The 144,179-nt window shown below is 36.2% G+C and overlaps 3 protein-coding genes and 2 long non-coding RNA genes across 15 annotated transcripts in view; 4 read left to right on the top strand and 1 right to left on the bottom strand.

The window, feature by feature from the left end:
* LOC125679422 (cell adhesion molecule DSCAM-like) overlaps positions 1-20,732 on the top strand; it is a 56,315-nt gene extending 35,583 nt beyond the window's left edge. Inside the window, exons 16-39 of one of the 2 annotated variants that reach the window (XM_048918646.2) lie at positions 296-427; positions 721-959; positions 1,085-1,322; positions 1,670-1,816; positions 2,734-2,889; positions 3,404-3,540; positions 4,093-4,246; positions 4,582-4,696; positions 4,904-5,058; positions 5,195-5,212; positions 6,007-6,105; positions 6,292-6,477; positions 6,675-6,850; positions 7,046-7,166; positions 7,431-7,592; positions 8,274-8,507; positions 8,950-9,089; positions 10,032-10,155; positions 11,318-11,458; positions 12,525-12,770; positions 13,042-13,207; positions 15,217-15,365; positions 16,056-16,212; positions 17,262-20,732. In XM_048918646.2, coding sequence (XP_048774603.2) covers positions 296-427; positions 721-959; positions 1,085-1,322; positions 1,670-1,816; positions 2,734-2,889; positions 3,404-3,540; positions 4,093-4,246; positions 4,582-4,696; positions 4,904-5,058; positions 5,195-5,212; positions 6,007-6,105; positions 6,292-6,477; positions 6,675-6,850; positions 7,046-7,166; positions 7,431-7,592; positions 8,274-8,507; positions 8,950-9,089; positions 10,032-10,155; positions 11,318-11,458; positions 12,525-12,770; positions 13,042-13,207; positions 15,217-15,365; positions 16,056-16,212; positions 17,262-17,355 — 3,686 coding nt within the window. In that variant the 3' untranslated portion in view covers positions 17,356-20,732. The remainder of the gene's footprint in view (positions 1-295; positions 428-720; positions 960-1,084; positions 1,323-1,669; positions 1,817-2,733; positions 2,890-3,403; positions 3,541-4,092; positions 4,247-4,581; positions 4,697-4,903; positions 5,059-5,194; positions 5,213-6,006; positions 6,106-6,291; positions 6,478-6,674; positions 6,851-7,045; positions 7,167-7,430; positions 7,593-8,273; positions 8,508-8,949; positions 9,090-10,031; positions 10,156-11,317; positions 11,459-12,524; positions 12,771-13,041; positions 13,208-15,216; positions 15,366-16,055; positions 16,213-17,261) is intronic. The other variant, XM_056156173.1, reaches the window with a different exon arrangement.
* A 7,211-nt stretch (positions 20,733-27,943) lies between these two features.
* Positions 27,944-113,211, bottom strand: LOC125678885 (zinc finger CCCH domain-containing protein 13-like). Of its 10 annotated transcripts, XM_048917657.2 has the most exons (20): positions 113,190-113,211; positions 109,648-109,717; positions 106,024-106,081; positions 96,120-96,318; positions 89,722-89,842; positions 88,664-88,846; positions 72,112-72,234; positions 52,888-55,619; positions 50,204-50,329; positions 49,114-49,251; positions 48,555-48,587; positions 46,233-46,424; positions 45,591-45,683; positions 45,309-45,419; positions 44,871-44,978; positions 44,403-44,595; positions 42,893-43,079; positions 30,552-30,648; positions 30,246-30,392; positions 27,944-30,026 (listed from the first exon to the last, which is right to left on the bottom strand). In XM_048917657.2, the coding sequence occupies exons 4-20, from the start codon at positions 96,186-96,188 to the stop codon at positions 29,586-29,588; spliced, it is 5,094 nt and encodes a 1,697-aa protein (XP_048773614.2). In that variant the 5' UTR covers positions 96,189-96,318; positions 106,024-106,081; positions 109,648-109,717; positions 113,190-113,211; the 3' UTR covers positions 27,944-29,585. The 10 variants fall into 10 exon arrangements, with proteins under 10 accessions (XP_048773614.2, XP_048773615.2, XP_056012143.1 ...); XM_048917658.2 differs by lacking the exons at positions 106,024-106,081; positions 109,648-109,717; positions 113,190-113,211 and adding an exon at positions 98,423-98,642; XM_056156168.1 differs by lacking the exons at positions 106,024-106,081; positions 109,648-109,717; positions 113,190-113,211 and adding an exon at positions 96,971-97,116.
* Positions 97,371-102,378, top strand: LOC130051404 (uncharacterized). Its single transcript, XM_056153312.1, has 2 exons — positions 97,371-97,429; positions 100,806-102,378. Exons 1-2 carry the CDS (start codon positions 97,371-97,373, stop codon positions 102,376-102,378), a joined length of 1,632 nt encoding a protein of 543 aa, XP_056009287.1.
* Positions 113,212-120,193: 6,982 nt separating the features above from the next.
* On the top strand, positions 120,194-128,781 carry LOC130052111 (uncharacterized). The gene is made up of 3 exons (XR_008800473.1): positions 120,194-120,486; positions 123,510-123,610; positions 128,638-128,781. It is a non-coding gene; the product is annotated as an uncharacterized LOC130052111 (long non-coding RNA).
* A 4,174-nt stretch (positions 128,782-132,955) lies between these two features.
* LOC125682459 (uncharacterized) lies at positions 132,956-141,393 on the top strand. The gene is made up of 5 exons (XR_007372558.2): positions 132,956-132,982; positions 137,683-137,798; positions 139,067-139,082; positions 140,505-140,572; positions 140,669-141,393. It is a non-coding gene; the product is annotated as an uncharacterized LOC125682459 (long non-coding RNA).
* The last annotated feature ends 2,786 nt before the right edge of the window (positions 141,394-144,179 follow it).

The following is a 144,179-nucleotide window of genomic DNA, read 5'->3' as shown; positions in this document are numbered from 1 at the left end:
TGAGACTGGTGGTTTTAGGTAAGATATTGAAACAGTGCATTGTTTTTTTTATGAGACTGGTGGTTTTAGGTAAGATATTGAAACAGTGCATTGTTTTTTTTATGAGACTGGTGGTTTTAGGTAAGATATTGAAACAGTGCATTGTTTTTTTTCTGAGACTGGTGGTTTTAGGTAAGATATTGAAACAGTGCATTGTTTTTTTCTGATCATGCTCTGTGTTAGCTCCATGTATTATGATATTATGTGTGTTTATGAGTTATAGTGTCATACATATTGACATTATTTGTGTTTTTAGAACCTCCAGAGCCCCCTCTGAACCTGACCTTGGTCAAGAAGACCAGTCACACTATCAAGGTGAGATGGCAGGCTCCCTATGATGGAAACAGCCCCATACAGTTCTATGCAGTGCAGTACAAAGTACAGAGAGGTCAGGGTTCATGTCAACAATAAACAGATAGTGTTATGTCAGTAACAGTTTATTTCTAGTCCTACAGCTGATGATGTTAGCATATTTTATTCACCTGGTATTATACATGTGCGTACGAGAATAAGCTTTGTGATAAATTATATTTTTTGCAATAGGAAAAATAAAGATATTGCAAAACAAATCTTTGCAGACAAAAAATTGTTGAAATTGACAAATTACTCAACAGAGTTATGGATTTATCCACAATATTTTTTTTAATTCAATTGCATCATTATGCAATTTTCTGTTTTAAGCTGTGTGGCAAGGTGTAATATCCAACGTAACGGTGAGCTCCCAACATCTAATCACGTCAATTTCTGCCCTGCATCCAGCCTACGTGTACGAGGTTCGAATCGTGGCTAACAACTCCATCGGATATGGTAATGCAAGTGAAAGCCTCCTTATTAAGTTAGATGAAGAAAAACCTTCAGGGCCACCTACTGAGGTCAAGGTCAGGGCTATCGGGTCGGAGTCCTTGAAGATATCATGGATGGTAATGCATCTTCTATAAATAATTTATTTGATTCAATATGAAGTTTAAGAACCTTCTGAAGTTTAGAATTTGTAAGAGGATTGTGATTATCTTTTTTTTTATTTGTGTACCTTTGGAATTTACAGCCTCCGCTTCCAGAGAATCAAAATGGAGAAATCAAGGGTTACTACATCGGGTACAAGGAGAGGGATAGCCAGTCTCGTTTTATCTACATCACGAAATCCATCAGCGAGGACTTCCTACCAGAGGTGGATATTCACAATCTGGAGAAGTTTACTGAGTATACTGTTCACATCCAGGCGTACAACCAGAAGGGGCGGGGTCCCCCGTCCCCGGACAGCCAGGTCTTCACCCTGGAGGATGGTCAGTCAAGTATATTATCTTCACTGAGAATGGTGTCACTGTAAACATAGAAACTTGTATATTGTTCAGTTCTTTGATCCGTGTGAAGTACTGAGTGCAGGGTTATAATGGATGTGTTTTGTATTAGTGTGTATTTAGGGAGATATTCATGTACAAAGTTCATTCTATTGTATTTAATGCAAATCCCCCCACCCCCCACTGTTATTTGAATATACACAGTAAAAACACCTGTTGAATTACTAATTAGTGTGGAGCATTGATGTGTAGGGAACAATGAATTTGTCACATTTATAAAAACCAATTATAATAGTACGTGATAATGTTGAAAGTTTGTTTTGTGTGTTCAGTTCCTAGTCAGCCCCCACAAGGAGTGCAGGCCACGGCCATCAATTCCCGCAGCATCAAGGTCGTGTGGTCCCCACCTCCACTCTTCACTCTCCATGGAATTCTACAGGGCTACAAAATCTACTACAAACCTGTCCGATTTGATGAAGGTAAATTACATACCTGTCCGATTTGATGAAGGTAAATTACATACCTGTCAGATTTGATGAAGGTAAATCCATATACCTGTCCAATTTGATGAAGGTAAATTACATACCTGTCCGATTTGATGAAGGTAAATCTATATACCTGTCCGATTTGATGAAGGTAAATTACATACCTGTCCGATTTGATGAAGGTAAATCTATATACCTGTCCGATTTGATGAAGGTAAATTACATACCTGTCAGATTTGATGAAGGTAAATCTATATACCTGTCCGATTAGGTGAAGATAAATTACATACCTGTCAGATTTGATGAAGGTAAATCTATATACCAGTCCGATTAGGTGAAGATAAATTACATACCTGCCAGATTTGATGAAGGTAAAAGTATATATACCTGTCTGATACTGTTGCCAAATTTTGTTGGAATTGTTTTGAGGTTCAATGTTTGATAAAGTACTCTATGATTGGACAAATATTTAGATTTAAAAATAATGATCTCTAAACATTTCTTGCTTTGTGATTTGTGTTTATTGGCAGTTGGAATGGTATGTGTATTAAGTAGTGTATTTCTGTGATGAGAGTTGTGTATTTCTGTAGATGAGAGTTGTGTATTTCTGTGATGAGAGTTGTGTATTTCTGTAGATGAGAGTTGTGTATTTCTGTAGATGAGAGTTGTGTATTTCTGTGATGAGAGTTGTGTATTTCTGTAGATGAGAGTTGTGTATTTCTGTAGATGAGAGTTGTGTATTTCTGTGATGAGAGTTGTGTATTTCTGTGGATGAGAGTTGTGTATTTCTGTAGATGAGAGTTGTGTATTTCTGTGGATGAGAGTTGTGTATTTCTGTAGATGAGAGTTGTGTATTTCTGTGGATGAGAGTTGTGTATTTCTGTGATGAGAGTTGTGTATTTCTGTTGTAGATGAGAGTGATGCCAATGCTGTTGTAGCATCAGAGCTTCAGGCCACCATTACCGGTCTCTCTAAATACACAAACTACAGTCTCCAGGTGCTAGCCTTTACCAGGAAGGGGGAGGGTGTCCGCTGCAACCCTTTGTTTGTCCTGACACAACAAGATGGTAGGTAACGTTGGAGTAGCAATAGACTAGGTGAGATAACCGCCTTTTCTGACCTTAAACTATGATTATTCCATTGTTGAAAAAGTCAAAAATGAAAATGGTGATTTGTTTTTTCAAAAAGTAATTCCCAGTATGAAATGTTATGTCACATATTTGGAATTTCTTTTCTAAATACCCTTTTCTTGAAAGATGTAAATTTTTAATTCCTGAAAATCATAGGCATCATGCAACACCCAAAGTGAATTTCTCGTAAAAAGCAAAAAGCATTGATAATTAGTAAGTTTTGTCCAGTTGAATTAAAGGGTAATGCATATGATTGTGACATATTAGGGTCAAATTAGACTATTAGTGAACCTCATTCCTTGTACTGGAAACTGTAAAATATATGTCCATCACATCGCACAGTTTGGATTTTCTGCTCACGAGTTGTTTGATGTCATATTACCTATATGTATATCAAATTTTGATATGCAGCTTAGATATTTAGAAATTTGGAAATTTGACTGGTTTTCAGCTCCAGAACGCCCAGCTGATATCAAAGCTCTCCCTGTCAACAACAGCACAGTCATGGCATCCTGGAAACCTCCACTCCACAGTAACGGAATTCTCACCAAATACAATGTCTACATCTACAATGGAAGCTCGGCGGAGGTATGCCTATTGCTATACGCTGGCTTGTTATCCGTTTGTTTTTGGTTCCAATGGTTTGGTCTTATGGTTTTCAAGAGGAATTGTTGATGGTCGCGTTCACTGGAATGGATAACTTTAATTTCCTTATTAGTTTTCAGGGTTTGGTGTGTATTTTTTAATAAATTAATCAAAAATGTATTCACAAGGATGATATCTTGCACCAAAATCAAAGTTCTTGCTTAATTTCAAGGTTAAATATACAAGGTCAAGCTCACTAGAAAGGAGATTCAAATGCTATCTTACAATATGCCGTTGTGAGCAACCCTGCCTTGTGGAATGCTTTTCAGATACCTGCATGTTGGGGGGGGGGGGTTCAGTTTTTATTTTTATTTTTTTTTAAAAACATGATAGAAGATAAAATTTTCTGTCTGAATTTGGTCTCACTTCAGATGATCTTTATTGTTGTTTTTCAGTGTATATTTGTGATATACTCTGAACATTTTATTTATTGTTTTTTTTTTCTTTCAGTGTGTATTTGTAATTTATTTTACTACATGTATGTATTTATTGTAGTTGGTGGAGCGGGTAGAGTTACCTCCCATTAAGACTTCCTACTACATGAACAATCTGTCTCTGAATGAAGAGGTACATTTTGAGGTGTCGGCGAACACCATCATAGGGGAAGGGGAGAAAACCCACAGGGCCAGTACAGCCCCTCAGGAGAGAGGTACAGTGAAACAGAAAGGTCACCTAGGGGTAATACAGTTGTATGTCCTGTTCAATTTTGGCATATGCTGTTCTTATACAGCTTTACAGAAAAGATATCAAAATATATCACAATTTTGAAGAAAATACAACCAAAATGCAAATTTTGGTTTATATAGATGACATCATTTTCTCTGTGTTAAACGCTGATTGGATAAACTTTTCTGATGCTGTAAAGGTAACTCTCCATCATGAAACATTCTGGTTGAAATGACTTCCTCATTGCCCCTGTACCTCAGTCATTTAGATAATCTGTCAGTAAGTGCATGTACTAAGGTCCACCTGTCAATTTTACAGTCGCTGCTCGCATCGCCAGTTTTTCTGCTGTTATGTTGATACCATGGCAACACACCTTGACCTTACAGTGCTTAGCAGTGGGAGATCCTGTCCCAAGCATTGTGTGGAAAATCAGGTAATGATGGATGAGGAAATCGCTAATGAAATATATCTGTGTCCCTATTTGCTCGTACCTCTCCCTCAAGATGTAGAGCCAATTTCTTTCACATGCACATCTTTACTTATGATGTGTGAAAATAAAACCATGAAATTTTGAATATTGTGCTTTATAATGCCGTTTGAAGAAGAGAATCCCCCTGTACATGTTTGTGAATCTTGGTAGGGGGAGACGCCTGATTGAGAGTGAACGAATGCAAATTCTAAAGAATGGATCGCTGCATATCAATGGAATTCTGGGAAGTGATGCGGCAAATTATTCCTGTCGGGCAGAAAACATCTACGGCTCTGATGAAGTTAATTACGCAGTCAGTGTACAAGGTAAGGAAACCTGAAGAAGTTTTCAGCTAATCAGAAGATTAGACTCTTAAAAAAGTGAATTGAATGGATTTTTGTGCACACTGATTTATATAGCAAGTTTCATTGATTTTCTGAACTTCTCTTTTGACTTGATCAGTCATTGATAAATCAGCAAGTGAGTAACTAAAGACGCTCTTCATTCCATGTTGATGTTAGTTTGTGAATCATGCCTGAGTACTCCTAATTCATTATTTTCACATTTCCATGGATTGTCTCCCTTCCTTAGCCTCTTCCGAACCATTTTCTTACTTTTTTAACATATTCTGTAATATACTGTCGTCATAGTTTGAAGTAATAAACATAATTTTAATTTTATTTTTTAATTGATGGATGTTGTGTTGGATTGTTTAATTCCTCATAATGGGTGCAATAATTCTACATGTGAAATTTATTGCTTTCAATAAATTAAAAAAATCAATTGTAAATATGTATTGTCTTTTGATAGTACTTTCAATAGAAAGTAGTAAATATGAAGTGACTGATTGCGAGAAATATATATGTATTTGGAAGTGGCATGATGCTGCGTATTATATCAGTATATCATTGCATGGCTGCATGACGACCCATTTCAAATGCTTCTCATCATAAAAATTAGGATGATTTTTATAAGATTGTCAATAATTCATTGAAAAATTAACACAATAATTGATTGTGAAGCTTTAATAGGTATTTTGAGTTTTTCACTGAAAAAATAAAAAAAGGGATGGCTTTAGAAGTTTTTTTTTTATTTTTATGAAATGCAGTTCATTATCAAAGAGGTATGCAAAATGTAAATTGTATTAATATTTGTAATATTGGAATTATGATTTTATTTTCTTTCAATGCTATCCTATGCTCCGGGCTTACTCATAAATCTGCATGTTCAGTTTGACATATGTATAACAGTTTATTATTTGTGGTTTTGAACAGCTCCACCCAAACCCCCAAGTTTGTATGTTGTTGCCACGACAACATCCACAATTCAGATTAATTGGAGATCGGGGAGTAATGGTGGAAGTCCAATTCAAGGTAGGTAACTCTGCGAGGCAATCCTGCAACATCAGTCTGAATACCCAATAAACCCACACTGTAGGGTGTCTAAATTTCTTAATTCAAAATGAACTCCAGTGTCAAAGAGAACAAAGACAATATATTTTATCTGGATATATGTTATTGACATATTGAAAAGTTTAAAGTTACCTGGTGCTTTTAAAGGCTTTGTGATTCACCATAAGAAGGACCATGAAGTTTGGCAGAAAATCCGTGCAGGACCCACCAATCGAACCCAAACAGTGACAGGGCTCCTGTGTGGGACCACATACAGATTCTACATCAATGCTCGCAACAGTCTCGGATACAGCCCGGATAGTGATGTCATCGCTGTTAAAACTAACGGTTCAAGTAAGTGTGGACAATTCTCACCCAATCTGTTGTCGCGGCTAAAAACTAAAGGCTCAAGTAAGCCTGGAAAATTTTCAACCAATATTCAATAAAGAATGCTGAAAAAAAAAATAAACATAAAGAGTGGTTGGTTTGATAAAGCTATTAAACACAAATTGTGCTTTTCATATTGTTCAACATCTAACTTTTGATTTCAGCACCAATTATGCCTCCACAAAGTATGCTGCTAAAGGTCATCAATGTGACCTCCATTGACCTTGACCTCGGTACCTGGATCACCTCGGGCTGTCCTATTCGCTTCTTTTCTGTCCTTTACAAAGTATGGGATGACACTGCTTGGACTGAAGTTTCCAATAACATCCAAAGCAATAAGGTTGGTGTTAAATATATAAATCAGTTGGTTCAGATAAAAATAAGCTTTGAAAGTTTTATTTTCATGGACAGTATCCCATGTGGGTTTTTTTTATTAACAAGGATGTAAGTTTATTAAGAACATATTTTGATTTGAAGTAATGAAGAAAAGTCAACTCTGATGTAACGACCTTGTAATTGTATGATTTTCCTTCAGACTATTCACACAGTGGAAGACCTTCACCCTGCGACCTGGTATGTAATGAAGGTCATCGCTCATAGTGATGCCGGCTCAACGGAGAGTGAACTCAAATTTGCCACTCTGAATTATCATGGCCGTAAGTTCATGTACACAATTAGTGTATGTCTGCTCTCCAGCTTTAGAAGAAATCAATTACTTGTCTATGATGGTTGCTTTTTTAGGGGGCTGGGGGTGTAAATTTCTGAAATGAAAGTGGGCTGAATCTCAATTTGTATTCTCTTTTCTTAGAAGAATTTTTGTTTGTCTATTTAAAAAGGCTCCTTTTCTAAATTCGGAAATATCCTTGTTTTTTTTAAACAAGTAATTTGATGTCTTTAGACTTCATTTTCTTCTTTATCAGATACCATTACTCCTTTATTCATCACGAAAAAGGAAGAGAGCAGTTTCTATGAGAAGACGTACATCATGATTCCTCTGTGTCTGGGGATCGTGACCTTCCTCATCCTCATCATAGCGGTCCTCCTGTACCTCAGGCGAAGGAGGGAACTCATTCAAATGAAAGGTACCCTCCATTCTGAATAATTCTGTAGAGGTCCTAATGTATCTCAGGCGAAGGAGGGAGCTCATTCAAATGAAAGGTACCCTCCATTCTGAATAATTTTATAGAGGTCCTACTGTACCTCAGGCGAAGGAGGGAGCTCATTCAAATGAAAGGTACCCTCCATTCTGAATAATTTTATAGAGGTCCTAATGTACCTCAGGCGAAGGAGGGAACTCATTCAAATGAAAGGTACCATCCGTTTTGAATAATTTTACAACCGTAGAGAAAATTCTATTTACACCTGATGCATTGTGAATGGAAGTAACACAGTTTTGACTGTGTTCTCGTATTAATGTACTTCTGAGACTGTTTGTGGAATATAACTAGATATATCTGTATCTAGAGTTTTCTTCAGAATTTTTCTTGGTATTATTCAATTCAAAAAGAGCATATACTGTGGGATTATTTTATATCGTCGGGACTCAGTTTTAAACCTCGATGAAATGCGGTATGCTTTATTTAATGTCACAATTTACAGAATCCTTGTCCACAAAATTACATCCAAACGAATCTGTAAAATCCTGGCTGTCCACTAAAATTAAAAGCTGTGGATTTAAACACTTTCACAGGAGGCATATCCTGGTAATGCATGAATTCTGAAAAACTTTTGTTACTAATTTCATTTGGGTTTTTTTTTTTCAGAGAGTGCCTCAAACTTGAGAAGGGACATAACTGCTGAAACTTCTCTGATGAATGACCTTGACAAGCGGTTCAACTTTGATTTTGATGGAGGAAATACTGAACCTTATGGCAAAAGGAACGTCAATTTACTGATCTCGTTCAATTCTGACGAGAATCTCCATAACAACAGCCCAACGTGGCTGAACAATGGTTCCAGTAAAACCAACAGTGACAATGGCTCCATCAACAGATCAGGTCTGTAAACACTGTGTTGATACACAAAAGTGTTGAATTTGAATAGTTGTATATACATCTAGTAGATACTGTGTATTGTTTAGGTGCTGCTAAATTTTACTTATTTTTACAAGTTTTGTAAATCTGTAAAATCACATCAACAAAATATCCATGCATAAAGTCCTTTCACCCCTATTGGCTCTAAAAGGAGTCATCATCAATATTTCTGAATACTGTTTGTATGACGTGATGAAAACAATCTTCTTTTGATAGTCAGTCCTGAATTATAGGGGGGTTTGATGGTGTCATTTGAAAGGAATAACACAAGAAGTATACATGCTAAATGTGAAGCCGAAAGTGAAAATATAAAGTTCTTGGCTTGATTAAAGTTTCCGCAGCAGACTACAGTAGTTTAAAGATATATGAAGGGACAAGTTTTCACGTTGACTGATCTCTTGATTAGATGACGATGGAAACATCAATCCGTACGCCACATTTAACCAGATGAAGCAGGTTATAATGGAGAAAGAACAACAGTCAGAGAGAGATAAATCACCTGACTTTGATGACATCAGTCTGCAGAAACTGGAAGCTCAAAAAGCAGTAAGTTTGTCTGGAAAATCAACATACATGCGTACTTGGTCTGTATTTTTCTAATTACATGTGTTTTTCCCCCATTGCTATACATGTGGGATAGGGGTTTCCCATGTGAGAAACCCTCAAGAGATCGGCCTATGCCACAGAGCTTTGATGTCATAAATTTCAACTTTTTAAATCGCTCCACTATATCAATAATTTTGATATTGTTTTCCTTGGGATCTTTTTTTTAATCTGTAAATTTTCTGAGAATAACTTTTTCTCAGCTTTGTACATTTAGTGTAAAGATCTCCGGTAAGATCTCTCTAATGTATAAAGATATAGATAACACAGTTAATTACAGTTGAGGATTTTAACCATGACGGCTTGATATAAAGTTTTAAAATTAATTTATACATAAGTGATGGGCGGAAATGATCCGTCGATTTAATCTATGTGAGATAGGGAAATCTCTTCATGACCAACATACTCAACACAAGAGTAAGATTTACCTAATCCAACATGTGATTATTTATAATACATGTATCAGCCTCTGGAGGAGTTATCTTTCTTGGCAGACTTTGGAAGAATTTACATTATATGAATTGATTATAAGCTTTATAAGTCTGTTAGATGTACAACACATGTTTTGTTTACTGACCAGGGAGAGTAAGAAATGACCTCTTTGTCCATCTGTCTCTCCAGCCCGTTTTGTCCAGTATTATATTCTCTCAATTTAATTTTTATTTTGAAATTCAGATGGATAGATAGATAGTATTTATAAGTATGGGGAAAAAACTTTGACCTCAACAGGACAGCCAGGCCTCACCCTTGCAAAAGGATTTTAAATTGGCCAGGATAATCAAAATAAATGATGATGATGATATATATATATATGTATGTATGTATGTATGTAACCTTGCTGCATTTAAAATACTGACACTTTAGTAAAGATGTATATCGTTTTAGATGATATCCCCATCAGAGCCCTATGTGCCTTTCTTCCATGCCAAGGGAGATAATGGGGATGTCGCGAAGGATCCTCACCCACCTTTGATTCCGTTGAAGACAGCAGAGGGCTATGATAACCAAGGTATGTGGGGAAATGATGTCCAGTTTTTAAATGTACATGTAGGACAATTATTACACATCTTCACACATGAACTGCGGTATATCGGGGGAAATTTTCTTGCCATGTTATTTTTGTTCAAATGCATTAAAAAAGGATTTTATTCTATTTAGATGTTAAATTATCTATCAGTGCAATTGATCTGTATCCAACTACCATTCCAATTCTTTTCAAATTTGGTATGAAGCATCATTGGGACAAGAGGGACATAAATTGTAAATTTCAGGACTCCTGCCTCTACCGGGCCTTAGGGGTGGGGCAAAAACTGCCAAAAATTGACCAATATTAAAAATCTTCTCTACAACCTCACTTCTACAACAAAAATGAAATTGATAGTCTTGTAGAGCAGGAAGGCCTCTAAGAAAATTAAAATTTCTTGATCCCCAGGGTAGAGGTTCTAACTCTAGGGTGGGGCCAAACTTGGTATATAGTGCTATTGTGTAAAACATTTTCAAAAACGTCTTCTTTAATGCTATTGATACTAATTTGAAAGCAAATGGATATTTAGAAAGAGCATGTAGTCCTTTACGAAAATTATAGATTCCATGATTTCAAGGATTGGGGTTTTTGTTCCGAGGTGGGGCCAAAATTGTTATACTGATTACTGTGTTTATCATTTGAAAAGACTTCTTTAATTTTTGCTGATATTCTTTAAAAACCAACTGCTATGTTTTAAGGAAAAGCAGAAAGGAATGTACCAAAATTAAGAATTTCGCAACCCATGGCTCCGACTCTAGGATGGGTCCAAAATAGTCATATAGTATTGATACAACATATATTATGTAAAGTCTTTCATCAGTATAGGCACTTTTTGGGGGGGGGGGGGTTTAAGAAGACATCATGTTTTATACAGACTACTCCTACTCGGAATATTATAATTCAGCTTAGATATGCAGAGCAGGACAATAAGTATAGATTCTGTAGCCCTTTAGGCTAGTGATTCTTTTAAATAATACCCAGGTGACTTACAAGGCCTTTGGGCCTCTTTTTACTTATTCAAGGTCGTGATATAAATTCAAATGAATCCAGTTTTGCATTCACCCTTTCAGATCGATGGAGAAATACAGAGGAATTTCCTATTATAGAATTTGTCTTTTACATGATCTTTTAATTGAACTTTTTTCAGGACTAATCCTCAGTCCTAGGAAGTATGCCAGTGCGGATCAGATTCACGCCCTATTCACCCAGGCCCCAGCCCGACCCCACAGTTCCTACAGCAAGTCACAAAAGTGCCCCTCCCATTCCCACGGAAGCTCAGATGAGAAAGGTTGGTTGCTGAAAAGATTTTGCACACTGGGCTAGCTGTGTTCAAGATTGTGTCCTTGCTTTAGCTCTTGAATTAGCAGTCTCTGCATTTACAACCTATCTGATGCCTAATTCGTAAAATAACTCAAGAAGCGGAAAGTGTTGTAACCTAAAATATGCTGTAGATAAATTCCATGAAATTTTGAGAATTCTACAATACCATACAGTATGTTTTTTTCTGTGGATGTAAAATTTGGTGATTTTCTAAATCATAAGAATCCAAATAATTTTAGTGGAATATATATTGGCAGACATGGAGTTCCAACCATGAAAAATTATGAGCAATGCAATTGCTTATCTGTTAAACGCTTTACTGTTGTCAGAAACAACTGATATATATAGCATACTTGATTCTAACGATTCGGCATACCTGGGTTAACCAGTGATGATCAGTGACACACTTGATGGTGAGCTGGAATTGTGCATGCATCCCTCCAGGTACGCTGATTCAGCCAGGAAATTTTGATAGACGAAGGCAGACCATAGTATCGAGAGTTGCTTATTCTAAGACAAAATGTTTTATATTTTTACACTGGTGAAATAAACATGATTTGTAAATATGTTGGTTATTTCTATGCCAAATAATGTTTATACAATAGAAGGTCAACATTTTCATTACTGTACTGTAGCCGGGTCACTTGATTCTTAGCGCATCGCCGGGTATACCCAGCTTAGTTCAATTCGGCCGGATTTTATCAGAATCAAGTATGCTAATAAGAAACAGTAGTTATTCAAATTTACCTCCCAAACTGAAGAGTGCTATACAGGGTTATCTTTCTTATCAAAATATGTATTATGACTGCAGACACATTGGATGCAAATATTAAGTTCTTGAACATTTGATGGTATGATACCCAAATGCAAAAATAAGCCACAGTTATCACCCTACAGAAAATAACTGCCTGTTCAATGACATGTAGCGTGTATAGGATACAGTAGTACAGGAGTTCCATTTTTACAGGCTATCGTGATATCCTTCATATCCTGTATATTAGTGCTCTTGTGTAGGATTGTCTACATTATTACAGGGAGTCAGAGACAGAGCATTATCTCGAGTGTAACCACGGTGTCGTCCAGCAGAGACGAACTTCTGGAGGCCCTGGAAAATGCCAAGCACAATCCCCCACCCCCCGTGGTGTACGAGTCGCAGCCCGAGTCCAGCTCACAGCCCACAGACAGCTCCGTGGCCACTGAGCCTGGCATAGTCAAGTTTACTCAGTCTCCCCCCAGACCTAACGAACAACGGGAGGCTTCGTGTGAGGTTCACTATACAAGTAAGCCGGTGTTTATAAGCATGGAATCTTGTCAAATGGAGGTGAAGTGTCAGGAAAGCTCATAGCAAAAGCAAACAGCTTCAGGTGTTAAAGAGTGTATGAAGTTTCCGATCTAAAAAAAAAACCCAGGAGTTACAACATTTTGTTGTGTTAGAAATGCAACCATACTCAATATTTTTTGTGATGTTACCGGGTAATGATTGAATTATAACTGTTTTCTGTGCTGGTGGTAGCCGGTGATAATACAACTGTTTTCTTCTACTTTTATCAGGTGACATGAAGCCCTCCATCAAACGATCTCGTAAGGAAGCCGAGAGTGATACCACAGAGTGTGAAACAAATGAAAGACCCACACAGCCCCGTAGAATTAAAGGTCGCCGTAACAAACAGAGGGGGCAGCTGACAAAGAGACAGGTCATGCCAAGTTATGTACCCAGGTATGTAAAAGTCATTGTACTCAGGTATATAAAAGTCGTGTCCAGGTATGTAAAAGTCATTGTACCCAGGTATATGAAAGTCGTGTGACCAGGTATAAAAAAGTCGTGTGACAAGGTATATAAAAGTCATTGTACCCCAGTATATAAAAGTCATGTACCCAGGTATATAAAAGTCATGTGACAAGGTATATAAAAGTCATTGTACCCCAGTATATAAAAGTCATGTACCCAGGTATATAAAAGTCATGTGACAAGGTATATAAAAGTCATGTACCCAGGTATATAAAAGTCATGTGACTAGGTATGTAAAAATCGTGTACCCAGGTAAGTTAAAGTCATGTGACCAGGTATGTAAAAGTCAGGACTTTGAGCTTGTAAAATGTTTCAAAATTCACTTGGGAACAGTGGTCAAATTTTAATTAGAATATGAAAACTTACATTGATTCTAAATGGTGCAAAATACAGTGTGCATGTTTATGAAATAGTGATTGACATTTTTAGGTCACCTGAATTCATTCAGGTGACCTATTGCTATCTGTTTTTGTCCGTCGTCGTGCGTTAACATTTGAACATTTTCAGCTTCTTCTCTGAAACCCCTGAACCAATTTCAACCAATTTTGGCATATAGCATCTGTGGGTGGAGGGGAACAAAAATTGTGAAATTCGTGGTCTCTGCCCCCCTTGGGGCCTGAGGGGTGGGGCAAAAACCATCAAAATGAGTGTAATTTTAAAAAATCTTCTTCTTTACTCCTGGACATCAAGAAGCCAAACTGTGGGCATAATTATAATGAGCGTTGAGCCCTCTACCAAAATTGTGAAATTCATGGCCCCTGGGGCAGAGGTTCTTGTGTTAGGGTGGGGCTCTATTGGTCATATAGTGAAAATGTAGAAATTCTTTGAAAATCTTCTTCTCTGTCTCTGGGTATTAAGTAGACAAACTAATAGCATGGTAATGATGAGCAAGGATGCCTCTTTATACCCCCCGCAACAAGTTGTGGGGGGGTATACTGGAATCGGGTTGTCCGTCTGTCCGTCCGTCCGTCTGTAGACGCAATGGTTTCCGGGCTCTAAAGCATTATCCTTTCCACCTACCGTCACCATATCATATATATGGACTACCCATTACCCATGGGATGAAGATGTTCCCTATCGATTTTGGGGTCAAAAGGTCAAAGGTCATGCGCACTGGACATCGAAGTAGCAACACTCAGAAAAGAGGTAGTTTATACCTATTACCAACACCCTTTGGGAGATTGGGGTAAGCGGGGGGTATTCTTAGTGAGCATTGCTCACAGTACCTCTTGTTAAAAATTGTGAAATTCATGGCCCCTGGATCAGGGGTTCTGGTGCTAGGGTGGGGCTCTATAAGTCATATAGTGAAAATGCATTATTTCTTTGAAAATCTTCTTCTCTGTCCTTGGGTATTAAGTAGACAAACCAATAGCATGGTTATGATGAGCAAGGATGCCTCTTTCAAAATTGTGAAATTCATGGCCCCTGGGTCAGGGGTTCTGGTATTAGGGTGGGGCCCTATTGATCATATAGTGAAAATGCATTTTATTTCTTTGAAAATCTTCTCCTCTGCTGCTGGGTATTAAGTAGACAAACTAATAGTATGATAATGATGATCAAGGATGCTTCTTTCAAAACTGAAATTTATGGCCCCTGGGTCAGGGGTTCTGGTGCAAAGGCGGGGCTGACCACATAGCTATTCAATGTTTCTTCCATCCAAAAGTAAAATTCTTATATTTAAACACAAACCTAATTCAAACATTGGAAGGTTGTTACATGATACTCAGGTGACCTATAAGGCCCCTGGGCCTCTTGTTCTTAGTTTTATTATCTTCATTTTTACATTTGCATTTAACTATTTCTTCTACAAAAGAATATTGTAGAAATTACATATTCCATTCCCTAATGGTACCTTGATTAAATATTGCTAAATTCTTGTAAAAATCTGCTGTAACTGTAATTCTTGGGAATTAAAAATGTTAATTTTCCATTTTCAGGACCCACAGTCGTACGAGCACCACCAGCAGTGAAGAGGTGACCTACACCTTCCAAGGTCGTCAGTCGCCACGCAGTCCTCCGGAGGGCTACATGACATACATGCCGGACGGTCAGTTCCCGGAGTGTGACCGGCCTCCAATGAGAAGAGGTAAAGTCACATGACAAGATTTAGTAAACTGTTCGAACACAAAAACAAGAGAAATATTTTCTACCCAAATACGCAAAGAGAAAGGGGGGGGAGGGTGTATTTCATGATGTAGAATCAGAGTGTAACAGGAAGGGAGAAAATGCAACAGACCAGACCGGGATCCAAACACAGCCCCTGAATCTCCAGTCAGGTGCTCTACCAATCAAGCTATCTGGCCACTGGCGATCAAACCCATCTGACAGCCACATTCCTCCCTCCTTAAATGTCTTCACATTTTGTCTTGAGGACATCAACCCAGGATCTTTATCCACTGTCAGGCATTTTCACCTGTCAATTCCAGGGGCTGGTCTGTGGCATCAAATGTAACAGGAAGGGAGAAAATGCAATGGACCAGACCGGGATTCAAACCCAGGCCCCCTGAATCTCCAGTCAGGTGCTCTACCAACTGAACTATCTGGCTATTGGCAATCGAACCCGTCTGACTGTCACAAGGGAATAAATTTTAATTTTAAGATATACAGTGTCCCTAAAATTCCCAGTGTAACCATGTTTTATTATTGTAGCATTCCATCCAATGTTCTGTGTGTGATTTATTTCAATGAAAGTTTAATGTTCGGGGGGAAAGGCTTTAAATGGTGTGCATATTTATATACTTCCCCTCACCTGTAAATAAATTTTGACTTTTTTTAGGGAGAAGAACTCCTCATGCCAAAGTGAAGTATGACTTGTCGCTGCAGACCCCAGGGACGGATGAGAGTCGCCCCCTGGTGATGGCTGTCGCCCAGCCTTCCATGTCGAGTCCTAATGAGGAAGAGGAAGATTCTGCAACTGTCAGTCTTCTCAACAGGTCGGTGTCAAGTGATGTCATTTACTGTCAGTCTTCTCGACAGGTCGGTGTCAAGTGATATCATTTACTGTCAGTCTCAACAGGTCGGTGTTAAGTGATGTCATTTACTGTCAGTCTTCTCAACAGGTCGGTGTCAAGTGATATCATTTACTGTCAGTCCTCTCAACAGGTCGGTGTCAAGTGATGTCATTTACTGTCAGTCCTCTCAACAGGTCGGTGTCAAGTGATATCATTTACTGTCAGTCCTCTCAACAGGTCGGTGTCAAGTGATATCATTTACTGTCAGTCCTCTCAACAGGTCGGTGTCAAGTGATATCATTTACTGTCAGTCCTCTCAACAGGTCGGTGTCAAGTGATATCATTTACTGTCAGTCTCAACAGGTCGGTGTCAAGTGATGTCATCTACTGTCAGTCTTCTCAACAGGTCGGTGTCAAGTGATATCATTTACTGTCAGTCTCAACAGCTCGGTGTCAAGTGATGTCATTTACTGTCAGTCTTCTCAACAGGTCGGTGTCAAGTGATATCATTTACTGTCAGTCTCAACAGGTCGGTGTTAAGTGATATCATTTACTGTCAGTCCTCTCAACAGGTCGGTGTCAAGTGATATCATGTACTTACTGTCAGTCTCAACAGGTCGGTGTCAAGTGATGTCATCTACAGAAAAAGAAATTCTGCAGTCTTCCTTAGATAAAAAATTTCTTTCAAGAATTAAACTATCCCTTTGCAATGAAATTTTGTACATGTATCTATAAATTCTGTATCCAGATTTGTTTTCTCGGCTGATTAATATTTTTGCTATTTTTACTCTAGAACAAAACCATGCATTCAATATAGTAACATATCTAGGACACAAAATCCATGAATTTGAAATTGCGTGAAGACAAATTCATATGAGATACCATGAAAATAAGCAGAATGAATTCAGGCTAAATACAACATACGTCCTGGGACAATTCATAAAGCAGGATTTGATCTTAGCTCAAAAAGTTTAGACGATAAAAGGGCAAAGAAAAAATTACGATAAAAATACAATTTTTTATTTTTTCAGACATTACCGTCCAGTAGAATCTGATGAGAGTGAAATGAAAGGACAACAGAAGTCGCGGGACAAAGGTTACCGAGAAGACTTTACACTGGTGTAAAACATGACCGCTGTGATTGATGTCAACACTGGTGTAAAACATGACCGTTGTGATTGATGTCCGTGACAGATTCATCTCAGCAGGCATGAGATGCTAAACTTAGTAACCTACTACATGATAGAAACCATTATTATCACCTCTTCATGAGCTTCGAGCATATCTGAAGTAAAGGATACGAAAATTCCATGCTTTACCCATTAGAATCACCATACAACTTTTCATAGAATTGTGAAGCATATCAGCTATTTAAAAAAAAGCAGAATGGTGTGCTTTTTTGATTTTTTGTATGGTTATATGATGGGCAGTTTCAGCTGAAATTTGAGGTTTTACGGGTGACAGGTGTGAAAGATGCCAAGACATTTTGAGGTGCTACGCTGGACAAGTATTGTGTCACATGACCAAAAGTACTTTTATTGCCTTCAAAGACTGAAGAGTTTTCAGAGTGATTTTTCAAAAGGTGAAAGATAGGTCAGACTGTGAATATGTGACTGATTCTTTTGTGCCCAAGGTTGTGCAGTTGCAGACAATAAGCTTTCCTATGCAGGGATTCTCCACACTGTGCAGGGATTCTCCACACTAGGGATTCTCCACACTGCAGGGATTTCCACATTGTGTTGGGATTCTCCAAACTAGGGATTCTCCACACTGTGCAGAGATTCTCCACACAGTGCAGGGATTCTCCACACTGTACAGGAATTTTCACACTAGGGATTCTCCACATTGCAGGGATTCTCCACACTGTACAGGGATTATCCACACTGTACAGGAATTTCCACACTAGGGATTCTCCACACAGTACGGGAATTTCCACACTGTGCAGGGATTCTCCACACTGTACAGGAATTTCCACACTAGGGATTCTCCACACTGTGCAGGGATTATCCACACTGTGCAGGAATTTCCACACTAGGGAATCTCCACACTGCAGGGATTCTCCACACTGTACAGGGATTCACCACACTGTGCAGGGATTCTCCATGCTGTGCAGGGATTCTCCACACTAGGGATTCTCCACACTGTACAGGGATTTCCACACTGTGCAGGATTCTCCACACTGTGCAGGGATTCTCCACACTGGCGTAGAACTACACCAAAACCTTCAAAGTTGTGATAATCTAAACAAAAACTTCTCGGGGAAAGACAGGAGAGAAATACACCGCATTGTATTCCGTGTTGTGTTGATTGTACCAGTGTCAGTTTCAACCTGCATGTGCTTCGATATGAGCAGTTGTGTTCTCCAGGATAGTCTAACAGTATTCATATGATAGACTATGAGCCCCTCTAGACTCGTTCCAGTTTGCATGTGTCTTGTTTTCTTGTTTATTGGTGCAATTTTTTGTTTTCTTAAAAGAAATCTATGTATTATTGAATATGCCTTTATTATGGTGATTTCTAGCTTAATGTTGTTACAGTGAAGAAATGTCCATAACAATCTTCTCCTTGCAAAGTAATGCGCTGTTATTCTTATGCCAAAAATAGAAAAAAAGGGACGAAGATCCTCGTAAAAGTGAGATTGTAATTATAAGTGATGTAATACGTTGAGGGACATTACAGCATTAGAATAACAAGGATCCAGATCTGTGTATATAAATATGTGAAAGGTGTTTCGTTTAATGGAAAACTTGTAGCAGTATTGTTTTATTCTCGAAGACTGTCTCCCACTAAAACTCTCTTTTTCAGTGTGTTATTGGTTGTAGAGAGAAGCTCGAAATGATAAATTTTTTTTTTTAGGGCATTTCATGAATTCAGAATTGGTTTATCTATATGCATTAAGAGTTCATACCGTATGGATGGCTGGACCATGCTGTTATTCACACACTGAAATCAACATGTATATTACGTAATCAGAACAACATAGAACGCTATGTATTTTAAAACACATTGTCATATATATGACCAGTCAATATTGTATATCATGTATATTTCATTTATCGCAAGTTCCATGTTAAGATATTGTCTCGCACAGATTCTCATGTTTTATGTGACAGTAGTTTGCTCAGTCTGGAATTTATTATTTATTTACATGTGTACTTAGTTTGCTGGAATTTATTATTTATTTACATGTGTACTTAGTTTGCTGGAATTATTTATTTACAGATTAAGTCGCTGGTGTTTTATTTGTATTTGGTTGCTTTGTATGATGTATACCTCAGTTATTTCTTGCTAAATCTAGTCATGTCCACTGCCAATTTATTCATTGATTTGTAATTTTTCCAGATTTTTTTTCTTATATTTGAAAATTTATATCTTTAGTTTTAATTAATTTTTATGTGTGTAGAATAAGTTTTAGTTGTACATGGTTTACGTTTTGACAATACACCCTGTCTTCTCACAAAGTACCGTATGACAGAGTTTGATAATGATAAGCTCGGATGTTCACATATAATGTTTTTAGAGGCCCATTGATAACCGTGCTAGCAGAAAATAACAGGAAGAAGCTAAAACTGAATTTTATTTGTTAATCTTGTGCAGCTCTTCTGCGTTTAGAGTTAAGGAAGCTATTGTATAAACCACAAGTCTACTTTGAACGTTGATCATTCATATAGCAATAATCTATACATTGATAAGTGTTACCCGATTCCTAGTAATTATGATTATTTGCTAATTAACGGTTTCATTTTGCTTTGTTTTTAATTATTTATTTATCTCTCGAGGGAAGTGCAATATAGTTGTTATCTGATGACTGCTCTACTGATATTATGTCTCATTTATGATGCAGTTGTGCAATTTTAATGTGAACAAAATGGGCACAAATATGGAAGCATGGTCCGTCACAAAACGTGTTAAGAATATAAAAAAATACATACCTCCTTTAGTTATTGATAGAAACTAATTTTACACATTCTTAATGTTACTCCAAATTTATATTCCTTTTTATGACAAATATGTACGAAAACTGGGCATTTATTTGAAATAGGCCGACTCCAAATTATCTTAACAATGATAAATGTTCTAGAGTTTACATAAGGTGTGCTGAAATTTGCATCATGTTGTTTGCCTGACATCCAAACATTTGCTCAATGTATTCTCTTTTAACTTTTAAGACAAATAATCAATAACGCTGGCGTAACTAAACTGCGGAAATTGTTTGCCTCAAACCTCTTTGTCTCTAATTAAATTTTTTGAAGTAAAAGATTAATTATCCTGCATCTCTAATTAATGGCATATACGTTAAGATTTTTGGAATGGTCTACAGACTTTCTGGTAAGAATGTGTAAAGGTCAGAATTCCAGCAGACTTGTTTGGAAGATGTGGAGAGAGCCCATGTTTTCAGCCGTGAATTGTGTTGTTTCTACTTCTGTATTAGAGAGTTTTGTGATGCCAATGTTTATATCTGGTGCAATAGAATGTTTTTCAATAAACCTGTCAATAATCTTGCTGAGTTTTTCGTTTCCTTCCTGTGAAGGTTCTGAGCGTCACTCGTACCTCAGTGATGCACACGCAGACCTCGTCATTTGATATGTATTGTCAACAAATGCAGTAATCACTGTATGTGGACTTGTTTTAGCGGGAGTCAAATTCTAGTGAGTGGCTTTGGCGATGAAGCAAGAGCACTAATTCATAGTTGTGCTAAATTATGAAAATCTCTTTATCAATTCTTACAAAAAAAGAAACTACATTATAAATACTCCAAAATGTTCATCAGCTCCGACTGTCCCAAATTTTAAGTATGCTAAGATTAAGTACTCGTACAATAATCCACATTCCCAGTATTCACGTCAACATTGTATCATAGAACTGTAGTCCACATACCCAATATTCATGTCAGCATTGTATCACAGAACTGTAGTCTACATACCCAATATTCACGTCAACATTGTATCATAGAACTGTAGTCTACATACCCAATATTCACGTCAGCATTGTATCATAGAACTGTAGTCTACATACCCAATATTCACGTCAGCATTGTAAATATAGAACTGTTGTCCACATACCCAATATTCACATCAGCATTGTATCATAGAACTGTAGTCTACATACCCAATATTCATATCAGCATTGTAAACATAGAGCTGTTGTCCACATACCCAATATTCACGTCAGCATTGTATTATAGAACTGTAGTATACATACCCAATAATCACATCAGCATTGTATCATAGAACTGTAGTTTACATACCCAATATTCACGTCAGCATTGTAAACATAGAACCGTTGTCCACATACCCAATATTCACGTCAGCATTGTAAACATAGAACTGTAGTCTATATACCCAATATTCGCGTCATCATTTTAAACATAGAACTGTTGTCCACATACCCAATATTCACGTCAGCATTGTAAACATAGAACTGTTGTCCACATACCCAATGTTCACGTCAGCATTGTATCATAGAACTGTAGTCTACATACCCAATATTTACGTCAGCATTGTATCATAGAACTGTAGTCTACATACCCAATATTCACGTCAGCATTGTATTATAGAACTGTAGTCTACATAACCAATATTCACGTCACCATTGTATCATAGAACTGTAGTCCACATACCCAATATTCACGTCAGCATTGTAAACCTAGAACTTGTCCACATACCCAATATTCACGTCAGCATTGTATCATAGAACTGTAGTCCACATACCCAACATTCACGTCAGCATTGTAAACATAGAGCTGTTGTCCACATACCCAATATTCACGTCAGGATTGTATCATAGAACTGTAGTCTACATACCCAATATTCACGTCAGCATTGTAAACATAGAGCTGTTGTCCACATACCCAATATTCACGTCAGGATTGTATCATAGAACTGTAGTCTACATACCCAATATTCACGTCAGCATTGTAAACATAGAATTGTTGTCCACATACCCAATATTCACGTCAGCATTGTAAAATAAAAAAACAAACAAAAAAACTGTTGTCCACATACCCAATATTCACGTCAGCATTGTATCAGAACTGTAGTATACATATCCAATATTCGCGTCAGCATTGTAAAAACATGGAATTGGTGTACACATACAGTACCTAATAATCACATCAGGAATGCAACATAGAACTGTTGTCCACATACGTAATATTCATGTCAGCATACTGTACAGAAACCCAGTGTGTTGTGTATATGGTACCAAGATGTAACGTAAATCCTGGTCCACACGGCATGCACCAAAAACGCGATAGGAAACCTGTGTGTATGCAGGGACTGAAATAAGTCTTTCTTCTACCAAGGCACAAGTTCTATTGTCTTATAAATAGAACCCACTGTCAGTAGTACTTGGGATCAGAAGGACTTAGAAATTCTGAAACACACCGTTTCCGTGTTGTACCCATGTTCGGTATTGATTCCTAGATTATGTTCAACGCCTTGTTTGAACTAAAAAGACCTATAAAGTTTACAAATTTATTATAGCATAGGTAGTTTTCAAATCATGCCCCCGGGAGTCCTTGCACGTCTCAGACTCAGAAAAAGAATCCTTGTTGTTTTTATACAACTCTCAACATGGTCAGCTAGACAACCACGAAATCGACAATAAGTGGCTATCCCACAAGTAAAATGATCAACACTATTCAACACCATCGAAGGAACACGAGCTTTGGACCTAGCACCATTATCTTTGGGCGTAGATGTATGGAAGCGAGATAAAGGTGAAGACATAGTTTGTGTCTAGCAATCCTGGTTCAAACTGCATCAAAAATGTAACGGATCCTGGTCACGGCACCAAATGTAACTCGAAAGGCAAAATGCAACGGACCAAATTATGTCAGAAATTTCTTATCATACAGTTAATTTTAAAATTTGGTGTGGGGAAGTAAATTATGAATGTAAATCATGCAGACTCCAGCCACTCCTGCCTAACTCTTAAATTTTTAATCTTAACTATTATTGTTACCTGTTGTAATTTTACTTTTCCCAACTGTATTAGTGCTGCATATCTTACCCCTGCTTCTTCTGTATGTACATGTATCTGTGTTTTTATATAGTTCCTGTATTTTGTGTATGTTTCCCAACTGTATCAGTGCTGTGCTTTTTACCTCCTTTATATCCCTGCTTCTCCTGTGTATATCTGTGTTTTTGTTCATATAGTCAGTTTTATCTATGCATGATGTGTGATGTCAATATACATGTATGTGTATTTATTTAATAATTTGTATATTTTATGACTGTGCATGCATTTATACCATTTGTGCTACGTTTCATGCTGTATAGTCGATTAAAGGGCTTATTAGCTCATGTTACTTGTTCACTTTTGATAAAAATTACTTACTTACCAGACAAGGATTAGAACCCGGACCCTCTGAATCTCTAGTCAGGTACTCTACCAAATGAGCTACCTGGTCACCGGCGATCAAACCCGACTGACCACTACAATAATATACCTCTCCTCCTTGACCTATAGTCAACCAAAAGAAGCTGTGTCTTTGAGACTAATACTACAGATGCTATACTTAGTCTATGAATGCAGCTTCCTCGGCTTGCTTATATAACACTTCTGCTTCTTCCCAAGAATTATACGTCACACGTCATAAAGATCGTATAGAGGATACGCCACACGTCATAAAGATCGTATACATGTAGTGGATACGCCACACGTCATAAAGATCGTATACATGTAGTGGATACGTCACACGTCATAAAGATCGTGTAGTGGATACGTCACACGTCATAAAGATTGTATAGTGGATACGTCACACGTCATAAAGATTGTATAGTGGATACGTCACACGTCATAAAGATTGTATAGTGGATACGTCACACGTCATAAAGATTGTATAGTGGATACGTCACACGTCATAAAGATCGTATAGTGCATTATAATGTACAAAAAATGCAAGTACTAATGAAATGTAAAACGAAACACCAAGTTCGGGGAAGTCAGAGAAATGGTTAGAAACAGACTATCGTCAGGATGTATCGGACTTAACAATTTCCTGGGTTCCCCGGGTATATATACACATTTAACAGAGAAAAATATCAAAAGTAAAACTAATGTCCATTGGTGGTCAAAGAGTTCCGTTCATGACTCCAAACTCCCGTCTCCAGGGACACTACAAGATGGGGGTGTGCCGGATGAACAAGTGCCCTAGTCAGGTCAGCTCATCTCCCAGGATCACAGTATACTTTCCTGGTACTATAGCATAAACCCTGCCCTTAGAGATTAATCGATGCTTAACAGATTAATCAAGGGATGTTTGCAATCTCCGTAATGACCAGTTTACTGCTAATATTTTAAGTACCTCGTAAAATGATCATTCTTATGAACTCGCATAATTCCAATGAAATGTAAAAAGAAGGCTGGTTATCTCTCTCTCTCTCTCTCTCTCTCTCTCTCTCTCTCTCTCTCTCTCTCTCTCCCCTGGGTCAGTCACGGTTACTAGACAACAAGGTAAAATAAACAAAATACATATGAATAAAATTCCATAATTACAAGTCCAGGTAATTTAAGTGTTCACCACTAATTATGTAACGAGTGTCTATAGGCTATTTTGTTACATATTCGGTATAATTTGGAAAACAAATGTTACAAAGGCAGGTTTTAGCTCCTGTGCAGAAGATCAGAGGTCATTTTGTTTTTGTCCTGACAATCTGAAATTTTAACCTTACTCATAACATTGGTGAAAGGTGAAAATAACGAACAGTGATGAATCTTATAACTCCTATAAACAATACACGGACCCCAGGACACTCCAGAGGTGGGATCAGGTGCCTAGGAGGAATAAGCATCCCCTGTCGACCGGTCACATTTGCCGTGAGCTCTATATCTTGATCAGGTAAACGGAGTTATTCGTAGTCAAAATCAATGTGCCACGAACGGTCTAACAATCGGTATGAAACACGTCAGACAGCATTTGACCCAATGATAGGTTGTTTTGGCAAACTAGATCGTTATAACGACCATAGAATTTGCGAAATGCTGACTTTAAACGAGACTGTTGAAACCCGCCATGGGGCTCTCATATTTCCTGTGTTTTCCTTGTGACAAGGTCTTTCTTTGGTACCATTTAAGCTTTTGACCCTGGAGTCTTAAGAAACGTTAACAAGCGATATCTCGATATGCAAGGCATTTCATATTTTGGATATACTTGTAAATATTATACCTTGTGGCAATACTTTTCTAGCTCTGACAACATCTCACAGTATTGAATCAAGACGGGCTTCTTCAATTAAATTTCGTATAGGTGTTAGCTCTAATATCAGCAACCACAAACCCCCTGTATACTTTTCATATGGTTCTCGTCTGCTGAATATAATTCATACCAAACTTATGCACACCTGTATTTTGAATTATGATCTTTATCTAGACGCAATATTGTTGATTCTCCATTATGTTCTTGTGGCATGCGTGAAAACGCATATCACTTTTTCTTTATTTGTAAGAAATATTCAATTGCTAGATACAAATTATTGGATATACGTCTGAACATAAGAGAAAATACAAGTATTAAAATACACATCTTCTACTTTGGGGTGATAATGTCTTATCTGCTGAATTGAATAATTGTATTTTCTTTTATGTTATTTTAAAATAATAACCAAATCATTTAACCTAAGCAATTTATCCAATAATTGGCTGACCCCGCAAAGGGACGTAACTCGCGGCGAAGTGTTGATACGTGTATAAAATACGTTCAAATCATAAATCTTTTTAAAATTACAATTACAACATGACCCTTGACCTTGGAGTTTGTGACCAAAATTTCAAAACATTAACCCAAACTTGAATCTTGCTTTTAACTTGTTGGAGCTCTTATATTTAATATGTGCATCCATTCATATTTGACCTTGAGGTTTGACCTACTTCAGAAAAGTTAACATTGGTACAGTACAGGCAACATGGCGGGAAACTCTAACGCGGTAACCTAAGGACACGTTTGATTGGGAAGACTCAGGTAACTCTAGAGTGAAGCCCGTGCGTGCGCAGAGACTAGCCTCCTTGAATATGAATAAAACAATAAGTGCTGCAGGTTGCTCTAGTGTTGTTCTTAAAAACGGCGTTTGATATGAAAAAGTATCAATGACAATTTATTTCGATGTGTTAGTTCATTTTGTATGGAGCAGTATTTGTGTTCCTTTGTTAGCTGACCTGTGTAATATTCATATGAAGCAGAATTTAATCAGAAACCTTTACGTGAAAAGAAAAAATCTCTTACTGTGGCCTTCAATTCGACATTTAGATATATCGACGTTTTATATATTAACAATAATAACTTTCATTCATGTCGATTCGATATATCCCTGCGAGCTCGACATATGACAACAGAGGTGAGTTCGAAATAAGACACCACCGAGTCGTCCACTTCTGCTTCATACTTAGATATCTTATTGATAGTAGATATTAACGGCAAACTAACAACTCAACTTAATGACAAACGGGATGATTTCAGCTTCACCGTCAACTTCCCATATTTATGTAGCAATATTCCATTATCACCTGCATATGGTGTTTATATCTCTCAACTGATTCGATACTGGTCAGTTCTTAAATCGAGGCAAGCTACTGACAAACAACTTGATGGTACATCGGTTTCAACAGTCTCGTTTAAAGTCAGCATTTCGCATATTCTATGGTCGTTATAACGATCTAGTTCGCCAAAACAACCTCGCATTGGGTCAAATGCTGTCTGACGTGTTTCATACCGATTGTTAGGCCGTTCGTGGCACACTGATTTTGACTGCGGATAACTCCGTTTACCTGATCAAGATCTAGGACGCACGGCGGGTGTGACCGGTCAACAGGGGATGCTTACTCCTCCCACGCACTTGATCCCACCTCTGTTGTGTCCAGGTGTCCGTGTTTGTCCAACTATCTATTTTGTATTGCTTTTGGGATTTATGAGATTGATCACTTTTCGACATCTTCACTCATATACATGTACATTCAGTACTACATTGTAACATAGTGTAAATATCAATATTAAACCAAACATAGATCTAATATGTAATTCACCCCCCAAAAATTGATTTTATCTTCAATTGTATTGGAAAAAAAACATACATCTTGCAATGCTTACAAATATTTTTATCAATTATTTAAAACATCAATTAATTAAACTGTAGTTATATATGTATCTTTTTTCTTGGTAATTTTGCTTTATATTCCTAGAAAGTTTTAATTTCACATGTCAAACGCAATATTTCACTTTATTCTCCGCCATGTTAAAATACTTGATGCTCCCGCGGTCTCCTGGACTATTTGTCAGGTGGAGCTGTACGTGATGTGCACAATAACAGACAACAGTCCAATACATCAATATGTTAGAACATTAGCAAACTTTCCACTGTGCGAAAGTGACGTCTAAGTACCAATATACCGCTCAAAATAGCATTTCATAAAGGGGCAGTCTTATTACATGTACAATGATTTTGTGTATTCATTTACCATACAAAAAGTCATTTCAATGATGGGTCTCTACCCAATAACCGTGATGACAGATAACTAATGCCCGAGGAAGTACATGCCCGGTTCAGAGAACCAAAAGCAGATTGTGTGACGCACAAAGTCATATTATACATGTACATTTCATTACATTGTGTCATCCACTCAGAGACTCCAATTATTGTCTTGTTTTAACTGCATAATACGGCATAACTTTGTCCTAAATCAATATTGCTTCAGCTGACAAGGAAGAAACGATGACTGAAAGAGTTTCATTTTTTATTACAGTATCATCAATATTATCTTTTTTAAATATCAGCAAATTGTAACAAACGACCTTGACCTTGTCAAGTTCCCACAACAGTTATACATGTAACAGACATCATGCAACATACACCCTTCTAACTGCTGTTATACGGATGCAACATACACCCTCCTAATTGCTGTTGTAGGGAGGCAACATACACCCTCCTAACTGCTGTTGTAGGGATGCAACATACACCCTCCTAACTGCTGTTGTAGGGATGCAAGATACATCCTCCTATCTATCTGCTGTTGTAGGGATATAAATACTTTGGGCAAGAAGAATGGAAGAGCAACATTATGCTACAGTGTGGTATAGTGATCAACCCAGAGTCGCTCTGCAGCTCTTGAATGGAGAGGCCAATGATTAAAGACTACAAAAATACAAAATGCAAACCTGAAAATTGTTCTAAACACATGATGTTGGTCTTCAGTGAGATGAACAGAAAAAAAAATCTTGATCCATGTATTCTGGAAAGTTCTAGAAAAATATTAGACAAGTGAACTGTTGAATGGGTAACTAAGGAGGACTTCTATGTACTAGAAGGTTCATCTTCATAAAATCTGATATTCAACATAGCACTAATGGTAACTTTTACATAGCAAGTGCATTGCTATGACAAAATGGTGGTTGTTTATTTATTTACAAATCATCAAAAACGATAAATTTTTATGCACTAACATTGTACCTGATCAAAACAATTAAAATTCACGTGCAAATATATAGCTACCTATAGAAATAATAAAATCAAAATTTGTGTCTCAAGTTCATAAAATACATATATATGTGTATTGTAGGTTACTTCCCTTTGATGAAATACTTCAACTTCGATCATACATGTAATATTAATATAATTATAATCTTTGCTGTACAGAAACAAACTGTAGTATAATCTGTAACTAATTCATACACAAACAATGCCTTATATAAAACCTAGTATTTTCACACCATGACATGTAAACAAGGAACAGTTAACAGACTTAAGAGTGGTCAGGGCTACAGCAAAATATCTGATTATTAGAAAGTTTCTGTCAAGGAGATGTATAACAGGAAGGATATGATGAATCACAAGATATAACAGGTTTTACAGAACTGGTCAGTGGAGGTCTGCTATTGTTTAACTATGTCTTGCATTTTCAAAATGCCCTTTTAGATCAGTTGTAATATTCATTTATGATTCAGTACTTTTAAAACTGTCCATTCCATCTTCCACACAATGCAGATTCAGAAGTCAAACTCTTCTCGTGTTGTATTCATCTCTAGAGAGAAGACACCACTGGTCAAAAGTTGCCATCGGGTCAACAGGTCACTTTAATGTCCACTCAGAAGTCTATGTCTCGTACATACTATATTTGGTCAGCACATACTACTGCAGACTCACAACAAATGTAAATAACCAGTGAAAAAGTTCTTCTTCTCGTCACATCATCCTCTACACTATATTCCTCAAGACTAGAAATCTCCATTAACACAACAGCTACACCGACTTCATCCCATGCACTGATTTTGTTTGTGCAAGTGGGAACACATTCATATCCATTGGAGAATGCTTTCTCTTTTTCTCCAATCAAATCACAGTATCTCTTAATCTGGTTCCCCATCATAAGAATTGCTGGTATCCTTCTGCTCCAGTGAATATCACATCAATCCAGATTCTCATGGCTTCTGGCGTTGGGGCCACCATGTAATAGGTTCTATCACAGGTTTTCACACAGAAAGTTAACTTAGGATTGGGACTTTTAACTGTCCTTAAATGGTCAACATACACTTCCTCTATGGCTTGGAAATATATGCCCCCTCGGGCTTTACTTTCATTCTTGTCTGTGTAGTATATAAGAGATCTCTTGGTTCTGTCAAACACAAACCATCGTCTGTGCCACGTTTTGAATTTGTTTCCCATTTTCTGTAACCATCCCCTACAAATTGTGGAGTTTAGCACTACATGAGTACAATCGTCAAGGTGATGACCTGCTGACTCGATGTGACTTTTTAGGTCAAATTCTTTCCCTCTGACTGGTAGGTATCTGGTAAGAGGACGAGCCTACAAAAACAGAGAAAATAGAATTGCACATCCAAATGCAAACAAAAATTTTGTTATTATTTAGAGATGTTTATTGCATATTCTGCATATCCAGTAACTATTTCATTTTATTTTAAGTGTACAATTTTATACTAATCTGCACAATGACCCTTCCATAACCTATACTTTAACACTGTGGCTCTTGTCTGTATGCTATATAGCTATTTTTGGATTTCGCACCTGCTTGGACTGTTTTTCTCGTAATTTGATCTGCTGTTGGACTAGTTCCTCCCTCAGCCGGGTTTCCTCCTGCAGTTTCCTTTCCAGTTCCTCCCGTTTGTGTCTTTCCTCCTGAAGGACAATCATTTCCTGCTCCCTCGTTTTCACCTACAGTGTGTACAACAACATATTCATGAAAATAAACTGCATCAGATCTCAAAAGCAGATCAGATAAAAGTTCTGAAATAGACAACACAGACCTGGTCAGCAATTATCATTCTTTTCTCAGACTGATCAGATAAAAGTTGTGAAATAGACAACACAGACCTGGTCAGCAATTATCATTCTTTTCTCAGACTGGGCTTGAGCAAGGAGACGCTCTAACTCCATCATCTTCTCTAACTGGTCCTCACCACTGCTCAGACTGAAATAAATAATGTAAATATAAAACCAGTTGCTTACATCTAGAGATTTAATACTGTAAATGCAGGCACATACACTTGGAAGGGGTGGTGGTGGCAATTTTTGGGGACAATGATCATATTTTGTTATTTTCATATGCAAATAAAGACATACTGTGTGACTGCCCCTTTCTATTTTTTATGGTACATGTAGCAATGAATGAGAAAAACATAACTTGAAAGTTATGAATTGAACAACTGAGCTGACCAATTTAGCAAAGGATGACCCCCTCTCCTCCTCCATTTAAGATGTGAAAGCCCAGGAAACATTTTTCAGGAAGTATTAGTTGATGAATGATGAAGACAATACCCCCCTCCCCCATTTAGGATTTTGACAATCAGGCAAAAACCTTTATTTTTTGCTCATTAAGAAAATTAGGCAAGTCAACTCCCAACTCCAGCTGGCTCCCGCCTGGTTTGAAAAATGATGCCATGTGCCTGAAATACATGTACTATTTTGGTCTTTCTCAGCATTAATTATAGCCTCATTTTGCCATTTTCTTTTGTGTAATATCACAAATACTTGACCTCACCTGCACCCTTTACAATATGCTGATCAAAAAAAAAAGAAAAAGTTTTGCAGTGAAAAATGAATTGAATTATTGATCAGATCACATGTACACAACAATCTTAATTCATTTTAATCTGTAATCACACACAAACAAAAGTATCATGAAAATTTGTTAGGGGGCGGGGAGAGGATCAGAGAGGATTAACTGTCATTGTGCACCTTATACTTTCAAGGTATCAGCAGATGACACACATGAATGTGATACAATAATCGAAGGATCCCTCCACATTGATATAAATACATTTATTTTTAATTTTGGGTTTTTATTGGTCTCCAGAAAACGAAATATAAACCACTGTATCATAAATCAATTTTTCTACTGAAAACTTTACAAATTACTCCACAATGAGACATCACGTTTAAACTTGAAATAGTAATTGGTACCAATTTGGAACTTGGAATTGACTGAACCACAAATGGAAAGACAGTAAAATCAATTAAGAGATTACAAAAAAAAGAATTGATCTTCATTTAGCAGTTCCAAAATAAGCAATACAATTAACATACAAATACGTAAAGCATCTGTAAATCTTTGTCTGCTAAAATAAATTGGTTACTAAATAGGTTATTTGATGGATTTATACAATCGTACTTTTATTATTCATGTCAGAATTAATTAAATTCCCAACATTTAAAGATAAAAGCGAATATTTGATGGAACATACCCAATATCATAAATTCTTTATTGTAAAACACTGCAGCCTCCCACAATTTCTTAAAATTGAATGAGAGAGGAACTAGGGGCATTTAGACACTGTAACAGTCATTGTTACGTCTACAGAATACGATCAATAACATTAAAACAGGGACGACAAATTCCCACGAAAACTACAACCACTTTATAAAATAGCGTACTTCATTACAAGGCTATTAATCACTGCACTGTTTTCAAAATTTATAATTGATTTTTCCCATCAAGCAAATTTTATCTTAATGGAACAGGAAAATTCGGAGTAAATTAACAAGATATAGTAGTGTGATAGGCTGGCTGTCTATCTAAATTTACGCAATACATTTTATCGCTAAAGCATTAAAACTTGCTTATTGTGACTTCAGGTAAATTCGTGCATCTAATTCATTAGTACAGTTACATACTGAAAGTCACAGTTAAAAAAACCTCCTATTGATTGGGATTGTAAATAAGTGTACAAAAATAGCTAATTAAGCATCCTTTATAATCGGATCCCATGTTGGAACCAGTGAACAGTGACGAGATAGAAACTTTTGTTGTGGGGGTATTACCCGAGTTAAAATGAACTTGGAATAAAATTTCCTTGATTTAATTAATGGCTACATTCATGAAGTACTCGTCATATTAATTTAAATAGTGATGTTGAAAAGGACCTTACAAGGCCAGACAGCTCAGGATGGACTGGTCATTGTCCACTTTCTGTCAGTCTTTTATGATCAATTAACGAGTCACAAGTTCAGCTCGGGGAAAAGACGTGATGAATTAAAATGAGGTGATATTGACAGTTTCCCTGTACATAATCTCCGGTTCAAATATAATGATTATAAAATAGCAGAGCTAAATCAGAATTTTTTGACAGAGAGATTCATCTGGTACTATTAAGTTCCATGAACATACAGCATCTTCTCTGTGAACTAGGAACAGCCCAAAATGAGATATGATTTCCAAAGTTCATAAAGCATCATGATATTACTGTGAATGCCAAAAACCTATGATGGCTTATTAATTAATTGCCTTTCATTTTTGTATCAGAATGGCTCCACGGGGAAATCTCTTTCCATGTCTTCTGTTTGCAATTCAATGTTTGATTCTTCCTCAATTATCAGCAAAATGGGATATGGTTGGCTTTATATTATACATAAAAATGACTTTAACTTAAAATTGATTTGCCAACAGAAAGTAATACTTGTGAAGGAAAAGGCCTTTGTAACAAAATTTCGCAATTAATTTCCTGGGATTTTTTAGTACAATTTTACAAATCAACCTCACTCAGTGTTTAATCATTCATTGACTTCCTGATACATAAAATGTATGAAGATTCAACATTTGAAAAAGTTATTTGAAAGATTGTGTAAAAGTTAACATCTGAAAATGTTTTTTGAATGATTGTGTAAAAATTCAACATCTGAAAAAGATTTTTGAATGATTGTGTGAAAATTCAACATTTGAAAATTTTCTCTGACTGATTGTGTGAAAATTCAACATCTAAAAAGTTTTTTGAATGATTTCTTTTATACTTGTTATGAGCTAGATCAGGTATAACTTGCTTTCATTTTCAATCAAAAATCATACCGCATGGTTTATCCTGGTCAATAGTGCACATCAGTATTTAAAACGTATTACTGTAAAGCATTTAATTTTTGCGAGTACTTATTATCACGAAATGACTCGTGGATGTGAAAATTGTAAGAATATGATTTCATCAGTGGACTGTTGATCAAGACTTTTACATGTATTTCAGCAATATAAAAATGAAAGCCAAGAAATTTATTTTGCATGTGGAGCTTCTTGCTAAATCACATAATAATAAATTCCTGGTGTACACGTATGGATATGCAGTAAATGACTGTACTTACATAGTATGTGACCATCAAACTTTTGTGCATGTTAAAATTTACAAACTGTTGATTAAGGCTGTTGAAAAATACCACCGGAACAACTTTAAACTACAACCACCACCAAAAAGTAGGTGATTAAAGGTCATGTCAACTTTTTAATGTAGATCCGTTTATCAATTCTTATAGGAGATGAACCTTTCAGTAAACACAATGATGTCCTATCAAGAGCTGTAATAAAGATATGGTGTTCAAAGATTAATAATTATGCAATTCATGTTAATGCCAAGTTTGAGCCCAAGCAAATTGACATGTGCAGGCATAGAAAATTTTCATTCCATTCATCCCTATCCATATTTAAGAAAGAAATTTAATTTTTCATATTTAAACTTTACTTTCATTTCGGTTGGAATATTCCCTGGAGTAATTAAAATAGTTGTACTATATATATCAAGATTTTATATGCATATCATTCACATTCAGGAGAAAATGGCTTTCATTTCAATTGGAAAAGATATCAAAGGTAAAAATATTGGAAATGTAAATATATGATTAGACAAGGAGAATTACATAATGCAAGGATTAAAAGATAAGACTCATTCATGGTCATTACATTTGTCAGATAATGGCTTATCATCATGTAGCACTTATAAGAATTGTGCAGCGAATCTCATGACAAAAATTGTTCACCAGTATTAATTCCAAGCTGCAATGATGCTATAATCGTTGTTAGACTAGACAACATGGTCACTGACACCAGAAATCACTTCACATCCAAACTGGCTTAAATTCAATGCAAAGAAATAGCCTCCGTCTAAAATCAATCTAAGTGAAATGTCATCTCCCTCATCACCAGCGGGTGATAAGGCAAAAACATGAAAAGATGATTTGCCGCCTGTGTAAAAAAGTTTGGCTCAAAGAGTGCAATTTTCTTTTCTTTCATTAGCTTGTACATCTAACAAGGGAAAAGAACTAAAATGGACCGTTTTCCATGCAGGATTTTGTGCGAAATTGTCAGATACAAATTTTCCATTTCTTTGTTAAATTGATTTTTGGTGTTTTCTTTTCACCATGGGAATACTAATTCTTGAGATATTCATAAGAGCCTATATAGTGCCACACATTTGAAAGGCTGGGAAAAAAAAGAATTCCCAACAAGTTTTATAAAATCCCTGTTGACTTAACACTATGAGGAATAAGCTAATTCACTCACCCATTCAAGTTTTATAAAATCCCTGTTGACTTAACACTATGAGGAATAAGCTAATTCACTCACCCATTCATGGGTCTTCCACAAAACCAGCAGTAATCCAGGTTAAATCCCCTGGCTATTGTGTGTTTGGACTGAGAGTCCCCCACTTTGGAGGGGGAGTTCTTAAAAGTCACTCGAGAAGACCCTCCCACATGGTTAACGAATCCATTCTTTTTCTTTACCTCACTCAAACTCAGTTTTGGGTTATCCATAATGTGCCCCTAGCCTCATTTCTCTGCTTCGAACACTTCCATAAAAATCACACTACATACCCCCTTCCTTGTCAATTATTTCCTTATCAACAAAAATCAAAAATAAAATTGAACTTTGTTGTGAATATTTCTCACAAAGCATATCCTTTTATCAAAGATTCCCTCCATGGTGAATGCAGCACTTCCATACAATTAACTGCAATACTAACACAGAAGAAGAAAATTTCAAAAGCCACGAAAAACGCAGTAGCTAGTAAATTGACATTTGTGTTTGTCCTTGATCACTTGATCTTTATCTTTTAATAGAAAAAGAAAATTTCAGTATTGATGAAAACGTAATTCTTCAATGAAAACCCTCCGTAACAACTGGTATATTCAAACACAGTTCAAGACTCTTAGGCTGTAGTACACATCAATAATGACCGAAGTGGAACTCTTGTCAATATCGTTAATTTCCCAGCCTCTGAATTCAGGTGAAATTGATTCACATTCTTCCATAATGTACATAGCAATATATGTGTGCAAATTACATTGTTACATCAGTGGAAGAACCGGTGTTAGAAATCTTTATGACCAATCAAATGTTACCAAAATGTCTTCTGCTCCAGAATTTGGGTTTATGTCCTGATATTAAAATGTGGTAGCCATTCAGGCTAGGGTAATTTTTGTCTAATACACTGGTAAAGTTAATGACTTTCCTTTCAAATTAGCAACACACATTAAATCTCTGTATAGATATTCATCCTACAATGAAGACACATCCTTTGAATGCGTAAAATAAGAATCCCTTTTTCCTTTGGCCGTAGTGCTGGGTATATGTATTCTAATTGATGGAACCACAATAGTTGGATTTACTCAATTATGACAAGATAGAACGGGATTCCATTAAGATTAGATATTCTGGCTTTATAAACACTTTATAGATATTCTACACAAGTCGAAATAAATCGAATATTTTTCTATTTCTTCTCAAATGGAAAATTTGATTTTTGCTTGATTCTTTCACATGACTTACTTGCTCTGGTAAATGGCACAGAAAAAAAAAATGCACAAAGTTTCCTCTATGATTGTTACCATACCAATCAAATATCATTATAGTAAAGATTAATGTGTGCACCTGAATCTTAAATACTAAAAGTACCAAATAACTTATGAAATTAAGTCTGATTGGGGATATAAACACATGCAATTTGACTTTTGTAATTTCCTACATAAGTGGAAGTTATTTCATTAACTACCTGTGAAATGGAGAATGGTTTGAATGGATAATCATTGCATAAAATCTTCCCATCAGCCACCCTTGATATCGCAGGAAGCTGAACATTTAATGAAACGTAACATACACTATCTTGTCACTCATCAATGTGCAAAGGGAAAAATAAAATCATGTTTATTTGATTTCCAATTTCACAGATTGCCACGTTCATTTCTCCATCATAGGGGATATTTATATGGACAACAGGAAACATAGTGGACATGAAGACAAAAATACACAAATGAGTGCAAGTTTGTTTGGACTGATATTATGGTCCCCTGAAGGTGAAACCCGAGAGGACAATATACCTGTTAATTTCTTCTCCTGCCGTCCATCTATCAGTCAGTGTGCCATTAATAAATTAACCTCCATAACTTATATTATTCGTAGTAAAATTGAATCAAATATAAAACTTGCATGTAGCTTAATTCTTTGACTACAAATCTGTAGATTAATTGAGTTCTATTTTTGTCACATATGGAACCTACTTTTTAATGTGGCTCTTGTATAAAACTCCTTTATAAATCTGATCTTTGTAAAATGTGTTGGTCACACAAATGGACTATGAAATGTTTGAGGTCACACAAATGGAACATGAAATGTCTGAGCGAACTTTAAATTTGAACTGTCCCTTGGGGCCTTATCATGCAGTTTTAATGATACTAGATTTAATTCCATGGACCTAAAAAAAAGAAAGAAGAGCACCACAATCTTCATTCTATCACTACAAGGAAAATTCAATACCTTAACACATAATTATATACTCTTCATCTTGTTTACCTTTATTCCTAACTTTTAACATATTTATATTACCCCCACCTTGTTTTTACCTTTATTTCTAAGTTTTAACATAATTATACTTTACGTAATTTACCTTTATTTTGAACTTTTAAATTACTTTCGACATGAAGAGCTCATTTTCTTGTCAGCCATTAGTTTTTAACAGAATATAGCAGGGATGGATAGCATGTGAACACACCACAAAAATCGAGAAATAAATATAATACTGCATATTTTCATTTGCTAAATCTTTTGATGGGAAGGTATACATACACTTACTAATATTTGTTAGGATTATCTAAAATTGTATTCCTGCAAAACAACTGTGTAACTGTTCAGTTGTATTTCCATTCACAGAGATCTATTGTCTTCTTGTAAGCGAAACATCCTAACGAAGCCTTAATTAATAATTCACTGAAAACAGAAACCAGGAACCTCCACTCCGCCAAAGTGCAGCCCTGCTACTCCACAGTATTACTGTCCTGCCTATCAATTATTCTCTACGAATTTACACCGCACCACTTACATATTTTATAAAAGGCCCTTACACTTTGCTCCTTCTGTTCCTCTGCTGCTCCTCAAGGGAGGTAACACCTAATTACCCTTTGCAAAATAACATCATACTTTTTGTTCATAACTGAAATGCACTCAATACATTAGCACTAAGCAGAATTTACAAAACACAATGTGTCAGACAGATTTCAATTGTTCATAACAGGCAGCTGTGTTTTACATAACCAAGAGTATTGAGTTTCACATAACCAAGAGTGTTGTGTTTCACATAATCAGAGATACTGCAATTCACATAATCAGGGGTACCACATTTCACATAATCAGGGGTACTGTGTTTCACATAATCATGGGTACTGTGTTTCAGATAATCAGAGATACTGCGATTCACATAATCAGGGGTACTATGTTTCACATAATCAGGGGTACTTCATTCACATAATCAGAGGTACCACATTTCACATAATCAGGGGTACTTCATTCACATAATCAGGGGTACCACGTTTCATATAATCAGGGGTACTTCATTCACATAATCAGGGGTACTTCATTCACATAATCAGGGGTACTTCATTCACATAATCAGGGGTACTATGTTTCACTGTGTTCAACATTAACTAATTTATACTAACCCCTCCTCTCCTTCTTACCTCCTCCCCAAATATCCCTAGTACTACATGTGAATGCAGTCCCTACTCCCTACTACTACATGTGAATGCAGTGGAAAGTATTTTGATATAAATATGTTGACTTTTAAAGTATGACCTTGACCTTTCATTTAGAAACATTTAACTTCCTAGAAATGCAAGGTATTAATACTGTAGGTACTTGTACAATTTTTTGATAAGATTTATATTTTGGTGCATTTGACAAATGTACACATGTGGAGGTATTCTTGTTGGCAAGGATTTCCTGCATTTGAGAATTGTTCCCTTTTGATCGTTATTAACTTTATTCCTTTTCACTGAATGATCTTTAATTCATCAATTTGAAACCAAGTCTATTCTAAGCTAAAATATCATGTGACATAAACATTCCTGACTTTTAAAGAGCACAGCAGACCAAGAGTTTCATAAACCCCTGGGTAGCAAAGATAGCATTCATTTGTGACTGCACCAATTCAATCCTAAATTGTGCTAAATTTTAATACCCTCTAACAAGGACAGGGACGATTATACTATGTATGTATAGACTTGTAGCCCATGCATCTTTTATCTGAAGGGCAAATTTTTTTTTTCAAACATCACAAGGAAATTACAATGTAAACCTGTGTCCAACAATAATCCCTTTATCGGCCATGTCAGTTGAATGCTGCTAAATCAATGAAATCTAGATAGAAACTGATAAAATTTATCTACTGTGTTTCAAGTCCATTCTCCCAGCCATACCCTGGTATTGTACAGAGCAATAAAACAGAAAATGGTCTTTATCGTTTAATTTACACTGATAAATCAGAAACTGCATCAATATGGATTCATCAGCCGTGTACGGAAGATACATGAAAGCTCATTTTGCCTTTAAAAGCTCCATCACCTATAGTTTATAATGGCCAAAACCTTGAAAAACCCTAATTGGAAAATATGATAATGGAATCATGGCCTATACAGAGAATTTAATGACAAAATATGACAATAAATAACAAACAACAGTTAATGGTTGCATGATGGTGAATGTCCAAGAAATGAGAGTTCGGGTAAAATTGTCATCAGTCAAACAAGATGCTGATCTGGTCCAACAAAATGAAAGGAGAGAGAGAGAGAGAGAGAGAGAGAGAGAGAGAGAGAGAGAGAGCACTTCCACAAAATCACAACTGATTGTGAGTGAAGTTCCCCACCTCCAAGTCTGAAATTAACAGTACCATTTGTGTTCCCATTTGACTCCCACCTATCAATCTCAATCAGAGATCAATCTCATTTATTCGTCATTGACAACATCTACTGATGCAGCATGTCCAGATTTGGCCCCATGAATTATGCATGACAGCAAGTCACAGAGGAAATTGTTTTCATATAGATGGATATTAAATCTTTATCAACATCCAAAGGTGTATGTTTTTAACAGGGAGAGTTAGACACACAGTAATTGCATTTGGCCATTAAGTCTAGCTATATGCAGATCAAGTACTGGTAAACCGCAAAGATTAATGTTTCTAGTTCAGCCACAACTCATCATTGTTTCACAATTATTCAGCATTTCAAGTATAATCATTCTACCCCTCAAAATACAGTGCAAAATATGACTACATGATTACAATCATAAAATAATGAAATAAACTTTATGCATGTACCAAATCCTCCTGCTGGATGTCTTGGAAAAAATGTTGTGAAATATTTTCACCCCTGCCCATTACGGTGGAATGCTAACCTCAGAGAAATTTGATATAGACAGAAAGTGGAGGATATGCACAACAATATTTTGAAATTGAAAACTTTCAAATTTACGTCCTTTATTCAAAAAATGCAGGTTTTAGTAGAAAGCAATCTGGAAAATTTTATAACCCCTGCTGGACTCGAACACATGATATACAATTCAGCAGTCGACGTGCTAACGTACTGAGCTATTCACCTAGGCAATGACATCTGAAATGAATAGACAAATATTGCCAGTATTTATATTTTCATGTTTCAAAAGTAAGTCAGCCATTGTGACAATGTAGAGTACCTCCTTAATTTCAAAAAGAGGCCCAAAAGCCTAAAATCCCTCATCTGAAGACAGACACAAACCATAGTAAATAAATGCACTGTAGAAAACAGTCCTTGCATCAAGTATAAGTGTCTAATGTCTAATTATCACTAATCTAGACAGGCATCTTAACTTTTTATAACTAATGACCTTTACTAATGACTTTTGTACAAGCTAGGTCAAATCGTATCATTTTGCCTTTATCATTCCTTGTATCGATTATGAGAACAGAATGTCCCTCTAACACAGAGTTATTTCTTTCTTATGGAGACCTTGACATGAGCCATATGACCTTCAACAAGGTTACTAAACTTCATAACCTTCAACAAGGTTACTAAACTTCATGACCTTCAACAAGGTTACTAAACTTCCTGTGGTTATTAGCATTCTGTGCACCAATTATCAGACTTCAGTGTCTTTCCATAAGAACAGAATTTTTAATATTCTTTTACTGGTGACATTGAACATAGCCTGTTCAAGGTCACTACAAACTACTTTGCCAAAACTTTGTGCAAAGATAAGTCTGATGATTCTCCATTGCTTAGTTACATAGCTTGAAAAAAGAATACGACATTGTTTACTTCAGTGACCTACACCTTAGTAATGACCTTGGTATAAAGTCACTATATGTTTTCTGGGAAAAGTAATTAATTCTATAAAAAAAGAAAAAGAAAATAGTATTATTATTTTCATGTTTATATTTTTTCTTTGCTTAGAAAACATAGTAGCAGCCTGCACTCTGATTAAAGCCATAAATAGAAGTCTGATTAAAGCTATAAACAGAAGTCTTGGCATTAAAAATGACCATTCCCTCACATCTTATGGCAGATCTCAAAATTATCATCTGTGTTAATTCAAAAATTTCAAATGTTGATTGCAATCAATAGCTATACACACCATTTAATTTGCTGTGCATAAGGGTGAAAGTTTCCTCTGCAAAAGCATCTTAATTTACACCACATCCATTTACTGAACAAACCACAGGAATTTCCCAGGTTAGAGCTAACAACCCAAAATAAGAGAATTTCTACGTTGTGGGCCACTTGACCATCAATAAGAAAAAACCCATCTAACCATTAGGATTCAATTCCCCCCCCCCCCCCCCCCCCCCTCTAGTTTGTTCCAAATGCTATATTGGAAACTTCCCCCAACAACCATGCAGTACACAGATTCTGCACACAGATCTATAATTAATCACCGCAGAGCTTGTTCAACCTCCAGAGAATGCATACGTGTGATGAAACATCAAAAGAAACTGACCCCTTCTAGAACACACACAGTCCTTCAAAAGCTAAAACTTCCTAAGGCAGTGAGGTTAAGATATTTATAGTTCAGTAGAATGACTTAAGGAGTTATATAAGAAAGGTCAAGGTCACTGCAAAAATATCCTCTTACTGCCACGGATTTAGTTTCCAGAGACCACAACTCACATTCATAAAATATTTAAGCTGAAGATTCTCTACGTTGTTCTACAGTACTGTATTAAATATTCTGGATTTTGGTGGTATCAAGGGTCAAATACCTCAAGTTTTCACCCTGCCAAAATATGCATTTCTTACATCTACAATCTGAACTGATTCTAAAACAAAAATTTTACTATCAAGACAATCCATTACAATACTTTTATAAGTCGAGAGTATTATCTATATACAGGTTTATGCAATTTTCTGTTGTATGTGGTCATTTTCAAACTGTCAAAATTATAACCCTTTCTTGTAATGGCCCTATATAAAGCTATAGATTTTAATACATGTATCCCTTCATCAACAAGACAACACACCGTTTCTCATCCGGCACACCAGCGTATCTTATCAGCCGACAATATCCGGGCAAAAGAATTAAATCGTTACACAACAGCATCAAGCCATAAATATTGGCTAAAATGGTTCTGAATTGAAATCAACAGCTAAATAAAGCCTTTAAAGTACGTCCTTATATTGATCACCAGCTTCTTGTACGAAAGACAGCTCTAATTTCTATCGTATCCTGCAGCAAAACAGCAGATGCAAATCATGCGGAATAAATGCTTACATCCTCCGAAGAACAAATATTGACAGGTATCTTCCTCCACCCTCTTTGATTACCAAGAACGAGGGACAGAAGCGCAATTTGTAACTAGAGGTTTATCATATTTAGACATGCTCCATGATTATTATCACACACCTGATGCCCACCAAAGAGTTGTGCTTTAAGATTTAATACAGTACGGCATGAAATGTATTTTTCATTGACTGCATGCACACATCATGTAGAATTCCATATCTAACATGCACTAACAATTTCTTCAAACACAAACAGAATTCCATATTACTTGGAGTATGATCCAGCTGAAATTGTTTAAATTTTCACACCCTCTGTCTTGGTAAAAACATCAGAAAACAAGCAAGCTTGACAATGAACCTTGACCTTTGACCCTCACCTTGTTTCTTTTTCTGAGGGAGTCTCGCAGCTGCTGGCGACGCTGCTGTCCTCAGATTCCAGAGAGTTGAAGCTCTTACAGTTGGCCTCTCGGAGTTTTCGTTCCTCCCACTGAGCGCGACCCTCGTCTGCCGCTCTCCGTTTCAGCTCCTCAATACGCTTCTTCTCCTGCTCGATCACATGACCACCTGCCCAAGAAAAATACATTCAATGTTATACACATTCCACCATTTTTATTCTCTTTATAGTAAATCTGAGAAACAATTAATTGAGGCACTGGCAAGTAGGAACATGCATAAAGTGACAGAATGTATATTTTCACAATTTATTATTAGATAAAGATACAAGCATTCATATTCTTTATTACTGACGTTATGTTAAGAAATATCTGCTTTAAATTCCATGCATTTGTAAGAGTTACAGAGAAATTAACAAATGGTATATAAACAGTTTACAACACACATGCTCTAGAGAACAACACTACAGTGAAATGGATTAGCTATCTATTGTTAACAGATTAAGACTTATCAGTTAGTAAGTAAATCCACTAAAATTCCAGAAATAGAACAAGAAAATTATTTTAATTAGTATGATGAGGTCCAAGATTCTGTTTTAGAAAATTATCTAAAAATATACCCAGTCCATTTAAAACTATACCCAGTGTTCTAAAATGTACAAGAGCTTACGGAAATTTAACACCATCAATAAATGTACATATCACTGTGCATTCCACCACTGAGAAAAGTGTTGTGCGTTAACAGGCTAAGGGAGGTGACTCTGGAAAATCACTTCACCAATGTGCATAGTCAAGTGTTGCAAATAATAAAAATCAAGATTTATCCCCAAAATGAGTATATTGTTAATGATCATGCACATACATAAAAAGTGAAGTTACATTTACTGCTGCAACATTGTTTTGAAATATTACCATGACAACAAGTCCTGCCTTTGTTAAAATCAAAAGCTGCATGTTATATGTGAGCCAGTATTTAAAGGACGTGAACTTACATCAACATGTGTTAAACAAATCTGATCATTCACACTGTCAAAACCTAAATCACTAGTCTAGAAATGTTGTGGAAATGATTTCTTAATTTTTTTTCCTTTCTAAAATGTGGGTTTTTTTTGGGGGGGGATCCACAACAGTTCTAACCACACTGCATTCCAACATGAATCTGGCAACTTTTGAATCAACTGGGGTGTGTGTGTGTGTGGGTGGGTGGGGGGTGTCTTTTGTTGAAAACAAATCTGTGGGTTTAAGTTGCCAGATTCTCTTGGTTGCAATCAACAAATCCCGCTCTACACCCTTAAATAGTGTCACAGGGACATCTGTACACTGAATGAGACAAAAACAATTCTCGCTAAAATATTAATCACCATCACAATAATATAATCTCCAGGTTCCTAATCATCTCAAATACAAATTTTAAAAAAATTATGTATTTCCCATTTCATCCAAAACTTCACTTTGTCAGTTAACACCAGTGTACAGAAATCGCCGCACTACTTGCCTTGAAGTTCGAGGAACAGGGAATGATTACGCTCGATCTCCAACATGGTGGCCGATTTCTTGCGCTCACCTTTCTCTGAGGATGAGATCCAGGATAATGTTGGACTGGAAGTGGGGAGAGGGGCTGGCCCCTCCCTTTCTCCCTGACCTTGTGTGGGGTTATTGTAACTGCCTTTGGGTGAAAGCTTTCCCTCCTGAAAACATGCGATTACCTCATGACACTGTGATAAAACTACAAGCGTGTATTCTTAAAAATATGAATATCTTTTCTTTAAAAAATTTATCACAACTGCAAAAACAAAATTATTATGCCAAGCAAACACTTTATATGCTTTATACACTTAAGATTTTCTTGTTTAATAAAACAGAAATACAAAAAGAGAAATATGTCAGTTTTATAAGTACAACACAGATATTCTTTTCTTCATTTTGTCATTAGAAATGCTTTCCTATGTTCTTTCGGTGATACCTGTAGTTCTGCGACAAACGAGTCTCTATTGTCATCACTGACAGGTAGAGCCAGCATTTTGGAAATTTCTTGAATTTTCTTCACCAAGTTTGACAATTCTACTTTTTCCTGAAAGCAAGACTCTGATTTCTAATGCTAGGTCTAAACACATCAAGCAAGCAGGCTGCTCACCCCAGGAGAAAAATCATGCACAAAACACAACTCAATTTCTACACAACAAGGAAGTGACACAGATCAAATAAAATTCCAGGTAGATTAAACTAGAAAATAATTTGCAAAATTTAGAGAAACTGGAAAGTAAAACACATGAGAGAAGGGAAAAAAAATATCTGATGACTGATTTGTTTTTTTTAGAAGTTTAAATTATAATAAAATGAGACAGAATATGTCTTAAATAGATAGCAAGGTAATGAGCAAAATTGACCAATCAGATCGCACCTTTCGGAATTCCTCCACCAATTGCTGCCGTTTCTGTTCCATAGATTGCATGTCTTTCCGGACACCTGTCAACATTTCCTTCTGTTGGCCATCAATCTCCACCAACCGGCCCTGTAAATCACATCACCTAATGTTACACCCTCACTGCAGGAAATTACAAGTAATTACAGGGTTGCCCGTTATAATTACAATTAATTACAGGGTGACGGTTGTGGTCTCAGCAATTGAAGATATATTCATAAATGTCAAGGCTGATAGTTAATTTTTCAGTGTCTGACTTACCTCCCTTGACCTATATTTTTCTAGCAAGTCTTGCTGCTCCTTCATGAGAGCTCGCTGTATCTGTTCTTTTTCTTCTTCGTATGTTGCTTCAGACTGTAAAGTGAAGTAATTCGTTATGAATGGGTGAACATGGCACATACACATGAATTCAGAAGAGCATCCATAATGTAGAAGAATTCACAATGAACTAATTCACAGATGTCATTAATGTTGAGCAGATGGCAAAATAATTAAGAAATTACACAATTCTTAGGAACAGGGGTTATTCCGACATACACCAGTGCTTGAAATAACCGCACGCCCGATAAAATTTTTGCCTCGGGCGAACAAATTTCTTTGTAGAGATGCCCGACCGGACGTGTTAGAATTTTCACTAAATAAAAATTCAGGGCAAGAAGGTCTTTGGCAGGGCTGACAATTTTCACAAGCAGTCAGCCCTGCATATCTAGCCATTTTTATAGGGAGTTTCAAACACTGCCTACAGACCACATTACCACAGATCTTATAAAGAGTCCCTACTCAAGATAAGGTATAAAAAAAAAAAGGCAGCTTTTCTTAAACTCCTACATTTGTTGCACCCTAGAACTGACATGATGTCAGCTTTTAAAGAAATTATACTGAGTAGACAGTGGTTAACAAGACCTCAAGTTGCTTGAATTCAAGGTCATCAAATATCTTCTGCTGATGCTCTATGCCGTCCGTCTGCTGCTGATGCTGTTCCAGAAGTTCCTCCTCGTCATCCTTGGAGCATGAATCCAGCATTTGCTCAGTCTTGTGTTGCTGTTCCTCGAGTTGCTGTATCAGCTCCTGTTGTTGCTCCATCTGCTGCAACTCCTGGAAAATTCACGTCAAAAACATAAACATGTGCATTTTGTCTTTTCATCCATATAAATGTGTATGCTATTTTTGTTATGTAATATGAGTTACTCTTTTCAGTTTAATTTTGACAGTCAACTTATCAAAGAAAAGATCTTTATAAAGGAGTATTTATAATGTCACAGATTTCAATCTACTGATACATAATAAAAAATTATTAGTCTATTTCAAAATAACTCTTTCTAAAATAGTACACAATATACTACACGAACACGGCTTTTTATCTATACACACACTAAAGAACAGATCTGACACTGATAAAACACTTGTATTTAAAAGACTTGAAAAACAAGCCAGGAAATAAGAACTGCTCTTATTTATGATGTGTATTGGCAGAAGATAGTGCATAATGGTTCTGAAGTGCTGGAGTGTTCGCTACTAAATGTAGTGAGGCAGGATGACTAAGCATCAAAGCCATTCACTGCGGCCTCAATCAAACCTTGTTTCTTCACAACATGTAATACATCAGACTGAAATTCACTCAACAGACTGAAATTCATTCGCTATTACAACATACCCAGCATAGTCATGGCTGAATCACTGCGACAACACATGCGGCATACTCATTACTAAATAATACTAGAAAACTCTAACACGTCAGAAAGAGTCCCACAATGAATATTTTAATATTTAAAAAATTCTCCAAGTCTCATAACTCTGTAACAAGAAAACCAATAAATCTGAAAATTTAAAGGGGTCTTCCTCTTCCTAATTTGAGCATCATATTTAAATTCTATGAAAATCTTCTCGAGTAATTTCATGTTACTGTGTGCCATAGAGAGTAATTTCCACTTCTTTGAATTGGATAATAATTTTCTTCCTGTGATGATCCTATGAAGTTTAATTCTATATAGCACTTTCTTAATGGAAGAATTAATGAAATGCATGTTTATCAGCTTTAAATTAGGTAAGGCTCTCTTTCTTAAAGAAAAAATTGTTTGATTGTGTGTATTAAATACATAAAGCAACATCTGTTGAAGGGAAGATGCTGCTGAAGGTTCAGATATACGTTCTGGACAAAGCAGTGAAGTATCATGCAAACATCAAATTTTACTTAGTTATACTTTTGTTTTTTTCAATTTCTTTCTTACATACCCTTTCTTAATATCTCGTGTAAGAGACCCGCGGCTCTCTCATTTTATTTTCATGTCTCTTCTGAGAACCCCATGACTCTTTCTTTTCATTATTTTAATGTCTAACCTGACATACCTGTGAATTTTTCTTTCATACTTAATGTATATGATCTGATTGGACCAGAAATAAATATCAACCTTACAACGTCCCACTTCAAAACTGGAAACTGACTTTTCACTTATCTACTGTCACCGCTAAGTGCCTTAACTTTAGATGTTTTTATATAATACTATATCATTTGACATTCATTCCAGAACATGCTGCAATCATTCACATTCTATAACAATAACTATTTTCATCCAATCAAGGCACACTTCAGACTGAGCTAGCAATAGTTAGTTTACAAGCGATACTGACGGACAGCGTAAATAATATAATACGTATTAAGGTATTGGGGACTCTCTACTAGAGGTATACATTGTTAAACGTAACGTTTTCATCTTCAGAGATCTCCCATTCCAAGCATTCTCGACTGTTTGCAATATATGGGTAACACTCATTTCAGGATACAACCACTTCAGCATGCTTTTACGAACTCTTTACACGATTAACCAATCAATTACATCTTAAGTCAGCCAATCAACATTCTGCTCACAAAACCACAGAATGTGACATTGCATTGCATGCCCTGAGAAGTGGGCAATGTATTTATAATTTTCAAAAATAATTCCTAATAATGCAAGGCATAGAAAATACGCACCCAAAATCTGGCCTAGAATTAAAGAGACAGTGGCAAGAAATTACTCTATGATATAAAAGAAAGCATAAAAAAAAAAAATATTACCAAAGTCCAGATATACAGAAAGCAAGAACTGAAGTAAAATTTGTAAGCTTAAGCATCGCCTTTGCAGATTCTGCTTTCTCCTTTCTTTGAGGCAGGTCTTTCTGATTTAAGCCCCTGATTGCGACAGAATTTTAAAAAAAAATTCCACTCAACAACATTAAAAATCTTACTTTACGTAATCGGCTGGAGGTTCTGATTCGCTGCTGAATATCATAAATTTACAGTTCTTTAATGATTAGTTCTAATTCGCTGCTGAATATCATAAATTTACAGTTCTTTAATGATTAGTTCTAATTCGCTGCTGAATATCATAAATTTACAGTTCTTTAACGATGAGTTCTAATTCGCTGCTGAATATCATAAATTTACAGTTCTTTAATGATTAGTTCTAATTCGCTGCTGAATATCATAAATTTACAGTTCTTTAATGATTTGTTCTAATTTGCTGCTGAATATCATAAATTTAGTTCTTTAATGATTAGTTCTAATTTGCTGCTGAATATCATAAATTTACAGTTCTTTTAAATTAATACTTTATTGCATGACATAAAATGTAAAGTTGGGAGTTTTACTGAAAAACTGTTTGTTTTAAAAAAATAACAAAGAATATCCCTATATTGTAAAATATAATTGTGCAACGTACAGAAAAGTTGGGACTATTAAATATCTGTAACATCATCCTCTACAAGATTTTTATGAGGAACCTATGGGGTGCCCCTCTTCCTATACCTTTTGCCTCTCCCTTGCTGCTCTTTCCACTACCTCTCGGTGTCGCTCTTTTAGAATTTTGATCCTCTCCTGATCCCGCTGCAGTTCCTCCATCTCTGTCTGTTTTTCCCCGTCCAAGAGAGCTTTCTCCATTTCAAGCTGTAAGTGAATAGATCCATAAAAACTACTGGTACAAGTCTACTGCAAAGTGGGGCATCAAGAAAAGATTTTATTTCACAAAATGTAATTTGCATACACTGAACAGGCCTTTTAATGGACCAATAGATTTCTCCGAGTGGTGAAACCACTAAGCCTAATTTGGTGTCCATAACATTTCTCTGTGTGGCCTTGACCTTTGGATCCAAAAATCTGTTGCCACCTAGTTTTTTTAAGGGTCATATAATACTGAAAGGTCATATAATACTCTTAATATGTCAATAACAATCTTAGGACTCCCCCCTTTTTTTTAACCTTGAAACAATCTTAGGACTCTTCTTTTTTTTTACCTTGAACTTTTGACCCAAAATCAAGAGGTTTTTTTTTTTACTGCCATTACATGTAATTTATTATGGAGCAAGTGCCAGACTAAAAAAATTCATGTTGTGTTTATAACATGTCAAAACTGTCACTAACTCTGCCCTTATTGTTCTCCAAGTTCATACATTTCTTTGACAATATTTCATATTTTCTCATCTCTTTAAGACGGGTCACACTGCATATGTGTGTATGTTTGTGTATGAAGGGGGGTTGGGGGGTTGGTGTTGTATATGTTTGCTCAACATATTTTCATAGTTTATCAGATCCCGATAGCCAGTATATCTATGTAGGTCATTTCGGGAATTAGAATGAAGACACACTACATAAACAGCACTTATCACGTCTAAGATTACATCAATATAGAGATATCTGCTACATTTTCTTAATGTTGTCAAAATATTGTAGATTTATTTCTGTGTATGAAAATTTTGGGAAACTTATTTGCTAACACATTTCATCTTTATTTTCGCAAAACATTATTTTGCGATTTTGACGGAGCCACAAAACTGCTCACTATTTATCTACATAAAAAATAACCCAAGTATCATCATAATTTTGGATGCCATCAGCGTACCTCTCGAATGGCCTCATTTTCTAGTTTTTCTATCTCTTCTATCTGTTGTTTCAGAGAAGTAATTTTGGACACCAGTTCCACTTTGTCTCGCTTTAGTTGGTCCAGCTGCTGGAACGACTCAGAATCCTGGAGGAAAGACAGAACATGAAATAAGAAAAACTCGGCCATCACACAACCATGTACAAAAAAGATTTCTGAAGAAATTACAGGTGTGCGATCTAGCTATCATTATAGTACGGGACACCTGGTAAAGACTTGAGACTTCCTGTACTTGATAATTTAGTTTCGCCATTATCTCAGGCTTACTTTCATTTCTTTTACTTGAACATGTCACATTAAAGAAGGTGCTTTTCTCATCCCAATTTAACCTAAGTAAAGGTTAACCAATAAATATAGGAAGACCTATGTACAGACTACTCTACTGTGAAAAACGACACAAAATTCAGCAAATCTAACAAAATTTCATGAATTTATTTATCAGTCCTACCTTTCTTGTCGGAGGAAAATAACAACAAAAGAATGCGAGCAGAAAGTGGAAGTTCATAAAACAAGTCCAAAGTGAGAGAACCGTGTAAAATGTAGTCTTTATCTGTATTGTTGATTTCCGAATCCGTGACAAGTTTGCAGGTTCTTCCTGTCATCGGTTGAGTGACCTATATCGTTATTTACCTTGACACTTTATCACTGGGATACCTATTTACCTGTGTTAACATGACCCGTGTCACATCAATCCCCCTATCCCATATCTTACGACAGAAACTATTTCTGATAGATTTTACTATCTTTACCTCATAGTTTTTACTTTGAAATTCTCTTAACTTGGTCAATTCACTCTGAGGCACTCCCACAAAAAATTCCTCAAGGTGCAATATAAAAAGTCACATCAAGTTTGAAAAGAAATTTGAAGAGACCAAAAATACACAATTACATAAGACCATGATGGATTTTTTCTACTCCTCTAAAGCACATTATCATAGGAACTTTGTCACTTAATTCACCTGCCTACAAATGCGCATTAAAAATCAGATAATAAAGAAAAAAGGAAATGATTCAACTATTAAATCATATCTTTTAAACTTGTAATTACCTAACAACTGAAAAGTTTGAAAAAGAAATGAGGGGGCAATTAAAATGAAAATTGGGTCAATCTGTTACAACACCTCAGATCAGATGTCCTTTAGATTTTACACTATAGTGAATCAGACCTCCTTCTGAGATTGGGAGGACCATCCCAGATATATATAATATAAGAGATGTAAATGAGAGATATAAATATATATATAATCACCTACTTCTAGATATATATACTGAGACTGGGTGGACCACCAGAGATATAATTATATAATCATTTCTTGATAACACACTGAAACATCCTAAATACAGACACCACAACACTTACATGAAAAACAGGATAGTAAATATTATCCTACTGAGATTTACACACAAATCTTGCACGGTGCACAATATTTACAGGACCTTAACACTTTTATTTCACTATATTTGTAATTCAAATTGGGTGGAACAGGAAAACAATTTTTTTTTACAATATCATAAACTGTCAAGATAGTTGATTTTAAAACCACTGTACATAAAATCCCATAATAAAGAAATTTGATAACATGTTGGACAATAGACACTTAATTTCTCATTTTTTACAAAAAAAATTTAAAACTCAATAAATGTCTAAAGCTTCAACAGTCAGGGAAATTAGAGAGGGAAACAATTAACTTTTCAAAAAACAACACGAGACACATCTTCATGGAAAAATCAGCCAATATGACGGGGAAAATGAAAAAATATTTAGCCAGAAATATAAACAATATAATATAATTGTAGATTTATTGTTTGGACACACAATTTTAGTGCAAGTGTGCAACACCACCAATTACTTCTGTAATTAGTCAATCATTTAACACTTAAATTTCAATAACATACCTGCATGTTGGACAGATCCACGAACACCCCTCTTGACTAATTACATAACTAACGATCACTTTGTACACAACGTTCCTGTACTACTCCAATCCCTACAGCTATCAATTCATCAGAATTTTAAACGGATATTTAAAAAAAAATCTCAAAATGATAGCAAGCCCTTCAGAAATCCTTTGTCGTTTAAATGTTCCCCATACAGGGCTGAAAACTGACTATCAGTCCGACATCTATGAGTAAATAAACCTAGTATGTCTTCACAGTCAACTATTGTCCCTCTATGGTAGCTTTCCAAAATTTTAAACCACTTTAAAAACCACCAAAACTCCACCACAGCGATTACATCCTCGTCCCTTTTTCAGCGTGGAATTTTGTAAAAACAGATGGCTTTTTAATGACACTGGTTGAGAGTTTTTTTCCTGTGCATGTTATGATAATGAAGAAGACCCCAGGTCAGAAATATTATACATACACATACTACTTATTATTCCGAGAAAGGAAAAGAGAATGACATTCCACAGAAGGTATTTAAACGGACTTATCTAGTACGACACAGAATAGAAATTGTACCAGTGTTTACTTGGCAGTGTTATTCTAAACATTTAGTCATCAATCTTTTACAGGTGTCCTATCTTAATGTTCATTGTACTTATTTATCTCTAGTGGAAAATTGTTTATTCTAGTTAGAAATTTCAACTAAGACGAGTGTGAATGATTTGGTAAGAGTTGTTCCCCTTTAATTATATACTTACTCTGTTGTGTCCCGAGCTTCTTCTACTGGATGGATCTCCCGACCTCCGGTGACCCCTCACTGACCCTTTGCCCCCTCCCTCACTGCTACTTGACACCAGACTCTCAACATCATCTGACTTTCGCCCTCCACCAGACCCACAGGAACTCCTTGAGCCCGGTAATCCATTCACAAGTGAACTTTCACCGTCAAAGAAAGACTGCAATTTCATACCATGTTTCACTTCCACTTTGAAATTTGGGAACGATTTTGGAGACCTAGCTGGTATATTTTCATAAATCCCTTTTCTCTGATCATCCACAGTATAACTAATCTCACTATTTGTGTCTGAATTTGAAGACTTTTCCGATAATCCATTCTGAGGTAATGAAGTAAATGAAAATGCATCACTTTTGTTTGTGTCTTTGGAATTGTAGAGTCCATTTTCCACTTTTCTTCTCTGCGATTCCAGCCAACTCACAGTACTGCCAAAGGCTTGATCTTCGGCCATCTTTTGCACAGCCGAAGGAGACTTATTGTCTATGTCAATATTCACAACCTTGACATTTCCCTCTTCCCGCCTGACTTGGTACATGTTCATATTCTCGTTTCCTTTCTCGCCAGAGTCCTCCACAACCATCAGTTTCCGTGTAAGTTTGGGACTCCTGCTACCCATGGCAGGACGGAAGTTGGTAGGCGGATCATCTGGACTTAAGTTATCTTTGTCCTTGACCTCACTGGGTGACCCTTGACCTTTCCGTCGAACTTGAAACTCTTGTAGTTGTCCTGGACGACGTTTGATTGTGCCCGTGTCTTCTGAATTACTGGTAGATTCCTCCTCCGAATTGGATGAGTTTGAACTTGCTCTCCGCATCTGGAAGCCAAATTCTTTATGTGTATTGCTGGGAGATGAAATCATGCTTAACGATCCATTGGTTTTTATTTTTGTCATGGAACTTCTAAATTCGGACTTTTCTTTTCTATCCAATGAATGAATTTCATTACTAAAATCCTGAAAACTTGGTAAATGATTTGGTCGATGTTTGGGAGAGACCAAACTCTCACTGTCGAATTTATCCTCAACTTTAAATGCTAAATTGACACCTGTTTTCGGATGTTTAAATTCACTTTCCGTTTCATTTGGAGGTTTGTTAGGTGGCTCTGGAAACTGTGCTGAAGATTTTTGTGGAATTTGGTTAATTTTCCTTCCATGAAGAGAGGGCACATCTCCATTGACAATTTTCGGAGACTCTATAATCATGTCAGCACTGTCGTAATCCGAATCTTTCCTCTCTCTGAAATATCTCGGACTCTCACTGGACTGTCTAGGACTGTCCTGTGAATTCCGTGGACTTTCGTCTTTAAAGTTAACAGTTTTGGGCGTACTCGTGATCTGTCCTTTCAGAGATCGTGAATACTGTCCCTCGGTTTTTATTATAGGACTCACAATCTTGTTCCCTGCTGGTGTTTTGGAGGGCGTGACATCCTGGTAAGAAATAAGAGGACTCTCACACTTTGCTGAATCAGTGACAAGCCGCCTCTGTTGATTATATTGTTCCACCTTCTCCACTGGGGTACCATCAAACACATAGGAAGCACCAGCTTTCGGAGTCTTTGGAGTAAACTGAGGTTTATTGGGAACAGGGGGAGATTCCTTTTGACTGGGGGAACCTGGATGCTTGGGGATGTTATTGTCCAGAAATTGTTGCATGGAAGGAATGACTTTGGACTCTGTTTTTACTGCGGTCTGCAGTTTGACAGTTACACCTACTTTCTCCATGTCATCGGTGATTTGTTTGTCATACTCTGCACACATACTAAGGATCTCCTCTAATCTCTGCTTTTCTTGTCTTTCCAATTCTTGTTCCTTTTTGCGTTCTGCCACCACCTCTCGATGTTTCATAGACAAATCCTGCTGACTTGCAGTCAGTTCATTAAAATCAAAGTCCATACCTTCAAAGGTATTTCTTTTACTAGAGGAGTTACTACTCCCAGCGCTATCGTAAGCTGTCGACAGCAGATCACCATTCATTATGCTCTCTGCTAGTCTTTCGGCATCATTTTCTAAAGTGACTTTAGAGTTGAACACTTTAGGGGACACAACTGTTATTAGTGGTTTCTTTTGTTCTGCGGTATTCTGGGAAGAGAGAGTTACAAAGCTTGTCCGGGGAGAAGATTTCGCCGAGTCCGAGTGCCAACTCAGGGTAGCACCTCCAGTACTACTAACACTCGTCAGAGAACTGGAGCTGGAACTCCCCGTGCTGGTGACCCTCTCAGTCGTTTGCACATTTCCAGCTTTCTTGAGAATGTCTACGGACACACGCGTAGTAGCAGTTTCTTTAGTGAACAGTTTTTCTCCTGCGTATGTATAATTTGGATTTGGCACATACTGTTTTCCATCCAAAGGTGACGACACATATCCCGTTTTCATTTCCACCGGAGACAAAGGTTCTGTGTAACCTACGTGATTTTGGTCAGACATTGTTTGTGTATAAGACCTGTAAGATCCATCCGGTGAGAAACTTTTGTTCACAGGAGATTTGGCTGTGGGTGAGGTCTTCCCTCGTGAGATCATCTCAAATTTGCAGACTTTGTTAAGAAATTCCTCATCCTCTTGTTGACTGTTGTAGGAGCCTTGAGGTGACCTTGAGGATGACCCTTTGCGACTTTTGTCAGATCCCGAGGAAGACCGCTTTTGGACAGTACTCCCAGCATCTGATATCATTTTGAGGTATTCAGGGTTCTCCTCCAATTCTACAAAATAAAAATAATGATTTTGAAATGAATTTCGTTCACAGATTCTAACAATATTTCAATTTAAATACATATGCATACTCCATGTCTTTAACAACAGCTATTCTTTATGAAACTTAGTTCATCACTCCGGTAAATAATTTTCACGTTTTCACCTTCGGTATTCATACATCCATGTTTCCGTTACAATTAACTACAGAATGTGTGGGCCTGGGACACATGCTAATGAAGCAAAAGATTAATGACACTTGTCTGTGTCAATTCAAAGCAAGGAGACTAGAAAGTTTACTCCAGTAAGGTCACAGTTCAGACATACATCCCAGGGTACCCTGTACTCTGAAGTCCTGAAATCAAATACTATTGATTGATCATCAATTAAAGCCCATTATCCGTTAATGTGCCCTCTCTTCAAGCACCCCTAATTAAATTAAATAACTCACACACAAATAGAAACCGCGATAGCAATTGGATGCAGACTAAATAGCACGAATGTAAAGCAGTGACAATTTTGAAAAAGACTAAATCATATTTTTTCTTTTTAAACGAATGTTCTCACCTCCATTATGCCATTGATTGGACATACAACACCATCAGAAACACCCATGGAGATTGATGAATGCTTTTTTCAGTGATTACAAATTGATTTCTTCCTCAGCTAAATGCGTCAATGAATCCAAGACAAGTGCTTGTCAGTGAATTAACACCAGATAACCTGGACATGAAGTGGTCATTTTGGCCACATTAGTTGACCTGTTTGACAGGTGAAATAATTAAGAGGTGTCACAGAAACTGACTGCACACCTGTGTTTTAATAACAGCCACAAGACAACTGTCATAGCCTTCATTCCCCATGACTAACACGGAGTACTAATTGTACTATTGCTTTACAGTACAAAGTCTTTTCGGCCCAAGTAAAATCATTGTCAAATGATTCTGCTGATCTGCTGAATTCCAGCAGACGTGGGCTCTGTCAGGACACAAGGGATGACAAGGGAGAGAACTCTGTATTGCATTCTTTCCTTTGATCCTTTCCCTGGTATGACATGGACAATAGAGTGAACTTTTACCAAGAAATTACAAAGTGTTACGAGCTCTCATAAAAGATCAAGGTGTGAGTGTCCGTATTTTCAAGAAGAAAAGATCGTAACACTCTGGCTCAGGCTGGATTTACAGAATGTACTTGTAGGTTCCTGTTCACGGAGAATACCTCAATAGTAATGATTTACATTAGTGATGGAAAAATCACATTTTTTTCTATTCTGGGAAAAATGAAATTACCAGAATGATCTAAGGCGGAGATTGACCGCGATTTTCTGTATTTGACAAGTCAATATCCCCTTTTGTAATATTTGATCAGATGGATTATGAACAAAAATACCCAATCACCTCAATCCTATCAAACTTCAGCTTTTAAAGAACATTTAAATTTGAAAATAGAACATGAAAGTCAATCAACTTTTTAAACAGGAAGATGAGAGGGTTGGTTTAAGTCCTGTGACAATGAAATACATTAAATTTGACAGGATCCAATTTCTGAAGTAATTATGAAAGTCTAGGAATGAACCTACAGAAGTTATTTACCTAACGGAAGACTATTTCATTGGTTCACAACATACCGAACATTTGGCAGCCAAACTAAACATGCCGCTCTCTTCTCCATTCAACATGAAATTTGTTGTGACATATGAATCAGAGTTTGTTTCGACACGAAAATCGCATTTTCTACTGACCTAATGGTCAACGGTTTCTTTTTATTTTAAATTTTGAGAAGAGCAAATTATAAAAGGCTAAACATTATGCTGTAAAGCATAAGTTCAACTAGAACTACCATATAGTTATAATGATATCCCCCCCCCCCCCAATCACAAATAAAACCAGAACTGTCTAAGTTATATTGTCGATATATCCTCCCCCCCCCCCCCTCTGATAACAAATAAAACTAGAACTATTCTAGTTATACTGATACCCCCCCCCCCCCCCCAATCACAATTAAAACTAGAACTATCCCAGTTATACCAATTAATATATCCCCCTCTAATCACATATAAAACTAGAACTATTCTAGTTAATATACTGATATTCCCCCCCCCCCCCCCCCCCCATCACAAAACAATCAATTTACAATCATAATTCATTATATGCATGAAAATCTCCCAATTTCTCTCTCTCATAGAATACAGTAAAATTAATTATAACCATGAATTCATCTGTAGATTCCTATGAAATAAATTCTATATTTGAAAAAACATGAGGGTATGAATTGTGATGCTTCATAATGACATATTTCATGAAGTGCATTAGCCGGCGTTAAGCGCTGCAGTTCATACCCTCATGAATTTTCAAAAATAGAATGTCATTTTTTATATTTACATTCTACTTTCATTTCTCTTGGAATTCCCAGGCATTAAAATAGACATATGTACTATATTTATGAATTAAGATTCATAGGCTCATTGTTTAAAACTACATTGCATTTAAGAGGAAATAGTTACCATTTATCAAAGTCAAAGACATGTAAAATGTAAACATTATTCATTGTATTAACATTTCAATGTATTTTACCACAGAAAACAAGTTAAAATTATAGAAGAACCCAATGTACCAGTTCCACCATCACTAGGGCTGTTACAGCACAGGATTAAAACATACCTTTTATGTGTCCGATCCCTGCACATTTGATTAGCCTGTGTTATATATTTTTTCTCATCAGGTGAATTTATGAATCATTTACATTTGACATATTATGGCACTAAATTAAAAATGCCAGGGCACTTCCAAAATGCAGAGCGCATGACCTACATTCCACCATTGTAACATCTGAAAGTTTTACGGACATGAATTTATCTATGTCAAACAAAAGTGTATCCAACCGCTAAACAAAATTATTATCTTTCCACAGAGAATATCTGCAATAGAAGATTTGCAGGAGAGAATTTATAGTCATTTGCAATTCTGACTACCAGTGTAGGCTTTGAAGTTTCTTCATTATAAGAATCAAACATGACATTTGTGTAATAAAATCTCACATGGTTGTCTGCTCAATACACAGTTACACTGTTTTGAGTTTTAAGTCAATCGTAAACACAAGGAAATATCTTATATCATGACAGAAACAACAAGCAGAGTCACTGAATTTATGTTCTCCACTCAAAGGTATATTCATGCAGGCCTAAAATCAAAATTGCTCGCATTTCCGCTAGCCTGACAGACTCTAAATTACACCCCTACCATAGAATCCTTTTTAAACTTAACTTTATCATTCAAATCATCATTGATTGAATATTGTTTAACATCCCTCTTGAGAATATTTCACTCATATGGAGACGTCACCACTGCCGGTGAAGGGCTGCAAAATTTCAGCCCATGCTCGGGGCTTACGGCCTATGAGCAGGGAGGAGATCTTTATCATGCCACACCTGCTGCGACACGGGACCTCGGTTATTTTATTCAAAAGTTGCAATAGTGAAAAATGAGTTAATCAGGTTTACTATATCAATGTACTTGCAACTTTTAAATAGAAATTGTGATCAGAACATTTTTTTGGAGTACTTTTAAAATAAAGTTTTAAGAAAAAAATTCTTACTTTATTTTCCAACTGAACTACCCTAATTTTGACTTAAGTGTTAGCAGAAACACAATCATTGCAGAAACACCTGAGTTAGCAGAAACACAATTCAGACATGTGGGCTGGTGACCTTGATCTATGGCCCTAAAAACCTTTAGGGGTTATTCTGTTACAACAGAGACTGAGAATTTCCAGTGCTAAAGCTCAAACAGTACAGTGTATTTATAAATTACCCAGATACCATTTCTAGCTTTATATGTGAACAGGTGAGTTTGACATTTGTGTCTAAATTGAGTTTTTCTAGTGATAGGAATTCTTCAAGAGAAGTTTCCTGGCTATAAAGTTTCAATGGTATTTGAGGTATCAAAAACACCTCTTATTATGTATAGGAACCTTAAAAACAATACGGTCATCCTTAAATCATGGGACCTTTACATTCTACTTTTGAAGTTCCGATGCTAAAACTCGAATGGTAGTTTGAGATATGTAGGTGTTTCAGATGGTAGCTGCCAGTGTCCTGATTAATAAGAACGAGTGGGGGAACAGCAACTTCAAATTTCATAAATAAACCACATCCAAATGGGGGCCGGTGGAATACATTCAAAATACCTTTTTCATTCATGGGTATTTCTAACTATTTAGTATATATACGGATGAAGAAATTTAAGAAAAGGGGTTCAATTCTTTTTTAGAGTCACCTGGTATGAAATAAAACCATAAACTATCACTAAAATACCCATGATTCACCGATCTGCCTCATCTTGGATGTGAAATCTTAGAATAATGTGGCCACACAGTCTCCCAGTAAGGAATGTTCCACCCCCCCTCACCTTGTCTGGCACAGGAAATGACAAATTACGCCAGGTATATGTGAAACCTCCCCCCCCCCGAGACTAGGTTTCAACACTTTGTTTTCGTAATAAAAGCAACTTAAATGTCATCAAAGAAGAGATTGTGTTTGAATAACAAAGCACACAGTATAATTACATGTAAAATATGATGAGAGATGGATCGAGAAGTCACCAAGCAGTGTCAATGTGGGGCAGGAAGAATGACTAGTGGAGCTATAACCCCTCCCCCCACAAAAAAGGGAAACAAAGCGGGGCCTGTTTGCTTAGGTTCTATGGTGACTTACAAGACTCCGCACATGTCTGGGTGTAAATATGCAGATTATTGTTATACATAGCCAGAATTTCCCCTACTATAATGCAGTCTCCATAACAAAAGGTTCATATATAAATCTATGTCATTATGTTCCTTTGACACTAATGTATAACTTTACAACATGGATATTACACAATGAATCTGGCGACCCCTCAACAGAAGAGCTTGATCCTGTGCACTCTTTAAATACACCATATAAAAACAAAAATAATTCAGTTCAATAATCCCCCAAAACAGAAGTTCACTAAAACACTTTAGAAAGAAAAAATAAAACAAAAGCATTGTGGGCTTACCTGTCGACATGCCCGCTGTTTTTACAAATTAACAAAGCAGACTGCTTAAGTTAAAAGAAGTCCACACCAGAGTGGGTCTCGTCTTATCACACCAAACATCAGTTTTTAAAAGAAACTTGATCAAAAGCAAAAAATCACATGTCATGTATAAACATTTCTGTCCAAGTGTCGATCTGATCGCACAATTTACACCTGTTTATGAAAGCCATATTTCAGAGAGCAGAAAAAGGGCACGTAAAAATTCTAATGACTTGGAGAAACGCAGGTTGAACGATTTCCGGTATCTGGATAATGTTTGCTAAACAAACAATCTTTTATCCCTTTCTGAAAAGAGAAACTAAATCCATTAAAATTGAACACAAGAGCTACATAGACTGGCTTCTTTGGATGCGTTCTATCTAGAGCTTGTTCAATTGCCAACACATTTACATATATGCATGAATATCAAAATCTTTAATTTTTTGTTATTCAGTCTAGAGATGCAGTGTTAAATGATGAATTATCATCTATTTGTCTGGTAAATACATAATGTACATAGGCATTTAAAGACTCTTATCAGTTCTAAATTTAACTCCAGTGAAAATTCCGGTCTTTCACTTACCTAATACCTCAATACCTCTACAACCGACATTCTATTTACTTAAATTTAAACTGTGGGCAATTCATTAGTTCGGTAAAGAATCGAAAACCCCTCTCTTTGACATGTTTATGGTTCAGAGAAATTTCGAATTGATAAGGGGGGAGGGGGGTCCAAATTCCAAAACCTTGCTGCCAGTCAAAATATAGAGACCGATATTTTTGCAGTTGAATTTTCTCTCTCCAAAATCATGCTGTAATGTTATGTTGACAAAACAAATACCATTAAGAACATCCTATAACACTTTCTACAACAAAATCAACATTGTAACCCTCCATTTAACTTAAGTACTGGGTTAAGCTAACCCAAAACAGTTTAAACCAAATCGCCAAGACCTACATGTAAATCTTTGGTCATAGCGGACCTGTAAATGAAAGTACTTTGTGAACACATTAGATATTTCCTTTAAAAATCACGTACAATTCACATTATAAGATACTTATAAAACTGCCTCCAACAAAGTTAGATCTGACAGACTACCAATTTGGGAAGAATTTGTGTAGAAATTAAAAGCTTATCTTCAATTAACAGTAAAACCACATTTAACAATGTATGTACTAAATGCTTCCAATCTTTATCAAAGAATACTTTTCAAACTGTACTATTTTTGAAAGTTCCAATTTATTCCACCTCTACACCACATGACCTATATTTTACACAAATGTCCATGCTTTTGTTTTCACAATCAGGTTTATTGAGATTTAATTGGGTTGTGTTCAAGATCGTAGTGGCTCCATTGTACTAAGATAGTGCTACAAAGTTGAACGAATATCTAAGCTAGTCCTACGGAAGTCAACAGACCTAGATATCTAGCATAGCAGTTAGGTTAGCTAGCTGCTACGATCTTGAACACAGCTCTGAGCTATAGTTATACCCCTTGTCTAATAAAGTTTTGCTGGTTCAACCCAATACTTTTACAGTAATTGAACCCTCAACCCTCATTGGCCATTACCTGACCAACATTTACCATTGAAAGCTTCATCTAGTCCAATTATTCACTTGTGATCTGTTACAAGTGTCAAACTGATTAAACGCATGTTCAATTCCATCTGTCAGCACATTCATCTACATGTATAAGAGTTATGGTCCTTGAACTTGGAAATTCAATAAAAAAGATATATCAATAATAATTTAAGAAATGGTTGATTATAAACAGTTGTCCATGAATGTTTTAGTAGATAAAGACCCCCGTATTATGTCCTACCAATCTCCGTGTCAGATCCATGACATTCAATCCTGCAGCTCGAAAACTAAAACACATTAAACTTGTTGTTTAAATGGATGAGTTTTTGAATCTCTTAAAAAACCAAACAACAGCCTTTGTTCTTGAGCAATAACAGTAAATTATCTGTGATCAATGCTATCTGTCTATCATTATATGCACCTCATAACCTGGTCTCTGCATAGTCAACAGTTTCTTGCTAAATTAAGTTTTTACAAAAACTGTCTTAAGTGCATCTTAATTTTCCATTTTATAGAAAAACATACTAGTAAGATTAAAGGCCTGAATTGACCATCTAAACAAAGGGACGCACAATGAGGTAACCCCAAAACCACTCCTGTGTAAATACAAGACTCTGCCTGTCTCGGTATAAAAATTACGAGCATAATATATCTGGCAGACGTTCTACTGTTTCCCTTAAAGTAAACAGACTTATACTAATCCAATCAAGCTAGTGTAAGATTGAGACAATGGACACAACTTTTAAAAATTTGGACCCATACACTTACAGTACTACGTTAATTTCCTTAGCCAGACGAAGCAAACCAATATTGCCTCAGCAGATTTTAAACGAAACTTTAGTTTAATCTTCTCCCATACATAGATTTGTTGCCAGAACATTTTGGAATCAAGTTTCTCATATTTCTATCATAAAATGTAGATAAAAGTCAGACCAAAATTCAAATGTCAAAATTATTAAGGATTTGTGTCTCAAATATTGTCAACATGAGCTGATAATTTTCTTTGAAGTACCCAACACGGGGATGGAGTTCATGCACAGACAATATCCTGTAAGTCGGTGATCGGAGGTCTTTCACATAATCACGACATATTCGTTGGTTCGAAGCAATGGTCCTATCTACCATGTCGTTCGTAATCTTCAAACATACCACAACTTCTCAGCATTGCCATTGTTGGCATTGTAAAGTGAAAGGAGGCGTAAAGTGGAAACCCTCCACATAACAATGGTCCACCCTCTCTTCGTGTGTACCCACTTGTGTTCTGACAAAAATCTTATCGACATACAACTCTAGAACTCGTGTGTCATTTTCTGATCCACCCCACAATCCGCAGATGGAACATTCTTGCACCACTGTGTCACTGGGGCAGAGAAAACAAGGCTTCTCTCCATAAAAAACAAAACCCAGCACTCCTTATCAGTCATCTGGTTCTAACAATAGGGTTGTATCAGAGCTCTCAATACATGGTGAATGCCTTTGAAGTCATGAGAAGCCAGTGTATGTAATCCTATACATCTTTCAATCTACCTTAGAATTTATGCATGTAAGTATCTGGTGACAATAAGAGCACCTGGGACCCCTGTCTTTGTGCATCCTAAAGGATTTACACGTCTGCAAATCATTACTGCACTCATCTGACTTATTTCTAATATTAAAATAAATGCAACTCACTGAAACTTTAAGGTTAAAAATCAATCAAGAAGATTATAAATTTGACTTTCTTCTTACAAAAAAATCTCTTGCAATATCAAAGATAAAAGAAATCAATGAATCACAATAATTAATCACATACAGATTGAAATTTTATCAACCCTTGCCAAAGTAAGGATGACAGCAAGATATAAAATTATGACTTATGACTTGCTCCAAAGGTATTAAATTTCATTTTAGGTGTAAAACCTTGGGAAAACAAAATATTAATTTCATTTCATATAAAGAATTTCTGGGATGGTGACAGACACATACTAAACCCCAAAAAGACCTAGGCATGCAGAAAAGTTAGCAGAAATGATTATATATGACACCATATGAAAATGCAAACATAAATTTTTTTTTTACGACATTATTGGTATGTGTCAGGTTAAATTTAAAATGCAGTATTACTGGATTTGACTGCCGTCTGCTTGTCTACTAACAGTTGGTCACGTCCCCAAATTGTCTGATAGCTTTTAAGTTAACTTTTACTACTGTGTCATAGCAAATAATACTGCATACTCCAAGGACAAAACCTGCATTGCTGAAGACCCCATACAAGCTTTGAAGCTGACCTGAATAAAGGTAATCGGCAGGTGCCCCTCTTTGTAACAGTTTAACAACTTTGTATTACAAAACAAAATCAAAGCTGATAACATATCTACTTAGGAAGATTAAATCAGAGACCCCATGTTTTGTTCCAATCCACTGATTCTAGCATTTTTTTTTACTATCTGGCTTTCCAAGAGCATGACTCTCCTGGACCCCTATGCAAAATAAATCCCCATATTCTCATCCAAAATCTTAATTCCAATGTGTTATACAACTATAAATGTTCCAATTATCAAACATAATGAGATTCCATCTACCTGTGTAACATCTTCATTCAATCTGCTAATGAACTGGTCAAGACTCCATTCAAGGCAAAAGCTCAGCAAGTATGGACTTTATACCAGGTCCCCGACATACCCACCTATAAATCTCTGCCCTTTTGTTGTGGCTGTGTGAAGCCCCTGACATTAATTCCCCTAGTAATAATGACCCTGGACACATTATATCCAACAGACAAATTAAAATCGTTTTCCCTTATTTGACATATCAGTGATAGGATGACACTTGGTTTTTGCCCGACTGTTTACCACCGCGTGACAACTATAAGCCTGCAATATGACAGGTCCCCAGATAAAGTCATGCTGGCAATCAGAACCCCCCTTTTATTTTAAATCAGTACTTGCCTCATTACTTTGTTATTTTCCTTAGATTTTTGGAATTTAGGCCTGAAATTTATGTTAGATAATCCCCTTAAAGTATTCCTCTGGAACGCAGCCCAGTGTTAATTCAGCTCTATCACCTGGGATAAAATTGCGAGACCCACCTGAGCTTTCTGTCCAGGTGTTTGATCAGCAACTACAATCCCAGAGAGACAAAATTCACATCAAAGTTGCCACTATTGCATAAACAATCTTGTTCCCTCATCATCCTAGTATACACATACACATATATCCCAGGACTGAGGAAAAACTCACAATAGCTTCGTCACTCCTCCCCTCCGTACAGCCAGGTATTAAAGGTATACCAAAAACTTCATTCATTCTTTGCTATATGTTTTGATCCTCTGCGACCTTTAATTCAAGAGGTACCAATGGGGTTCTGATTAAAAAGTGAACTCCGTCCTGAAGGAAATCAGGTTCTATTGTGTTAGATGCAATCCCCAGCAGTACATCTATCAGACTGAAATTATCAGGGCCTGCACGACCATGAAAACTAGGTCTATCCACGCATATAATTATTTATAATCACATGCATATGTGCATATTTAATAAATGTACACATATTTATCTTTTTGTTTTTATTGCAAACATGCAAATCAGTGCTTTTTTTTCTCAATGGGATATTGATAATTATATCTTTGTGTAATTATTAATTCTAGAGACGTTCAAGACAACCACATTGATACGGTTATTACCAGCTTTCTTCTTTACTGGAAACTTGACATACTTATCCACGTCTATATCAAGAAAATATATCTGTAAATTTTGAAATATATATACATGTACTATGAAAATTACAAACTTTAATTTGAAAAAATCTACAGAATTTTCTACTTCAGATTCAATTGACACACAAATCTAACTTCCTTTTACAATTTTAGAAAGTGCACTATTCATCTAATTGATTGTTTGAAATTAACATCTGAAAAACAAATCCCCCCCCCCTTCATTAAATGTCCTAAATACCATACATTCATCATTTATATTTATCAACGGAGAGAGAAAAAAACACTTTTTTAATCCCTGTTCTTGGCAAAAAGAAAATATTAACATAGCACATTCCTGACCACATATATCTTGTATACCTTCGAGTTTGTAAATACACATGCATTATTTTTAAAACAAATAATTATCTATCCATGCAGTAAGCAAACATTCAGCTGAGAGTGAAATTTTTAATGAAAATATTTTGAAGTTGCCTGGCATGTATTGACAGACTGTGTCAATCTAAAACGAGAGCAAACACCTCACAGCTAGCAGACTGTTCTTCAACGATTCTCAAGTTCTCATTCATTCTAAAGTTCTCATTCATTCCGGCAATGTAATAAATCCTAATGGATGAGTTTGCAACCATTGGGGGTGGGGTAGTAAGGGAACTTAAACTCCACCGAGACACAGAGAATCAAGCAGCTGCTTTAGCCGCATCATACGAGGTTTAATAAACGTAGAATAATAAAATAAGTTGATTTGAATATATTTTATTTAAGGATGTTTCTGCCAATTTTTTTCTAAATCTTCTCGATATGTAGAGTTCTTGTATGATTTTCTTCTAAGGATGCAAGGGAATCTGAACTATCAGGAAAAATGATGACGTATTGAGAAAGGTTGCGTATGACCTTAATTGTGATCAGTCATGCAATTTTTTTTTAACTTAAGGTATTCCATGTATAATGAAAGGATAATGAACAGTTTTGAAGGATTTAGATCAACATAAATGTTCATTGTTGAATAATGATGAAAGTGAAGCAGATGAAATTCACATGACTGGTAAATGATTAGAAGCTGACGTTTTTGCACTTAAGACTTTTTGGAAGAGTTGTCTGCCCTTTGTAAAATCAAGAAAAATCTAGTTTTCTAAAAATGTGTGTGGTCAATGATTAATTTTATTTCATATTTTCACTAAGAGAAAGTGTTTGTAACTTTCTACCAAGAGATTTGTGTGAAAATATAATTTCTTTTTAAAATATTGTAATAAAACATGCTTTTCCCATATACTTCAATGTTAAATCCTAGGTGAAATAAATCAAGCAGTAAACAAAATTTTGAAAATTCCTACGGTGGATTATTTTTATTTGATGAACCCTCAAAATGATACCATGATTACAAAAATTCCACCATCCATTTATTAGATATGAAATATGGTCATTACACATTGAATACCTTAAAACACCCTCTTCCTAAAATAAAGCGATCAAGGAAACGAACACAACAGATGAAAATACCCAATTAAAAGGCCATGCAAAAAACAAATTTCAATTAAACTGCGCCTGTACGCACCAACAGTATGATTTTCTTACTTCAGTCAAATTAAAGCAGACAGTTCCTGAAAACTTTTCACACGTTTCCTCATTGTGTTTTATACTCCTCGACTTAATAGGACCTGCTTAGTACAACATCACAGTCAGATTCATTGAATATGTCACACTCGGGGAATTCTAACTCGCGGGTATTTGTGGAGGAATTTGGAGGAAATCAGGCCAGATTTGCACTTGCATAAAATAAAGGTTTGACAGTTTCTGCATTCCGCAGTTAACACTCCATAAATGAACAATAATGATCTTCTACTAGGATATCACACTACCTATTGTCTGAACACCAAATGAACTCAGCACCCTCTACATCAAGTACAGGTCCAGAGAGGAATTCAAATCCCCCCCCCCCCCCTCCCCGGTCAAAAAATACATTACGATCTATATCCACCCCCCACCCCTGCCGTCAAAACGACACAGCCTATTTTCATGCAGCTTCTTAATGGTAGACCATTTGTATCAATAGGATATCTTAATTAACTTTTATGAATAAATTACAAGAAGTGGAACCAACACATACACACCTCACAAAAATTTCTGGATCCATGCATGTATATATAAACTAAAAACAACGCGTGTCTGTGAAACACTATATATTATGCCAACTGCATCCAAGACCTTGACAAATGCCCTCAGAAGGTTTTGAAAGTTGTAAATTCCTATAAATTGCCTGTTAGCTCAGTAGATGAAGCTGCTGACCCGGTTGATTACGGTTTTGATTTTTTTGTCCAGAAAACTTTGCACTGAAATAGTAATTTTTTCTCTAATTTAAGTAAAATTTTAAGGGCGAAATCAAAAGATCAATGTCAGATAAAAATCTAAATTCAAATAGCTATGGGGGGGGGGGGGGGGGGGGGGTAAAAAGTCCCGTAAGTGTCTGTCATCCGACATCAATTACAATCATAATCAATAGAAAAGGTATACAGAGTGTTATTTATATTCGTATGTTTTTACTTAATTTAATCCACTAGTTTCAACATTCATCATATCAAAGTTACTAATCGCAAAACATTATGATATATATACATATATACTCGTATAGTCTTTTTCATATATAACAATTTTCTACACTGTTAAATATCTAAGTACAGAGCTATAAGAAGGGGAAAAAATAAAATAGAAATAAAATATACATTCAAACGGAGCATAGCTTTACCATCATCAACAAAAGATACACACGTACCTTCAAAAAATTTGTCAATCAAAAACTTTCTCCGTAAATTCCTCTGGGACATTATAGTGTTACGCCTAGCAGCCAGTGATATATAGCAAATATATTCCCCACACTAAAAATTCAACTTCACAATCCAAGATGTTGAAACCTTTATAATGAAACACAAAGATTTTACAAGTTTTCTGACATCTTGATCATTGAAAAAGTCTGTCAGCAGCAAGCTAATTAACAAACTCTCTACCCCAATCCAAATATCAAAGGAAAAATGTGCCCTCCCCTTCTGGAAATTATATAAAATCTGTTATTTGCATAATGTCAAAGACTTCGCACTGTCTTATGATCAAGCACAGACTGTTTAAAGCAAACAAGCACAAAAGTATCAAAGCCAAAGATGAACTACAATAAATTATAGTTATTAGGAAGATAATATAAGAGCATGCTCCACTTACATCAGGACAGAATAAGGATTAACATGATTATCATGTTTACATTCACAAAGACCAGAAACTTGTTTGCCTTGTGGCCACAAATGACTCAGTCATGAAAATTGATGTTCTAACGAAGACAGTACAACAATTCATTAACCCCCTGCAATCTCAAATGTCCTGATAAAGACCTCCTGATTCATCATCTTCATAGATAAATCTCAACTTCATTTCAGCTTTTTAGTATAATTCACCCCCCCCCCCCTCCAATAATATAGCTATATACTCTAATACCAACCTTATTTTCTCATCTTACTAAGACATTACATATTATGACACACAGAAATTAAACTCAATGACAAGGGAAGCAACTCCTCTAGAACTGCTGTGAAAATTCAGGCCAACCTAAGGTCACTGCCACCCATACATAATTCACTGCCAATTGCGTATCTAATGAGCTAGAGACTGGGTTATAATTACCCCTAATGATGCCACACACTGGTCACTGCATTCCAGCCCTAGCCACACACTGGTCAGCCAGATGGCCAGACTCAAACTAAGATAACAGCGTGATGATCCATCTGTCACATAAGTCCTCCCTCTGATCTCTGATCTCCCACTAAGCAGGGAATCAGATAAGCTGTTTTATACAGCTAACACAAGTCACAGTCATCAAACTTTCTATTGTTCATTCCACGGGTTCAATTAAGAACACTCTATCACTATCAATTAATCTACTGTAAGAGGAATCTCCTCTTCAAAATGCATGCAGTATGCTATAATTTATCTCAAAAATCTTCCACCCAAACCTTTTCTTTAGGAAAGTTGCACTAAGCAACATTCTACAATATAATGGAACAGAAGTCTGACTTACATCAAAGAAATGAGAGGACTGCATCCTGTGTATACCTTCAATGGATTTCCCACTGCTCGGGGGAGCAATGTTTGCATGAAACCTGCAGTATTTTACAACAAAACTGTTGCTGTTGTGTTCAGCCTGATTGTCAGTTTTCACCTCTACAGAAGACCCTGCCACCTACCAACCCCAGTGGCAGGCTTCATCAAACAGTAATTAACCCCTTCACCTCATCTCCTGGGATCAGGAACTGGGGAAGTTTTCAGACAGTTTATCTATATAATATGTGTACCTGTGACTTGATACCTATATGAGTCATGTTATGAACATCCTATTTACAACCTGCTCTATGATGAAAACATTTTATTTATAATTTATTGCTTTCAAGAAAAACTTTTGATTTTCCTATAGCATTTAATGCTTCTACAGCTAGCAGACACGAAAAAGTTCACCATGTATAAACACAGGCCATGCATAGAGTACACACATACCCAGGAAGGAGATTGCGTTTAAAGGTACATGTATAAGCAATCTCAAATTGTGTATAAACCGAAATTAAATTTTTGCAATTTTTTTTTTTTGCTTATGATATACTTACAAAATAGGAAACATTGAACCCATGAATCTCCTAAAGATTTTACAACAAGCTAAAGCCTTTCAACAGCCAATGCAGCCGAACTAATTAATAAAAAAACACTGGTGCCCCTTAACATTATCAGCAGAAGATATAGCACATTGAGAGAGGCTGGAGATTGGTCAGGTTGTAATTGTAGCTCAGTTTTTCTCTCCATTTACTAGATAAGCTGATTGCTGCTGCATGACTACCACTAGATGTATTCTGATCTCTCCTCTTCTTAGGTTTTTTTGGGGGGGGGGGGGTGGGTGGGTTTAAGCTAAGAGTTATATTTTGTTTTGAAGCCATCATTTATCTGCAGTCAGTGCAATATTACATCCAAGGACACCAAGATGCTTTCTGATAAAGAATTAAATAATTTATAATACACAGCTTTCATTCTGTCTGAACATGGCTCACAGTTATCAAGGAACTTTATCAGTTTCGCATTGAATAGCATCCATTATTTAATGGCTGAATGTTTGTTAGATATCAAATATTACATAACTTTCTAACATCTGACAAGGGGTGCATCTCGCCTCTGTTTTGGAAAATTTGAAAGCGAAAGAAGAAAACTTCGTGAGAAACGGAACAATTAAGCCATTGCAGTATCAGTTGAATCAAAACCAGTGACAGTTTCACATAATATTATAATAACTTCCACGAAAAGGTTTGGGGGTGTCCTCATGTGTAGACATCATCAAAGTTAAGAGCTGTGTTCTCAGTAACTCCAATGAAAATAAATCTACTGTACATCACATAAACATGTACAAAGTCTTGATCTGCACTCAACACAATACACTGAGAGTCCCTTAGCTTTCAAAATGAGAAGATTACGAGTCCTCTTTTATATATACAGACTTCAGTTCATGAAAGCTACAATTTGGAAAAAAGCCTTCAAAGAAGGGAACACAAAGAAATTGTAATGAAAGACAATGTTCCTGACAGGGCTTTCAATAATTTTAAAGTGAAGTGGTGAATTTAGCCATTTGAAGACGCTGTTTTGGAGTAATCTCCATGAAGAGGCTGTTTTGGAGAAATTTCCAAGAGTTCATTTCTTGGAGTAATTTAAAATAGTTCATTTTTTGGAGTAATTTCCAATAGTTCATTTTTTGGAGTAATTTCCAATAGTTTATTTTGCAGGTTGTTTTGGAGTAATTTCCAGTAGTTTATTTGCAAATTATGAAAATTGAAGCAGTGAAATCCAGTCATTGAAACTGAAAAATCGCTTTCTGTCACCCCTTATTGAAAACCCTGTCCTGAGCATCGCTAATTGTGGCAAAATTGACCTTAACTTGCATACAAGACCTTGACCTTTAAAGGTCATATAGAACAGAACTCAACCTTTCAGTTCATTATGTAATAAGATAATTATCTTGTAGTTCAAAAGGTAATGATCAAGGTTAAGGTTATACAGACAAAGAAAAGAATCAGGTTGTCTCCGGGATTTACAGAATTATTCAGAACCTTTAAAATGTATCAGCTTCAATAACAGCCATTGCTGAACATGCTGTGCTGTCCTTGACCTACCTTGAAGGAACGCCAAAGGAGTGCAGGAGATTCGGCAGTTTGGCATGGCTTCTTTGATTTTCTTGGCTTCCTTCGGGTGGTTGAATCGGAAATAATTGGATCGACCAAGACAAAGCATACAACCTATAAAAATAAAATAATATGAAGGCAATGATGATTGTTAAAGGACTATATCTGGTAAAGGGTCTTATTTGGCCCACTAAAGTAAATTTCAATTCTTTTAAAGAAAGTTTACTTTAATGACGAGTGAATATATGCACAATTTTTAAATGTGCTGTTTTTAGAACAAGACTCTTTCACGGAGCACATAATGTGCCATTACTTTCATTTGTGTCGTACGTCGATTGCAATAATGCAGATTTAATTTTATATGCGTACAAGGACAACACATGTAGGACCATTGGTATATATTGAAATGAAATATAAGTATATCCTGTACATCTGTTTCATGATTTCAAAATAAAATCATTCATGCTAACAATTTATAAAGGTAAAGACCATGACCATTGGCACTGCTGAATTAAATAGTATCAGTCTGTCTTTGAATAGGGAGAGGGGGGGGGGGGGGCTTCCAGCTGCAATATTTGTAAAATTGATCCTATTTAAAAATGAAATCAAATCTATGTATTTGCATGTAATAAAAAAAAAGTAGTAACTCCAGATTTTATTGTTATTTAATATTTTTGTTTATTTAGAGTACAATGTACATTAGTACTAAGAATCTGTGATACATTTAAAACATAATTAGAATCAACCTCAGTTCATTTGATCCCAGACCATCTGACATCAGTAAATATTTTGTGATCCAGAGAGAAAAATAAATGCCAGGTGTTACAGGTTGTTGTATCTTGTTACCACTGAACAAGGATTTGACCATTTTTGTAAAATGTGTGACACTGACTGAAAGACAATGATTTTTATCTGCCCAAACAGCTCCGCAGTCAACTTAAAAGTAATTCAGGTGTCCACTCTGTTCAGCATTTTTCATAGATTTTCTACATTTTTAAGAAAAAGTGCACATTTTTGTTCCACATGTTCCTTAATTGCTTCAAAGATACCCCCTCTACAAAAATATCCATAGAAGTTAATAATACAAAGATATCCCCTCTACAAAAATATTCATAGAAGTTAATAATACAAAGATACCCCCTCTACAAAAATATCCATAGAAGTTAATATTACAAAGATACTCCCTCTACAAAAATATCCATAGAAGTTAATATTACAAAGATACTCCCTCTACAAAAATATCCATAGAAGTTAATATTCATTTCAAAATAATGAACACGCACTAAAAATTACTTTTTCTATCGAATAATTTGTTTTAAGTTTTCAAGGAGGACAAAATTAAGCCTAATTTACTCACTTTTCGTTCTTTTCATTAAACTTTAATAGTACACCCCACAGTTTATTTTCATAATAACCATGTCATTATAACACAAATTTCTTAGGATACAAATATATACATAAGCTAATTCAGATTCCAAATTTCTCTTTCTCCAGCGGCCATGATATTGGAAGGCTAGGTAACTTGACCACATCCTCCCTAATGTGAACTTTTACTTGTGGAGAGGGAAATCTGTAAGCTTATAGCCTCATGCTCTTTACAACTTTCTCCACGTCATCACAGCTTGTTAACGAGCAGAGAGTAATGAGACAGGAGTTTTACATGCATACAGATGCCCTGAATGCATTGTAAATCATTCTCAGTGCTGTAAGTGACACAAGAAATTCAATCATTCATCCCATTGTAGAAATTTGATTCAGGTTTAAAATTGTTATGATTGAATTTTTTCTGTGGGAGTAATTTGGCAGACTTGTAAGAGTTTGAGGGCATGTTTTATGAGAAACCCAGACAGGCAGCTCACACCTCCATATTTCTGTAATGTCTAAAACTCAGAGGTGTAACTCGGCAATATTAACACACCACTCCTCAAGATTGTGGACCCCAGTAATTCATTAATCCCCTTCCAATTCTTTGAAAATGATTTTCCCCATAGACTCAACTACAGCAAAAACACTTTAAAAATAAAATACACAATACAGATGAATTTGAAAATAAATTTCATTTTTGATAATACATGAGGATATGAACTGTGATGCTTCGCACCATTACACTTCACGAATTGCTATGGCGGATTGAAGCATTGCAGTTCATACCTTCATGTATTTTCAGAAATGAAATTCATGTTTTTCATTTACATTCTACTTTCATTTCTGTCAGAATTCCCAGCCATTCAAAAAGACGTACCATATTTATCAAGCTTCATATGCGCATTTTTCATAACTACAACACATTCATGAGGAAATGGCTATCATTACAACTTGTAAAGATATATCAAAGGCAAAAACACTGAAAATGTAAATATTTGTAATTGTGTATGCGAAAAATCAGCATAGGTACGAAACGTGTAGATGTGGAAAACACGTGCTGCCTCATCATCATCATCATTAAGCAATTATTCATTATCCTTTAATGCCTAGTAGAAAACAAACAAAGAGCTGTGACCTGCAAACTGCACTGATTCACGACGAACAGATACAAGCTCTCATCTTCTGTAATAGTGCAGTCCCGTCCCCCCCCCCCCCCCCCCCCCCACCCATTGAGGGTTCCAACAAACTGTTTGTGCCAGCTAGCTCAGGGCAGGGATTTCTGTGCAATATTTGCTCCAGTAAAAACATGATAGTTTCATCTTAATTAGCAGTAAATGAAGCTGGATGGATTGTACCTCCTCTGAATGTCTCACGGGTGGCTAGCTACGTTCCAACCCCCAACCCCTCATCTCTTTACGCTACACGAATGCTCACATTTTCAAATGCTGACAGGGTCAAAGTGCAAAACTGGTTCAAAATTAAAACTGTACAATAAAAAAAAAAACATCTTATGACATAAAAGTGTGAAAATCTTTCATCCATTTCACCGAATGAAAAACGTAGCTATAAACACTAGACTCTTCTTGCTGGTGTGCCCCCTATGTGCTTTATTGTTAGGAAAAGATTCCACAGGCATGATAGTTCGAGACCTTATGGCCCCATAGCTTTCTCTGATATTATAAGCAAATCTTCTGATGTAGGTGGCACGTGCGGACAATTACCAAATTACAGACACAAGTTTTTTTTAAACAAATCAGCAGCATCTGCCCGGTAGCAGTTGTGGTTTCAATTATCCAAACGGAAGTTGCCTGTCTTTAACTGAGCCATGGCTTAATCTACCTCCAGTCCCCTCATAATGGGCAGCACACTTTGTGTTTTTTTCCGCTGGAGACTGCTGGCTGAGATTTTTACCGCTTGATCCTCTTGCCATTCCTGTGAGGATGAGGAAAGACAAATGCTGCTCATCAATTCTGTTGAGCATATGCTGCTGCACTTCAGGAACAAAATGGTACCATTCACTCAGCTCTATTCACAACTTGATCTCCGTATTTGACCTTGGTGAAAACTATTTGACATTGAAGTTCTATAGAAGTTGTTCCATATGTCATCCACTTACTACAGTGCAGTCATTCACTGAATATTTCAACTGCATGTCATACCTCTATTTTCTTTATGATGAGTAATATACCGAGGAATACACAGCAATCTCTCGGTAACCAAAATTTATTCAGAAACTGAAACGCACTGATTCATTATCTGACACATCTAATGTTCCATAGTTGTGGTTTCTTGTCCTTTAACAGCTAGCCAGAACTAATTATTGCTAGGGTAGTACTCTTGGATGTGTTTACATATGTTAAATTGTCTTTCATAAACAGAGAGGTCAAGGTTGCTTGGTCAGTTTAAAAATGACCATGACTCAGCTAATTCATCCAAAATAATTCACTTAAAAGTAAGAGATGGTCATAGTTTACCACATACAACTTATCAGCTAACAGTGCACCTGCAGTTTGTTCACTAGACAATTTACTAAATGCAAATCAAAGCTCGTTAGTGCAAATGATGATGCATTATCTTATCAACAATTTAGATACTTACAACATTGGCCATCCTGAGAGTTTTTAAAGTTTTTGTTTAAGAATTGATTATGTCAAATAAGTTTCATTTCCACTACCTCCTTCATGAATTATAAATCAGGTGAAAATTATCCATAATCGATAGATTACCTGTTTTAGAAGATAAAGTTTTCTTTGACTTCCTTTTCTCCATAGTATATTAACAGAAGTCGCTTCTCTATCAACAGAGCATAATATTTCCTTGAATTCTCCACAAAAAAACCCAAAAGATTCACTAAACCTGCATCCACATGCAACAGACAATGTTTATACAAAAACCAACGCAATATGTGGATTGTCATCACAAAAACCTTCACGATAACACCATAGGAATATTGAACAGGCGAACTTCATTTTGTAAGCACACACATTCTCACTCTGGAAGAATCCCACTGCCAAAAATACACCTTCTACGAAAAAATTAGCATTGTATCTCAAAATTTATGTAAAAAATATTTGAGACACGAATCGAAAAGAAATGGATCACGGAAAGGAAAGGCATGAAGATGAGAGACAAAGATGGAGGAGAGAGCATGGATGATTACTCCACCCCGTGAACAGACATCTGGTGTAGTGCACTCATTCTTATGTCATACCTTATCCTCCTACAGTTAGTGCATTCTATCAATCTTACTGTTATTATCAATAAGCAGAAGTCACCATGCTTTAAGTCATCCATCAACCCCTCGTCATTTTCTCCAACTGCAGACAACATTGTAAGAATTTACCCAAATGCCAACGTCAATAAACACTAAGACTATCACAATATCGGAATAATCTACCCTAGATATAAAAATACTTCTACTTATCAGGAACAATTCTTCTCAATCTTTACATGCCTCTACAAAGAGTCATCCAATGGGCCAAAACATGAAGATCTGGGATCTCCCGAGAAACAGAATTCAAGACCTGCTCCTCGACAATCTCAATCTGGAGAAAAATTTCTGCACTTCTAAAAATCAGGAAACTTGGTATCATGATCAGTAGCTATGAAGAGAGACTTATCTACCCTGCTAAGCCTCAAAAGATAATCCATCAAATGGACAAATTCTCCTCTGGTTTATTCTGCGATTAGAAATCTTTGTTGCTGATAAAGTGTGAAAGATGATGATTTTGCAGATGTATCCATTCTAAAATGACTGACCCAATTCACATCCATTGACCTAGCATATATGATTTCAGAAACATCAATTGTTTTGAGGTTAATAAAAATTTTAAATATTATTTTCAAGAAAAAGAAACTCTGGTAAATATAACTCAATTTCGTTTCAGCCAATTTTAAAATGACCTATGACAAAAATCCTTAAAGTACATTTTCAACACATTTTCCAGACTCTTACAACAACAGCAGTCACATGCAGGGATTAGTAATTTAAATCCTGGAGGTTTTATAAATAATAAAATTAAAATAAATACAAAATTCTTTACTTCAAATCTAATACCTTAACAATACTAATGCATTTCATTAAAGTTTCACACAAGATTTAGACAAAGTGGCTCCTTTTGTATTTTCTTCAAACACAATTATCCAAAAGTTCAAAGACTGCCTTCTATGTACTTTAATGCAAAAGCATATGTGGCCATTTTCTTATGAAGAAATACCGAAAATCTGAGAGGCTCCAAACAAATGGGAAACCCTCTAATTTACCAAAACACTTTCAACCAGCAATCCTTTGTTGTTCCTTAATTCTCTAAGGTTGGGTGGGTTGTTTACGATCAGCAGTGAACTGAAATCTGTAAATTGTTACTGCGAAGCCCTTGGAGTGAAATATTTATTCTTCTGTTTAGGCATAAACCAAGAAAACACCATGCTAAGGAGCAAGTTTGTAGAAAACCAAGCAAGAGCAAAAAGTCAACATCAAAGAACAGATTACCGAGAGACAAATCGCAAGAAATACCAGGTGAAAAAATTTACATGGTGTGTTTGTGGAGATTCGATGGGGACCCAGATTATAAATACAGTTCTAAGTATTGTGTAACCAGTAGCAACCATTAGAACCACGATCTCGATACCAATACAGAACCTACAAAACAAAGAAACACTTCTAATAGGACCAAACTACGGTCCCTTAGGAATCGTCACCAACAACACACCTGAAAAATCGTTACATAGCTAAATAAAATTACCCTGAAATAAACCTACAATGATCTTGCATGACCCAAACATTATACAAATAAAATGACCCTCCAATCTTTCATGATCCTAACATTACACACAAATTGGAAGTTAACAATGTGCTATGAGGGCATCAGTAAGTTTGCACTCACTGTTTCCATTCAGCTTTTAACATGAAGTGAGAGTCAGGACCTCCATGAATGGGACCTTCAACACTTTAATAGCTGCTGTCGATTTCAGCAAGATATTTACAGCAGCTGAAACTTCACATGTTCTATATACATACATACTTACTGCTTTTTTTTTTTTTTTTTTTTTTAATAATATCTTAACTCTTTTTCAAATGTTTATTGGTCACATTTTACATCAATCTATTCATTGTTTTCTTGACTTCGAGTCACATAATTGCATCAATGTTATGATTTAAAGTTTTTCAAGTTTCTCTGGGTGTAAATTTGGTATCCTCATTGAATTTTCAAGGCAACACATGCAAAATTTTGATAAACCCAATAATAATCTTTACTCAAACATAAAGTTTGATCCATATGTATATATGAAATCATGACAGAAATTTATTACTCCATTCTCAAGTTGAGTGATACATGTAATCTTCCGACTTAAGGCATCAGACAATCACAACACGATATTTCACTTAAAAAAAAAAGACACGAAATTAAAATCGGCCAAACAATAATCTAAGATAAGATATTCCTTACAATGATATGAGAGTATTTAGGCGGAAAAGTGCATGCAGAATTAAAACCAGCTATTTTGACAAACATATCCGGACCATGCCTGTAGTGAAGGCAGATTCATAAGATCCCTCCTTTGAAAGCAATTAAGCACCAATGACGTCAAGATTTTCTTTTATAACTAAAGCTGATTACAAGTATTTCATGGAAAAAATCAAACATTTTCATCATGAAAATCAAAACGAATAAAGAGGAATGTCCTCAGCATTGTCAGAATGCAGGTTTTTGCTCAAATAAATATACCTAGAGCTTCAGTGTTCATTATTCCTGCTTGTAATAGCAAGTCTCCCCCCCCCCCCCCCCCCCCCCCCTGAAATTCCTGGCTTCAGACCTGATGATCTCACAACTCAAAAGAATGAGCATTTTCAGCTCCAATTTTCTCTTCTGAATAGCATGAAGCAAGTGATATATTCATTTTCGAATTTCAATTATTTAATAAAAGAAGAGTTTTATATAAGCTATTCGATCACTTCTTCCTCATCAGGTTTTGATTGGGTAAAAACAAATCAATGGTGGTTTTTGGGTTAGCAAAAAACTAAACCCTTCTTATAAAATGAACTACCATGATCTGTTCCTTGTGCATCACTAAAACCATGTTATACTTATGAGGTGTCTAATGATGATTTTTTTTTTTAAAGAAACCGTGGAAAGAGGTATATGCTATGTTGTCACACACACAATTATAATCAGTCTTGGTGACTGCAATCAAGAATTACATGTACATCACATGTTGAAGCTATCATTATTTGAAGCAAATTCAGCATATCTTTATCATTTTTTCTTGACTCGAGTAGAGTAGATACTTATTTGGATTGCCTTCAGATGCGCAATTATCTAATTCATCAGTGACACTAAACGCTCTTTTAATACGCGTTAAACTGTATCACAGTTTCTTTGTACGTGTCGATACAACCTCTGCTTAAGAATGATTCTTCCTTGAAAATACATAAGTATACAAAAATGGAAAGAAAAACAAAGATATTACAGAAAACTGTACGAATTAAAACATGTCAATTTCTCAGCAATATCCTTACTTTTATCCGTATTACTGTGACAAACTTCAGCCTTCGCTGTTACTTTGAAGTGTGTTCTCTCCATCTTCATCCGATGTTGGTCTAATCAATCACACAGCCAAGCATCCTTGTGACTAGGAAACTCCGCAAAATTACCAAATTCCAAGGGAGATTTTTCAATAAAAGTTTGTCAATATCCAATACACACACAGTCCATGTGAAATATCTGAAGGGTTCTAACTTTTCTCGGATTTCTCCATCAGAACTACTTTGTTTCAACCAGAAGTGGCAGAAAAATTAATTTGAATATACAGAAGTTCAAACCAGGACGAAGTTTTTAAAAACATTAAGTAAACACACATCGCTTCCTCGTGTCAGTACAATTTTTATATGAATGAAACATTCCTCTGAATCGACATAAGATATGGAGAGATTTTTTTTTATCATGGGGATGTTAAATACACCTTTAAAAGATAACCCTGTCTGAATCCGCTTCCCCTTTACCGCACACCTCCAAATCACTCGTCTTATCGCTGAATTAATAACTCCAATCAATTCAGACATCCAGGTACCACAGTTTGTGTTCTAAAATTAGACTTCCAAATACTAGTCTTATTTCTACCATAAATCCATCAGTGACACAAGATTTCAAATTTTGCTATGTTTTTTTTTCTTTTCCTAAACAAAAACACGATTTTTACATTTCACCCTTAATCTCTCCCACATGGTTCGAGATCTAATAGACAAATAATGAACTGCAATAAACGGCAAGTTGTATATGCTTGGTTGATAGATAGCTAGGTCATTAGAAATACAGATCTCCCCTCAAGTGGAGAAACAGATCTCTAGGCCATATCAATCTATATGCACCTTCTTTGATTCCTCCCCCTCTGTTCATTAGGGTAGTGGGTAACTCTCAAACTGACATTAGCACTACCAAATTTAAAGAAGTAGCCTCCTTAATCTGGACATAGGAGGCACTGTACTGATTACTAGGAAATGCAAAGCTGAGATAGGGACAAAAGTAAATAATAAAAACCAAGATGAGTGTTTTGTAGAAATGTACTCAATAACAAGTCAAATCTGAGGAAAAGAAAGAGGGGGAGGGGGACACAGACAATATAACCTCTGTAACAAGAAATGGTGGTCTATGACTGAGATAATTAACATCAGCAGGAGCATCATATAATTCTTTTGATATCTAGCTGGGACATGGAACATCTGATATTTTGACATGTGCTATTGAAATTTACAAGAAATAGATTAAAAAGTGTGAACACTAAATATGATGGTTCTGATCATTACACACCAGATTAATTCAAACTACTTCCATTACTCTGCAACACATTAAGAAGAAATCTGATTTATCTCAATAGGTTTAGAGGAGTTTTTTTTTAGCAGCCATTGGTAATAAGAACTATAAGACACCATGATAACAAATTCTGGCTGGAGTCAGTAGGAGATGTCAAGGAACTGTGCTACATCTGCTTACCTCCACTCAAAACATGCTCAAGGCTAAGCATTTCTGATTACCTCCACTCAAAACATGCTCAAGGCTAAGCATTTCTGCTTACCTCCACTTAAAACATGCTCAAGGCTAAGCATTTCTGCTTACCTCTGCTCAAAACATGCTCAAGGCTAAGCATTTCTGCTTACTTCCGCTCATTAAAAACATGCTCAAGGCTAAGCATTTCTGCTTACTTCTGCTCATTAAAAACATGCTCAAGGCTAAGCATTTCTGCTTACTTCCGCTCATTAAAAACATGTTCAAGGCTAAGCATTTCTGCTTACCTCCGCTCATTAAAAACATGCTCAAGGCTAAGAATTTCTGCCAACCGGCCTTCACTCAAAACACACTAAAGGCTAAGCATTTCTGCCTACCGGCCTTCACTCAAAACACATTTAAGGTTAAGCATTTCTGCTTACCTCTACTCATTAAAAACACACTCAAAGCTAAGCACTTTCATCTCGAAGATGCTACAAGGTTTTTTTCCCACCCCTTTCTATAACTATAGTACAGGCCTGTTTTTCCCACCCCTTTCTATAACTATAGTACAGGCCTGTTTTTCCCACCCCTTTCTATAACTATAGTACAGGCCTGTTTTTTTATTACTCTTGCTGATGTGTCCTCTGGTTTCCCAACAGAAAAAATGGATTATCTCGTGATCCAATGATTTTTCTACATTTTTTACAAGGGTCCTGTGGCTTTCAAATTGGGAAAAATTGTCAACATTTCAGTCAAATTGGGAAAAATCAATTTTATTGTAACTAAGTTTTAAAATCATATCAAACATTTTATTATCTTTATTTTACACATCTAATTTTCTTTCACCTTCTAAAATTTTAAACTATTCTATCCAAATCATCATTCCCATAACTCTTTGTTAAGTCTTATGTATATAATTCACATTGAATGTTTATTTTTTTCAAATATGTTTTCCTTTCATAATTTTATTATTGGGGAAAATGCAAGCTAAATTGGGAATAAATGGTAATTTTTAGGAGGGGAAAGGACCGAAATTCGGACCCAAAATGGGCCTTAAAAAATCACTGTGATCCGATTATCTTCTATGGTCAATTACAAAATACTTGTCATGAGGATCAATACATAAAAAGTAAATGTTCATTTTTGAAATCACATGATAGCATGAATTGCGATGCTTCGAGTCAGCATTATTTCATAAAGTAACAAGAGCAACGCCAACGTGGCATAATACGCCCGTAGATTTTGCTCAAGGAAAACATATTTTAGTGAAGTTAATTAGCACTGTCCTCTGTGAGCTAATTCATTATTATGCTTGTAGAAATGGATGGCAGATCACCATTTTTTTTGCAGGAGAATCTCAAATTATATAGAAATATCTCTTCAATAAAGTATAACTTGGAAGTTCACAAGCTATACTTGGCACCAAATTATCAAGTGAAGCATGCCATCTACCAGTCTTGACCTTTTAAACTTGAAAAAGAAAAGTATTGGCATTCCTAGCCACAACAGTTTTGTTTGTATCCTGCTACAACCACCTTGACCTTTGACCTTGAGAAACAATAGGCTTCCTCCACTTGGAATAAGGTATATGCGTATTAAATTTGACACTCCTAGCCCCAACGGTTTGGTCTGTATACCTACAAGGTTTTTCTACTAAGTAAACCTATGACCTTGACCTTGAAAAAAATAGGCATCTTCCTCTCATCATGGTGATCAAATATACCAAGTTATAATATCCAGGAGCTTACGGTTCGGTTTGTATCCTGCCCACAAGGTTTTCCTAATAAGTGATACTACGACCTTGACCTTGAAAAACAATAGACATCTTCCTCTCATCATGATGATCAAATATACCAAGTTATAATATCCTGGAGCTTATGGTTCGGTTTGTATCCTGCCCACAAGGTTTTCCTAAAGTGATACTACGACCTTGACCTTGAAAAACAATAGGCATCTTCCTCTCATCATGGTGATCAAATATACCAAGTTATAATATCCTGGAGCTTACAGTTCGGTTTGTATCCTGCCCACAAGGTTTTCCTAATAAGTGATACTACGACCTTGACCTTTGACCTTGAAAAACAACAGGCATCTTCCTCTCATCATGGTGATCAAATGTACCAAGTTGTAAAGTCGTAGGGCTTATGGTTCAGTCTGTATCAGGGTTCGAAATTAACTTTTTCAAGCAATAGTCCGTATGGACTAGTCACTATTGATGTTCACTAGTCCGCAAAGCATTTCACTAGTCCGTCCAGTATATCATTAAATGATCATTTTATTCAATAGTATTTAATGAAACCAAACACATCACAGTTGCAAGCAATTCATTTTCTGACACCTTCAGAAGAAAAAGACCACCATACTTTATTTTGCATTCAAGATCTTCAGAAGCATACAGTAACCTCCGAGTTTATCCTTTTATAAACGTCCATAAGTGCGTTCGAGATCGACGTTCCCATTGTTTTCATGCTCAGTTCTTACAGTCACAGGAGTTCAAAATTTTATCAATAAAGTCAATAAAATTCACTCGATTTACCAAGCCATGAGCTATAGTGTTACAAACTCCTGTGTTTGAGTCGTGAATGACGAGAACATGTGCGCACAAACGTGATTGTTCTTAGATCACACTACTTGCAGTTCTTGCACCTCGAATCCGTTCTCGTGATGCGTACTCGGAGTTCGGAATCGGCAGGAATTTGTGCTCGTTCGAAGAATGGCGATCTCAAACGCACTCCATGTGTTTGAAAGATCAGGATGTCATAGTCACGCAAACACTTAATCATGCAGGTAATCGACCATAAGTTCAAACATCTAAGAGACTCAGACAAATCTTGCAAAAATCTTAACCAATTCAAGATTGATTTCCGGATTTTCACTAGTCCGTACGGACTAGTGCTATAGAGAGTTTACTAGTCCGACACGTTTTTTACTAGTCTCGGACTTACGGACATGAGGTAATTTCGAACCCTGTGTATCCTGCCCACAAGGTCCGGACAGACGACGCCATACCATAATACGTCCCGTCTTCGACAGGCGTATAATAATATGCTGGTGTGAAGCATTGCTGGTCATATGCTCATGTTCTTTTTAAAATGAAATTTATTTCGTATATTAATTTTTGTCAGAAAATTGACGCAGTATAATTGTTAAGATTATATATGCATTATTTACAACTGTTAACGCCATCATGAGAAAATGGCTACCATTACGATTTGTAAAGATATCAAAGACAAACATATTGCTACTGTAATTTAGGAATGTAAAGATTTCAGATATAATTCAAGTGGATGCGTAACCGACTATATAAATATATTTACTCATCATAATGAACGTCTGCTGATGCTGCAGCACGCATTATCTACATTTACATATCGTTCACACTTTTTAGACAGTCTGCACCTTTTACATAATAGCTTTCTTATGTATGTTTTGACATGATTAATTGAATTCAATCTGTATTACCTATCACATTCTACTGAAAACAATCCACTTGGTGGGGTGAGGCTTACAAACAAAGACACTTGTTCTCTTCTAATCATTTAATCTCCATCTAAAGACTTAAAACACCAAACTACTGTGTTGTCTGAAAATCTTAATCCCTCTATCAAAGTAGGAATTCATTTAGGGTATCTGTTTTCAGTTTTGGATAAGGATATAAAGATTATTGTGTAATATAAATCTCCTACTGTACCAGTTCGTCCTATCAGACCGATTGGTGTGAAGATCCTCAATGACTCGTATTCTTTTACTCTGATGTCATTAGATATGTCAGCAGATGTCTACTGCGTTACATAATATTTTATCGTGTAGGTGCACTAAAGATCGTATCTATAGCAATGGGGAGGCCACATTTACTTTTCACTATTTTATCGTGAACATTAGTTTCTCTCTGGAATTTAAAAACAAAACAATTTACTATACATTCTGTATCTCAATCCTGTGAGATATCACTGATCTACTTTAATATACCCCCCAAACGAGAAGATCTTTGTCAAGAGAGATAACTCTTTCAACATTACACACTAGTCTTTGACAATTCTTGTTTTTATATCACCAAATATCACACGAGAGTGGGTCTTACAATTAGAATAGAGAACATTTGAGTCTGCACATTCATTCAGTAAACCTTTGACAATGAGGGACTAAAGACTCACATACTCCTATTGACTGTGGATGAACTCAATTTCATCCTAGTCTTAAGACCCCCTACACACATTCTCTACCCAGAGTTCCGTGCGCTCCTCGCACTACACCTCTGTCAACGGCTTTTTACAGAAATCTTGTAAAAGTTTCTTTGATCCAACATTTATGTTTTGGACTAAATATTTAGTCATATTATATGTTTTTGGTGCAATCAAATTGATGCTCACTGTAAATTGTTTAAAATCGCCGTTTTCTGATCATAAATTTGGAACTACTTCGTAATATGCGTATGAACGTAGAATATACACGTGGTGGAGATTTAAATGTAAACATGGAATCAAAAGTAAGAAAGGCTGTAAAAATACGATAAAACTTGTAAAATAAGAGACAAACAGCTAAATGGTAAATATGCACTTATTAAAGTGTCAGTTGGCTATGAAAAGAGCCTGATGTATCACCTGTTGTCTGAACTTTTAAAGGGAAAGGAAACCGAGAATGACTGTTTATATCATGTGATTATATTATCACGTGGTTCCAAGCGTTGACAGAGGTGTATGTGAAGCTTGCGTAACGCGCCCTCTGGTGAGAGAATGCCCCTACACAATGAAATATCTTAAAATTATAAAGCCTCATACAAAATGCAATATCGATCGTGATTGGGGAAAAACAATAGAAATGATGTAACATAATTTAATTTAAATTCAAATGTTTGATCCCGTCACAAAATTGAAACACCTCTGTATAATGACCTACATGGGCAGATCAAAAGATCTAATTTCATCAGATTTGACATCACGGCCTTTGTCTTTGGGATCACACTAACTAGTTATCATTGGTATACAAAACATGTGGCATAACTATCACTACTATACTGGTGGGATCACACTCGTTATCACTATAATTACAATGTTGTGGGATCACACTAAACATCACTAGAATTAAAAATGCTGTGGGATCACACTAAACATCACTAGAATTACAATGCTGTGGGATCACACTAGCTATCACTAGAATTACAATGCTGTGGGATCATACTGAATATCACTAGAGTTACAATGCTGTGGGATCACTTCAAATATCACAAGAATTACAATGTTGTGGGATCACACTAGTTATCACTAGAATTAGAATGCTGTGGGATCACACTGAATATCACTATAATTACAATGCTGAGGGATCACACTAAATATCACTAGAATTACAATGTTGTGGGATCACACTAAATATCACTAGAATTACAATGTTGTGGGATCACACTAAACATTATAATTACAATGCTGTGGGATCACACTAAACATCACTAGAATTACAATGCTGTGGGATCACACTAACTATCACTACAAATACAATGCTATGGGATCAAACTGAATATCACTAGAATTACAATGTTGTGGGATCACTTTAAATATCACTAGAAATATAATGCTGTGGGATCAAACTGAATATCACTAGAATTACAATGCTGTGCGCTCACACTGAATATCACTTAAAATACAATGCTATGGGATCAAACTGAATATCACTAGAATTACAATGCTGTGGGATCACACCAAATATCACTAGAGTTACAATGCTGTGGGATCAGTTCAAATATCACAAGAATTACAATGCTGTGGGATCACACTAGTTATCACTAGAATTAGAATGCTGTGGGATCACACTGAATATAAGTAGAATTACAATGCTGAGGGATCACACTAAATATCATTAGAATTACAATGTTGTGGGATCACACTAGTTATCACTAGAATTACAATGCTGTGGGATCACACTAAACATCACTAGAATTACAATGCTGTGGGATCACACTAAATATCACTAGAGTTAAAATGTTGTGGGATCACACTAAATATCACTACAAATACAATGCTATGGGATCAAACTGAATATCACTAGAATTACAATGATGTGGGATCATACCAAATATCACTAGTTACAATGTTGTGGGATCACACTAAATATCACTATAATTACAATGCTGTGGGATCACACCAAATATCACTAGAATTAGAATGCTGTGGGATCACACTGAATATAAGTAGAATTACAATGCTGAGGGATCACACTAAATATCATCAGAATTACAATGATGTGGGATCACACTGAATATCACTAGAATTGCAATGCAGTGGGATCACACTAGTTATCACTAGAATTACAATGCTGTGGGATCACACTAAACATCACTAGAATTACAATGCTGTGGGATCACACTAAATATCACTAGAGTTACAATGTTGTGGGATCACACTAAATATCACTAGAGTTACAATGTTGTGGGATCACACTAAATATCACTAGAATTACAATGCTGTGGGATCACACTAAACATCACTAGAATTACAATGCTGTGGGATCACACTAACTATCACTACAAATACAATGCTATGGGATCAAACTGAATATCACTAGAATTACAATGATGTGGGATCATACCAAATATCACTAGTTACAATGTTGTGGGATCACACTAAATATCACTATAATTACAATGCTGTGGGATCACACTGAATATCACTAGAATTACAATGCTGTGGGATCACACTAAATATCACTTGAAATACAATGCTATGTGATCAAACTGAATATCACTAGAATCACAATACTGTGGGATCACACTAAATATCACTTGAAATACAATGCTGTGGGATCACACTAAATATCACTATAATTACAATGCTGTGGGATCACACTGAATATCACTAGAATTACAATGCTGTGGGATCACACTAAATATCACTTGAAATACAATGCTATGTGATCAAACTGAATATCACTAGAATCACAATACTGTGGGATCACACTAAATATCACTTGAAATACAATGCTGTGGGATCACACTAAATATCACTATAATTACAATGCTGTGGGATCACACTAAATATCACTATAATTACAATGATATGGGATCACACTGAATATCACTAGAATTACAATGCTGTGGGATCACACTGAATATCACTATAATTACAATGATGTGGGATCACACTAAATATCACTTGAAATACAATGCTGTTGTGGAATGACTTAACATTTAACTCTGGACTACTCACCTTGTGGGAGTCGGGTGGGCTCTGTGACCAGGATTCCATCCACAGCACACATCTTGGCGAGAGGGTATAATGTGATCACTCCATGGATGTTCTCAATAAAGCAGTGTTCAGGTTCCACACCCGTCCCCTGGATAATGATGTCGGGCACGCTGGGGGCATTAGATGAGCCCATCTCTGTCCTCCCTACAAACACAGTCCTTTCATCAAAAGTCTACAAACATACAATATAACAATGGATCTGTCTTCTGTATACTGTAGCATCATTTATATCTGCGAGGTTAATTTTTCATGGATATGGAAAAATAAGAATGGGGACTTTGACGTTGGAAAGCTTTTGTCCTTATTTTAGTTCAATTTTTCTTATTAAAAAAGGATTTGAATTTGTGGGTATGTCCATGCCATAAAATCAACAAACAGTAAACCATGGTGCATGCAAAACAGAACTGAACAAATGGTACTGAACGAATGGTACTGAACGAATGGCACTGAACAAAAGGTACTGAACAAATGATACTGACCAATTTATATTAAACAAATGGTACTGAACAAATGGTATTGAACAAATGATACTGAACACTTGGTATTGAACAAATGATACTGAACAAATGAAACTGAACAAATAATATTGAACAAATGATACTGACCAATTTATATTGAACAAATGGTACTGAATAAATTATATTGAACAAATGGTACCAAACAAATGGTACTGAACAATACTGAATAAATGGTACTGGTACTGAACAAATGATGTACACATTAATTAATGCCCTAGAATTGCTGTTGCAGATTTGTACATGGTTAAGAATGACACTGTAGTCAACTTTGATATGGTAACCATAGGCATGAACAAAAAAGTTTAAAATTGAAATTTTTTTGGAACCACGGCCTCATTAGTAACAAAACTAATGAAAAATTACTATTTGTAAAATTTCTCTTGGATAGATCACCAGAAATCACAATACATACAGCGGGTATGAAGCAATAATTACAATAACGATATAAGTAATACGATCCACACAACCTTCCCCCTTCTGTGATAAGTTAGAACAATGTACCCTCTTGCAGTGGTAGTATAGTGACCGCTGTAGAGAGTCGTCCACTCCCGAGACTGACCAGGTGAGGTTTGTCTGTGTGAACTTTGACTGCATTGTCTGTGTTTGTCACTTCGTACTCCTCCTAATAAAAAAAGAGAGTTACATTCAGTAAAATTCTCCACTGCTTAACATTATTTCTCTATATTACAGTGTTTTTGCCTATGATATTTCTACCATTTGTAATGATAGCCATTTCCTCATGAATGCGAAACAGTTGTGATCACATGAATCTGCTTAAATATAGTTTGTCTATTTCAATGGCTAGGAATTCCAACAGAAAAGAAAGTAGAATATAAATGCAAGAAATAAATTTCATTTCTGAAAATACATGAGGGTATGAACTGCAATGCTTCACATTGGCATGCTAATTTTCATTAAGTGCTAACATGCTTCATGAAAAAGTATGTTGGCGTGGAGCATCGCCGTTGATGCCCTCCTGTACTTTAAAAAATGAAATTAATTTCTGAAATATTTATCTCCAAGACAACTGAGTAAACAGGTGCAGTCTTTCTACCCAATAAAGCAATCAAACGATTGCTGCCACCAATCAACTGTCGACAGCTGTAAGCTTCCTGATTTCTGAAAGTTGACAAAGTATAAACAAAACTAAAGAAATACTTTTGTACAAGTTGTTTCATCCAATTGTTTATACCATATACTGTAGAATCAATTTAATTCGTGGAGGCCAATGTTTGTGGGTAAGCAAAGTTTTGCTGGTTCTTAGTTACGTAATTTCATGAGTAAGTGATACGATATCACTCGGAGAGATAACTCTACTTGGTTTAAAAACAAGTTCGAGGACACTTAAATTCGTGGGTAAGAGTGACCCACGAAATCCACGAACATCAATCCCAAATGAACAATGATTCCACAGTATAAAATGGCTGCAGATGAAACTCATGAAGAGGTGGATTATGCCATCATTGCAAGTATGTGCTTTACTTTGTTCTCCAGTTATAATGAAATAAACGGTATGATAAACAGTAAACTGGCCATCACGCGATAGAATTTGATGGAGTAAATTATCTTAGAGTTTTATGTACACGGGACAGAATTTGATGTACTACACGTAAATTATTTTAGAGATTTATGTACACGGGACAGAATTTGATGTACTACACGTAAATTATTTTAGAGTTTTATGTACACGGGACAGAATTTGATGTACTAAACGTAAATTATTTTAGAGTTTTATGTACACGGGACAGAATTTGATGTACTACACGTAAATTATTTTAGAGATTTATGTACATGGGACAGAATTTGATGTACTACATGTAAATTATTTTAGAGTTTTATGTACACGGGACAGAATTTGATGTACTACACGTAAATTATTTTAGAGATTTATGTACACGGGACAGAATTTGATGATCTACTACACGTAAATTATTTTAGAGTTTTATGTACACGGGACAGAATTTGATGTACTACATTATCTTAAAAGTTTTATGTACATCGGATAGAATTTGATGGAGTACGTTATTTCAGAGTTTATGTACACGGGATAGAATTTGATGGAGTACGTTATTTCAGAGTTTATGTACACGGGATAGAATTTGATGGAGTACGTTATTTCAGAGTTTATGTACACGGGATAGAATTTGATGGAGTACGTTATTTCAGAGTTTATGTACACGGGATAGAATTTGATGGAGTACATTATTTTAGAGTTTATGTACATCGGATAGAATTTGATGGAGTACATTATTTTAGAGTTTATGTACACGGGATAGAATTTGATGGAGTACATTATTTTAGAGTTTATGTACACGGGATAGAATTTGATGTAGTACGTTATTTTAGAGTTTATGTACATCGGATAGAATTTGATGGAGTACGTTATTTTAGAGTTTATGTACATCGGATAGAATTTGATGGAGTACGTTATTTCAGAGTTTTATGTACATGCCATGGGGTAGCATCTGATTGAGTGTATCATTTTAGATGATTTAGATTTGTATGCATATAGGGTAGAATCAGCTGAAAAACTTCAAACCAGGGTGTTCTTCATACACAGGCTAGAATCAGGAGGCCACTTCAGATCTGTGGGTTGTTTATGGATGAATCCCCCCCCCCCCCATCTGTGGGTTGTTTATGGATGAATCCCCCCCATCTGTGGGTTGTTTATGGATGAATCCCCCCCCCCCCCCCCCCGGTTAGAATCAGGAGGCCACTTAAGATCTGTGGGTGGTTTATGGATGAATGCCCCATCCCCCCCCCCTTTTTTAAATTGTATGATGGGGAAACATCAGGCTGCAGAGTCACAGGTTTTGTTATTCTGTAACGTTACCCTTAATCTGAACTGTTGAGTTTCACATTCTAGTGTGCAAACAACGTTAATAAAATGTGCACCTTTAATTATACTTTGACTGTAAACAAAAGTGAGATGAAAGTAAACATGACCTCTAATAAATTTCAGTGATTGAGTTTCAAGCTTCCAATTATCAATACAGTTTTAACTATTCAGGCACACATATTCCTGCATTATTTCAAAAATACCTTTTTATAACGAATATGAGTGGGTAAACTTTTTTCCAATACTTTCCTCAAGTTATGAATAAAAAGATTAATTCAATAACGTTTAATGGCATTTGAGGGAACTTTTAAGTGTTTATTATGTTGAAGTAATCAAAGAGGAATAACTCCGTTGAAAATAAAATTGAAGAAAGATCGATATATAAAAAAATTAAGTAGACGACTTTCATTTTTTGGCAAACAAAATATTAAGAAAGTGCACTGTAATTAAAGATTTATAATAATGTTTAGTGGTTTGAGCTATATGGACCATGAATATCAGTCTGGATAGGTCAGTGGTTAGAGCACCTAACTAGTAATACAGGGATCCTGCCATAATTCTCCCCTTTCCTGTTACAAATGACATAATTTTCAAAGTTCTGTAAACCAACTTTTAAAAGATTGTCTCAGTCATGAAAATTAGTCACAGCAAACCAGATTATCACTGGTAAATCGTGAAATAAAGTCGTTATGAAAAAATTACAGTAGTTTGTACACTACATCAATGAAGATGTCATGATCGCTTGGTTGTCAAATTTCCATTCAAAGTTACCTACTATAGACTGTCAGGGGTAAAAGGGAGGTGGGGAAAAGGAAGAGGAAGGGTGAGAGGAGAAAGGAAAACAGGAAAGATTGAGAGAAAGAGGAAGGGTGAGAGGAGAAAGGAAAACAGGAAAGATTGAAAGAAAGAGAGTGAAGAGAAAGGGGGCACAGTTGTGTATGAGGAAAGATGGGGAGAGGCAGGCATCCTTGTCCACCCCCCCCCCTTCCTGTATGTTTAAATTTCTTCACACTTTATAACAACCATACTGATTAGAAGTCAGAAATAAATGCATGTTACAAACTTCAGACTATTCAGACAGAAGCTACTGTTTAAATGCAAGTGGGTTGTGACCCAAGAGATTTTTACAGCTGGTTAGGGCAAGAGAGTTATGGCCTGTAAGATGGAATTTAAATCGACAAATTGTTTCCACAAATGATGCATGGTGCTCAATTAACATTGTCTAGTGATGGTCTATATTGTCAGGTTAGCCGTTTTCAAACTCACAATTTGATCCATTAAAAAAATAAAATTTTGGACATCAAATAGTAAAGACAGCATATTGTATTTCTGTACTATCTCTCAGAGTATGGAACAGGTACTTGTTGCCAGAACTAATGACTAAGACAAGTACCACCACCATCAGACAAGTTACACACCCTCGCAATCATCAGACATGACAGAATGTGTCTCTGGTTACACCCACTCAGGGCGTCTGATTTCCTGATAGACTCACCAAGGACAGACACACCTGCCTAAATGGCATTCAATTTACCAACATGCACTAAAGTGTTTGATCTTATTAAAGCATCAAAGTGTTTAAAGGTCTGCCCATTAGAATCTGTTTGATAAAATCTCAGTTTGAAATCCATCCATATATGGTCATGTTACAATTTCCTAAATACTGTAAGGAGAAATTTATACAATTTCTAGAAAGACACCACATTCTGATTAAAAAAAAAAACAGGTGCAAGGAGAGGAAAGTGGTAACTTGGTCATCATTCAAATGACATTGGTCCAATGACCTTCATTCCCTGCCAAAGGCAGTTCACACAAGAAGTACTAAAAAAAATGAAGCGCTGAAACCCCAAAGACACTGGAATGGATGGGGGGACATATTTCATAGGTCAAGTAGGATAGAGTTAAAACAAACAGAAACTGTGGCCACATCAGCCAGAAATACCTTTATCTCCGACTTCGTTCCGACATGTTCCCATTACCTGTTTTGTAATCTGAATCAATACAAGTGTGTTTGGACCAAACTTCAAATTGTGCATGCAAGATCTTAAAGAGATCGCATGTGGCTTAAAACATTCATTACGCTGTAACCAAATATTGCCACATTCACCTTTTTCTCATGGGAACTAAATTTCCCCACAATCAATGGGAAATAAATTAACCAAATTTTGTCAAGGAAATTGATAGAAAATTTTACAGAATGGGTGGTCTCCACGGTACCATGGACTGGACTCTTTTAACAAATTCAATTTTAAAGACCATTAGTTGGGATCCTAGTTTGGTTTTGTCTTTAAACTCTAGAATACGTTCTTGAACTTAAGGATCATATGTATGATAAGTTAAAGAAAAACCACTAATTTTCCTCAGTAATAGAACCACCTCTCTGTAACTAAATACTATACTTTGTTCAGATAAGCAAATTCAGATCTTACAAGAAAATAGGGCGATAAATCAATCATCATCAAGCTCATTTAGGAGAGCCATGCACTTTAGTGAATGCACCTCTAAACCTTTATAAAAAGTCACTTTATTCAATAGTGGACATGTTCAGCAATGGACATTCTACACTTTTCTATGTGACATTAAGGCTGTGTTCTTCCTTTTCTCGGCCCGTAGAGTTCGGGTTAGAATAAGTCCTAGTAAGTACCCTCCTGCTTGTTGTAAGAGGTGACTAAATGGGGTGGTCCTTCAGATGAGACTGCAAAATCTGAGGTCCCTTGTCAGAGCAGGTGTGGCACGATAAAGATCCCTCTCCATTCAAAGGCTGTAAGCGCACCAACATCTTCCTTTCCTCATTGGCACAAAAATACACAATTGTATAAAAATAAGCAGCCAGAGTATTGTACAACGTTTACTTCATCCTGCTGTCAAATATCCTTCTTCCTTTATATGTGAGTGCTTATATTGTATGGATATTCTAATTTTCATCCTTCTATAATACCCCATATCCAATGGTTATGTTGAAATGCAGGAGTTTGTAAAAATCCTAACCTTATAAATATTAATAGAAAACATTTATTCACTAACAAAAAGCAAAGAATAATGTGTTTGTAAAGCACTGAGTCTCCAGTATGACCCAACTCCAAGGTGTAAATTTTTTTGGTGAATTTGGTTTTTGGTCTTGTCATAAGGAATGCACAAGAGAAATATGAAAGCCTCATCATCAACCATTTTAAGTTATGGCCAAGGTTAAAGTGTGTTTCAAAAGAAGGTCAAAGCCCAAGGTCACAATGTTAAAACTTTTGTTTGGTATCAAAAGAAAGATCTTGTCACAATACACATGTGAAATATGAAAACCCTATCACCATCCATTCAAAGGTCATAGCCAAGGTAAAAGGTTCTGCAAACAACTGACCAAATGGATAGACCAAAAACTATATCTCTGATTATGGGACATAAAAGAACCCAGCTAGACGTGTCAGGAGTGACACACACATCCCCACCCAAGGGCCATAACTGCCAAAAATTATCAGATCCATATCGTCACTTGACCTGTGTATGTTCATGATTTATCCATACTCTGAATTTCAATTCAAACTGTCTATGACACTAGGACTGAAATGAGTAGAGACTGAATTGTTGGGGGAAAAAATTAAATCCAAGGGGCATAACTCTGCCAAAAACTTTTACCAAGCACAACCTTGATCTGATTATTCTCTTGACTTGTGGTACTATCTATATCATTAATTTCAATTTAAAATGCCTCATGTATCACCGAGATAATGAGCTGAAGTTTTTGAAATTTTCTATGTCCAACTCTGTCAAATATCATTTGACCAGAACCGAATAGATATATCCCTGTACCAAATTTCAGTTGAATATGTGTATCTGTAGCAGAGATGATAAATAGAAACTGAATTATGACAGAAGGACGGAAAAGGGTAAGACTATATAGCAGAACAAACGTTTATGTATTTAGTATATAAACATGTAGGGACAGAATTGACAAATGCTCAACAGAAGAAAATCTGATCGACAAACTCTCTGTACATTTCAAACCTAAAGGTATTCTATTGTACCCTGGTACTGAATAAAAATAACATGATATCTCAGCAACACTGACCTGATCCAGTAAGGGATGCAGCTTTCTCCTGTCCAGGTTTTTGTAGGCCCCATGTTCAAATAAATCCATTCTTATCTACACTTCTCTTGCCATCTCAATGTACAGTGCACTGAATCTCTCTGTATAAAATCCAGTGGTCATGTTGCTGTTCTGTCTCACTCAGCAAGTCTGCACCACGTCCACTTCTAACTCACTGACCCTGGTAAATGAGGAATTTCGTCAATGTTGTATTGATCATTATAAACTAGTGCACTGGATTTACAACACTGTGTCAAAATCAGAAAAAAAGATTTTATGTTGTCTGCAACTTAGGTGTGTGGCTCTAGATACTAGGCCTCAGATTGTTGTCAATTCAATTACCAAGCTAAATCTGAGAGCTTTATTGGAGGTCTACGCAACTCGTTACAAAAAACATGACAGAGTCTTTAGCTAAATCATCTACAAGAGTTATAATGTTTTAAAACATAAAGCCGTAATCAGCTAATGGCAAATTTTTTTTTGTTAAAAATTGAATTAGAAAGCAATGTCTAGCACTATTTGGTGATGAGAGAGACAGCAGACTCTTACGATGCATAAATCAGACACTATAGGCAGAATCTCAAAAGGCTAACTATCAACTGATGATCCCCTTCAGCAAACCCTGCATCATCGCAAGCCTCGCCATTCCAACCCTGACCAGTTATCAACATGACATGCTTTTAAGAAGGTTCCAATTAATTTACCTTCCTTTAGGAAAGAAAGAATCTTTTCAAACCTCATTACACCTCAAGCCTGGAATCAAAAAATTTTGCAGGCAAAAATTCACTTTCAACCACGTATAAAAAAAATTGCATAACTTAAAAAATGTTTACCTTCTGTACATCGATTTTATATCCTCTCTTGGTGAAATGTGTGTCTGTGTTGCACTTCAAAACTTATTTTAAATTCTATTTAACACTCACTGTTTTAATTCTGCAATCAATATCTGTCACCTTGTTCTTTCTTGCTCATACGAGGAAAAAATTAATGTAATCAATAGAGTCATAACATGCTTAATTACAATTATCTGATTAAATCCAATACACACATAAAAAATAATCATCGATACACTTCCTGTATAGCCAGCCCACTCACTCTCAATTGACACCCAGCATAAACACTCGGGCTCCTCTAGAATCACTGCACCACAGGCCTCCTAAAGACATTGATCAGATAAAGCTCTATAATGGCATCTTAATTGTCTTTATCATAAAACTTCCGACAAGACAAAATATGTACTGGTTACTTCTCATCGGAGTGTGTGTATTGGACGCGAGTTCTGGGAGAATCAGGTATCCCATACAGGTGCCCGGTATAATTACAGGATAATTGACAGGACAGGGGGCAAAACAAGCATCTTGCTGACACTGATGCCTCCGAGATGTTTGGGCGATTTTATCAGTAGCCAAACACACACACATGACCTCATCTGAACTTCTGCATGAAACTTATATCCATTTGAATCCAAATTGCCCACAAAATTTCACTAAGCCATCTAATTATAGCAATTTTCTGTATTTTTCTTGTGTAGATTGAATTTTCTAAAACCCGAGTAGAAATAACAAAGAATAGACCCCCCCCCCCCCTTTTTTTTTGTAAAATACTATTAAAATCAAAAAGTTTTCAAATGTCAATTAAATATCAATATTTTTACCACACTATTTATTCGTGAGATCCGTGTATGAGCCTACAGAATACAAAATACTGTCTTATCTATCAAAGGTCCTCATATTAACTACTAACGGGCTTTCCTGGCATGTATATATGTTTTCATAGGGCATGTGCAAATTCATATTATTAATATATGATTTAACTAGTATGAGGCGTTTTTGTTTTTGTTTTTTATATGCCCATACACTTTAACAACCTCATAAATGCCATTATAAAATAGTAAACACACCCATTTTTTTTAAACATAATCTTTCTCTTCTACAAAATGAGAAGTTTAACATCAGCAACAAATGCTAAAATCACTTGGGAAAATAGGTCCAGTCTATCTAAATGGGCTATTGATTTACATCTAACATCCTGTTTACTTTCAATGCAATTTAATCTGCAAGTCTGGGTTCACGGTACATGTATGCCATCATTTTGAACATTTAATTTGAACATTTTATCCTTATTAACAAAAAAAAAAAGTAAAGAAAAAGTAAAAATCCTCATTTTTTTGTCTTATCAGATCATGATTTTTTCTCCAATTAAAACTTTTAAAAGGCCACTCTCCCTGACGATAATGAAACATCTGCAATTACAGTTTTGCAACACAAAACATATTAAAAACGAACCTTTTTGGAATAGCTCTCTTCAATATTACTTTTTATGCTTAAATCCCTCCTAACACACACTACCCAGCAACGTCCACTGTCCGAGCCACAATTAATGACATCAAACGTTATGTTGATCCGGATACTTTCACAGCAATTGATTTATCATTCCGAAGAAAAACAAAAATCCCATACATCTGCTCTCGTCAGCTTTCAGCGCAATGTTACACAGGGAAATCTTCCTCCACACTAAACACTATCATTTTTTAGCATAGCATCAACTCAGCCAATTTAACCACCATGACTGTATGTCAAAAATATGCAATCAAATATCATTTCGTACAGGGAAAATTAATTCTACAAATATCTAAACAAAGTTTTTAATGAAATCTGCAGCTTAATCTGTAACGAACTGAATCATTCTCTAGCAGAGTTTTTTCATTTGTAAAGGAGTAAAATTTCCTAAACATCTGCTCTCCAGGTTTGCCCAGATGCGCTTAATTTAAAAAATGAGCATCTTAAAAAGATTGAATTCAATTTGGATCTTCATACATTTTAGAAGATGAGATGGTGGAATGCATTATTAAACTCTTCATCACAGATAAAAAGTCTACAGCTACTAATTGATAATTAAAGAGCATGACTAGAATTCCATGTACAGTATATTTGCTGTAGGAAAATCTATAACATTATAAAATACAGACCTACATCTGTGATGACTTTCAAACGGAATAAAAATATTTTGTTAAATATACAGCATGTAAAGTCACCATATAAAAGACCTAAAATACACTGGTATTTTTATCAGATTCATTTGTAACTCTGATCAATGATCACTATAATGTGAAACTCTCTCTCCTCTTTCTCATATGAAAACATGATCAAATATAAACACATATTGACCTTAAAATACCTATTAACAAATGAGTTACCATACCATTCTAAATAACAAATCAACCACAACATCACTAATAACAAATCAACCACAACATCCCTAATAAAAAATCAACCATAACATCCCCAATAACACATCAACCATAACATCACTAATAACACATCAACCATTACATCACTAATAATACATCAACCATTACATCACTAATAATACATCAACCATTACATCCCTAATAACACATCAACCATTACATCACTAATAACACATCAACCATAACATCACTAATAACAAATCAACCATTACATCCCTAATAACACATCAACCATTACATCACTAATAATACATCAACCATTACATCACTAATAATACATCAACCATTACATCACTAATAACACATCAACCATAACATCCCCAATAACACATCAACCATAACATCACTAATAACACATCAACCATTACATCACTAATAACACATCAACCATTACATCCCTAATAACACATCAACCATTACATCCCTAATAACACATCAACCATTACATCCCTTATAACAAATCAACCATTACATCCCTTATAACACATCAACCATTACATCCCTTATAACACATCAACCATTACATCACTAATAATACATCAACCATTACATCACTAATAACAAATCAATCATTACATCCCTAATAACAAATCAACCATTACATCACTAATAACAAATCAACCATTACATCACTAATAACACATCAACCATTACATCCCTTATAACAAATCAACCATTACATCCCTTATAACACATCAACCATTACATCACTAATAATAATATACATTCAGACTTACCACCACAGAACTAGTTTCACCTGACTGATATATTAGTATAAGAAATGATACATGTGTCACAGCTCCTGATGCCAGTAATAATTATTTCTCTAAAACTCCTCTAATAATGTCCTCTGACATCACAAACAGACTTTCCTTGCTGTCTGACCTCTTAACCTCCAGCTCTTGTTTTCTACAAATTAAATCATCATAAAGAGATCAAATTTCACTTTTACAGACTTTACAACAGGTACAGATAACCATCTCCTTATTTCTACAGGCGTATCATTAGTGCACATATATACATGATTTCACCAACTCTGCCAGCTAGTTCTGCTTCATTTAACTCAAATACAAAGCTTTGCATTATGTCATTTGTTTATATATGTGAAATCAATCTTTTGATTTCTATCTTTAGCTTGTCAGCTATGCCTTTCTTTTACTAACTCAATCTTCCCTTCAGTGTAATAAAAACTGCCTAACCTTTCTCTATGTGGAGACCCTTTCTTTGTATGCAGAATACACAAATTTGCATCATTTCCCTAATGCCTTCCAATTTTCATACGCTGGAAACTGTTACATTTATTGATGCAGAGCATATGTCACTGTACTAACAGACTAGAAATGTCTTCTGCTGTGTCATGGCCATCACAGATATTCTCACAGGATTTACTATACAGACAGGACTTAATATACAGACAGGATTTACTACACAGACAGGATTTACTATACAGACAGGATTTACTACACAGACAGGACTTACTATACAGACAGGATTTACTACACAGACAGGATTTACTACACAGACAGGATTTACTATACAGACAGGATTTACTACACAGACAGGACTTATTATACAGACAGGACTTACTACACAGACAGGATTTACTATACAGACAGGATTTACTACACAGACAGGACTTACTACACAGACAGGATTTACTATACAGACAGGATTTACTACACAGACAGGACTTACTATACAGACAGGATTTACTACACAGACAGGACTTACTACACAGACAGGACTTACTACACAGACAGGATTTACTACACAGACAGGATTTACTATACAGACAGGATTTACTACACAGACAGGATTTACTACACAGACAGGATTCACTACACAGACAGGATTTACTATACAGACAGGATTTACTACACAGACAGGATTTACTACTCAGACAGGACTTACTACACAGACAGGACTTACAACACAGACAGGATTTACTATACAGACAGGATTTACTACACAGACAGGATTTACTATACAGACAGGATTCACTACACAGACAGGACTTACTATACAGACAGGATTTACTATACAGACAGGACTTACTATACAGACAGGATTTCCTACACAGACAGGACTTACTACACAGACAGGATTTACTACACAGACAGGACTTACTACACAGACAGGACTTACTACACAGACAGGATTTACTACACAGACAGGATTTACTACACAGACAAGACTTACTATACAGACAAGACTTACTACACAGACAGGATTTACTATACAGACAGGACTTACTATACAGACAGGACTTACTACACAGACAGTATTTACTATACAGACAGGACTTACTATACAGACAGGATTTACTACACAGACAGGACTTACTATACAGACAGGATTTACTATACAGACAGGACTTACTACACAGACAGGACTTACTACACAGACAGTATTTACTATACAGACAGGACTTACTATACAGACAGGATTTCCTACACAGACAGGATTTACTATACAGACAGGACTTACTATACAGACAGGATTTACTATACAAACAGGATTTACTACACAGACAGGACTTACGATACAGACAGGATTTACTACACAGACAGGACTTACGATACAGACAGGACTTACAATACAGACAGGATTTACTATACAGACAGGACTTACTATACAGACATGATTTCCTACACAGACAGGATTTACTATACAGACAGGACTTACTATACAGACAGGATTTACTATACAAACAGGATTTACTACAGACAGGATTTACTACACAGACAGGACTTACGATACAGACAGGATTTACTACACAGACAGGACTTACGATACAGACAGGACTTACAATACAGACAGGATTTACTATACAGACAGGATTTACTACACAGACAGGATTTACTACAGAGACAGGACTTACTACACAGACAGGATTTACTATACAGACAGGACAGACAGGATTTACTATACAGACAGGACTTACTATACAGACAGGATTTCCTACACAGGCAGGATTTACTAAACAGATAGGACTTACTACACAGACAGCATTTACTACAGAGACAGGATTCACTACTCAGACAGGATTTACTATACAGACAGGATTTACTACACAGACAGGATTTACTAAACAGACAGGACTTACTACACAGACAGGATTTACTACACAGACAGGACTTACTACACAGACAGGATTTACTATACAGACAGGACAGACAGGATTTACTACACAGACAGGACTTACTACACAGACAGGATTTACTAAACAGACAGGATTTACTATACAGACAGGATTTCCTACACAGGCAGGATTTACTAAACAGACAGGACTTACTACACAGACAGGATTTACTATACAGACAGGACTTACTACACAGACAGGACTTACTATACAGACATGATTTACTACACAGACAGGACTTACTACACAGACAGGATTTACTATACAGACAGGATTTACTATACAGACAGGATTTACTATACAGACAGGATTTACTATACAGACAGGATTTACTATTCAGACAGGATTTACTATACAGACAGGATTTACTATACAGACAGGATTTACTACACAGACAGGATTTACTATACAGACAGGATTTACTACACAGACAGGATTTACTATTCAGACAGGATTTACTATACAGACAGGATTCACTACACAGACAGGACTTACTACACAGACAGGATTTACTACACAGACAGGACTTACTACACAAACGTAACAGAGAATCCTTCCACAATAATCTCCTAAGTGTTGCATACATAAGACATATACTGTCAGAGTAGTCACTTTATGATCCCAACAAGTACCAAATGATAACCGTTACAGAATCATGACTTATAGATGCAGATGACATGCCACTTAGATCAATAGATGCTTTCTGCATATTCCGTCTATCTGTCTGCAACTTTATTTTTGAATTGTACAATATTTCATACAGATGACCTAGGCCTCAATTGTATAACAGGCAAAGGCAGACTATTGGTCAAGGTGTAATAGTCTTTTCCTTGTTTTTTTTTCCCACATCCCTTTTAGAACTATAACTTATATCAAGACATCACCAGCCATAGGTGAAGTGTCACAAATTAGATCTATGCATAGCACCTATTGTCGTAGCAGTGAAGGTTCTGTCAATGCTTTCTGTGATACTGTACCTATGTTTTAATGTCTCAAAGGAAAGACCTGTAACTCTCACGTGGGGATCCGGGTTAGAAAAGCTCCTCAGCACCCCTTCCTTGTTGTAAGAGGCGACTAAATGGGGCAATCCTTCCGATGAGACCGCAAAAACCGAGGTCCCATGTCATAGCAGGTGTGGCACGATAAAGATCCCTCCCTGCTCAATGGCCATAAGCGCCGAGCATAGGCCTAAATCTTGCAGCTCTTCACTGCAGTGGTGACGTCTCCATATGAGTGAAATATTCTCGAGAGGGACATAAAACGATATTCAATCAATCAATCAATCTAAATCCAACTTCTAAATCCAAGCATTTAGCGATCTCGAGAGCAATCAATACCTATTTATACATTTTAGGTTTGTATAAGTAAAGATATGAACAGGGCTCAAACCTAGGGCCTCCCGGCATAAAGCAAGTTCCCTAACCGCTGAGCCACTGAGACTTGTGATTAGTCTAATTTGCCACACTTGTACGTGGCCACAGTAAGCAACATGAACAACAGACAAACACGTCTTCTTGGTACATGTAGGCATGCTTCATAACCAATCAATCAAATTTTCAAATTCATCGAATCCATAGAATATCAATAATTCAAACAAATTCATAATAAGGTTAGATTTTAAACCTGATTCATAAACCATTTGTATGATATTGTACAACACAATGAAGTTGTCAGTTTATGGTCATGATATCTTTTCTGAAGAATTTCCTACAAAGCTGTTTTTTACTAACACTGAACAGGAATTAGCCCCCCCCCCCCCCCCCTTTTAACATACATTTGTATCAATAACTAGTAACTACAAGTTAGATGTACGATGCAGTTGTGGATCCAGAGGGGGGATTATGGGAGTGATGCAACCCCTACCGTTAATTGATTTGTTTTTAAAAGGGCAAGTTTTTGACATTTTGGGGCCTTCAACACCCCCCCCCCCCCAACACAACACAACACCACTCCAATTTCTTAAAGCGAAAAGGTACAAACTTGGGTTGCAATCCCTCCATTGAAAATGTGCTGGATCTGTCACTGCAAGAGAGAATTAAATCGCTCACACTAATCTAAGCTGAATAATGAACATTCATCAGCTCGTTAAATCTCAAAACTATTCAATCATACTATATCACATCAACTAAAAATTACTACAACACACTGTGCATTTCACATTAGCTATATCTAAGTTGACTTGTACACTGTGTTGAACCTTGGTCTACCAGATGTTGGTTTTCTTGAACACTTGAAACAAACCTTGCAATTTTGTGTGAACTTGTCCATCGACATTGATCAATAAGTATCAACTGTCCCTCAAATCATAGCTCAATAAATCAGATGCCCTGACTGCCATCTTTGAATTATGCCAACATGCACATTCACTAGAACTAAATTTTGTGACTCAGTGATGCAGCTACATTTATTCTTGAGACAGTAAAAAAAAAAAATTGATATAGAATATAGCTCTGGCTGAAAGGAATTGATAATGTGAGAAATCTGTTTGGCCTTTGGCTAACCTGAATTCAAAAGTTTATTTCATTTGACAATGGTATTTATCGTCAGCTATAAGTATGACAACCTAAGGCATTAAAACACAGCCTTGTTGGCATTTAGTACATTTCTACACCTATAACAAATATGCAGCTATTTTCTGGTAATTTGCACATTTCCTGAATTTTTACATCATTCTTGCTCTCTGTTAGTGAATGGTTTAAGGTTTAACTACCGCCCAGGTGGTGGTGGACACCAGTGTCTATGTGGCGCATTCTCAAGGTGAACTCCAAAGACCACTCGAGACTTCAATAGTAAAACTCGATAAACCGATCACCTTATTAAAATGTTATATTGGGAAATTAACAACAATGCCTTCAATCATAAACTGTCTCGTGGGGATCCGGGTTAGAATAGGTCCTCAATAGCGGTCCTTCGGACGAGACCGCAAAAACCAATGTCTTGGGTCACAGCAGGTGTGGCCCATAAAGATCCCTCTCTGCTCAGAGGCCGCAAGTGCCAAGCATAGGCCTAAATTTTGCAGCCCTTGAGTCCCCTTCACCGGTAGTGGTGACGTCTCCATATGAGTGAAAGATTCTCCAGAGGGACGTTAAACAATATATGATCAATCAATCACAAACTTGCAGTTAGGTAGTTAGACATACAAATGATTCGTTCAACATTCCCATACATTTAGAACCGTCTTCTGATGTGGATGTACAGTCCTTCACTATTCTCCGATCCCCCCCCCCCCCCCCCCCCAATCTTAAATCCCCTCAACTTTATTTTTGAATTTGTCAAGTCTTTTATCTTCTCAAATTTTAATTTTGTGGACAGATATACTCACATTTAAATCTTAAACATTAATGATTTATAAACTTAGTAAAATAATAATTTTTTTACTTTCTGCTGAACAAAACAGATTATCCACACTACTCTTAATAGATGTATCAATTAATTGTTACTTACCAGTTATGGCCCAGACAACAATATAAAATATTTCCACTGTAAATATTTACCTAAATCTTATCTCTGCATTCACAGGAGCATACACTTTCAGTCATTTGGTGCACCAGCCTGCAATATTATATACATCACCCAAAATCAATATCACATCAGGGAGAAACGAGTTAAGAAAAACTTACAGAAATTCAAGACAGATTTAGAATTACACAAAATTTGTTTATATTGCTCTGGTAAGTGGAGTTATATCCAACAGATGGGCTGTAACAATTAACATTCTACGAGAGTATCGACTCCTGAGCTGCTTGACTATTCAAGTATTTATGTCAAATCCATACCCCTATCTTTGGCGACCTGCACACTATACACACATTCATTGGAGTCAACTTAGATACTTCATGGTTGGAAGTGGTACAATTGAAGTCGATTGGAAGATCTTGACATTTCGTGCGTCTTTAAGAGGGTGACCAATCCATAAATAATTTCACTGGCTTTTATTCCATAATGTGCCCATTCATTCATGTTTTATGAAATGCTTCCAAAATTTTGCTTGGGTGAAGGGGTGGGGGTATTACCAGCATTCAAAATTGATGAATCGAACTTCAAGAGTGAAAGCACATTGGCGGGAGGTGAAGTTAACCCCCAAAACACAGTCACAGAACAGATGGTCCCGATCACACTATTCGGTGAATATACTGTTTTTGTCAATTCAAGCAGATTCACAGGGTGCTATAATTAAACTCGGATAATAGACCTACTTGTGTCAATTAGCAATGTCTTTTGACAGCATTTTTTATGATTTACAAAATCCTTTTTTAATTTAGAGGGGCGGTTACTTTTATTTTGAAATGTAAAACCCCAAATTGAAGGCATACATCCTGGTCATCAAATGAAATCCCATTCTAAATATAAATTTTGTCAGAAAAGATTATTCATATTACAAAGCAAAGGGCATGAAAACTTGACAAAACTAAAGAAAGGTGGACTTACTCTACACGAATAGTCACCTGAGTATCTGACATAATCAAAAACGTAAATTAGCGGCGATGTCGGTGATGGCAAGTGAACATTCATTTAAACTCTGAGAACTGTATGTTATCAATGAAATTAATGGCATGGGCAAATATTTCCAACTTATTATCGATAACCTCATCTTAATTAAATGTGGTTAGCAACCTTTGAGCCACACATATCACAATGTATTGTCCTTTTTATTACAAAGTTATGTGAATTAACACGTTTACAGATGTACTAGCGTGACCTTACATTAGTTAACACTAAATCACACTGTGTGGTCAAAAGCAAGAAATGTGTCGAGTAAAATCTTCTAACATCTCTCCATTACAAAATTGTGAACTAGGACAAATGTTCTTAAATTTTTTGGTAATGACCTTGACCTAGGCTAAATAATATTGAATTCAGATCATAATGCATTCTCTGTTCATAAGTAACCTATGTGCAAGTAAGACTTCTATACTATATCAAGTGGCCTTGACCTTGGCTATATGACCTTCATTCAGGATCATGATACATCTGGTATTAAGAGGTCTATGAGATAATAACATTTTTCCCATGCCCTCAGTTTCCTCCTTTGAGAACAAATGAATAAAGTTTCCTCTTCCACAGACAAAAATTTCCCTTCAAGATGTTCAATTGTATAAACTACACAAAACTGTATGAAGTTTCCTCTTCCACAGACAAAAATTTCCCTTCAAGATGTTCAATTGTATAAACTACACAAAACTGTATGAAAATTTGAACAAAATTCGTTTTCATATCTTCCAAGTAATTTTCCATAATTGTCAAAGTCATACAACATAGAAAATAATAAGCAATCAATCAATTTATATGCCTGTTTTGAGATAATATAATCTGTGGATACCCCCCTCCCCCATCTCCTGGAAGTTCATGACTGCATTCTCAAAAATTCCTCTTAAATATAAAATGGGTAGTAACATCTAAAAGCTAGACAAAACCCTGTTGCTAATTCTATCTATTCATTAAGTTTCAATTTAGTATCATTATTAGCATTAAAGAAGATGTTTTCTAAAATTTTTTTTTTTACAAATGTAACAGGACAGGAGAAAATGCAACGGACCAAACCGGGATTCGAACCTGGGGCCCCCGAATCTCTAGTCAGGTGCTCTACCAACTGAGCTATCTGGCCACCGGCGATTTAACCTGACTGACTGCTACACAAATATTATATACCAGGTTTGGCCCCATCCTGGAGTCAGAACCTCTTCTACAAGAATCATGAAATTTACAATTTTGGTAAAGGCCTTCCTGCTCTACATCACTATGCATTTAGCTTTTCTTTGTGTGCTTGTAGAGGAGATTTTATAAAATTGGTCAATTTTTATCTTTTCCTGCTCCATGGCCCCAGGGATGCAGGAGTCCTGGAATCTAATACTGAAGTCCCCCTTGTCACAAAGATGCTTCATACCAAATTTGAAAAGAATAATGGAATGTAGTTATTTACAAGAAGTTAAAAATGTTCAATTGTTAACACATGACTGATGCATATCAATTATATCAGGTCACCTAAGTTTACTAAGGTGACCTAAAACTACATTCATGTTACTATAACTATTACCATTGATAAACTAGGAAAGAATGAGAAGCGGATTCAAAACAGCTAATTTTAATTATAGATTGAAGATTCCATAAACTCGTATGTTTTCTGAATTGATGGTTTAGAAAATTGACCAGTCCCATCGGATTTAATAAAACAAATGTCAGTCAGTCCGTCAGACTTTTAACCAGTCACTGACTGATGGGCATGTGTTAATTTCGAGACCTGAATATGATATGTTATCACAAAGTTGTCATGAGTTTTTAAAATAACAGAAGATTTTTTTTTCGATTTCTGTTATTTAATTTGTAGTGGTACGTAGTACATTTAGTAATAATTACAAGATAAAATTCACATGTTCTTCAGTATTTTAAACATGTAGTTCATGAACTGTATAAAGTAACAAAAATTCAGATAAGCCACTCAGAATCAACCCTTAATCATGCAAATATAGCTTACATCAGTATCGCAATGACGATATGATACATATATCATACATAAATACAATCAATTTATTCCCCCCCCTCCCCCAACATCTCTAGTTGTCACATTCACATCATGAGCTTGGCCTAAAATAAATCTACTGTACAGATGTTTTAATCTGACCATCGTCCACCTACATACAAAATGAAAAAAATACTGGGGATGACATGTCACAAAAATTGTGATTTCAGTACGCCTCACACACCTGTTACATTGTACTGAAGTAGTGTCTCCGTTTACTAAGAAAATTAATGTCGATTCACATTTAATTACCCCTATTTTGTTTTTGCTAATCCTTTGATAGCTCAATATTTAAATACAATCATTCTCATCCAGAAACTCATGCCTATGTCGCTTTGTATGGAAAATTATTACAGGTATAAAAATCTATATCTTTCTTATTCCCTACAACATGAATATAAATAATAAATGCTGAAGTTGTTTGCATATCATGGGGGATATAATATAAACAGTGACAGGATGGTGTAAATTTCTGTATAATCGCGGCTTTACCAATAAAATATAAATTACCCAATAAAGCCATTGTTTATAAAGCTCCCGTCATTACAAATAACCTGGAGTGTTATTCCTTAAATAATTAGTTAGATAGCCTTGTTCCTACCTGTCACAGAAATTCCTGTATCCTCTCTGATGTCTGTGTGGGTCACACTGCCATGTAGGTAAATTATTACCTACAACACAAACATAAATGAAACATCTCCCTCTGGCCAGTCATCTTGTGCCTTGCTTCTGTGGTGGTCATAGTTAAGATATAATGTCATCTCAATTTGTGCATGTTGTGCAAGGCTACGAAACAAAACAACTTTTTAATCTATAATGGAGGTATTTTAAAAAAAGATCATTCATCCTTGTTATCCAAAGTCTCATCAGTCATTGTCTGTTGAGCAAGTCACTTTCTTGTGATGAAATGGGTTTTTAAAAAAAATAGTTAATAGTACAGTGAAAACCGCCAAATGAAAGGCGAAGCTAACGAACAGTGATCAATCTCATAACTCAAACACGGACCCCTGGACATACAAGAGGTGGGATCAGGTGCCTAAGAGGAGGAAGCATCTCCTGTTGACCGGTCACACCCGCCCTATATCTTGATCAGATAAACGGAGTAGTCCGCAGTCAAAATCTGTGTGCCAAGAACGTCCTAACAATCCGTATGAAACACGTCAAACAGCATTTGACCCAATAATAGGTTATATGGGCAAACAAGATCATTATAACAACTATAGAATTTGTGAAATGCTGACTTTAAACAAGAGTGTTGTTGAAACTCTGAATGAAACACGTGTGAAATCCATTTCACTGAGCATTTCAACCCTTATATTCATTCTCTATTTCAATTTTTTTATGTTTTTACACTGTTTATTTCAAAATTATTTAATACTGTGTATTCCAACAAAAAACTTGTGTCCCGGTTCATGTCGGTTCACGTCCGTTCATGTCGGTTTAGAAAGGCTTTACTGTATATTGTATTAAAACAAAAAAATTATACTTGACATGCACCGTATTATTTTTTGACAAGTTTATATATATACAGAGTAACCTGTCTAATCCGACAAGCAATCAGAATGTCCAGTGAAACATTATATTACACAGGTTTAGGCAGTTTTCACTGTACTTGATCCAGGTTAGAATAGGTCATGGGTACCCCCCTTGCTTGTCGTAAGAGGTGACCAAATGGGACAATCCTTCGGATGAGACTGCAAAACGCGTCACAGCAGGTGTGGCACGACATAAAGATCCCTCCCAGCTCAAAGGCCAAGCATAGGCCTAAATTTTGCAGCCCTTCACCGGCAATGGTGAAGTCTCCATAAGTGAAAAATTCTCGATCGGGACGTTAAACAATATAAAATCAATCAATCAATGAACTTTGCAAGACTTTAGAAGTGTGTGTAGTAATGAAAAAAATCCAAGAAGTGAAAATGTGCATACACACAATTTGGAGAAACCAAAATATTGTAATCTCTAAAAGTGATAAGTATTTTCTTATTGATTTTATAAGTAATACAAGGCGAACAGCATCCGCAGAATCATACAAGGTTTTCACCATCACTGAACACAGAGACAACTATAGATCGGTTTTATTATTGGCAGACTCCATGAAATCTCCACGTAGCTAGATAAATATTTACCTATTCTTCATGTGCATGTGATGAAACTACAAGTAATATCTAAACATTTTCCTAGATAAAAAGCTGAGTGAAATAAAGGGAAAGGGTTGAAGCAAAAATAAAATCCATCACACACACACTATGGAAATGAATCATACGTTTATTTAACCTGAACACTGTCTTTTCACGGCTTAAACTGGTTTTGATGTGAATCCCTGTAATCACAATAATCATTAGGTGGCGGGATCAATATTTTTGGTGACTCCCTTTTTATGCAGAACTTGTATTACCATTCATAGAGAATTCTTTACTGATTTGACAAATGAATACTCAAATTTCATAGGCCATCCATCTTTAGAAATTCTAAACCGTGGATTTAAGCTTAGTCTCCTAGCTAATCTCATGATTATACATTCGATTTGGAGGAATTCAAAGACCACATACATCACATGAAGTTCTCAAAATTCTTAAATAAAAATTAAAACTTTTAAAAAATCTCATTTAATGAGAATTCATGGGCGAGTAGATCGACTTCCTGAATTTTATTAAGATTGTTCACAGTATGAACACATATATTCTAAATTATTATTTCTAATTAAAAAAAATTCTGGTATATAATTAAAAAGTTTTATGTACTCGCTATTCTAACAGATAATCTACATATGTACTCATTATTTCAACAGTTACTCTACATAATTAATGTCTACATTGAAAACTTTCATAACTCTAGGTAACTTGCACAAGATAAGCTGACGTTTTGGTAAACATGAGAACTGTAGTTACCTTCTGATGCAGATCAAACTCGACTGTTTCTCAGATCAAACTCGACTGTTTCTCAGACAAAGTTTATGTTTTTTAGTGAAGCTTGCTGACAATTAGTGATTAACACATCAAAAGAATTCAGTGGCTTGTTTCCGTGACAACCAGAATAGACAGTGATAGACAGGAAGCAGATCTCCACTGCTGTGGTCTTTGAGATTAAGTGGTATTTGTTACCGCTCACTGAGGACAGAAGTTCAAATCCTCTAGTCAGATTTAGTCCTTATACTTATACACATCTCATGCATGCTTTATCTGGTGATGACCCAGAAGCACGGACTGGGGGTCTGGAAGCAGGGACCGGTGCTCTGGAACTCCCCTCCTAAATGGAATTGGTTTTATTCATGCAGTTTCTGGCCGAAACAAAATGTTAGACCCCTGGTGTTTGACTGGGGAAAAATGGGGGGGGGGGGGGGGGGGGGGGGGGGGGGGGGCACAATCCACCCACCCCACACAGGAAATCACTGGATCTGTGCATGTTTTTGTTTAATCTCAGCGAGCTTCGTCGAGGCTGGATATTTGGACTGACGCCTCTTACTCTTAGAATCTCGCTGCTCAAGATTAGTAGATTGTTGATAGATCTCTCAATACACTTTAGACACATTCCTCCTCCTCCTCCATGTATGATCAGGGACTGTGTTCAGTGCCACTATCTTGCCTAGTAACTACATGTATGATCAGGGACTGTTCAGTGACACTATCTTGCCTAGTAACTACATGTATGATCAGGGACTGTGTTCAGTGACACTATCTTGCCTAGTAACTACATGTATGATCAGGGACTGTGTTCAGTGACACTATCTTGCCTAGTAACTATATATACGTATTTACTATGAGTCACTGTTTACTGCACTGTGGATAACTTCATCAAGCATATTGTTATCAACCGATTACTCCTCTTGTTCTTCAGAAGGGGAGGCCAAGGGTTATCATCCTGCGCCTCACCCTAAGATATGTGGAAACGAGGGGGTTATTTATATTCGGTCTTTCCTATCAACCTCGAGGATAGGAAAGACCGAATATAAATAACCCCCTCGTTTCCACAGTTAAATTAGCCTCATCCTCTCTGGACTTTCCCCACCCACCCATCAAAAAATTCAGACAGCTGTGGCATGCAATGCCTAACCTAGCTACATATTTTTAAAGATAGATATATGCATATATATTTAGGGCGATACAAATTCTGGTTTGGTGCAAGATGATGAATTGAAGTACTTACCTGGGACACATCGAATTAAAACGCGGGAAATCGAGAGCGAGCTATATGATCTACGGGAGGTAATTCCCATAGTTTTTCCTCCCGCTACACTTTCTAACTGTTGAACACCGTCATGTATATAGTCTACTCAAGCCCACACCTTTTTGGGGCCTCCGAAAAATTAAATACGATGCCCCAGGTTTGGGGGGGGGGGTGTTAAATGAATTTTTTTTTAACTTGAAAGTTTAAAATATTTGAAATGTCAACTTACTGTATTCAAATCAAAAAAGAGAAACCTCTAAAAATTGACTATTTCGAAAATATTTCATGTAAATACAGGCTCTCGACGTTTTAATCATATATAGGCCTAATGAAGAAAAAAAAATATTATGTTTCTGTAAACAAGCTATGAATAGTTTTTTTAAAAAAATATTATTGTAGGAGGACGTTTTTTTTTTCCAATTTATATATATTTGATTAAAACGTCGAAACCCGATGCATGCATGTAAAGTTTGTTATTGCGAATTTACAAAAAAAAAAAAAAAAAAACGATTTCAGACGAGTTACTTTAAGATATGTTATATCTATCATAGAGAGAGCAGTACAAAACATAAAAAAAAAATAAAAAAAAAAAAAAAATGTCACATGTATATCAATATTTTTATAACAACTATGATGTACAAGGTCTGAAAATGTTAAGTACAAGGAGTACAAGCTGCTGCCACAGACTTTTAAAGCTTTAAATGGAACATCGCCATTATATTTACAAGAATTTGTCAAATTGTACACACCTGGTAGATCCCGGCGATCAGGTAACTCTACGTTTCTGGTGCAGTCACGTGCACATATTAAGACATACATGTATGGGCACAGACGGTTCGACGTGGTGAGCGCTACACTGGAACAATCTACCCCAAGACCTGAGATCTGAGAGGAATTTTAGTCGTTTTAAAAAGTTATTAAAAACTTACCTTTTTACCATTGCTTGCCCAGATTCTTCTTAGTGTTTATTTAAAGGTGCTCATTTTTAAATTGACCTTATTACAATGGAAAACACAGCAGTTTTACATGTGAACATTACTAGTCCTTTTAAAGTTATATGTATATTCTTAAGCGTTTTTTAACTTGCATTTTTAAGCTCAAGTATTTATTAAGTAATTTTTATGCTCTTATGTCCATAATTGTTTTATGTACAGCGCTTTAGAGTAATTTTATATTATATTTAGCGCTTTATAAATTTTGTATAATAAATAAAAAATAAAGATAAAAAAGTAAAAGCTGTGAGAGGAGTTGGTTTCACAAAGTAGGTACCATGCTTTAAAAAATGACAAAGTTCAACTACATCATGTACACACACACCCTCTCCCCCAAACCATCGCTCTGTGCAATAATTGGTTATTCAGTTAAAATATCGGGATTGGATTTATCTTCATGTCATACTTAAATAACAAAGCTAAGCAAAGAGGTACTCAGAATTGATATTGCTTTAAAACTGTTGAATGGTTGCATATAATTAAAAATTAAAGAATATAAAGAAAGGGAAGGAGGCAAACAGAGAGAGGAGAAAGAGATGTACGAGTATACTATATGTGTGTATGTGTGGTTTTTTAAGGAATTAACATAAACAGATTTAAATATGTACAATATTATAATTAAATTGCACTGAATAGTATTTTCGTTTCACTTTGATACTTAGATCATTTAATAACTTTTAAAGTGATGCTGATTGGTTGAAACATTCGTATAGTAGTATACTACTACTATTTATATCATCAATGCAAGGTGAAGATAACGAGCAGTGATCAATCGCATAACTCCTATTAGCAATACAAAATAGATAGTTGGGCAAACACGGACCCCTGGACACACCAGAGGTGGGATCAGGTGCCTAGGAGGAGTAAGCATCCCCTGTTGACCGGTCACACCCGCCGCGAGCCCTATATCCTGATCAGGTAAACGGAGTTATCCGCAGTCGAAACCAGTGTGCCAAGAACGGCTTAACAATCGGTATGAAACACGTCAGACAGCATTTGACCCAATGCGAGGTTGTACTGACGAAGTAGATCGTTATAATGAAAGGTGAAGATAACGAACAGTGATCAATCTCATAACTCCTACAAGCAATACAAAATAGATAGTTGGGCAAACACGGACCCCTGGACACACCAGAGGTGGGATCAGGTGCCTAGGAGGAGTAAGCATCCCCTGTTGACCGGTCACACCCGCCGTGAGCCCCATATCCTGATCAGGTAAACGGAGTTATCCGCAGTTTGCGAAATGCTGATTTCAATTGAGACTGTTGAAATCCCTGTACCATCACCTTGTTTGTCAATAGCTTACCTCGATTTAAAAACTGACTATACGCAGAACAAGCTCTTGCATATCGAATCAGTTGAGATATATAAACACCATATGCAGGTGATAATGGAATATTGCTACATAAATATGGGAAGTTGACGTTGGAGAAGCTGAAATCATCCCGTATGTCATATAGTTGAGTTGTCAGTTTGCCGTTAATGTCTACTTTCAATAAAATATCTATTCTATATATGAAGCAGAAGTGGACGACTCTGTGGTGTCCTTTATTTCGAGCTCACAGGGATATATCAAATCGACATATGAATGAAAGTTATTGTTAATAGACAAAACGTCATTGATATATCGAAATGTCGAATTGAAGGCCACAGCGAGAGATTATTTCTTCTCACGTAGAAGTTTTTGAATAAATTCTACCTCATATGAATATAGAAACAGGTCAGCTAACAAAGGAGCACAATTCGTGCCCATGGGAATTCCAACAGACTGTTGAAAGACCTGATCACCAAAGACCACGAAGATATTGTCAATGAGGAACTCTAGCATATTTTTTATTTCAACTTCAGAGTACTTGTGCGTGGAATCAGAGTGGTGTTTAACAAAGTAAGTTTTTGAATGACTGATCACTAGCTATGAATATTTCCGTTTTCCATTTTTGTTGAAGAAGCAACTGTCTATGATATCAAAAAGTCTAGTCTTTAATTTATCGTGAGGAATGGTCGTGTATAGTGTTGAAAAGTCATAGGTTTTAATGTTATTGATTTGGGAAAAAATCTGCGATTTCAAGTTTACTAAAAGTTCTTTAGAATTTTTTAGAATCCACATTTGATTAACACCACTTCTGGCATATGTAGTCGCACAGTACGTTTGAAGTTTCTCCTTCACAGCTGTTGATATTTTCGTGAGGAGCAAGGATAGGGGCTTGGTAGAGCACTTACTGGATCCAGCAATGTATCTTTGTTTGTAAGGCCGGCACTAAACACAGAGGGATAGATGGTACGTACTTTTGTTTTCATATGTCGAACGCGGGATTTTAATATTCCTCTTATGCTTTTAACCCATTCTGACAATGTATCAAGCTCTTCTTTTTCATATTTAGCCCATCGTCTGGCATAATCTTCGACAGAATTCATAATGGAGATGAAGTTCTGTCGCCAATTCAAAGACCGAGGTTCTCTGTATTTAGGACCTTTTAGAATACATGTAAGTGATTTGAGGTCCTCATTTTCAGCTACATGTATATCAACATCACCAGTAATGACTTGTCCAGCTGGACTATAGTTGAAAGAAGATGAAGAACAAGAACACGTTGGTGGATTACGTATAAGATGGTCTATATCTAGGCACTGCAAAGTTTGTTTATAATGAAAAAGTTTGGATGCAATAGTAGAAGTATAGCTGTAGGAAATACAGGGTGTAGACTTGAACTTGAAATAAGTTGGAATACACGATCGACTGAACCTGTTTATGGCGAAGAATGTTGCTTATGTTGACGGCATCTATTCCTTAGTATAATAATTTACCGTTTTCGGAGGTAATAAGTGATGAGTATTTATGGAGTATTTACACGATCATCAATGATGTACGACTGATAATCACCCAATGATCAGCGATTAGCCAGTTTACGGCGGAACTACGCAATGATTTACCAGTTTACGGCGGAACTACGCAAAGATTTACCAGTTTACGGCGGAACTACGCAAAGATTTACCAGTTTACGGCGGAACCACGCAAAGATTTACCAGTTTTCAGCGGAAAGACACAACGATTTATCCGTGTACGGATGAAAAACATAATGATTTGCCATTTTATGGCGGAAATATATAATGATTTACCACTTAAGGACGGAAATATACACAACTATTTGCCAGTTTACGGCGGAAAGACACAATGATTTGCCATTTTACGGATGGAAGATAGAATGATTTAGCAGTTTACGTCGGAAATACACAATTAATAGTATGATCTAAACATAGATTAAGATTAATAGTATGATAGGCTCAGGGGGGGGGGGGGGGGTACAAGAGTGTTTCCTTCCAAACATTACGCTAGATGTTTATTTTATTGAACAACTCTCATTGTTGATGAAGGACAGACGACAAGAAATGTCAGAAAAGCAAAGAAAGGGCTTTCCGAAAATCTACAAAAAAATAAGGCAGAGATATGATAAGCAAATTGATAGAGAAATTTAAGAACTCCGAAAGCCGAAGTCTAGGAGAAGGAAATGTATACTTTTGACAAACACAATTAAATATAAAACAAACGTGAACAAATATTGTAATAAACTATAGAATGCGTCACAGTTATGATGTTAGAGAATGTGTCACAGTTCTGATGTTAGATAATACGTCACAGTTCTGATGTTAGAGAATGCGTCACAGTTCTGATGTTAGAGAATGCGTCACAGTTCTGATGTTGGAGAATGCGTCACAGTTCTGATGTTAGAGAATGCGTCACAGTTCTGATGTTAGAGAATGCGTCACAGTTCTGATGTTACAGAATGCGTCACAGTTCTGATGTTAGAGAATGCGTCACAGTTCTGATGTTACAGAATGCGTCACAGTTCTGATGTTAGAGAATGCGTCACAGTTCTGATGTTAGAGAATGCGTCACAGTTCTGATGTTAGAGAATGCGTCACAGTTCTGATGTGTCTAAGTCTGGGAAGGCAACTGGTGTCTCCAGCATACCTAGATCTATGGAGTTATCAAAAGTACATATCCACAGTTGATTGAATATTTGTTTTACGTTCCTCTCGAGAATATTTCACTCACATGGAGATGTCACCATTTTCGGTGAAGGGCTGCAAAATTTAGGCCTATGCTCGGCGCTTACGGTTTTTGATTACAGGGAGTGATCTTTATCGTGCCACACCTGCTGTAACAAGGGGCCTCGGTTTCTGCGGTCTCATCCGGACACATATCTACAGAGTTAATGAATAGCAGTGAAACACATGCATGAAATGGTAATAAAACAACCCACGTGACTGGAATAAATGTCTCGTTGTAAAATGACCCAAGAAACCTAAAAATGCTGAAACCGCAGGGGCATCCATTACATTGTAACATTACAATGATGAGTTTGAGTAATCAATACAAGAATTTGACACGAGGTAGACGCCATACTGGGGTGTGAACAAGTAGAGTTCATACAGGGGCGACAAACAACACCATAAATATACACCCTGTGTAACATTGTTAGACTGTAGAATGTAGTTATTATATGCACTAGTATGTTGTGTTCACAGATTGTAAGACAACGTATGACAGCATGAATCGACAAACAAAAGGGAAGACCATGAAGCATTACGAAGTACTTAGATATATTTAGGCCATTCATAATTAAGAACAACGCCCAATACTAGGTGAGGGTGAAACACATGATTTATAGTGACGTATTGGTGTTCAAAGGGGTTCATATTGACTGAATTATGGACACCATTACCAGGGGTAGCAACAATGACAGAGAGTGACCATCATCCAGATCTTCAAGTTTCGACATGGACTTGAAGATCTGGATGATGGTGATGATGTTGTATTCCTCTCAAGCAACAGGATCCAGATCCAACCACTCAAATCTGTCTTCGTGTTACCGTATAGCCGGGTTGTTGTTGTTTGGTGGATACCATCTTCGCTAGACAAGGGTTTACGATCCTCTCCGCTTCTCTACAACTGCGTTAGCATGATTTTCATGTCAACAATTTCCTGCATATGATTGGATGCAAGCCAAGTCCCCTGCATCTAATCAGATAGCGTGTTACGTTACACCACATGCAAGACGATGGAATGTGTAAACAATTCGTCGAAAACAATTAGTCATTGTCTTCAAAACACTTCCATTTAATCAAATGTTCATAGTCTCCATACAACATGGCGGTTTGTAGACTGGGCCATGAGGCTTTGCATATAACATCGTGTAACTCACTGGGCGCGGCTAGTGTAGTCGAAAACGCATTTTCATTGGTTGAACATGATGTACAGCTGTAATCCAAACAGGGTTGTTTTCTCCATCCGCTAGAGGACGCCACTCAAAGCTACGAACATCGTGTTAACGCAGCCAAGGGTTGTAGAGAAGCGGAGCGGATCGTAAATCCTTGGCTAGCAAAGATGGGTGGGTACATAGTTTTGACCTATTTTGGCGATTTCCAAAGATTCATCAAAATAAAAATAGTTACATCTAAGTACATCTGTACTCTGTATTACATATAAAGTGAATCGATAAATTAAAACGAGTTCATCAAAATTGTACCCAATTAAATTAATGCAATACCTTGTAGACCCAAATCCACCAAATTTGTGTCACGCAAAAAAAAAAAAATCAACTGTACGACAAATCTCATACGGTAGTCCTGAATATCATTATAACAACCAAAGTCACGGAATCCAAAGCAAACAGCAATCACGAAACTACCACCAGCTTTAAAACAGGAGATTTTATATATACATGTACACTGTCGTAGTCGTACTGGTTTTTTTTTATATTTTGAAAATGAACAAGACACAAGCTGATAGTATAAAATTTGATCGGGTACACGAGATTGCGGGATCACGCACACCCAGGGCTATTGTGGCTAAATTCAATGAATATCAACGATTAAAGGCAGTTGGTAAACGGGCTGTCAAAAAACTTAAGAGGAACAAACTATTACATCAACAAACGGTGTCCACCTGAAATTGTAGCGGAAAGAAAAGAACTGTCCCGAATCATGAGGAAAAAGCGCGAGGAAGGACACAAGGAAAGTCCTCACTATCCTTATTATACACCATTCATCACACGTAGAGCTTATTTAGCATTACTGACGCTTTCATCAATAGGGAAAATGTACTCATGCAAGATGAGGATAACGAACAGTGATCAATCTCATAACTCCTATAAGCAATACAAAGTAGATAGTTGGGCAAACACGGACCCCTGGACACACCAGAGGTGGGATCAGGTGCCTAGGAGGAGTAAGCATCCCCTGTTGACCGGTCACACCCGCCGTGAGCCCTGTATCCTGATCAGGTAAACGGAGTGTTATTATTCCGCATAGTCTTCTTTATCATCTTATACTTTATATGTTAATCATATTACTGTACAAATTATTTCATGTGTATACATTAAACCTATGATTCTTGGAAATAAACAATACAATACTATAAACAATGAAGAGAACTAATTATCTACGGAAAACTAAGATCAAGAATAAATTCGATATTAGATTGGTACCCCGTGTACTTTATGAAGGAAAATCCCTGAATATGATTACAAAAAGGACGGAAAGCCACGCGACACCTTCAAAGACAAATGTTTGAGGAAAATAACGGTAATGTCCGGACCGGAAAGATCATAAATAAAGCATTAAGGGAAAAAAGCAGACATAGATAAGATCAGCATCATTCATAAGAGAGATGGATCGGATAGGTACATGTACATCGAATCGCACCAGAAAACAACAGACGGGTACCGGTACCTTTCAATGCCTGAAGGAAAACAGAAACAAGAGGCCCATGGGTCACAATGCTCATCCGAGTCACATTTGCCTTTCTGTTTTAGGATTTTTTTTATTTTCTTTATTCCTACAGAAATCTTGACCCCACCTTAGCTTCACAGGGTCATGGCTTTCCTGCATTTGAATCCACACAACATAGGGTGACTTGATTCTAAGCAAGATATAGTGATAAAATGGTAATCAATATTGATGCTATAATGACAAGTTGTGTCCCGCCTCCTAGGGTGTATTAGAACAACCTGTACATATTCCAAGGACTGAAGGTAAAAATCTATTAATTCAAAATCCTCAACAATAAATTCTGTAATAGCTTTTTTAGCTCACCTGAGCTGAAAGCTCAAGTGAGCTTTTCTGACCACCGTCTGTCTGTAAACTTCACATTTTCAACTTCTTCTCCAGAACCACTGAACCAATTTCAAATAAACTTGCCACAAACCATCCTTGGGGCAAGGGGATGCAAGTTTGTTCAAATGAAGGAATACATCTTTCTCCAAGGGGAGATAATAGCAAGATAGTAAAAATACGTTAACAACATTTAAAATTTTCTTCTCCAGACCCACTGGGCCAATTTCAATAAAACTTGGCATAAATCATCCTTGGGTGAAGGGAATTCAAGTTTGTTCAAATGAAGGGTCACACCCCTTTCCAAAGGGATATAATAGCGAAATAGTGAATATACATAAATTAGACAACTTTTGAAAATCTTCTCCACAACCATTGGGCCAATTTCAACCAAACTTGGCACAAAACATCCTTGGGTGAAGGGGATTCACGTTTGTTCAAATGAAGGGCCATGCTCCCTACAAACGGAAGATAATCACTAAAATGCAAAAATAGGGTCGGATCATTTAAAAATCTTCTCAAGAACCAATGGGTCAGAAGAGCTGAAATTTACATGAAAGCTTCCTGACATAGTGCAGATTCAAGTTTGGTAAAACCATGACCCCTGGGGGTAGGTTGGGGCCACAATAAGGGATCAAAGTTATACATGCAAATATACATGTATATGTAAAATATTTGAAATCTTCTTCTCAAGAACCACTGGGCCAGAAGAGCTGAAATTTACATGAAAGTTTCCTGACATACCCTGGGGGTAGGTTGGGGCCACAATAGAGGATCAAAGTTTTACATGCGAACATATAATATGAGCCATTCCTAGCAAAAACGACTCTTATTTTATCCAACAATGTTTTTCATAAAATGTCATAATGAAAATATATGATGTCAGTTTTTGCATACTTGTAAAGAAAAAGGTCATGATTACCAATCACGGGTTTGTTGCCATCTTTGATTGACTGTAATATTTTAACGACAATCAACATTACAATATTTTGAGGGATGTTCCCTATAGTTCACACTTTAGCACTAATATACTTAAGGGCCCTTTTTGCTAGGAACGGTTCATATGTAAAATATTTGAAATCTTCTGATGAAGAACCACTGGGCCAGGAAAGTTCACATTTACATGAAAGCTTTCTGGCATAGTGCAGATTCAAGTTTGTTAAAATTGTGGCCCTCGGGGGTAGGATGGGATCAAAGTTTTACATACAAATATATAGGGAAAATCTTTTAAAATCTTCTCCTCAAGAACCTTTGAGCGAAAAAGTTTAACATTTACATGAAAGGTTCCTGACATAATGCATATTCTAGTTTGTAAAAATCATGACCCCCGGAAGTAGGTTGGGGTCACAATAAGGATCAAAGTTTTACATGCGAATATGCAAGGAAAATCTTGAAATATTGGCCAAGGTAACTCAAGATAGTGATGTGGCCCTCGGGCCTCTTATTTCTATAAATTTCATTTAACTTTACATATTTATGATCGGAATTTGTAAATACACTTTTCTCCGGTTCATCTTTCTGCACGTATAGTAAACTTGCCACCTTATCTCTGCTGACACACAAACCTCACTTTCGGAACTTAAAGATATCGATAAAAAATATATCACCAGGGTGGAATGTAGTGATCGGTGACCGGATTAGAGAAAAAGTCGACATACATCTTTCTTGCTTCTTTTGCGTCTCATGGGCTGTTCTGGGTATGTTGCATGAAACTGTAAGATCTGTTTTAAAGTGTTGGAAAATGTGCTCGAAAGTTTCAACAATATATACAGCAGAGAAATTCTGTAGGCATTGTTAAAGAAAGATATGTACGATAATTTTTTTTTTTCGATTGAAAACTTTAAAATTTACTTCAAGATGAACCTAACCGCGAAAAAAAAATCCAAACCTCTGCGAGATCTCCAAAAAACCATTGAACTAATTGTCTAAACAGGACAAGAAATATTTTATTATTTATTTGCTTTTACGCGTCCTTTTAAGAGTTTTTCACTCATATTGAAACGTCGTCAGTGAAATAATTTAACACAAATTCTAATGTCATATCTGCAAGACCCGTGATTCAAAATGCCGAGCATTTAGCGAAGGAGCACTTACGAAAAAAAATAAGGGGTATAACAGATTCTAACGTTCTTTCATATCCGATCATTTCCCATACAGTCCTTATATGATTTTAAAATCTATTTTCGATTTCTAGGGACGAAGGCCGGAAAGCAACGAAACCAACTACTGAATACTCTTGATACTCTGCAAGACGGACTGGTTTTATGAACAACATGCAGTTGAAACTTCACCCAGGTGACTACGTAATTACATTGTAACAGTATTCGATACCTCGTCTTATTAGGATCCACTGAACACGGAATTCATTTTTGAATTTATGCTCATTAACTTAGGATTGAATTGGGTCAATACCAGATTGTTGTGCATTATCTTAGGATTAAACTAGATCATTACATGCTGGGTACCGCACGACATGATAGGCGGAACTATTCGAAGTGTTTATGTAACTGAAATTTATCATAGTCACGTACTACCTCCAAGGTTCGAAATATGTTTTTTCAAATGAAAGACAAAACTTGATTCGGTGTTGAAAGAGAAGAACACCTGAATTTTGCGCGAAAACGTTGCGCCATAAATGAACCCCCAGCAATTGGACAGAGGCGCTCCACATCTATTCACGACTGCTGCCATTTCATCCAGTTTTGCATGAAACAACCAAGGCTGGTTTAGGTTTTCAAGGAGATGTCCATGTCTTGTATCTATGCAATCAAGGACTGAGTTGAAAATATATGACAATTCAGCAGTTGATCTTCCAAATACATGGGAAAGATCCTCTAATCTATTTGGGTATGCCAATCTTCGTATGAGAATACACAAACCTTCTATTCCTGAACATACAGTCCTGTTTTTACATACAATTTTGTTTGGAATATGCAGTGCTATTCGTAATCCTAGCAAATCATCTTTTTGAAACCGGATTAACAGGCGAAATTGTTCGTCGTTCAATTCATCCAGGTTTAATCGGTGATAAATCGATGTCTCTTTTTCATTGCTCATGCAAGACAAAAGTAAAACATCATCATCGTCTGTCAGAACTGCAAGCAACATCATATTTTGCGCCATTTTTTGGGAGTTGAACTATGTTCAATCTCCCTGGGTCATCACGCACTTTTCTGCGCAGTAATTTGTATTGATTTGTATAGTGGTCGTCAGCGGGGGTTCTGTGTCAGCTGATTTACTCCTAGGTAAATCAACATAAACTTTTATAAACATCCGCCATTAAATAATCCATGTAACTTTTCTGAATTAATCTAATTTTGATAATTGACATGTAAGTAAATGCAATGATATTGTATTCAAATCAATTTGAATACAAGATTTCGATCAAATTGATACTGATATACATAGAAAAATAAAAGATAAGGTTGAAAATTGTCGTTTGTAGCGCAGCGTCACCTATAAACATTGATAGGGAAACGAACGACAACTGCACACAAGACCTATTGACACCGTGGCGAAACCTCAGAAAATTTACAAGAAATAACTCTACAACATTGTGTATGTGTATATATTTGGGTTTTTTTTAATGTGATATAAAAAATGCTTGATGTTACATGTATATTGAATTAAAACACGTCATTCCCAGTCAACAACTTTCGATTGGGATCGGAATACGAAATAAAATTTCTTATATCCGGTTGCAAAGTGAAACTGCTTCAAGTTATTGAATTACGTAGTAATTGCACGTTACAAATTAGAGAACTGTTCCTTTTAATAAAGAAAGTCACAAAATAGATACAAAATGAGTGTACCTTATTCATTACTGTTACCGAGCTTTCGTCGACGAAAATCTCGAAATGGCGTGTTTCGCTGCGCTTGATGACGGTAAGGTCCACATTTTCTACGTGAGTAGTGTGATATTTGTTTATGAATTTTTTGTGCATACATGGTATGTCTCGGTTAGGAATAATGGAAACTTTCTCACCTATGTATGTAAAGACATATTAATCTCTATTTTTAAAAATGTAGAACACTTTTATCAAATGACAATGTTTGAAAACGCTTAGAGCCCCGATGTCAGAATTTCCTTTTCCAACACATCAATATGTCAAATTCATTATCCTTTTTGAATAGTATGTACCATATTTTGTACCAGTTATCCATTTTGAATCCCCTATTACAATGGAATTTTGCTGCACTCTGTAATGTTTGAGTGGATGTCATGAGTGTGTGTCGAACAGAAATTTTAAGATCATGGGATAAGGTGCTGCCATGTATGACTTCACTATCAAAGTTTAACCCAGTTGCCACAATGTTGAATTTATGCTGCAAAAAGGATTGGAAATTGCTCTGGTCAAAACACATTGTTTATTTGTCTACAGATGAAAGAGACATGAGGATTCTCCCTCACCAACTGAAAAAAAAATAGTTATGGATCTTGTACATGCATAGTTTATTAATCACTATAGATTTCCAGCATCACAAGTCTGATTCCACTATATGCTTCCCATACTGTCAGGTTCATTCACCCCCTGTTTGAGCCACAGTATAATATCCCAAATACCTTGGCAATAAATAACATTATTTGACTAATGTTTCATTTTTAGCGGAGTTGCGATGAAGTCGAACTCGGCTTATGATCTGATGAAGTGCCTTTGGGCGGGCAGGCGGGCACGCATCAACATTTCATTTCCGCACCATAGCTCTTGAGCAAATTAAAGGATCTCATTCAAACTTAGATGGATTGTCACCCTCAGTAAGATGAGGAAGCCTATCGATTCTGGGGTCACTAGGTCAAAGGTCAAGGTCACAGTGGCTATAAATAGACTGAAATTTGGAGAAAATTTTGTTTTCCGCACCATAGCTCTTGAACGAATCACACAATCTCAATCAAACTTAGATGGATTGTCACCCTCAGTAAGACCAGGAAGCCTATCGATTCTGGGGTCACTAGGTCAAAGGTCAAGGTCACTGGCTATAAATAGACTGAAATTTGGAGAAAATTTTGTTTTCCACACCATAGCTCTTGAACGAATTATAGGATCTCAATCAAACTTAGATCGATTAAGTAAGACAAGAAGCCTATCGATTCCGGGGTCACAAGGTCAAAGTCACAGTGGCTATAAATAGACTGAAATTTGGAGAAAATTTTGTTTTCTGCACTATAATTTTTTAACAAATTATAGGATCTCAATTAAACTTAGATGGATTATCGCCCTTGATGAGACAAAGAAGCCTATTGATTTTGATCAAGGGTTAAAGGTCAAGGTCACAAAGGATTTAAGTCTGCTGAAATTTATGTACGCAAAATTTTGCTCCCTGCTTGATAATTCTTGCAAACTTTTCTACCGGTTCCCTCTATGCCCATTCCTTGCGCAACTCGGCTTGTGCATTTCCGATGCCGGACAATTTTTAATTTTTTTTGCATTTCATTTATTTTGAGTTATTATACAATTATTTACCATTCCATTGATCCTCTACAGGACTGTAGTATACTCAGGTGACAGTTTAGCATATTGGACTACCTTTTCAAGTAATGAATCCTTAGAATTAGCTACATCTAGGATTAAACTTGAATGTATATATACAGGGGAAAAAACTTCCTCATAACTGCAAGGCATTGATAACCATATTGATTTGAATGTTTGGGCCATAATATGTGGTCACATTTTTCATGAGAATATAAAGGGGTGAAATTCTAGAAAACAACAACACGACTTCAGTTACTCGAGGAGCGTTGTGGCCCATGGGTCTTCCATTATCCATGTTTGCTGTTGTAACGCTTTGAAAAATAACAACAGTTGATTTGTATCTAAAATCATGATAATATTCAGTCATTTATCCCCCTACCCTTCCAGTGCTATCTGTTCTAACTGAATTTCCACAATGTTCAACTCCCACGAGTACTTTAAGTACTTTGATTTTCTTTGATCTTAACGCAGTAAACCCTCTTTTGATTCGTTTATTTGCACATTTGTATCCAATCAATTTGTTTGTAATTAATGGTTTTACACGTACGCGTACACGTACTGTTTGTTAAACGTAACATTACGTTGGATGCGTGTACTTGTAAACATACTTCTGTTTGTACACGTACACGTAGACGTACACGGTCAGTTGCTTAACCTCTCTTAATCTCGTGCGAACGACATGATTTCCTTATATTTTTTTTTTAACTTTTATTTTGTGCAGTCTAGACTCATTTTAGTTACCAAGGTGTTAGCTGCAGAACTGTAGCTCTCTGGAAAAAAAGTATTGTGAACAGCTACCAAAGTGTATGTATATTCCTGTTTTGTTGGCTTCCAAAGTACTAAATACAGAAAATATGTTATTTTGTGTGAAATAATCTTATAAGGGACATAAACTATAACCAATCAATTGGTCAATCATGATGTTCACCACGAAAGCGCAAGTGAATTCATGTACATCTTTTACGCAGAGAATGAATAATTTTAAGGATAATTCAAGTTGCAGAATTTACACTCTCATGACATTTGTTTTTTAACTTTGACGCCACCACCCTCGCTCAAAGAAATCAAATATAATAAAGAACATATTTTTGATACATGTAGTTCATTTCTTTTATTTTGCAATGATCCTTTTGTTTTTCGAAGAAACAACTAGCTAATTCCATTTACACAAAGAGTACTATTAAAGGCACATGATTAAAATTTCCAACTTTCCCCCATCCATATTAAATACTGAAGTCAACTTCTGAATACCATAGACTTTGGTCAGTTAATTGTATAGTAAGTGTAAAGTAAAAAAAAAATCAAAACAAAAACTTATCTCGTGCGAACAATATAATAAATCGTGCGAACGAGATATGTCGTGTGAACGAAATATTATTCCGTTCAAACGAGATATTATGTCGTGCGAACGAGATAATAAGTCGTTCGAACGAGATAATAAGTCGTGCGAACGAGATAATATCTCACCCCAAGCAATATAAGTGCCTGTGATTTGACCTGTGTACCTACCCCTGCACTAGCCTGCTAAAATGCACTCATTTGAACCCCCTATCTAGCCGCCTTATATAGCAACTTGTTTGATACTTTATTACACACTGGTATTTAGTAACTTTCAAACTACATGTAAAAACTCTTGATCAACAGAGCACTCGCGAATTTATGTTCTCGCGATTTGACGACTATGAGTCATTTCGCGATAGTAAGTATTGAAGTGCTCGCGTAAAATAAGGAATCTACAGTATGTATTGTCTAAAGTTAAACTTTTCCATAACAGTACAAATATGATGTTCATGTACAAGTGGTTGCCACATAGACTTATTAATGTATATACATGTATACATCTATCTGCAGATGTGGAAACCAATGACAGCGAGAAGCCTCATACAGCACTCTCAACCTTCTTACTTATTGCGTTCGTGATACTAGGGACTATTTTATGTCATGTTATATTGTGTGTAATCAGTTCCTTGTGTAAAAGACTCTTCCGTTCGAAAAGTCAAGGTAAGAATCAAATGATTGTATAAATACAGCGTGCTGTCTACAAACCGATTCAAGTTCCTGTTGTGTTTTAAAATCATTACCAAAATGAGATAAATCTTTATTTTGATTTGAAGGGTTCATGTATGTCTACTTACTGTAGTGTATTTAAAATTTGGCGCATTAGAAACTGAAACACATTGTAGTTTAATCATGGTTAAGCGCTTCTTCTATGAAAAGGTGAAGATAACGAACAGTGATTAATCTCATAGCTCCTATAAAAAAATAAAACCCACTAAGAGTTGGGTAAACATGGACTCCTGGACACACCAGAGGTGGGACCAGGTGCTTAGGAGGAGTAAGCATCCCTTGTCGACCGGTCACATCTGCCGTGGACTCCATATCTTGATCAGGTAAATGGGGGTAATCCGTAGTCAAAATCAGTGTTGAAGAACGGCTTAACAATTGGCATGAAACACACCAGACAGCATTTGACCCAACGACAGGTTGCATCGACAAACTAGATCGTTATAACGACCACACAGTATGCGAAATTCTGACTTTAAACGAGACCCCAGTAACATCAACTTGTTTATCAGTAGCCTGTCTCGATTTAAGAACTGATTACATGCAGAACAAGCTTTTGTGTATCGAATCAGTTGAGAGACATGGACAGCATATTCAAGTGATAATGGAGCATTGCTACATAAATATGTGAAGTTGACGATGGAGAAGGTGTTATTTATTATGTATAATAATGGACAAATAGAGAATTTCATATCTTAGTGCAGCTATAAATTAGCGCTCTTGCGTCACCGCGAACACCACTAAAATTTTAATCTCGCTAAAATATCTACACATACATGTACTGTACTTTGTGGGAATACAAAAACATTCTATTTCAAATTGATATAATTTAAGTTTTGATAGTCTAAATTCTTTTAAAAAAAAGAAATCATGAATCTTAGTGATGAAAATTAATGAGATAGTGAGCATTAGACGTATTTTTTTTTTTACCCTGTAAAGATACGAGCTCTTTATACGCGTGTATACAGGCATGTAGCGTCATTTTGGAGGTTGAACTGAGTTCAACTTCCATAGGCCATCACAAACTGCGCGCATGAATATATTGTTACTAGAACTCTGGTGTGGGCCTCTTCACATCTTCGTTTTGTTTGAAATAACGTATGTCCCAGAAAACGTTCTCCTAACAATATAATTCTATTCATATATTCAAAAGCTAAGCTAGAACTTTAAGCAAAAAGAGCAAATCACGAACACTATATAAACAGATATGTTCGTTTTACAAATTGATAGGAAAAGATTTAAATTATTCTCACGAGTTTTTTATTTAATTATATTTGTAAACTACATGTAGCATCGCACGCGAGGCACTATATAGACGAGTGTATTGCTGATTAGAGGGGTTAAAGGTTAAGATAACATAAGTTAACATAACACGCCTGAGTCTTTGGATATAGTAAAAATTCAACAAAAATCAATATCATAGGAAATGTTGACTTTACATTTGTCTGAAAAGATTATTCTTCAAAAGCAAAAAAGAAAGAACAATAAAAAGTTCGTAATAAATCAGCAATATGTAAAAGCTTTGGTCGACGCATTCTACTATTGTTTCTGTGCGATAATTGCCCACAAACGATGATATTGTTTGGAGTAAAAGATATACCGTCACTAATGCACATTAGTATGTTATATTACATTGCAAGTAAAATATATACTGGTTCCACAATACTTGCGAATTTGTTATATCATTTTTCTCCAACTTGAGTTCATTTATAGTTAAATAATGATGTACGCGAGGTTTAGCTAGTGTCTTTTGTGAAATGAAAAATAACAAGAGTTGGTCACTGAGAGAACTACATTTACATGCAACAAGGAACATTTTCTCTCAATGCATACACCCTAAGGTGCACACAGAAAATATGCTTGCGAGGTTAAACCGGATACTATGGAAAAAGTCAGCTTGCGCATGCACAAGAGTACGTATTCACCGGAGCTAGATGACGCGATCTTTATCTATATTCATTGTATATTGTTTAACGTCTCTCTCAAGAATCTTTCACTCATGGAGACGTCTTAGTTGCCATTGAAGGGCTGCAAATTTTAGGCATTTGCTCTGTGCTTATTATCGGAGAGGGTTCTTTAACGCGCTGCACCTGCTGTGACAGGGGTCCTCAGTTTTTGCGGTCTCTTCCGAAGGACCGCCCCATCTAATCGCATCTTTATGGAGCGCCAAATTAACATAAACTCAAATAATTGAAAATATATTCAATTATTTGAAGATATCATCAATTCATTTGACGCGCGCAACAATTTAATTAAAGATCTCTTCAAATAATCAATGATATCTTCAATTCTGAGTTATTATGCGCATTAATTGAATTGATGATACTAAGCATTAATTCTTCAGCTGAATTGATGCGCGCTTTATTTGAATTAATGATCTCTTCAAATGAATTAATGATATCAACAATTGAATTGATGCGCGCTACAATTCAATTGAAGAGAGCAATAATTGATATAATGTGCGCATTAAATCAATTGATGAGAGCAATAATTGAATTGATGCGCGCATTAATTCATTTAATAAGAGCAATAATTGATTTAATGCGCGCATTAATTCAATTATTGCTCTCTGCAATTGAATTAAAAATATCTTTAATTCATTTGAAGACAGCAATAATTCTCTTAAAGAGAGCAACTATAAAATTAAAGATATCTTCAATGCAACATATCCACAATTGAATTAATGATCTCTTTAATTGAATTGTTGCTCTCTGTAAAAGAACTGATGCGCGCATTAATTCCTTATACAAAAGTATTGTGAATAATGAAAGATATCTTCAATTGAATTAAAGAGATCATCAAATTATTTATACCGGGCTCTAAATTAATTATTGCGAACATTATTTCTACGAAATTGACGCTTTCATTGATTGAATTGAAGAGAGCAATAATTGAATTAATGCGCGCATCAAATCTATTACTGCTCTCATTAATTCAATTGATGCGCGCTTTAATTGAATTGAAGAGAGCAATAATTGAATTAATGCGCGCATTAAATCAATTATTGCTCTCATTAATTTAATTGATGCGTGCATTAATTCAATTGATGAGAGCAATAATTGATTTAATGCGTGCATTAATTCAATTAAAGAGAGCAATAATTGAATTGATGATATCTTCAAATAATTGAAGAAATCTTCAATTATATGAGTTTAAGTTAATTTGGCGCTCCATACATCTTACGCCATGCAAAGGCTACTGAGGATCTGTTCTAACCCGGATGCCCACGGGATATTTTCATTTATAGGTTAGAAACTAACAAGGTAGCACATTTGGGGAGAGAGAGAGAGAGAGAGAGAGAGAGAGAGAGAGAGAGAGAGTTAGCTTTGGCATGCACAATTACATGTTTATTGTATTTCAAACAATTTTCAAGTTTTTAGTGTTTATGATAAAAACAGTTAATGTTACTTGGAGCATTCATATATACATAGTTACATGAGAGAGTATTCACCTCAGCAGCTCTCTTACAAAGGAGGTACTATTCATCATTTGTAAAGTTGCATGAGCTTTTGAACTGAAAAACAAGTCAAGCTTGTGAGCACCAATACTTTGTTGCCAGACTTATAAATGCATATCATTGAATTAAGGTATGAAACTCGAACGGTATTATCTAGAAAAGATTGTGTTTCTTGTAGAATTTTTTCTGTTCATATTCAAAGATGACTCTTAATGCTGAGGTTAAAGATCAAAACTACTATAATATTACGTTTCTGTTAGAAACAGTATCCTATAGTCCATGTATTGCGGACCTTTAGTGCGCATGTCTGGTTACTAAAGTTTAAGCATTCTGTAAGCATAGGTTTGTTTTGGTAGACGAGATATGCACAGTAACATCGTCCGGTTTCGACCAAAGGTAGTGCGACCGTACTATGGTTCAACTAAAGTTGATGATCGAACTAGGCCAACAAAACCTTCTCTCCGAAAGTGATTAAAGTGATGAAAGGGTAAACAAACAAAAAACAAAAACAAAAAACAAAAAAAAATCCGGAGTGTGATAACATAAAACGTGATGTATCATACATAGGTTATAACTCATGTAATTATCGATATGTATTTTCTGTTTACATTTTGTCTCTCTAATTTTCATACACACTGAATACTTTTCAGAAACAACAAATACTTACGAGGAGAGGTAAAAATGCCTATGGTATCGAATTAGAATAATTAGAATGCAACAATGTTCTAGTAATTACAGTGTGTCTCTTTCCGTGGCTTTAAGCACATTCATTTGCAATATAAAATTCTCAATTCTTGTAAGAACTAATAATCTGCTTTGGATTACAATGTTATCATCCAGCTTGTAAATTATCTATGTATATAATTCTGTTATATAATCTTTTGTAAAGCTTTGATCCCCTCCTCTCGCTCCCCCTTAAACTCTGGGGTCATGATACAAGGAAACTTGAATCTAAACTACACATGATGAACAATCAGTATGGCATACTGTTATCCATTCATGGTTCTTGAAAAATCCTGTATATTCCAACGTAAAGCTTTAAATCCTGCTTGTAGCCCCATCCTGAAGACAGAGGTCGTGGTATGAACACACTAATGATTGCATATTGATATGGTATAGTGTGCTTTAGTAAAATTTTAAGATTCCTTTTATGAAGATAACGAACAGTGATAAATCCCATAACTCCTATAAGCAATACCAAATTAACAGTAAGACAAACATGGACCCCTGGACAGACCAGAGGTGGGAAAAGACGCCTAGGAGGGGTAAGCATCCCCTTTCGACCGGTCACACCTGCTGTGAGTCCTATATTTCGGTCGGGTAAACATTAATCTGTAGTCAAAATCGGTGAGTTAAGAACGGCCTCAATGGTATGAAACATGTCAGACAGTATTGTACCCAATTACAGGTTATGTTAAATTTTGATCCCTTGCTTTGGTTTCACCTGCTAGTCATGATATAAGGATGTGAACAAATTGTATACACTCTTATTTTCGCATCTGATGACTAAAACAATGCTTGTATCAATTGCCGACAGCCCACCGTAGTTATTAGACGCCAATTATTTATCAATATTCAAAACTCATTTTATAATGCATATTCACCGAACAATCTAATTATATAGTACCTACATTGTGCAAAGTTCAACTTCACAAATTTTTATAAAATCAATCAAAATATTATGTTATACATGAGGAGCAGGGGAAACAGGGATGAAACCCATTGAATTGAAAAACCTTTGAAAACTGGACATGATATATAAATGCATGTCATAATTCTGTGAATTTTCATTCTATCAGAAACATTTTTGTTAACTGATCGAAAGGTGGATAGAGAATGACCACATGAGACATACAATCGAACACATAGTCTGAAATTATCTGTCCAGGAATAACATGCATCATATGACTAAAACCTGTTTATACTGTATTTTCCCACTATACGAGGGTTGTTCGATATGTAATGTGTATTGTGTCACAATGCGATAACGCTTTGCACGATTTCGTGGATGATGATACTCTTGCATAGCTCTATTCAATACCTTTCCAACAGTATAAACACGAGCATTCAGCTCCACATACTTTTGAACTTATAGTAATTTCAATAGAGCCAGTCGTTGACCACTGTTGTAAAAATGGTTGGGAAATGGGTTGAGAATATTGAAGAAATTAGAGCTTATATAAAGGTTTGCACAAAACTCGGTCATTCGGTAATGCAGATTTTAACTGAATTGGGGGAAGTTTATGGTTCTGATAAGATATCTTATGAGACAGTTTGTAGGTGGAGAAAGAAATTTCTGACTGGCACAGAGTCCGTCAAAGTAACAGCAAAATCTGGCCGACCTGTGACTGTAACAGGCAAGGCAAATGTCTCAATAGTCAGGGAAATAATTGTAAATGATGGCAGATACACGATTCGTGATATTGCCAAAGCTGTTGGCATATCGCTATCGCGGGTGCATTTCATTTTGAAGCGTATTTTGAAAGTATGAAAGATTTCTGTCAGATGGATACCATATATTGACAGATGACCAAAACCGGGTACGAGTACAAACCGCTAAGCAATTGCTCAAAATGTTTCCCAAATTCAATCAAAGACAAATTGTAAACATTGTTACTGGGGACGAAACATGGGTTCACTATTTCGAACCTGTAAGAAAAATTGGAAACAAAATATGGCTAACTAAACACGGTAGAAGGCCAGTAGTTGCCAAAAGAACCATAAGCACAAAGAAGGTTCTTTATTGCATATTCTTCTCATGTGATGGTATAGCCGTACAAATTCCGGTGTCGAAGGGCAAACGTGTTACTGGTCGGTATTACCGAAATGTTATACTAAAAAAGCTCAAGAAGTATTATCATAAACGACGCCCTGTGTCAGGATTTAGGCATGCTCGTCTATTTCATGATAATGCTCCATCACATACCTCTGGAGTGTCCAGGGGTCCGTGTTTGTCTGATCCCACCTCTGGTGTGTCCAGGGGTCCGTGTTTGCCCAACTCTCTATTTTGTATTGCTTGTAGGAGTTATGAGATTGATCACTGTTCGTTATCTTCACCTTTCATACATCTGAGCTTGTGAAGCAATTTTTGAAGTCGGAGAAGGTTACCGTCTTGCCACACCCACCATACTCTCCAGATCTAGCCCCATGCGACTTTTTCATTTTTCCAAAACTTAAAAAGTTCTTATCTGGTCGTCGTTACAAGTCCCAACAAGCCCTTGGCTCAGCCAGCAGTCAGTGCCTCAGAGGTCTACCTAAATCAACGTACCGTGACACATTTCAGAAATGGATTCAGAGATGAAATTATGTATTTCAAACCGCGGAGAATACTTTGAAAGGATGTAATGTTCATTTCACTATTTGAGTCGAATGCTTTTGAGATATCGTACAATACACATTAGATATCGAACAGCCTTCGTACTTCGAAACGCGATGAAATCAATGAATCTACATTACGTAAGGATGCTTACAAATCGACCTTAGTGGTCCCTGAGAGGGAACTTTTTAACGAATTTGTTCCTGTATATAACTGGTGGTCTCATCCTGGCCCCAGGAGCCATTTTATAGGGCTCACGGCGGTTGTAACCGGTCAACAGGGGATGCTTACTCCTCCTGGGCACCTGATCCCACCTCTGGTATATCCAGGGGTCCGTGTTTGCCCAAACACTCTGTTTTCTATTGCTTATAGGAGTCACGAGATTGATCACTGTTCGTTATCTTCACCTTTAATATTTTTGTGGCTTTTTCTGCACGGTTTAGCGGTTCTTGAGAAGAATTTCAAGCATCCCACCCTGCTTGTACATATTCCTGACTAATTTTACTGATGGCATGGCCCTTCATTTGAACAAACTAGAATCCCCTTTACCCTAAGATTCTTTATGGTAAGTTTGGTTGAAATTGGCTTAGTTGTTCTTTAGAAGAAGCTGGGGATGTAAAGAGTTAACAGAAGACAAACAGATAGACTTTGATCAGAAAAGTTTACGTGACCTAAATATTTGAACTCAAGAACTAGACTTTGTAATAATGATTCGCACATATCAGCACATAAATGACAGACATGCAATGTCGTGCATGGACAAATCAAATTCATTTCTGGGTCGCCTATAAAAAGTTATGGCTTTTGTAATTTACTTCATGATTTACAGCTATAGTCGGTGCGGTTAGTATATCGATGTCTGAAAGTTTGGTGAAGGATTCAATACGCTTTGGATGCTTTTGTTCTTTTGCTCTGTTTGCATTATTGTTTCTAAAATGAGAATAACTATCCATTTAGGAGTGACATTAAGGTTCTGTTCAAGTCAAACCGTCTTGATTTTTCTACATGGTTTACCCCTGAACTATGATGGTACTTTAAGCTTTTATATAACCAAGGAAAATATCTTATCAAATTTTCGGGAAGCAAACTGATTTGTCTGGAAGCCTTAAGACTCAAATAATCAAATTGCATCAATAAGCGGCATGCCAGACTTAATTATCTGCGTGAAAGTACATCAAATGTTATAACTTTTACAGTTATTGCCACAGTTTGGTAAAAAATGTTTATGCTCCTATATATAGAGGTGTTTAAAGAAAATTATTTCAAATACTATTTCTGTTTTGGTACAAGCATATAGAAATTGTTTTATTTTCTGTAGATGTGGACATTGTTTTCAAATAATTTTCATACATTGTTTTGATATAATTTTCAATAATTATTGTTTCTGTGTTAGGGAATAACGACAAACCATTTTCATTTACAACATATAAGGATAACATGTTGCAGACGGTTGGAAACAGGACTAGAACATGTAGAAGAAATCAAGTCAGTTTCAGGAGGTTTTGCACATGGACATGTCATGTGTAGAGAAAAAAAAAAGCTTTTCTTCCCGGAGAAAGAAATATTTATCACCACCTCTACCCCCTCCAAAGATTTGTTTCTATGTATGCTTATGTGAGTTAAGGTAACTCACTACACTAAAGCTTATACTCTTTATGACACTCCGTCACAAGATGGCGATTTAAATGTTTTGTGAAAGTATTTGTATTGATCAATTTGTTTGTCTAACATCGTAGCTCATTGGTTAAAGCATTGGCCTGGTGAACCGCAGATACTGAGTTCAAATCCGCCAGTCTTTTTGTTCATATGTGTTGAAATGATTTTTTTGAAAATCATGTTTTTATCCAAATTGCATATTTTCTGCCTTTTTGGCACATATACGTATTATATATCATCATATATCTTATGATTAAACCAATGCGTACTGATTTAAGAAACTATTTCTGGATGTAGTGAGCCACCTTAAAAGATCGGTTTTATTCACTACCACCAATCCACGTGCATCTACACTTAATTACAATGTGTTATATGTTCTGAAATCTTGCTGGTGTTGTTACAGATTGCCATCTGTCTCTGGTAACCAGTACGATCAAATTGAAGTACCTGTAGGCGAAGCACCTGTATACGAAGTACCCGTGGACGAGCATAAGTACGAGACTATTCCGGCGGACAGAGGTTGGTAATTAATTGATTGGTTGGTGTTTTACGCCGTTTTGTCAATCTTTCAGCCATTTTTACGGCGGCAAAGGTTGGAGAAGAGTTGCTTATATTTGTATGATTCTTGTACTTGAGACGTTCCGTCTCACACAGAGGAATTTCGATATGTAAACAGATGATCACAATAGTTTTAACGAATTTGACGTGATACACTATCCAGTTATACTACTGAAGCAAACATTTCATGTATAGCTACAGACTAGGCTAATGCAAGGTGAAGATAACGAACAGTGATCAATCTCATAACTTCTACAAGCAATACAAAATAGATAGTTGGGCAAACACGGACCCCTGGACACACCAGAGCTGGGATCAGGTGCCTAGGAGGAGTAAGCATCCCCTGTTGACCGGTCACACCCGCCGTGAGCCCCATATCCTGATCAGGTAAACGGAGTTATCCGCAGTCAAAATCAGTGTACCAAGAACGGCTTAACAAAGGCTAATGCAGAAGGTTAGAAACTGAGATCAAGACAGTGTGACTTTTCAGCGTAATCTAATTCTCAGATTAATGTGATTGACTTTAATCTAAGAACACGACAAAGAAACCCTGACAAAGATACTCTAAGGACATGTTTATCTGTTACAGTGATTAGTCTTCTAGTCTTTATTTGAATATCTTAGTACATTGGAAAGAGAAATTAGACTGGCTGGCATAATTGTTCCCTTTAGCCAATGTACGTGAACGTTCCTACTTTTCAAGAAGTAACTAAACAAGACATAAAGCAATGGTATTTGTTTTAACAATTGAGGGGAGGTTTGTCAAATTTACACATTCTCTTCTGCAACAGTTTCCTCAAACTGATTGATTGATTTTATATTGTTTAACGTCCCGCTTGAGAATTTTTCACTCATATGGAAACGTCACCATTGCCGGTGAAGGGTTGCAAAATTTAGGTCTATGCTCGGCACTTACGACCTTTAAGTAGGGAGGAGTCTTTCTTGTGCCAATTAACGCGACCTCAGTTTCTGCGGTCTCATCCGAAGGACCGCCCTATTTATTCGTCTCTAACGACAAGCAAGGGGGTGCTGAGGACCTATTCTAACCCGGATCGCCAACGGGCCTCCTCAAACTGAACCTCTTTATAAATTATATGACAAGATGGGAAATATTTCTCGAATTATTCTGCAGAAAAGAATTGATTCAATAATACATATACCGGAGTAACGTTCTATTCATGCAAATTTTAATTTATTTTTACAATTTTCTTGTTTAATTATTGTTTCAGAAGGCCCTAGTAGAAGGTAAGTAAAAAAAGTCAGATTTTTGCAAGCCCAAGTTAAATTCCTAGTACCTTGAAAGCATGTGGAGGTAAATATAACGTTCTATACTTTTTCTTGTTTGTTTGATCTCAGCCAATCAGAAAGTTCAGACTTATTCCATTATATAATAAGATACAATAGCATACCGTATCATATGATACCAAACCAAGCCACATGATATCAGAATACATGCACATGTACTTGTCATAGTAGAACAATATCAGAATTTAGTAAACAATTGTGTGAGTCTATAACGTAGATACATGCATGTTGTAAATAAGTATGAAAAAACTGTACAAGTATATTGGCATGTCTCAACTCGTCAGTTTAATCTGAACCCATGCTGGCTCTCGGTACTAATGGCATGTAGTGCTCAGATATATAAATAACTGGGTTCACAAAGACAATGAATTTGGAACGATTGAAATTGATACAACCCTCATCATGTTCGTTCGTTGGTGGCTAAGTGTCATTACGTCAACTTGTACTATTAGAGTTCGTTATCACAGGATTAGACGCGGAAGAAATAAGGATCTTATTAATTACATAACTCAAATAATTAACAAGAAGGTAAAACTATTTCGGTTGAGCATCACTGAAGAGACATTATTTGCCGAAATGCGCATCTGGTGCATCAAAATTGGTACCGTATAAGTTTTTACATTATGACCCCTGGGTCCAGGCCATTGCTGGTGGACTGTTAGTCCCCGAGGGTCTCTACAGCCCAGTAGCTAAGTACTTCGTTACTAGCTTGAAAATATGGATGTATATTTTTGATTGCTGTTATAAAATTTAGAAATTCATTTCAAAATAAAGGATTATTTCCCTCACGCATAGCTCTTTTCCTTAGACGAATTTGACTCCACTTTTTTTGGCACACTGTTTTTCCCTATAATAGCTCTAAAACTTCATTGTTATTTCGGATTTCAAACATTTCGGTTGAGCATCACTGAAGAGACATTATTTGTCGAAATGCGCATCTGGTGCATCAAAATAGGCACCGTATAAGTTTTTACATTATGACCCCTGGGTCCAGGCCTCTGCTGGTGGACTGTTAGTCCCCGAGGGTCTCTACAGCCCAGTAGCTAAGTACTTCGTTACTAGCTTGAAAATACGGATGTATATTAAATTGCTGTTATAAAATTTAGAAATTCATTTCAAAATTAAGGATTATCTCCCTCACGCATAGCTCTTATCCTTAGACGAATTTGACTCCACTTTTTGGGCACACTGTTTTTCCCTATAATAGCTCTAAAACTTCATTGTTATTTCGGATTTCAAACATTTCGGTTGAGCATCACTGAAGAGACATTATTTGTGGAAATGCGCATCTGGTGTATCAAAATTGGTACCGTGTAAGTTTTTACATTGTAACCAGTATACATTTGGCACAATTCCTTGCAGCTCTGCCTACGAAGTCTTCCAAGGAAGAAGTGAAGAATATGGGTATGAACAGTTGCCCCATCAAAGAGGTGACAGGATTTCATTTTCTGCTTAGATTTAAGTGCAGTTAATAATGTTTTAGAAAAATGAAAATAGCTGAGTGTTTTTACAATCTTCCGTTACAGTTGCTGAAACAACTGACGCAGTTTATATCAATTGAGAACACGCCAGGTCCTGTGTTGGGAATGACCCGTCACGTGTAAACAAATCATCACATCAGCTCACAGATTTAATATTGAATAAGTCGATATCAATACATTCCTATACAAGAGACACAGAGAGAGACGTAACACCCATACACGTGACATTTGTTTTACTCTCATGCATCCATACAAGGAGGAAATCAATGCTTTATGTGAATTAATTTCATAACATGGACAACGGTCAGAAGTTGGCCTGGCTTGTGATTGATGAAGATGTACAAGTATTCGAAGAAATCAGTAAAATAGTTCTAGAAAGCAATATACATGTAGAATATGAAAGGTTCATCCTAATTAAAAGTTGCTTAACTCCTTGCCATGATACACAATGTTCTTTTAACTGTCGCTTTTAAATGAACATCTATTTATAACTGGATTGCCTTGACTAATTAGAGTACGAAGCTGCCTGTCTGATTAACTGCACAGGCACCGTTCCTTGGTACCCTCTGTATTCAAGACAACTTTTCTTATTTTACTTGCATCTTCGTAGTATTGCACATCTTCAATATTTTCATGACCCAATATTCGATCAATATGGAGTTTCATAACATATACTGTATAATGTATCACGAATCTTATTTTTAAAATTGCACATGTCTCTTGAGGCCCTTGAGTGTTGAATAAACATAGCATATATCATGGAACATTTATCAACTGTTTGATAGACTAGTCTGCCTTGTACATGTGATTTTATTCATATGGTGTATATAGTGTATATATCTCTCAACTGATTCGATATGCAAGAGCTTGTTCTGAGTATGGTCAGGCTACTGACAAACAAGTTGATAGTAATGGGGTTTCAACAGTCTTGATTAAAGTCAGCACTTCTTATATGGGCCTTATAACGATCTAGTTTGCCAATACAACCTATGTTTGGGTCAAATGCTGTCTGACGTGGTTCATATCGATTGTTAAACCGTTCTTGGCACACTGATTTTGATTAAGGATAACTCTGTTTACCTGATTAAGATATAGGGCTCGCGGCTGATGTGACCGGTCGACAGGCTATGCTTACCCCTCCTAGGCACCTAATCCCACCTCTTGTATGCCCAGGGGTCCCTGTTTGCCCGACTATCTATTTTGTATTGCTTATAGGAGTTATGGGATTAATCCCTGTTCGTTATCTTCACCTTGCATTCCATATTTATACTCTTCATTTGTCAGGTTAAGAAGAGATATGTCTCTTATTTTGGTTTTCCTCTTTGCATGACATGCATTTCATGGATTTTAAATTTAATTCGTTGCAATAAAGAAAACTTGCAATTTGGGAAATGTAAGCTGGTACATGTATATTAGAATATGAACACTCCCCATCTCTCCAAATATGGTGTTGCTTTCATTACATCTAATGTTTTATGGATTAATTTTTCCGTTCCACAAAATAGAACTGTTTGCCTCTAACTAGGTAATTTCGATAAATACACTAAAATACAGATTACAGTTATGATGTTCAATATTAATTAGCATGTTCTCAAAATTGCAAAGGTACCATTACATATAAACAAAGGAACCATTAAAGATAAACAAAGGAATCATTAAATGTAAACAAACGAACCATTAAATATAAACGAAGGAACCATTGTTAATCAGGCACACCCACCGGAAGCCTTATACATCCTGATCAGGTAAACGGATTAATCCGTAGGAAAAAATTAGTATGTAAAGATCGGCCTAAAAATTTGTATGAAATACGTCAGGCAGCATTCGACCTAATGATAGGTTGTATAATTTGTACATTTGATCGTGAAAACGAACATATAATTTGCGAAATGCTGACTTTGAACAAGACCGTTGAAACCCTGCAACATCAACTTATCATTCAGTAGCTCTCTTCGATTTGAAAATTGATCATACGCAAAACATGTTCGTCGAATCAGTTGAGAGACATAAACACCATATGAGATGTAAATGGCATATTGTCATACAAATATGAAAAGTTGACAATGGAGAAGCTAACATAACCCCGTTTCACATAGAGTTGTTAATATGCCGTTAATAAGATCCAAGAAAGCATGGAATAAAATCAAAGGATCCATGAAATGAAAGGAACAATGGAATAAGATCAAAGAAAATATGGAATAAAATCAAAGGATCCATGAAATGAAATGAAAGGAACAATGGAATAAGATCAAAGAAAGTAAAGTATAGATGTAAATAAAAGGAAACATAAGAGGCGAAAATAACGAACAGTGATCAATCCCATAACTCCTTTAAGGAATACAAAATAAAGAGTTGGGTAAACACGAATCCCTGTATATACCAGAGGTGGGATCAGGTGCTTAGGAGGAGTAAGCATCCCTGTCGACCGGTCACACCCACCGTGAGCCCTATATCCTGATCAATTAAACGGAGTTATCCAGTCAAAATCAGTGTGTCAAGAACGGTATGAAATGCATCATTTAACCCAAATATAGATCATTAATTAAGTAACCATGGAATAAGGTGTTATATGAAGGAGAAACTTCAAACATATTGTACCATAAGATATGCCAGAAGTGGTGAAAATAAAATGTGGATTCTGAAAAATTCCAAAGAACTTTTAGTGAATTTGAAATCTTAAAACTTTTCTCTATTTAACAATATCAAAATGCATAACTTTTCAACACTATACACGACCATTCCTCCCAATGAATTAACGACTGGACTTTTTGACACCATAGAAAGTTGCTTCTATAATAAAAAAGGAAATATCCATGTCTAGTGATCAGACATTGAAAAAATACTACGTTACAAATTCTAATTATACACACAACAACTCTAAAGTTGATATTAAAATGATGCTGAAGTTCCTGATTGACAAGATCGTTCTAGTCTTTGGTAATCCAACTGTTTGTTGAATTTCCATGGGTACGAATTTTGCTCCTTTGTTAGCTGACCTGTTTGTATATTCTTATGAAGCGGAGTTTATTCAAAAGCTTCTACATGAGAAGATATCTCTTCCTGTGGCCTTCAACTCGACATTTAGATATATCGACTTTACCATTTTCATTGATACATCGATTCGATATATCCCGGTAAATTTGAAACAAAAACAAAAACTACAGAGTCTTCCACATCAGCTTCATGCTGAGATATCTTATTGAAAATAGATATCAACGGCAAAGGCACCTGGTTTCACCTTTGATATATCCAGAGGTCCCTGTTTGCCCTACTCTTGATTTCGTATTCTTTGTAGGAGTCATGAGATTTGTCACTGTTCGTTATGTTCACCTTTCTATCAAAGAAAACGTGGATTAAAATCAAAGTAACAATGTAAATAAAATTAAAAAAAACAACAACATGGAATAGAATCAAAGGAACTATGAAATAAAAAAAAAATCATGTCGCCAGTTCCTTGGACTCAAATTTACAACAGAATAGATGTCATCAACATAAGCAACAATCTTCGTCATAAAAAAAAGTTCAGTCTTTTATTCCATTGAAGTCCAAGTCTACA

This window comes from Ostrea edulis, chromosome 2 (genome assembly GCF_947568905.1).
Source record: "Ostrea edulis chromosome 2, xbOstEdul1.1, whole genome shotgun sequence".
Classification (NCBI taxonomy): domain Eukaryota; kingdom Metazoa; phylum Mollusca; class Bivalvia; order Ostreida; family Ostreidae; genus Ostrea; species Ostrea edulis.
The sequence above is the reverse complement of the archived record's forward strand: the minus strand, read 5'-3'. Positions and strand labels throughout refer to the sequence as shown.

Excerpts from the sequence above, each read along its gene's own strand:
- LOC130051404 (XM_056153312.1), top strand. The coding sequence starts at position 97,371 with ATGTACTGGTTACTTCTCATCGGAGTGTGTGTATTGGACGCGAGTTCT. Across the intron at positions 97,430-100,805 it reads GCGAGTTCTGGGAGAATCAG|GATTTACTACACAGACAGGA; the intron begins GTATCCCATACA and ends ATATACAGACAG.
- LOC125678885 (XM_048917657.2), bottom strand. The coding sequence starts at position 96,188 with ATGGATTTATTTGAACATGGGGCCTACAAAAACCTGGACAGGAGAAAG. Across the intron at positions 88,847-89,721 it reads TATACTACCACTGCAAGAGG|GGAGGACAGAGATGGGCTCA; the intron begins GTACATTGTTCT and ends CTGTGTTTGTAG. Across the intron at positions 50,330-52,887 it reads GAAGCTCGGGACACAACAGA|GATTCTGAGTCGTTCCAGCA; the intron begins GTAAGTATATAA and ends TCTTTCCTCCAG.